General features: G+C 54.0%; 1 long non-coding RNA gene and 1 pseudogene across 3 annotated transcripts; both read left to right on the top strand.

Moving 5' to 3' along the window:
• Positions 1-10,739: 10,739 nt before the first annotated feature.
• Positions 10,740-13,616, top strand: LOC123579202. 3 transcript variants are annotated; one of them, XR_006702678.1, is made up of 4 exons: positions 10,740-10,834; positions 11,330-11,482; positions 12,120-12,215; positions 13,209-13,616. It is a non-coding gene; the product is annotated as an uncharacterized LOC123579202 (long non-coding RNA). The 3 variants fall into 3 exon arrangements; XR_006702680.1 differs by lacking the exon at positions 10,740-10,834 and adding an exon at positions 10,878-10,953; XR_006702679.1 differs by lacking the exon at positions 10,740-10,834 and adding an exon at positions 10,995-11,094.
• Positions 13,617-40,131: 26,515 nt separating this feature from the next.
• On the top strand, positions 40,132-128,350 carry LOC123583846 (annotated as a pseudogene).
• The last annotated feature ends 14,152 nt before the right edge of the window (positions 128,351-142,502 follow it).

Here is a 142,502-nt window from a genome sequence, read left to right as displayed (position 1 = left end):
GGATGAGGGACAAAGGTGGGACACTGAACCCCCAAACCAAGTGCCCCCTGCTCGTGGTTCTAAAGCACAGACCACCAGCCTCGAATTTCAGTTAGAAAATCGGAAGTTGCTCATCCTGGTCACCGTCACCTCCTCTGATCACCTGGGACACAGCCAGCCTTCTTGCCTGCGCTCCCAGGGGGGTCGGGCGCCCGGAACCCACATATTCTCTCCCTGCCTCGTGTCTCCTCTGCGGTGTGCCTTTCGTGCTGTGGCATCCAGTTTCTGGTCTGGAGTTTCCCGTCTCCTCCGCGGAGGAGGGACTAGGGCACACAGAGTGGGAGGGGCTGAGCTGTCCTTGAGCGACAGTGGCTGCGGTCCTCAGCCAAAAGTGCCTTCCAGGGCCGCGTACCAGGGACTTGGTTTCGTCGGGGGAATGGACGCAGTCACGCTGTGGCCCCGGTCTCTGCGGCACTCGGCACCAGCCACCTCCTCACGAACGCATCCCCCACCCAGAATCAAGCAGGTGGCCTGGAAGGCAGGCAGGAGGGGGCTTCTCATCTGTGCAGACCAGCCTGGTGGCCCCTGTCCGGGCGAGGCTTTCCCCGCACGGCCACACTGTGTGTCACCAGCTGCACATCCACCCTGGGTCCTCCAAATGGGTCCTTGCGGATTCGCTGGTAGTGTGTGCACAGCAACCACAGACGGGGGCTTCGAGAACAGAGGTGTGTGTGTTTTCTCGCCGTCCGAGACCCAGGCGGAGAAGACATGTCTGAGACCCAGGCATCCGAGACCCAGGCCTCTCCCCAGGCCCGTCTCCTCCCCGTGCTCACATGGCTGTCCCTCTGTGTCTACCTATGTCCCGACATCTTCCTCTAGGGACGCCGGCCATGTGCAGCCCCATTCTGAGTTCCGGGGTGCTGGGACTCCAACATCCTGATTTTGAACAGGCACGGTTCAGCCTGTTACCCCAGGGACACCCCCTTCTCACAGAGAACGTTCAGCCGCACAAACCAGGCCTGGGCCCGTACCTCCCGGACCCGGCACGACGGCTGTCCCTCCCAGGCCCCCTTGGCCCCCCAGGCAATCTGAAGCTGCCTCCTCTTTCGGACAGATCACACACAGTCAAAGAAAAAATAGTCCATTTACATGTATTTTAATGTGAGGTTAAAAGTGGGAGGGCAGGGGGCAGGGGCTGGGAGGGAGTAGCTCAGAAAAGCCCCTAGAGGTCAACACCGGTCCAGGGTCCACACCGTGACCCCGTCTCCTCCTGTTTCCATCACTTACAGACAGGAGAGCTGAACTGTGAGTGAGGACAGGAGACTCAAAGGCCCGGAGCCCCGCCGGGCTCATCTCTAGAAGAAGGGCGTCCGCCCAGCCCCGGGGTCAGCGGTGGTGGACCGGCTTGGCCGGGAGCCCGAGTGTGGCGTTTACACGGCGGGGGTACGACCATGGAGTGTCGACTCCTCTAAGAAGGTGGCTGGTTTCTACAGTTTACCTTTGCCCACAAACTACCGGACATGGGCTTGGCTTTGGGCGCTGTGGTCACTGATTTTTGTGGCTTCATCATGGCCCTGTCATCCTTCCTCTGATGCTTCAAGAGTTAGTTATGTGCAGAGTCCGTGGTCCTGCCAGGCTGACTCCATGGGTTTTAAAACATGCCTCGGGTGGCTGGGTGGCTCTGTCGGTGGAGCATCCGCCTCTTGGTTTCGGCTCAGGTCGTGATCTCACAGTCTGTGAGTTCGAGCCCCGCATCGGGCTCTGTGCTGACAGTGGGGAGCCTGCTTGGGATTCTCTCCTTCTCTCTCTGCCTCTCCTCACTCATGCTCTCTCACGGTCTCAAAATAAATAAATAAGCTTAAAAAAATTAAAATTAAATAAATCATGCCTCCAGACTGGTCAGGGTTCTGAGTGTGGGTGGGATGTCCACGGAGACGAGGCCAGGACTCGCTCGGCAAGGCAGCTGCCCAGAGTCTCGACTCCCCTGGGAGCACAGACCAACTGGCCATGACCCTCGAAGGCCGCCTTGCTAGAAGGGATGGTGCGTCATGAGAGCCCCAAGGGCACGACCCACGTTTCCCACAATTCAGCCGCTGCCCGTATAATGTGTGATATGGCGTCTAATCTCGAAACAGAATTGTGAGTTGGACCCAGAACGGAATTAAATCTTCTGTAGGCAAACCTGCTGTGTGCCAGGGTTCCCGAAGAACAGAAGCACAGTGACGGACGTGCTGCCTCTGTGCTCAGACCGGCCGGGCCCGAGGGCGTGCCGAGCTTCCAGGTGTTGGCAGGCTTGGTGACGGCCACCTCCACACCCGGCGACCTCCACACCCAGCGACCTCCACACCCAGCGAACTCACTCGCCTCTGGCCTCCCTGCGTGTCCAGACACCGGCACCGAGAGCCGGGCAGGCTGCAACGTCTGTCCACGGTCACCGCCTGGCCGCTGGCTGGCCATTTCGGTGCCTGTGGGTGGGTGGTGCAGAGTGGCAGGGCCACCGCCAGCCCCACGCTGCTCTTTGGCGGGGCTGGGCCGTGCAGAGGCTCCACCAGGGGCGCCCCAGGCTCGGTGGCGGAGCGGGGGGGCGGGTTGTCCGGCTGCCGCGGATGGGCCGGGGCCCGGCAGGAAGCTCCAGGGTTAACTCTCAGCCTCTCAGCGGTCCCTGGAAGAAAGCAGACAATCCAATCAGGATGCTGGTTTGTAAAATGAACTTTCAATGTGTAGCCCACAGACGGTCATTGACTGTGGTCGATAAATAACACCAGTCTTGACGTTTATTGTTGTAGGGAGTGATTACGATCCGCGAGGCTGGACTCTGGGCTGTGGGATGCCTCGTTCGCGGCGTGCATGGGCAGACCCATGAACTTGTGCCTGCTCCTTTCAGGGGACCACTATTACTCACGGAAGACTGATCAATATTTCGTCTGTTGGGCGTCTTGACAGAGGATGTGTGGGTCCATTGTGGGGCTGCTGATAATGACTCCTTTATTCAAGCTGGCTTGTAGGAGCAAGAGGAAAAAGAAAGGAAGAGAATTATAGCACATGCTCATGAAAGTTGAAAGTACGGTAAAGGTTACACGCAGAAAACGACAGAAAAGCTACAAAATGGGGGAAACTGTAGGAAAAGGTGCAGAGGTTTCTTTTTTTTTTTTTTTTTTTTTTAATTTTTTTTTTCAACGTTTATTTATTTTGGGGACAGAGAGAGACAGAGCATGAACGGGGGAGGGGCAGAGAGAGAGGGAGACACAGAATCGGAAACAGGCTCCAGGCTCTGAGCCATCAGCCCAGAGCCCGACGCGGGGCTCGAACTCACGGACCGCGAGATCGTGACCTGGCTGAAGTCGGACACTTAACCGACTGCGCCACCCAGGCGCCCCAGAGGTTTCTAAAGCCATCAGGAAAAGGCGTGTTTTCATGGATTTTCCTTAACATGCTAGAAATCCCAGCAAGCTTTAATAAATCTTTGGAAAGTCATTCTCTTGCAAAAGATTGATTTTACGAACCTTTGAGGTCTCACAGACAACTATTTTTCTTACACTCTGAATAAATCATGTTCTGCCTATAAATAAGAAATCGTCCCTCTTCTTCCCCAAACGCACCCCCATTTATTTTCTGTTAGAAAGAGTCAGGGGCCTGGGATGGTGGCTGCTCTGATCCCCTGTGCACGTGTTCTCTCCAGGGATGTCCACTGGTCTCTGTGAGGGTCCCCGTCGGCCGTGGGCGTGGGACTTCGATTCTGATCGTCAGATCCAGGAATCCAGGGTCCCGTAAAACCAGCCGTGGTGGTTCTTTGGGCATGTGATCGTGTTACAGGGCCGGGTGGTCCCTGCCCCCTCGGTGAGCACTGCCTGAGTGGCCAGGTTCCTGGGGCGGGGGATGGGGGCGCTTCCTCGGAGCCCAGGCCTCTCCTCCGGGAGCTGCCCCCTCGCTGAACCTGGAGACCCCACCCCACCCGCAGCAGTTCCCGCGGAACTGGGTTAGCGCGCTGGCAGTGCTGGCGTCCAACGCCTACATCCCGAGGGCGCGGAGGCCACCCCTCAAGGGTCTGTGTTTCTACGGAGCGCCTGGTGGGCGGGGCTTGCTCGTTTCTGCCTTTCTGGCGTCCTGGCGCCCGGCGGATGGCACGTGCGGAAAACCGCCAAGAAGATGCTGGGGACCCTTGTGCCCCCACGCGCCTGATTCCGGGCCTCAGTCCACACACATCCCAGAGCGACGCATCTAACAGACGCCCCGTGGCTTCCTCGTGGGAGGCTCGGGACGTTGCTTCGAGTCCTCGTCTGCCCTTGGGCTTGTGAAACGGGGGTCGACGGCGGAAGGTGCCCGCAGAGCTGCAGGGACGGCGCAGCCGTGTGCGCAGCGGGGTCTCAGACACGGTGGCTTTGCGGGCCGTGTTCCCCGCCACTGGCCGCCGGCTCCGGGGTCTCGGGGGGTGGGTGGGGGGGAGCAGCTGCGGCCGCGGTGAACAGGGGTGGGGCCGTGGACACTGAACTTTGGATTCCAGGTAACTTCCGCATGTCCTGAAATATTCTGATTTTAACTTTTTTTTCCCCAGCCGTTTGAAAACACGGAAGAGGTTCTTAGCTTGGAGGCCGTACAGAAGCCAGCACAGGGCACGCTGGGCCCGGCACGGTGGTCGGTGGACCCTGACTTGGGCGACAGCCCAGATTTTATACTCGTGGCTAAAACTATAGGACATACACTCTGGTGCCTTCTAATCTCTGTTGATTTTTATTTTCTTCCACTTTCTTTACACTTCCGCCTTTCTAAATTAAATACATCACAAGCAATCATTTTGTAATTTAAAACGGTAAAGTTTAAAAGTCGTGTTAGCCAAGATTACCAAAGTCCCTGGAGGCAGAGCAGGAGCGAACACCCGATTTCCACGAGGCCCGCTTGGCTTCGGTGTCTGTGAGACGGACTGAGTCCTTCCGCGTGTGGGGAACAGCTCAGGACTGAACAAATAGCTCAGGAGAGGCGGCAAGAAGCCGCGTTTCCTTCAGGGGCCGAGGGGAAATGTTTGTTCTGCCACTGGGCCTTGTCATGGGTGCAGGCGGGGCCGGGGGCCCGGAGCCACCTCTGTGATCCCAGCCAAGTGCAAAAGTACTCTTGTGGGAAGACGCGTTGGTGTAGAAACAAGACGCAGCCTTGAGGCGGGACCTCTTTTCTCTTTGCTTGTTTCTGACTTAAAGGCTGAGTTTCCTGTCGGGAGGTTTCCCCTGAGCCGGGCTCACGAGGGCCAGGATCTTCTCTTGAGGCGAATGGCCGCCGTCAGGGCCAGAATGGGGGAGCCGGGGCCCTCCTGTCCCGACACAGCACCTCGGACGCACTTTTGTAAGAGTAGCTGGAAAGTTAAACTCTCTCCTTCTTTTCAATCCACTACAAGGAAAGGGGGAGACAGTCCTGGGAAGATGGCAGCTGGGGTCACGAGTAGTTTTTGAATCTCTCGGTCTACACATCGAAACAGGCAACCAGACAGCAAAAGAAAAGCTAATGGGCAGCGTTGCACCAAAATGAGGGGACAAAGCCCCCGTGAGCCCACAGTGCACACGGATGAGCACGCGGCGACAGCCAGGACCGAGGGGCGAGAGTCTCCGTGTGGAGGAAACACGGGACCCACAGTTGTTCCCGGGAAGCCACGGAGGCCACTCTGAGCGGGGTGGAGACACAGCGAGGTCTGTGCCCTTGCAGCGGGGAGGCCCGGGCTCGCAGGACACAGGGTCGAGTGCGGCCCCTCGGGGGCTCCTTCCCGGACAGGGCTCCTTCGGAGGAGAAGCCGCTCCCCTCGGACCCGACGCCTAGCAGACAGAGCAGGAGGGGGAGGGAGGCCCCGAGGGAGCGGGTGGCCAGGGGCTCAGGGGCAAAGCCAGGCCTGTGCACCCAAGAAAAAACACAGCAGCAGGAGCCCAGAAAAGTTGGCGAAACACACTGCCTGCAGCTCAGAAAACTGAGTTCACATAAAAAGGAGCAGTCAACTGATATCGAGGCCAAGTCCCAAACACGCTCTTGAAGAAGAGAGGGAGGAGGACCCATCAACAGGCCCGTAGCCACAGAAGGAAAGGCGGGAGGTCCAGCTCTCCCGCACGAGGGGAAAGACATTCAGAAAAGACACCGGGAAGGCCCAAACCAACAGAAATCAGAATGAGAGCCGCAGGACGAGGGGGAGACCCCAGGAAAGGGTCAGCAGAAGCGGGGAGTCAGGCGTGACCCGGGCCGACGGCCGCGTGAAGGCGGACCAAGCAAAGAGCTCGCAGACGCGAAAAAGTCTTACAAAGAATCAAAAACCTAAGAGATGAAGAAGAATTTGACAGTGGCGATGCTGAAGTCAGGCACGGAAAATCGGCAGGTGATCGTTCTTCCTGGAAAGAAACACCAAAGTGGGAAGAAGTGGCTGGAGTGTTAACCGGTGCAGTTCAAGGACGTGGTCCCGAAATGGACGGAAGGCAGCCTGAGGCCCCTTGGTGACCACAGGCGCGACCGGCTTGGGCTCAAGCGAGCGACATCAGGACAGTGTCAGCGGATCGCTTGACCAGCAAAAGCAAGGAAACTCCTTTTGGGGTCCAGGCGAACAGAGCACTGACAAGGGAGAGAACCTTGCATTAGGTCACGTTCCCAGCAGCACCTCGTGGCATAAGTGAACCGAGTGACCCAGGTGACACACGGAGGGAAGACAGTGCAGCGGAGTTTGCAGACGGGGACACGACCTGTTTGCCACGTGTCGTTTCTGCCAACTCTCGAGGATCTCAAGGAACGGCGTCCCGAGAGCTGCTCTGAGAACCAGGGACAGACGAGTCTGGCTGACTCTCCCAAGCTTCTCTCCAGACCCGACTGCGTGCTCCGGGCCGGACCCCCTCCTTCCGCAGGTGCCTGAGGCCCACCGTCCCCCAACACGCACGCCTCCGGGCACCCCCGTGCTGCCCGTGGTTGGTGTGCATTTCTGTCTAGTTTTATGCTTCCCGCTGGTGAAGCTGAAGCGGTCAGAACTTAGCCACGTTCCTACCAGAGCTCACCCCAGCATAGGCCGTCTTTTCTCATCATTTAGTGCAAAATAGTTTTCCAATTTTATTGTAATTCTGTTTTCAGCATTGGCTACTTAAAAGTACATTTTTTTTTCCAATTAAAAAACATGGGAAGGTAATAGGGCAATTATCTATTGGTCGTTAACATCTGGCTGGGTTTCACCGTGGTTACATGCCACACCCCACGTGGTTTCAGTCCTTTGGGATGTGCCGAGACTTGTTTATGCCTCAGCATTTTGTCAGGTTTTGAAATCTATGCTTGGAAAGGCCCCGCTTGGGTCATACGGGAGCCCGTGGCTGGACGGACCGTCAGGCGCTCCCTCCGTACTCGGGGTCAACGGGCCCAAGCGAACTCACACCATCTTGATTCTGGTGTTAAAAGCAGAAACACGGGAAACGTCTTCCTGATGGATTTTCAGACTGGATTCTGCCAAGGAACGCACACAAGAATACTGGAGAGGGCACGCAGATGATTTCATATTCCAGTAAATACAGGAACAGAGGCTGTGCTCCTGGTGACAAAGAGCCTCGTGATCAGGGAAAAGTCGGGCCCTTAGTGGGGCAGCGGCATTTCCCCAGGAGCCCGGATGGAGCCACTGGGGGGAATGGGGACACTCTCTGAGGCCACGGTCTTACAGGAAAGTCTCTGAAGCTCCTCTGTATATAAAACTAGATTCAAAGTCAGAGTGGACAGAAGAATGCTTGTTTCACATGCAAAAACAAGGTGTTTTCAGAAGAAAATTCAAATCCCTTACAGAAAAACATGTTTGTTATCAGGTAATTCTGGAGGAACTCCTTGAGAGAGAATTCGGAGAACAGAGGAAAATGGAAAACAGTAACTCAGAACGTCGCCACGAGGCTCTTTCGGGTTTCCTACGGAACTGTGCGCTGTTCCCTCGTGCCCGCATCAAACCGCTGTGCGAACGCCTTCTCGCGGGCTCTGAGTCAGAAGATGGCGGGATGCGGTCAGCGGCATTTCTGACGGATAAACATCTCGGCAGGCTGCATGCAGGTGGTGTGAATCTCAGACGAGCATCGAGTGCCCATTGATTTTTCCAGTTGAACCAAAATAAATAAATCGGGGGTCTTTCCCGTAGATGTGCTTTGCCACGTCGAGGGTCTCCCGCGTTAACAGCAACGGAGACGTGAACGGAACACACAGCAAAACTGGGGCGGCCGGTCCCCATGTGGTTTTAGATGTCTGTATGGTACAGTCACGGGGCCACGTGGGTGATGGTGGGTGATGTGGGCAGGGCTTGGAGGCCACAAGAGGTCACGTCTCCGTCTAAGGCTGTGTCCAGAATAGTCCGGGTGCGGAGCCCATCAGCACACCCAGTTTCCTCGCCCTGAAGCTCCATGGACGGAGCCTTCATGCCACGCCGGGGGCCGGCTGACCACCACAGGCTCACCTGGAATCTTCTTCATGTTTTAAACATGAACATGAGGGGCTCGTGTGTCCTTATCACCCCTCTTCCAGAAACCCTGGGAAGTTAGAGATGTGATTACAGACTATCATGAGGTTTTCTCTCTGTTAGTTGGTGATTTAAAATACACCCAGTTAATACCAGCATTTATAAAATGTACAAGGGCTCCCAGAAGTCAAGTACAGATTAAAAGCAAGCCAACAACATGGCCTCGTAAACAATTCAAGGCGCAGTTAGCTGACGTGTTGTTTTTTTCTCTTTTCTCGCTTAGTATTTGCATGTTGCCATTTTCTCAATCATTGATTAGTGGAGCAGAGTGTAATTAGACCTTTAATGGGCACACGCGGAGCGCTCCGCAAACAGCGAGGGGAGCCATATGTGGGAGCACGCAGGGAGGGTGGGGCACGGACATGCGCCAGGGTCCCTGGCGCCCTCGTGGCCCCCGGTGGACGTGTCAGTTTCACCCTTTCCCTCCTCGCTGTGCAGAGAGGGAGTCGGCTCTTGGTTTTGTCTGAAGCATTGGAATTCTTTGAGATTAATAATAATTAAAAATAATCTTTAGCACCTAAACGTCCTTCTTCCACGTGGCCCCAACCCAGGACTCAGAGCCTTCCTCCCAGCGCTGGGCCCCATTCCATCTTCCTCTTTGGCACCTGGTCCCAGCGTGTGGTGCCCCGGCCAGTCTCGGTGGGGAGGCTGCCCCCAGACCCCTCCCGGTGGGCGGGTCAGGTGCCCGGGGCACGACTCCAGCCGGCTGCCCAGAACCTGGTGATTGGCACACCCCACGCAGGCCCTTGCTGGACGATGAGGCCCCATAACCTAGCTCCACAGCTTCCCCAGCCCTTGTCACCCGCACGGTGTGAGCCCAGGCAGGGGTTGAGAGGGCCCTGCCCCAAGGAGCTGGGTCTCTGTCCTCAGCGGCCGTCGCTGCACACACTGCCACGGACAGAACAACTTGAGAGGGAAGAGATCCTGCCGTAGAGCACATTTGCCGTTCAGGCCACCAGATGCCTTCACGCGTGCGTGTGACTCAGGTGGGACCAGAGTGGTTAGAGCCCCAGGATCCTGCTGCCCAAGACTCACCTGCCCCAGACAGTCTGGCCGAACACCTGTCTGCTGCCCACACCTGGCTCCTGTCAGGCGGGTGAGGGCTCCCCACTCCTGCCCTCAGTCTCTCGGGAAGGTGATCCTACCTGAGCAGCCATAAAGCCCACTGATGCCTCATTAATTCCCTTAACGGCCAAAAGATTCCGACTTCCGGCACGCGACACTCGTGCAAGCCCTCACTGGGGTCCTCGTGGCAAGAGAAGGGCCGGACACACTGAAAACCGGCAAATCCTAGATCCGCCAGAGAGGAGAGGTCCCGGGGCGAACCGCTGCCCTGAGACGGAGAGCTAGGCCGGCAGGCGCAGACTCTCATGGCTAGAGCAGAACCTGCCAGCGGGAACCTCCCCGTGGCTGGTGCAGGTGGACGAACGGGGGCTCCTCCCGGCCGGCCTGGGGCTAGAGCTGGGGCACCCACACCGGTGTGCGTCCTCCCTGAAGGGGCCCCGGCGGGTCTTCACGGCGATGCTCAGAGAGGCGGGCCTCGGGCTCCGGGGGCAGGACGGGAAAGGAGCCCTTCGGAAATCTGCAGGGGCTCTGTGTCCTTCACGAGGTCTGTCCCCAGGAAAGGGGACCGAACCGGGGTCTGACTGACCCGCGGGAAGGGAAACACCCAGTCCCCGGGCATCCTGTCCCGCTCAGGGGACCGCGCGTGGTGAAGGCTGCAGCGGGGCCTCAGGCTCCTGGGAACCGGGGCATCACACCCACCTGCCCCGCCTGCCGCCCCCCGTGAGTCTCCTGGCACAGCCGGACCTCACTCAGGGGGGTGAGCATCCTCACCCCTTGCTGGTGTGGTGACGTTCCAAATATCCGACCTCGGGCTTTGCTTGTGAATTCGTTTCTCGCAAATAGTAGTATTTGGTAATTTAATCAGACGACTGTCAGAAGTGTTAACGTGTTTCGCACCTTACACGCCTTTCCCGCATTGAGCCCTGGATTAGACAGAGTACAGGTTACTTCCGTTTCTGTAGGGACCGTCAGGAGCCGCTGCTGTAAAACCCGTTTGTACTTTACCCTCATCCTAGGAAACGCGCTGCCCATTTCCCATAAATGGCTAAAATAGGTAAGACTGTGTACCTGCCTGCCGGAAGGAACACACGATAACTACTGGGTCGTTGACAAGTCGCTTTAGCATCCCTTACGTCGTCGCTACGCGCGCACCACGTGATTTAACGGAGCTTAGGTATGTGAGCGCCACGTGTTCACGGAGCGTAGGTACACGAGCACCACGTGACTCAACGGAGTTTAGGTGTGTGAGCGCCACGTGTTAAAGGCTCGTGGGTACGTGCGCGCCACGTGCCTTAAAGGCGGGTAAGTACACGTGCACCACGTGTGCACCACGTGTTCACCGAAGCCGCCCCCGCCCTGCCTGGGCTCCCCGGGGGCCCTGCCAACGGTGCTGCCCTCACGCGGGGCTTCGGCTTTGCTTGGTGAGAGGCGCGTCTGGCCGGAAGTGGCAGGGGGAGGGTGACCGGGTGCGTCCCCAGCCCGGAATCCGCCGTAGGAGGGCTTAGGGTGACGCGAGTTGACGGACACTTGATCCGGGCCCACGAGTTACTCTACTTACTGATGTAAAGCAACAGACGGACCGGGGGCAGTGCGGGCTGGGGGCCGGACCTCTGGCGGTGGGCCTGGCGCCGGCCGAGCTCTGGCGAGTCTGGGGGCCGGGCTCTGTCGGCTGACGGAGGACCCAGCTCCCAAATGGGGCCCGGGGCTTCCCCTCTCCGGGCGCCTGCGGTCTCCCCGGCCGGCGCTTCCTGTTCCCGCGCCCGGACTTCCCCTCGGGGTTCTTATTGTCTTAAGCAGATTTGGGGCTCCAGATGGGCCACGTTTCCCAGGATGACGGCCAAGTACATTCAGTGACTCGTGTGGTCACTACAGTTTGAGGACAACATGTGCGAGAAGACCTTCCCTGGCCCCTGCCCAGGACTTCTTAATTCGGGCCTGCCCAGCTGCCAGGTGCGGCCACCCCCAGGCACCTTCCCCGTGACCCGCGTCGGCCTCTGTCCCTGGCCCTGAACAAGGGTGAGATTTCTTGAATCCCCTGCACGTGAAATCTCAAGTAGCCCCTTCTCACTTTTCTGCTTCCTGGATCTATTATTGATGCGGGTGGTTGGTGTCTACACCTGAAATCCCAGACCGGTCTGCTGCTCCTCCTTCTGTCCCTCCCTCCATCCCATCCTTGGTCAAGGTGCCAACATCAGCTGATCGGACACCGTCCACCATGTTTGTGGCTGTTTTGTATTCGTTGCCAGAGGCTCCTGGTTCTGCCTTCTCTGGTTTTACTTGAGGATTTTATTCGATTCTGTCTTCCCCCTTGGTGTATTGATTAAACTCCCAACATGTAGAGGTTTCCCTAAAGTTGACAGTCGACGTCCAAGCCCACCTGCCATTACCATTGCCCCGTGGGTGGCAGAGCAGGGACCTGCCTGGGGTGGAGAACACCAGCTCTTTCTGCCTCCCTGCGACACTGCTGTCCCTCACGTCCCCTCTCCCTCTGTTGGAATCACCCAGCACACGTACGTCCCCTTATTCCTGCTTGGACTCTGAACCCTTGTGCAGACTCTGACCTCTATCATTCCTTCTCCCTGAACAGCTTGTTTTGTTTCTTGAATTTCCTGGGAGCATCTTTCACAAATTCTCTCGTTGTTTGTTTGCCCGGGAAGGTCTTTCTTTTCTCTCACTTTTGAAAGTGAGTATCACTGGTTACAGAAATCTGTGTTGGCGGGATTTTTTTTTTTCTTCTAACAGGTTAAAAATGTCATCCACTTAACATCTCTCTTCTGCTGCAGCGACTCCGGGTGAGACGTCTCTGTGACCCTCGTTCTTCTCTGGCTGTTTTCTTGTCCCCGTAAAGGCTCGTTTCAAGGTTTCCTCTGTGATTTTGTTTTTCTGCAGTTGGTGGGTGCTGTGCTCAGTGCGTCGTGGGCACTGAGCTTCTTGGATCTGGCTGTCATTACTCCATTACTCCAGATACTCACTGTGATCACCCCCCCCCCCCCATCTTCTCTCTCTAGCAACTGCAGTTATAGATGTTACGCCTTTTGAGAATTTCCCTCCCTTCCGCTCCTGGATATGGTGCTTCTTCCCCCATTCTTCTGTCGCTTTGCATTCACCTTGGAACTTGCTGTTGCCCTGTCTTCAAGCTCACTGTGTTTTCAGACTATGTTTTCTCCGGCCCTCTGGCATGCTTTGTCATCTTTTGCTTAAAGCCAGACCTGTCGTCTCTAGTCGGAGGGAAATAGGCCTTTGCCAGCGTGGCTGGGGGCTGGTCTCTGCCTAAGGTTCTCTAGCCTTGTCCCTCCTGACGTGGCTTGGCTGAGGGCTCCTCCCAAAGAGAGCGTCTGGGTCTGCAGCATGTTCGGCTGTGAGCCACGCTTGTGGTCCTCCTGGAGCCGCGTTGGCTTGGGCTGAGGCGTGGGGGTGGGGCACATCCTTCAGTGGTCGGGGCGTCTGGGATGTCACCTTCACAGAGGTTTTCTCTCCTACAGCTTCTTCTCCACTGGTTGAGACCAGAAGACTCGAGGGGGCCAGAGTCCAGGAGCACCCTCCCCCGGGATCTGGGCCTCTGCTCTTGGGAAAGGTGGATACGTGTCACGTTTCCCAAATGTGACAGATGTCTTCCCTTTGTCACAGAGCACTTTCTGGACATATTTCACAGCCCAGTTCTTCTCTCCCACTGCAGAACCACAAGGGCATCTTCCTCAGACCTTTGTGAGGAGATCTCAGGGCTCCTGGAAATAAAGTCCCCCCTCCCCCAGCTCCCAGAAGCCCAGCGAGGCACCGCCCACCGGTTCCTGCCAGTTTATGGCTCCAGCAGCTTCTCTAGGCAGACCCACCCTGCCCACCCTGGCCTCCCAGACTTGCTGTCCCTCAAGATTTCAGGGTGCTGGCTCGCCCTGCACGCTGGGCTCTCGGGTGAGTCTGAGAAAAGCAGTTGTTTTCAAGTTGTCCCATTTTTTCTTGTTGTAAGGGCAGGAATGGAGTCTGCCACACTCTTTAAGTGTCAGCGCTAAGTCTGGAGTCCCCGCCACCGGGGGAGGGGCCGTGCCCTGCCATCCCAGATACGCTACTAAATATTCGTTTAGAACTAATAAATATTAATGCCAGGACGTAGAATAATGCTTTCTTTCACCAGGAAAGAAAGAGATCCCACGTGTTGTGACTCATCACTCTTAAAAGTATCTCTGGTTAGTGTTTGATTCTGAGACCCATCTGGGAGGTGAGGCCAGCCTCCTTCGATGCCTCCCACCTCAGCCCGTGGGACGGATTGGCCACAGGCCCCCCGAGGGGCGGTCCTTGCAGCCGATCGCTGGCTGTAGATCCAGCCTCCAGCCGGTGGGGCTCATTCCTGGCCCCAGAGCAGGCGCCGGCTTCCTGCGTCCTGAGGGAGGTGACCCCGTGGGCCAAGTGCTGCCCAGCCAGCAGCTGGGCCAAGGGCACCCTCAACAGTTGCTGGAAAACGGCTCTGGTTTCCGAACGCCACCGGTGTCCAGATGGGCAGCAGCCAGGGGTGCCCACTGTGGCCTTGACTCCCCGGGTCTCCGTGGGGCGTTCAGAGCGGCCAGCCTGGGCAGGACTCCCCCACCCCCGCCCCAGACACGCCTGTGAACAACAGTTTCTGGAAAATTCTGGCTGCATTCAGACCCTGACTACCTGAGGGGGTCACCCCCACATCAGTCCTGGGGGTGTCTTTCTTGTTGAAATGAGATCGCTTCACACACAGAGAGACTCGCGTTTTCAGGGAATGCCTGACCCCGGCCCGCGTGACCTCAGCCAAGGCTTCCAGGCAGGAGGTCGAGCAAACAAAGTTTAGATGCCACTGAAAATGTCCCCACGCTCTGTTTTCTAGAAACATGGCTCCAAGACAGCCACGGGCCATCCATGTATGCGTGTGAACTTACAGAAAAATGGTTGATTTCCCCTTAAATTCTTAACAAACGCGTCTGACATAGGTGGAAGTAACTGAGTGGTCTCAAGGGTGCAACCAAGTTTCTAAGATGTTCTATTATCTAAGTTAATATTCTGAAAATCAAGTCTCTTGTTTTGGAAAAATGGAAGTAAATAGTCAACAAAAGCAAAACATGTCCCTAACGGGGGCGGCTGACAGTGTGTGAAACTCGTGCTCAGGAAGATCTCGTTTGCCCAGTGCTTCGCCCACGGCAGCTGAGCCTTGAGCAGGGAGAACCCCCTGCGTGGGGGGTTGTGGAGTCCGTCAGCGTGGGGAATAAACCGGGCTGGGAGCAGCCCAGGAACTCAGCGTGGGGCCCGTCCCCTCGGGAGCCGGAAGCCGGGTCAGTGTCCCCTCTGGGCTTTGTCCTGCGTCTTCTCTCCCGACCCCGCACCTGCTCTCGCCACCACCCTGATGTCTGCCAAGCCCGGACTGGCATCTGCCTCTCTCCAAGGATGCCGTTCCGTGAATTGAGTTTCTGGGGCCACCGGTGCAGGCAGAGTCCCAGTAAGCGATGATGGCTCAGCCCTGGGTGTCGGGACGGGGGGCGTGAGGGGCCCGGGGCTGACAAAATCCCGCGTGCCCTCCTCTGGTTGTGGGAAACAAACTCTCGATGTCTGTGCCTTGCTTTCTTCTAAACTTAGAATTACTGTTGATGAACTCACTGTAAATAAACCTTGGCAATGTGTGCAATAATTAGTGAAAAATAAATGTGTACTTGAGTATTAATGAAATAAATATTTAGCAGGTTATTTGGGATCTGTGCTGTATCCTCAAACGTTTAATAAATAATGAGAGGTTTATTAAAACTTGCAACTATGACTCAGTGGAAGGATTTTCACGACGCAACTTGCTTCCTAAAATCAGAGAAGAAAGGATTTGTTTTCTGTCAAGGGGTGGGCCAAACAGTGGAACGGAAGCTGGGGACAGACGTCCTTGACACAGTCTGGGGCAGAATGACAAAGCCGCTAAGACCTCACTTCCAGGCCAGTCTCGCTGCCTGCTATCCGAAGGCTTCCTAGCTATTACTAGCTGAGGATTCAGAACAGGGAACTCTGGCCCCGTAAGATCACTGGGTCAGATACGAGGACCTGACTGCAAGCTCAGCTTTCGAGAAGAATCTGCTCCCAGAACAACAACCCCCTCCCCCCACCCCACCCCCAGCCCAGGGAGCCGATGTTGCTGCAGAACAGCTGGGATCCAGGAGACCCGCGAGAAACCCCACAGAGGGGCCCTGGGATGCCATCTCTCTGCCTGCACGTGGAAAATAGAAAATCAGTGTGATCGCGGCTCCCCGTGCCCGCAGCCACAGGGCCTCACCCCTCCCAGCCTCACCCCCTCCATGTCCGAGTCAGCCCTGGCCCCGGCCCTGTGTGGACGCAGCCTGTCGCAGTCTGGGACAGGTCATTGTAGGGATCCGGACTCTACAGTTTGGGGAGTGTGCCCAAGGTGAATGCTAGAACCCCCGGTCAGATGAGCCTCTGAGCATCGCCACTAACAGTTTAGGCCGTTTCCCAGCTTGTGGTCCTTCTGGAAGTCACGGTCTTTACGGGACGGACCTGCCAGCCCCACCACCAAGCCCCGCCTTAGCCCGAGCCCCTGCACCTGCCTGTGGCTCTCCATCTGTACAGTGAGCCAGGGTGACCCCTTCTTTCCTTCTGGGACAGTGGAAACAAGTAGGTGCTGGAAAGGGAGTCCCTCAATCTCTGAGAGGCTAAAGGAGCCATGGCCACGCTCTTCTGCCCAGAAAGAGGTGTCCGTGCGAGCGCTGCCCCCTCCTCTGCCCCTTGGCAAACCCCAGACGCCAGGCACACGGGACACACGGGACATACGCCTATTTTAAAAAAAAAATTTTTAATGTTTATTTTTGAGAGAGACGTAGACAGAACGCAAGTAAGTTGGGGCAGAGAGAGAGGGAGGCACAGAATCCGAAGCAAGCTCCAGGCTCCGAGCTGTCAGCACAGAGCCCGACGCGGGGCTCGAACTCACGAGCTGTGAGATCATGACCTGAGCCGAAGTCGGACGCTCAACCGACTGAGCCACCAGGCCCCCCAGGACACATGCCTATTTGAACACTGTGTAAGTCCTAGCAATCAACCCCCAGATGCCACCATACTGGACAACAGCATGCACCCCCACACACGCGTCCCTCCCGGACACGCGTGCACACGTCCCTGCTAGAGTTCACTTATACGAGAGCAAATTCTGTTCTGTTGATGTTTCTGCATCTGCAGTCTTTTTGCCATGAAAGGTTCCCATCGATTTAAAACCCGATGAAGTGGGAGGAAAAAAGTCAGAAAGGGCACATTGGGGCTCACTGAGTGCAGTAGTTGTATTTGAGGAAAGCCTTCTGTGGCGTAGCCTCAAGTGTCCTTAATCTCAAAACGTGGGTTCCACGGGCATATACAATTGTTATTTTTTATTTGGGGGGAATCTTCGAGGCTACACGTGTTAGCGGCACCGGTGTGAAAACCTTCAGACCGGACGTTGGCTAAGGAGACCCCTGCTTTCTTCTTTTTCTGTCTAAGCACAATAAGAAAGAAGACCGAGAGGGCATGAGGAGTGGCCTCCGCGGCCGTCACCTTCAGCGCCCCGCTCACCTGGAGAGCGCCTCTACCCATAATGCACTAAGTGGATGATTAAACAGGAATGGGGGCTTAACGGAGGGTAAGCGTGGGGTCCCCCGAGCCTGGCGGAGCACTGAACCGTGCGTCTACAGCTGTCTCCACACAAGCCCGACATTCTTTATTTATTTGTTATGAAATATTTATGGGTGTTATGAAAGGTTTAAAATAATGCGTCTGTCCCTCTCTCCCCCTCTGTCTCTGCCTTTTGCTCAGCACACTGTTCTCCAATGCATAAATAATTCCGGGCTCCGGACAGTGGGCGGCACATTTTTGCGTTCTATCTGCTGTATCACATTTTTTCTGCCTGAGAGAAAATATCATTCCTAGTAATTTTCTACACTTATACAATCGGCGTTGACAGTAAATAATTGATGTATGAATTTAGGACTAAACTCCAACACAATATGACTTTATGTCAAGGGTTACTCCCAGCAGATTTTGAGCTAAATCATCTTGCAAAATGGGTTCTTTCAGTGGGAGAAAAAAAGCTTTTTGAAATTATTTTAATGGAAAACTGGGACCTTGGCACGGCTCTCCTTTTGATGAGGTCTTGCTTTGCATGGTTGGTAATAAAACCAAGCAATCTACCCATTATGAGATTGGAAATGTTTCATCTGTGATCACAAATGGATTTTTTTTAAGACTGACACAAGCTGTTTTTATTCGGTTCGTCCTTTTTTCTCTTTTTTTCTTCGTGTGTGTGTGTGTGTGTGTGTGTGTGTGTGTGTGTGTCTGCGTGTGATTGCATTTGCGTGTGGTAGGCTGCCCTCTGCTTTTCATCCCAGAATCTTCCATAGAAAGTACAATTACGATTTAAATTACAAGCTGGATATATTTGCAACTTAAAGATATATTACTAGCAGAAAGGCCTCAGATAAAGCGCTACACATTCCCTCCCATCACTGCAATTAAAGTCCTTTTCATCATGAAAAGAAAATGGTTACCCCAGACCAGGAGGGGGGAGAGCAGACACAGGAGAGAGAAACCTTTCATGAGATGGTCTGCGGAGAAACACGTTATATCTTTACAGCTTCGGTTGAAGGCCAGGAAGAAAGAAGATCAAAGAAGACAAAGAAGGTGAAAGACCCAGAGTGAAATTCGCTATTTGTTTCATTGTACTCGGGGGGGGGGGGGGCGATCTGCAACTATCAAACATCTGTACGTAATTTCGTTTTTGCGGAGGCAAAGATACAGACACTGGAGTTTAAAGCAAGGCCCTCTCGGCTTTTGAGTAGCTCTGACCTTTGTAATTATTTTCTCTCGTATTTGCAATCGTGGAAGATTTCGTTTATTTACTTTTGGATCCATTGTTCCTTTTCAGAAGTTCAGATCTTTCATATGGTAAATTTCACTGAGTTTATAATATAAACTAAGAAATATGATAAAATCCAAAACTTCCTGGAAAAGAAATCCTATGTCACAGCAAGAGCGGCCTGAAACGCGAAAAGTTGAAACGCCCGCTTCGGTCCAGGCCACCCTTCTGTCCGCATCCACATTTCCCCCCGCGATCCTCACGTCAGGGAAATCTACGGCTGTCGCTTCATTCCATAGGTGGCACTCACGTCTCTATGCACGAAGTAATGAAGAAATTCCAGGCCAAAACTTGGTTTGTGAAAGTCCTTGCTCTCACAGAAGGGTATTTATTTCAGAAGAACGTAACAGATTTCTTTAAAAATAAATTTTAGATAGATTTCTGAACTAGGCTTATTCGATGTCTACCCTTATTTGTATGTGGTGATGAGGAATTTCAGGAACACTAAGAAACAGGCTTTATGAACAGATGCTCTAGCCAAACTGTCAGGTGTACGTGTGCATGCACATGAGTGTGCCTGCTGGGTGTGTGGGTGCGTGAGTGTATGTGTGTGCAGGTGTACATGTGCCTCTGTGCATGTGTGTTTGCACGTGTATGTGTGTGCACACAGGTCTGCGTATATGTGTGTATTGCATGTCCTGCTGTGTGTGTTTGTACATGTATGGGTATATACACACATGCATGTGTGCCTGTGTGCATGCATGTGTATGTGTGCATGTGTGTTTGCACGCGTGTACCTCTGTGCATGCATGTTTGCACGTGTGTGTGCATGTGCACATGTGCCTCTGTGTCATGTGTTTGCACATGCATGCATGTGTGTGCACCAGGTGTGCATGTTTGCACACGCATGTGTATATGTGCACACATATGCATGTGTTCCCATGTGCATGCATGCATGTTTGTGAGCGTGTGTGCACATGTGTGCCTCTGTATGTTTGCACGCGTATGCGCGCGTGCGTGTGCACACGTGTGTCGGTAAGGAATATTATTAGGGTTGTGAGCGCTGGAGTCCCTGGTTGTAAAGATGCTGGGGGTCGCGATTCCTGTAACGGTTTCCTTGTCAGGCTAGAAAACGGGATCTGGATCTTGGAACTCAGTAGCCCTTAGAGACGATCTCGTCCAAAGGCTTCCCTTCATACCTGGAGAAACCCATGGAGTTCAAGTCGCGGGCCCTCGATCACTGGCTGTGACACAGCAGGACACAGGTGACATCTGCGGTGTCGGAGTCCAGGTTGTGGCGTGAAGCCATCAGGGGTTCTTCCCAAAGAGTCCGGCTCAGGGATTTGTCCCAGGAAAGCCAGGGGTCAGGCGGAATAGTGGGCTCCAGCATTGGCCCACCTTGCTCCCGGGGCCCGAGCCGGGGCCGGAGCACTGACCCCCCTCCCCGCCAGAGGTCCGACTGTCCTTCCGAGGCCCCTCGGAGCAGGAGGGGGTCTCTGCAGACCTGGGGCCACAGCACCACACTGCTCACGTCAAAGCAACGGCAGAGGCACTGAGGGGCATTTTGCTTGACCCTGTGGGGGAGCCAGGGTGCCAGGCAGAAGGTGCCAGAGGCCACGCGTCTGTCCCTGCCGCTGAGGTGAGCGTGTCCCTGGGGAAAAGACTGTTTCCCGAGGCTTGGCCCCTGGTGCCACCAGTGAGGAGCTTCCGTTCCAGGGCTAAAGGCCCCAGCCCCCCCACCCCCCATACTCTCCAGAGCTGGCAGACACCCTGTGACCCCAGCACGCCCTGACAAGTGACACCTAAACACTCGGGAGTCACGGTGTTTGGAGGGGTGACGCTCGTGAGCTCGACAGAACAACACGGCAAGGGTCTCCCCAGAGAGTGGCAGGCGTGATGAGACCCACGGCCGTCCAGGCCCTGAGCCCGTGTCCCCACCCCCCGCTACGGGCTGGAGCCCGTGTCCCCACCCCCCGCCACGGGCTGGAGTCCGTGTCCCCACCCCCTGCTACGGGCTGGCTTGGCCTGAGTTGGAGGGTGGCACCTTCCTGGGCCCTGTTTCTGGGCTAAAAGTGATGGCTTCACTTTAGCAGGACAAACTCACACCCTCCTCTAGACGGCTCTGCTCCGAGCACAGAAGATATCAGCAGCCTGGACGTGTCACCTGGACCTGCTGAACCCTCGAGGGCTCACTCCCAGCATCCTTTGCTCCAGTGCTCCTGGACGCCCCGGTGCCTTCCAGAAGCACGGCCTCAGTGAAACGGAGAGAGCCAGGGGGTGGCTTTCCAGCCCGCTGGGTGCAGGGCAGGTACCAGGTGAGCCGACCTGCGCACCCTTTACCCCGGGCCCCGGCTGACCGCGGCCTCCTGGGAACCCTGGTCGCCCCTCCTCGAGCGGCAGCCTGGGGCTGGGTCCGGGGCCCGAGTGCATTTCCTTCCCGTTTACCTGGGATGCACACAGGGGACGCTGGTTTACAAAGTGCTGGTGCTGCTAGTGTGGGTGGGTGTGTCTGTGAGTGTATGTGTGTGCGCGCGTGCACACAGGTGTGTACGTGTGCGTCTGTGAGTGTACAGCTGTAGGTGTGGGTGTGCACGTGTGTGTATACACGTGGGAGTGTGATGAGTAAGCGTGTGTGTGTGTATGTGTATACGTGATTGTGTATGTTTTGTGTGTGTGAGTACACGTGTGCAGGCCGCGTGTGACTGTGCGTGTGCGTCTGTGTGCACGTGTGTGTATACACGTGGGAGTGTGCATGAGTAAGCGTGTGGACGTGTGTGCACGGCTGCAGACGTGGGCCAGGGGGCTGTAGGGCTCGGGACACCTCTCCTTCTCCCAAGTCCTCAGAGCGCCCGGTCCCCGGATGGACCCCTGCGGGGCGGAGGGCGTGGCCGGCCCCATGCGTGAGGTGCTTGGGGCTCCCGTCACCCTGATGAAGGCCGGAGAGAGCCGTTTGCTGAGGCCGCAGTCCCACAGGTATCTGTGTTTTGGTTTTCTCCACGGTCCCCAGCAGAAAAGCCGTGTAGGGGGCACCCAGGCGCTGTCCCATCTGGGGGTCGGTTCCACTTTCGGGACACACTGGGCCGGAGCCAGGCAGGCTGGCGGCCGAGGCCCACGGGTGGCCCACCGCCCAGTACTCTCAGCAAGGCAGCCCCCGCAGCCTGCCTGAACCCGCACGCAAGGCCCGGTCTACACCTGCTTTTATCGTGTGCACCTGCTCGGGCCTCCACAGGGACCCCTCACCCTCTCTGCCTCTGGGCCCCGTCCCTCTCCACCCCCTCATTTCCCCGATAGAGCTGGTGGCTATCTAATGGAGTATGCGTTGGCTAGTCTAACCTCTCCTTGCCGCCCACCAGCCCCGGAGAGCTGCAGCCCCCCGAGGCTTCCTGTGCTCTCGGCCCCATGTGCACAGGGTCAGCCTGTGTCTGACCCCACGGGGGGCCCGGCTGAACGCCCAGTTGAAGGAAGTGGCTCCTGGGCACCGGCCCACGGGGCACGGGGTATCGCCCGGTCGCCACCTGCCTCCCGCGCCCAGCTCCCAGAAGGACAACGGAGGCAGGAACGCCTGTGGGGCTGCACACCGGGGCTCAGGGGACCACCAGTGACATCGGGGCGGCACCCGGAGAACCCAGAGGTGGCCCCGAAGCTGGGAGAGTCTCTTGGTCCTCAGGGCCGGACTGTTTCCCCTGCCCAGGCGTGCCCCCGGTGGACTCATACCCCAGGACCTCTCCACACCTGAGACTCCGCACTGACCCCATGCTCGGTCCTCAGGCAGAGAGGGAGGATGAACAGGGTCTGGTTCTGGGATCCCAGGCTCCCAAGTGGCTTTGCAGAAAGACCTCCGTCAAGGTCACCGTGGGGAAGTTTGGGCGAACGCTCATTTCTCAGGCAGCCTCAGCCTGGCATGGGACTCTGTGTGCTCTCGCTCTCTGAGGCTCAGGAGACACGGCGCTCCATGGAAGTCTAGTCTTTGGAACGTTCCTGGAGGCGACCCGGTGCTCGCTCACCGTTGCCAATGTCACGCCTCTGTTTCCGCTCAGATGCACGTGGAGATGAGCTTGACAGGAGGCCTGAAGCCGAGCCGGGCCACTCCTCCCCTTCAGCGGGGAGCGGGCTTTCCGAGGGAAGCGCGGAGCCTGCTTGGGTACCCAGGCAAGCCGGGAGCCCGGGTGTGAATGTCCGCGACAGGGGCAGGTGGCCCAGTGGCCAGGTCGTGGCTGCGCGCCGGCCCCCGGAAGCCTCGACGGAGGAACTACGCGGACCAGCCAGAGCCTCAGAGGTCACCGAATGACTCTCAACCAGTCTCCTTAGGAGTTGATTTTGCTGCCGTGCAGACGGAAGGCTACGGAGCTGGGCACGGAGGGATTCCCTCCGAGGGAAAAGGAACCAGCAAGCAGCACGGCCCCCGAGGGTTCAAGCGACAAATCTCCCCTCCTGCTCCCGCAGGCTAATGCGCTGGTGACGGGAGCCGGGAGCCGGCCTCAGAGTGACCCCGACCTGCCGGGGGCTGGGCGGTCTCGCGGCCGACCCCGGGCGCCACACGCAGCCTCACGAGCGGATCCAACACCCGCACACGCACCAGACCGCCGGGCGTGGCCACCGGGGAGCACCGCCGAGCGGTACCAAAGCGAGGCCGCTGCTTTGAATTCTTCGGAGAACCAAGTCAAACAGAAAATGCAATTGAAACTTTGTAAATAGAGCAGCGGAGGCGCTCCCTCTGGCGCCTGTGCGCGTATCCTTGATATTTGCTTAACAAATTAGCCAGCAGCCACTGCACAGGTGAGATGTCCTGCACGTTCGCGCCTCTGCAGCGAGAGACTGTCAGCCGTCCCCTCCCTGAGCCGGACCTCTGCTCGGGCCGTACTCTCCGTCGTTCAGAGTGAGCCGGGGTCCCCAGGGGACACCCTTGCCCGAGGGCCCTGCGGTCGTGGCCACGGGGCCCGGCTCTCCCGCAAGTGCCTTCCCTTCTCGGGCTGGTTTCCGGGGAGCAGCCGGGCCCACGCGGGCTGCCGGGCGCTGAGCTTGCAGAGGTCACCGCTGATGGAAGAGATAAAGTCGATCGGGGTCCTGGCGCTCAGGGGCGGAGAGGACACCCGGGCCACTTGGCGGCCGGAGCCCCGGGGACCGTCGGGGGTGTTGGCCTCTGGCCGGCAGCCGAGAGCGGGGCCCGGAGCCGCCGCCGGCCGTGTGGGCTCGTCCTCCCGCAGAGAGACTGCCGCCACTCGCGGGCCACGCACGCTGCTGCTCGTGCACACAGAGCAGGAAAGGCGTGAGGGCGTGTGCACGGGAGTGTAGACGTGTGAGCGTGCGGCCCTGTCCGCCAGCGGTGGGTTGCTGACAGAGGTTCAGTCTCAGTCCTGGCGGCTTTTCCGGAGCCTCAGGGACCCTTAAGACGGGCACTGAGAAGAGCAGAAAGGAAGCCACTTCCCCGCTCACCCACACCCCTGCCAGGGTGCGCGTGGCCGGGAAGCTCCCCCGTCCCTGCTCAAACCGTGGGCTTTCCTGACGAAGACCGGCTGAGGCCAGCTTGCACTTGAGAGCAGACAGCTGAGCTGCGCAGGCGATCGTAGGGTCGGCTGCGAGTGTGAAGCGGGAACGACAGTTGAAAAAAGCAGAAAAAGAAAATCCAAATATCTTCTTGGGCTCTGCCAGGCAGAGAGTAGGTGCTCAGCAAAACTTTGCTCCCTCCCTCCCTCCAGGACCGGTTCTTTCCCCTTGTTTCCCTGCCATGCCCGGAGCAACGACTCCGAGGCCAGTAGGGAAGCCTCAGGTACCCGCGAACCGGGGAAAGTTCCCGCAAAGGTGATGGGAGAAGGGCGTGTCCTGGCTGGTCGCCTGTCTGAGTGAGGCTTCCTGTAGGGCCTTCCCCTGGCCCAAGTCAGAGGACACGCAAGAAGGCGGCGAGGGTCCGGCAAGAGCTCCGGGGGCCCCACGGCGGCGGCGGGCAGCGGGTCAGGAGACGGCGTTTCCCGGCCCCCTTCTGGAACACGTTTCCAGCACCCCTTTGACAACGCTGCTTTAAAGAGGGGTGCGCACAGATAAAATTGAAAAACCTTTAGAATATTCTCGGTTGGATTTTCTCTTCTAACGCTTATTTCTAAATGAACACAATCTACTCCAGAACTCTTTAATGTAATAAAAATATAGCTCAGGGTCAGGTATGAAATTAATGACACAAATTCAAAGTATTAATGCTCAGTGGGATGAATCGACTTCAATGAAGAAATAATCAGACTCTGTAACCAGAGCCAAATGGAAAAAGATGGAACAATTCTGACAGCAACCTGTTACGAAAGAAATTATGAAAACACGTATAAAATATTTATTTTTAATAAGAGGAATGTCCTATTTCTTAAAACTGAAATAAGATTAGACTCTTAACTTATCATCAAAGCATAGCAACGATTGTGAATGCCACGTCGTCGTGTGGACGGAAATGCTAATTTTATTATCTTAATTTGTACAGCTAGGCTTCTTGTCTATTTTATTCTTTTTAAAGTTAAATGAGCAGCAGTGAGAAAGCTTTGGGGTTTCATTTGTAAGAGGTGAAATGGTACCGAATATCTGACTGGGGCATGTGACGGGTCCAGTAATGATGGGGCCAGAGCAATTTCCATCATCACAAGACCTTTGCAAGGACAGACCAGTGGAGGTACGGAAGGAAGACGTGACAGGGACAGCTGTCACAATGTGAGATGCGCTCTATGGACATCCTAGTCCATATGCCACTTGGCAGGTGACAGCCTCCAGGCAGACGAGACTGGCCACTGCACCACCCCGGAGGTGGTTCGTTTGGAGAGGGATAGAAGCCGGCATCGTTATTTGTGAAGTCCTATCCTCAGGCAGGACGTTGGGCACACAGTGGGCACAGACAGGGCAGCTACAGAGGCCGTTCGCACATCGCTGTCGTGCACGACGAGGTGGGAGCTTAGCGACTCGGCCCCCTGGCCCCGGTAATGCAGCCGGGCCGTTGGGGCCACCGCGGAAGCACAGGGCCAGTGGTCGGAGACGTGCCAAGGGGACCATGTTCAGAGTCATTTACTGCAGAAGAGTCTGTCCGCCACAGGATCTCCAATGGAACCTGAATAGAAGTGATTAGAAGTGAGGAGGGGTCATCAAAATATGCTCGTTAGGTAAATGGAATAAGGAATATTTTTTTTAAAGTGTATTTATTTATTTGAGAGACAGAGAGCACAAGCGAGCAGGGGAGGGGCAGAAAGAGAGGGAGAGAGAATCCCAAGCAGGCTCCGTGCTGTCAGCGTAGATCCTGACACAGGGCAAGAACCCACAAACCGTGAGGTCATGACCCGAGCCGAAATCAAGAGTCGGATGCTCAACAGACTGGGCCCCCCCCCGGCACCCTTAAGGCCTCATTTTGAGGATTTTCAAAGGAATTGCAAAAGGGAGAATTATACACTGCTGAGTAAAAAAAGGCAAAATGAAAACCATATGTCCAGTATATCTGTATATACTATAGACGCTTTTCTGTGTGGACACAATGCACACGAATACACAAGCACACGTATTTTATGTGAGCATAAGTGTGAACACACACACCTCATGCCCTCAAATGGCTCGTAGGAAGAGTAAATAGGAACAGTTCACCTGCGATTGATTTATGTTTCTCCTTCTGCCTTTCCCGAGTGAAAATTTCTACGACGAATTTAGGTTCATTCCGTAATTTGAAAAATGGTTGATCTTCGTGCACGTTAAGAAATGTCACAGGATCGCAGAGTGAAGGGGCCACCTCAGCACCTCTGGGCTCTGCCAGGATTTTCATTTTTGAAAAGTTCGCAAGTTTAATAGATAAAAATGGTATTTCCCGACTGCTTATTTTTCATTGACTTGATTCCTTATGAAGCTGAGATATCTCTGATCTCCTGACCGGCTCTCTCTGTGCCGTCTGCACACGACTTGACCCTCTCTTCTGCGGACGTCTAGTGTTTTGTCTTACTAATTTGTAAGAGATTTTTTATCGTATCTGTTTCAATATTTTCTCAGTGTGTCTGCCTCCGGGTATTATGTTTTAAGTGTGCAGACGGGTTAGCTGTTTATATGGTCAAATGTATGAGTAAGTATTTGCGTATTTCCTAAAAATCTTATATATTTGGAACGTCTTTCTGCATCGAGAGATCGGTGACCCCATTTCTTTCTGGTACTGATTGTGCTTGTCTTTTGTTAGGGTGAGCTTAAACCATCTTGCTACTACAATTACTAATGCCCCACTTATTTGTAAGGTCTAATCATCATGTGTTAAATTCACGTCCTGGTAGGTGTATCTGTTTTCTTCATTTGTGTATTTTGGCATCAAGGCCAACTTTAATAATAGCTATAATGTTAAAGCATGTTTTACAATCTTCTAGACTGAAAAACTTTCTTTACTAAAATAAAATAAAATAAAATAAAATAAAATAAAATAAAATAAGAGAGAGAGAGAGAGAGAGAGAGAGAAGGGGGGAGGGAGAGGAGAAGGAGAAGGAGAACCAGAGAGGGAAAGCTATTTGCAGTTACTTTGTTATTTCACATGCATTTTTTGGAAATTTTGTCACATTTATTTCCAACATGGTTCCCATGTCAATTTGTTAAGTTAATGCGACATATTTTCAGTTTTTTCTTTGACCCCATTTCTTCTATATCCCTCCATTTATAAAGTACTTTTCTTCACATGGCTCCTACTAACTTCTTGATATATACATAGCTTTTGATGAATTGGATTATCGTCTCCCCATCACATATTCTAAATGATCGCTTCCATTTGACATGAGAGCCGTTGTTCGGGTCCCATTGTATACACACCTCCACCAGTGCCGTGCTGGCCCACAACTCTATTACTTTCGGCTGACTCTTCCGCAGGGGTCACACGGACAGAGTCACGATGTCAGCCAATGAATGTCATTTGACTCTCTGCCTTTTGGTCTATTTGCCTGTCATTTCTGATTCGTAGTCATTATCATTCTTAGTCATAATGTGTTTATTTATATGCAAGGGAGGCATCTGCCCTTTCTTGGATTTTAGTGGAGATTCTCGGAGTTTTGGGGTTAAAAATGTTGATTCTTGGGTTGAGCCAAACAGTCCTCATTGGAATAAATACACACTCTTTAATAGAGTTTTTAAATTAAGGACACAAACTAATTGAATATTGTTAATTAGTATGAACATATTACTATATATAATAATAATAGTGCCTATTATTATTATAGATACTATATGAAGATGTTAATGAGTTTGATGGTAATGAATTTAAACATCAGTTTACGAAACTCTATGGCTTTCTAATACTTAACTTATGAATGTGATTTCATATATTAAGAGGTTTATTGCTATTTAAGTCTTCTTATTTTTTTGATGTCACTTTTGATTTGGTAGGTTTGTAGAATTTGATTTATTAGCGTTTTATGCAGTGGTGTGTTGGTAAAATATGAAGCTCCGAAGAATTGTATGCCTAGATATACACACGTAAGGTTTTAAATACATTTTAGTGATATAAAGGATGTGCAGGACATAATCAACAAATAATAATGAAGTGTGCGATTCTCTCTACTGTAAATGCCATCAGCTGATTCTTGGAAGGTTCTTCTGGATTTGCCAAACTCTCGACTGTAGCCCACGTACGGCCGCCCCTCACCCTGGGTCTCAGCATGAACGGGATGGGTGTGGGCTGCCGTTCTGTAGGGACCTCACAGTTTTGCCCGTGATGCGGGCAACTTTTTCGCGGAATCAGGTAATAGTTTTCGCGGACAGGAACACTGGAAGAATCTTTCCACCGTGCTGTGGTAGTTACAATAAAAACGCCGAGGAGTGGTACGTGCTCGAGTTTAATACACGTTGTTAACTTCTGTGAGTCCAGAGGCCAAAGCCTCACGCGTAGCGGGCACACTCATGCAGGGTGAATATTCCCACGGTGGCGGCCATCGTGACCTCACGGAGTGTGACCTGGGACGAGACACGGACACCCTCCAGCAGCGCCTCGCCCAGGCAGGCGCGAGAGGCTTAGCGCTGACATGGTGCAAAATGGTTTTAGTATTCCCTTTTAAACATAATTTAAGCGCACGCAAGTTAATTTTTAATAATGGCCATTTTTTAACAAATCCCCCTGCACAACCCCTGACCATCCAGCAGTTAGCGCTCCCGGCTGGCGCCTAAGTCACCGGGATCCTGTGCTGTGCATCCTTTTCTCGTTGTCGGCTTTTCGTACCCAGATTTTTGTTATTTTTATGAATTGGACTGAGGAGATTTTCTGTGTTTTCTGTCGACTTTCTTGCTATTTATATGATATTGGAATAAAGTGCTTCTTGAAATTTTGATAGGATTAGTTAATAAATCTACGTTGTTGGAGAAACTGTTACAGAAAAGCTGATTTTTATCCCCTCAAAGTTCCTTCATCCTGAACTACGTTCGGGCATTTTTATTTGCTAGAGGATCAGGAGCGGCAGTGATGTTTTCGGGGTGCTCTGCCCCTACAGCGGCTGCTCCTTCCCAACCCACCTGGTCTCTCAGCTGCCCCCCGTCCGCCCTACCTGACTCAGGCTGTGCACCTGCCCTGCTGAGGTGGGGTGGGTTTTGTTTCGGGCTCCTAAGGATACAGGTTCTTCAGAAAAGCCTGGAGCTCTTGGACTCCATCCGGTTAGCTGCTCAGGTTTCCTAAGGAAAGAGAAACATGGGGTAACTTGCTCAGTTCCTGGAACCCACGTCTGGTTGGCCTTCAGACTGCATTCATTGATTCCACACGTTTACTGACCTGCCGCTCTGGGCTGGACTCACGTGGCAAGGCCTCCCAGCAAGGAAACGTCCCCACCTGAGAGAGGCCTGCAGGTGAGGGCCGCGCTTGGGGACAGGGGGGTGGGGTGAGCAGGTGAGGGGCCTCGCGGAAGGCTCGCCTCAACAGGTGGGGACCAGGAAAAGGGCTGAAGCAGGACCGCTGTAAGGAAGAGACACAGGACCCCCCCACCCCCCGCCCAGGAGGAGAGCGGCAGGTGCACAGCCCCTTAGCGGAAGTGGGGGAGGCCTTTGGGGCCAGACCCCCTCCCTGGTGGGGGCAGGGAAGCGGAGGAAGCCCCTCCCTTCTCAGATGCCGGACCTGGCCTGGCTCCGTGGTCGCTCATTCGATTTTAGGAATTTCGGTGTCTTGGGCGGTGTGTTCGGAACCTGAATCTACACAGGACATTTGTGCGTTTCATTTAATTCTTTCGTAGATTTGCATCTGGTCACAGAGGGTCACTACTGGCCGCTCCAGAGCAGTCAAACGGGCTCCTCCCTGGAACACCTCACGGCGGGAAGGGGCTGTGTGTAAGGGACGCTGATGGCCCCATTTCACGGACAGCCCCCTCCAGTCCACCCTTGTTTAACGAACCCCATCTCTCCCGGCCCCTCTGCCCTGCAGGTGCGGTGTTCTGTCCTCCCCCAGGGGCTCACCTGCCCGCTCCCCTGCCTCGCCAGCTCCGGGGGCGCCCGGGACGCGTCTCCGTGGGGGGCTCCGCACACCGTCCTGTTCGGGAGGGCCGTGCCCCAGGGGACCACGCAGACCCCGTCTCGTCAATCAAGCTGAAGGGAAAATGAGATGATTTACAGGCGTTTGCAGACTTGTTGGGCCGTGCAGGAGAAAGTACTCACGCTCTTGCCCCGTCCCTGGCCCCCTGGGGGTGCCGTGTCCTGAGAAGCACTGTCAACGTGCCCTTACATTCCTTGTCACTTTCCCATCAGCTTGTTGCTGAGAGCGGCGGGTGACGTCGTCCTTAAATCAAGTACGGATGGGGGGCAGCACCGAAAAAGTCGCACCGAACTGTCAGGGCCTCGGCTTTCCACCTCTGAAACAGAAGATTTTGTTCCATGTGGGTGAAGCCAAAGGTCGCTGAAGAAATAGGCAGAAAACCCAGAGACAGAGCCGCGAGCCCGGTCAGGGGCAGGCTGGCCGCCGTCCCCGTGCCGATGGCGGGACTCTCACAGGGAGCCTTCTCCGAAAACCCAGCCTGCGTGAGCCACCGGCCCGGGTCGGGGGCCCAGAGCCGGCCCTCTGAGGGCAAGGCGGGGACGTGGGTCTGGTGTGGGGACGGGCCGCCGCCGTCTCACTGGCCCGCATGACAGACCAGGGTCCACAGGAGAGTGTCCGGTGTCCTGAACTTGGAGAAGCTGGTCGGATCCGCACTCTCGGGGCAAACGGAAGAAGGATCTGAAATAATTATTTGAGTAATTCACGATTACCGGGTTTTGCATGACCAACTCACATGATTGCTTTCAAGGAGCGTTTGCAGGAACTTATTTCATAAATATATTTATATGTGTCGATGACACCCGACAGTGCTTTTACTTAGAAAGTAGAGACATCGCATCACAGTGTGGCAGCTCCACCCTCCCTCACCGGGAGGGGCCCTCAGGCATCACAGCATCCCGGGCAGCAGTAAGGGAGGGAGGAGAAGGGAGGAGAGGGGAGGAGAAGGGAGGAGAGGGGAGGAGAGGGGAGGAGAGGGGAGGAGAGGGGAGGAGAGGGGAGGAGAGGGGAGGAGAAGGGAGGAGAGGGGAGGAGAGGGGAGGAGGGGGGAGGAGAGGGGAGGAGAAGGGAGGAGAGGGGAGGAGAGGGGAGGAGGAGGGAGGAGAGGGGAGGAGAGGGGAGGAGAGGGGAGGAGAGGGGAGGAGAGGGGAGGAGTCTCCCTCCCTCACCCAACAGATGTGTCATTTAACTCGACCAAGAGAGGCTTCCTCGTCTCTAGGCTAATAGTTGCCTTTCGGTCAGGATGGGCCATCCTGAAGTAGACCGAGGGGTGGAGAGACTCACCCCAGCCCCCCACCGGGCTGCGAGCCTCTTGGCCAGGGGATGGGGAGGGGCCGCTAGAGACAAAGCCCGAGACACCCGCGTTTACCGGGACCGACATCTCCAGGGCGGGGGGAGACTCTGAGAGCGTGTGCAGGGCTCCAGCTGGGGATGCTCCACCCAGAGTCCCCAAACACTTCTCTGCCCTGCAAAGGCTCTGAGCAGTCCTGCAGAACGGCAACCCATTTACACTGATTCACTCAGCGTCCAAATCGATTGAACAAATTGACGTCTTTCTTCCTTAAAACACCCGTGAAAAACCATGCGGTTCAAACATTAATGCTCTTCTTTGCATAACGTGCATAAAAACAAATCCTTTCCCTGTCTCCACAGACTGACCCTGTAGGTCAAAGTCACGTGGAAATAGTTGAACGTTTGGTTTGGCTTGATCAGCCGTCTCTTGTTCTTACGAAATAAGATTGTTCCAACAGAATTAGAGTCACCACCAGATCGTATGCTGTGAAGTCTGAAAATTTCTCCCCCAGCCTCCTGCTCCGATTAGGGTCGTCAGTTTGATGTACTCAGCCCCTCAAGACTCTAAGCTTCTGACACCGGCCGATTGGTGACCCCGGCTTGTAGACATGTAGCAGCCACACAGGCGGGACAGGCTGTCCCGGGGTGGGCTGGAGACGGGGGGTGGTCCTCGAAGGCCTTCCGACCGGGGAAGCGAGTGTCGCTTTTCATACCGGCGTGCTGGAGCACAGGGGCGGGCGGTCCCGGGCCCAGCCCGGGGTCCCCAGGGGCCTGCGCCCGCCCTCCGCCTGCCCCGTGCCCCGCTTCAATGGCATCCTCCTCTTGTGCTGTCTTCCTCCTCTGTCGCTTTCTGGTCTTTTAAAAAACAATGTTTGCACAGCTTTCTACTTGACTAAGGAAGCGCGAGGCCAGTGGCTTCCCTCCGACCCCTGGTGTGGTGCTTCTGTGGAAGGCCTCCCGCGCAGAGAGGGGCCAGACACCCTCGCCGGCCGGGCCCGGCTGCCAATCTATAATGTTCCTGGCCATGATTAATCTGATAAATAATAAATATATCAATCTAGTCTTTTAGACAAGGACAAATTCTTACCAGCAGGGAGGCACGAGGCCTCTTTTACGGCTGCCTGTAGTGCTGGGATTAATTATTTAATGCTTAATTCTTCGGGAAATGAGAAAGTTTTGATTAATGCTGTCCGGCGTCGTTCCTTGCTTGTTTGATATGTGTCAGATAATCTGTCCTTGGCAGTCACTCTGAAGAAGCCAGAGGCTGCTGTCACGGGGATCAGACACCGAATTCTAGAGATTAATTGAAGAGAAGGTATAGACAAAAGCACCATAAGTGCCTGCCTGAGATCACCTTTCGGGGGCCGCGTTCGGCTGCGTCTGGGGGTGACGGACGCCCTGGTCCTTCCGTCACGCCGTCTCCAATGCCACGAGTACCACATTTGCTTCCCAGTTGATTTCTTTTTCCGGCTCCCTCTTGAGTTTATCTAAACACGTGGTCGTGGGTGTTCGACGGGCCTCGCTGCCCCCGGTGAACAGGAAGGGGCGGGGGGACAGCCACGGTCTGTGTTTGTTTGTGATTCTGAGGCCGGCGCTTTCAGGGGTGGGGCTCAAGACGCCTGACGCAGTGTTTGCACCCAGGTCCAAAGCATGCTCTCCCCGGTCCCGGTTTACTGTCGCAAACAGCTTTCTCATCTTTTGTCATCCTGTCTACAAATTCTCATTTCCCAGAGCTCAGAATCAAAGACAAGACGGTACAATTAACCTCATTGCTGATACCTGATCGACCTCGGTTCTGAACACTCACCCCTGCACCTGCAGTCACTGCCCTGCCTGCTTCCGTCTGAGTTCAGCACCTGCAGAACATGCCTGTCCACACGGCAGGGAGGAGCCCGTTGAGCACCAAGACGGGCGTCCAGGATTCTCGGTGCGGACCGGGCCCCCTCATGCCCCGTGGCTGCACCCCCCACCGGTCAGCTCACCAAGGCAGGTTTTCCTCGTTCTGTTTTGTTTACGGAACTGCCAGCGACACACTGTGTGATGAGTTTCAGGTGGGCGTCTTAGAGGTTGGGGTCTCCACCCCCTGCACACAGGTGCCTGTGGTACGTCTGGTCACCACCCACCACAGAGCTGGTAGACTCTGGCCACGGTCCTCACGCTGTATTTTCATCCCTGTGACTTACTTATTTCTTTAATTAAAAAAAAAATTATTGTGTCTTTATTTTTGAGAGAAAGAGAGAGTCAGAGCATGAGCGGGGGAGGGGAAGAGAGAGAGGGAGACACAGAATCCGAAGCAGGCTCCAGGCTCTGAGCTGTCAGCACAGAGCCCCACGCGGGGTTCGAACCCACAAACTGTGAGATCATGACCTGAGCTGAAGTGGGTCCCTTAACTGACTGAGCCCCCCAGACGTCCCTCCCCGTGACTTATTTATTTTGTAACTGGAAGTGTGTGCCTCTTAACCCCCCTCCCCTAGACCACCCTTCCCCCACCTCCCTCCTGTTGGGGGCCCACTAGTTTATTCTACATTTATGGGTCTGTTTCGGTTTTGTTTTATTTGTTCATCTGCTTTGTTTTTTTAGATTTCACGTATACGTGAAATACGGGGTATTTGTCTTTCCCTGACTTATTTCATTTGGCACAACACCCTCTGGGTCCATCTGTGTTGTTGGGAATGGTGAGATCCCTTCCTTCTCTTGAAGGAGCAGCCCCAGCCCCTGACGGGGGTCCAAGGTGGCTCTATCTCTAAGCCCTTCATCAAGGACCGCCCCCCCCCCCCCACAGTCACCTCCCTCGATAGCCCTCTGCCTCGTCCTGGGCCTGCGGCCCCGACCTCCCAGGCACCTGTGGCCTAGAGCGGGCAGGCAGCGAGCCTGGGCCCCTCGGCGCCCGGCAGACCAGGTGCAGGGACGATACAGAACAGGGAGCCCGGCCCTCGAAGGCCCACCTGGGCTGGGACCCCCACGCTGTGCTCCCTGAAAAGTGGGCAGCTGGCCCTGGCTGGTGAGGGCAAACTGGACTTGGGATCCCGACAAACTCACGGATCGCTTAGCCGGCCCCCGAGCACTTTCACGAGGATAGTCTGTGCCCTGTAATCCGCCGGTGTCCAACCCAGGTTTGCAGCGAGAGTCACGCCTGGGAAATCTGGCACCGGGAGAAGGGATGGGCGGAAGGTGGCCCGACAAGGCTCATCGGAATCCTCGTGCTGACAGGAAACTTCACACCCCGAGGAGCTTAGGGAGAGTCGCACGGGAAGTAGGGGAAAACCACAGAAAGAGGACATTTCGTGTGTTTTGCACGGTGGTTCACGCCTAACACGAGGAAGGGCGGCTCTGTTGAGCCACTGCCAGCCCACGTGTGCCCCACATGAGCGTGTGATACTGGGGACACGAGGGGGGGGGGGCTGAGCCGGGAGTCCCGCCCCCCCCCCACCGAGACCCCCGCCTAGCACACCCCCAGTTCAGAGCGCCCCTTGCACGGTCTTCTCTCCCCTGGGCACCGGGGACAACTTGCCACGTCACCGATGAAGAGCTTTGGCTCGGGGAAGGTCTGGGGATTTCCCGAGCTCCAGGAGGGGCGGGCGAGCTGGCACCCACGGCGGCTGTGACTTGAACACTCGGCCCCAGGCTGCTCTTTGAACTGCGCCTGCGACCGGGATGGACGGGCGGCCCTCCTCCCCAGGGGCGTGCACACCAGCCTGTTGGGAGGGGGGTCCTGAGGGCGGTGCGTGCTGTGGGGGCGGTGGGGAGTCCTGAAGGCAGTGCATTGGGTGGGGTGGGGGTCCTGAGGGCGGTGCACCAGCGGGGGGGGGGGACGGGTGGGTCCTGAGGGTGCGTGTGGTGAGGGGGGGTCTTGAGGCCAGTGCGTGGGGGCAGGGCATGCGGACCGGGGTCGACACCCACCCCTCCCCCCGGTCCCAATGGTGAAGAGTGGGAGCTTCAGGGGACTTGGGGTCACCCAGCCCCCGATCCTGGCGGGCCCCTGGGCTGAGCTTGCGGCCCTGCCCCTTGGGTGTGGAGAGCGAGGCCAGTCTCGCCTATAAGGACAGACGGATGGTTTCAGAGCTGAGGAAGGGGCCTCCCGTCTCCCCATGAGACCCCGAGCGTCCAGGGGTTCATCCAGGTGGCTCCTCCCGCCCTCCTCTGTGCGTGAGTGTGCAGGTGAGTGTGCAAGAGATCACGCAGAGGTGGTTGGGGCACTGCCCGCCCAGTATCTCCGTGTTTCAGAACATGGTCATCGCCATTGTGTTCGCCTGGTCTCTACCGTGGGGGCCCCTGCCCTCGGGCGTCAGAACACTCCCTTGGGTGTGAGCACGTGCGGGGGACACGACCCCGCAGCGGCGGGACAGAGCCCGGGCCCGGGGGACCCCTGCCCAGCCCCGAGGCCCCTTCAAAGGGGAATTTGTTTAGGGAGTTTGTATTTTCTGCAGCTTTCTTCTTGAACCTATTTGCATTTTAAATAATTAAAACATTAAAACTGAAAAATTTATAAATGAGAGCTGCTAAGAGGAATCCCGCCTGGCAGACAACAGAGAAGAAATTATTGCCCCGCGAGGTCTGCCTTAATGCTCTGTCTGTCACTCTCCCCGAGGCGCCTCCCTGCGCGCCCGGGACCCGAGCGGCCCTCGGTGCATCCGCAGGCACGCGCGGTCACACACGCACACGCACGGCACAGACGCACGTGTCTCGGCAGCAAACCCACACAGGCGGAGCCCGGGCTCCCGCCCGCCTGGTTCCCTCCCGCACACGCACGTCTGCCGTGGCCTCTCCACACTCTGCCACTTAAGGACACTGTTTGGCAGGACTTTGACCTCATTATGGAACTAACCCGAACGGAAGGTCATCAGGCCTCAGTAACGTGGGCCCCCCGCCCCCGTGTACTTCTCCGCTGAAAGTTCACTCGGACGAAGGGGAGGGTGGCCGGGCGGTGCAGTCGCCGGAGTGACAGGTGCTTGGTCCAGCGCGGCTTGGCCTGGTTGTAACAAGCGTCGGGACATCAAGAGCCACAGAAGCCGGGTTGGCCGCGTCATCAATCACTGTGCTGACAGCCGCCTTCAGTTTGTTTGTTCCTCTCTGCATAATAAGTGATTGGATCAGGTTTAATTAGATATTGGGTAATCAATCATTGCCAACAAGGCAACTCAGCTTGGGATCGAGATGCTGCAAGGGGAAAGGAAAAACACAAAACCCAGCAAATCTCATCTTGCGTGCATAAACACACCCGCACGAGAGCACTCGCCGTGGCGTGTGACCGAGGAGAGGTGCGCAGAGGATGATTCACATCTGGGCTGCCGTTCCCAGACAGCGCCTGGGTGACATTTTTACTTTTGCTGCATAATTACTTTTCAATATAATATAATATGCAGACCTGAGGGAGGAAGGAAAAGCAATTAAATTATGCACCGGCCCTTCCTCCTGCCACCGTCCCCAGAAGTGACCAGATGCTGTGTTCAGTGCAGAACCACTTAGGGCCGGGGTCTGACACCAGGTAGGGGACGGTGCCTGCTCGGGGCTCAGTGTGGGAGCCTCCGAAGTCCCCAGCCTGGCGTCTGTCATCGACTCCAAGGCTCTCAGGTGATTGCTTCCCGCTCTGATGTCAGTAACTGGGGGTCCCCCCCAGCTCAATAGGTCCATGGAGATCACTGACCTGGACTGCGGGTGACTTATTTATTTACTTTGAGGACTACATTGAACCTCATGGGTAGAAATAACAGGGAACATCATTGCATTCAGTATTTGAATGTCAAAGGTTATGTCAATTCTCAGATGAATCTAATTAGACACAAAGCCACTGGGTCCATTATGAAAATGGGGACTCCGAGTGTTCATTGAGGGTCAGCAGGCAGACCCCTGTGGTCCTGGCGGAGCACATTGCCAATTTCACCTCCAGTAACTTCTTTGTGTTGCACAATGGAAACAACCCACCCTGATTCTGATTCTGGTTCCTTCCACACAAGAGGAATGGATGTCTCGAGCTCGTGGAAGAGCAGACCCCTGGCGTCCTTTGAGGGAAGGGGCGGGGAAACAGTTCCCTCTTCCTTCCTGTTCTCTCCACACTGCTAGCAGCATTCTCCGCTCACTACAAGGCACCCATCCGGTCACCTGGACAAAGGAGCAGGGTGGGAATGTCATAGGTAAACCAGCAATTCTGTTTTTTGGCGGAAGTTTCTAAGTGGGTGAGTAGATGGACAGATGGTGGGTGGGTAGGTGTATGTATGGATGAATGAATGGTGTGTGGATGGATGGGTGGGTGGGTGGATGGATGGGTGGGTGGGTGGATTTATAGATGGGTACCTGGGTGTGTGAGTAGGTGGGTGCATGGATGGTGTATGGATGGTGGGTCGATGACTGGATGGATGAATGGGTAGACTGGTAGATGGTGGATGAGTGCGTGCATGGAAGGATGGGCTAGTGAGTAGAGGAATACATAGATGGTTGAATGGCTAGTTGGGTGGGACAGTGAATGAGTGGTGGATGCGTGGGTACATGGAAGGACAGGTGGGTTGATAAATGGATGAATGGACGGGCAGATGGGTGGTGGATGGGTAGGTGGGTGGTGGTTAGGTGAGTGGATGGGTGGGTGGATGGATGGGTGGATGGATGGACGGGCAGATGGGTAGGTGAGTAGGTGGATGGGTGGATGGGTGGATGGGTAGGTGGGTAGTTAGGTGAGTGGGTAGGTGGGTGGATGGGTAGGTGGGTAGATGGTTAGGTGAGTGGAAGGGTCGGTGGATGGATGGATGGATGGATGGATGGATGGGCGGATGGGTAGGTGAGTGGGTAGGTGGGTGGGTGGGTCCTGCTCATCTGGTGGCACTCACTTCCATGTCCTTGCATAAGACATCGTTAGCCCTGGACGGATGCTTCAGCTATGAAGGAGCCAAGACCAATGGGGATGTCAGGGAGGGTGAGGGGCATTGCCCACCCATGCCGATGAGTTTTTTCCTCACTTAGAGAAAAGGGAGAAACAGACCCCCTCAGATTAAGTAAGTTATTAAAATATAATTTTAGAATAATATCTGGGTTAGATTCAGATTCTGTTGTATGGAGAAAAGAAGACTGACATGTTTTATGAGACAATTGATAAAGTAAACAGCAGTAAATGACACCTGCTGTATACACTACAGAGTCTAAAACCATGGGAGCCAAGAGCTCTCCAAGGGCGGGTGGGCCTGCTCACTTGTATTGGAGTTCATGGTGTGTGCCCTCTCCCGTGACACCTCTCCCCGCCTCCTGCTCCCTGGCAGTGACCATGGTGCCTCTGTTTGCCTCTCCTCCAGGGCCAGGGAAAGACCCCAGGCCCCTGCAACATATTCATAAGGTGCCCTGGGCTCTTGTCTCTGAGCAGACACGTTCTTCCCTGGTGGAAAAGAGGCGACCTGAAAAGTCAACATTTTTGGGGAGACATGTGTTGGGTATCGTGGTGAGGGTAGACCCCTCCTGTGTGCAGAGCAGGGGTGCATGAGGAATGTGGGAGGGTGTGGGGGTGTGTATGGGGGCCTGTGCAGTGTGGGTGGGGTATGGGGCATGTGGGTACACGTGGGTTGGGCGTGGGGGCGGGTGTGACGGGCGTGGGGTGCCCAGGGCACACGTGGCCTGGCTGTGCTCCCGAGGGGTGCTGGGTTGTGTGGGGTCGTGGCCAGCAGGGCCTGGTGGGACTCATCTCCTAAACTGGGGATGGGGCCCAGGGCTGGCTGGGGTGAAGAGCAGAGCTGGCAAGGACAGAGTGGCTGTCTGCTCCTCCCCGGTGCATAGGGAGCAGGCGGGCCTGCTGGACGGAGCTGGTGGCCATGCGGTGGGTGGAAAGTGTGCTCTGTGCAAACCCCTGTCCGTGGCCTGGCGTGCTCCCTCCCTGGGCCGGTCTCTTCTGGACGCCCCTGAGCATTGGAAGGACGGAAACAGCCCTGAGGACGGTGTCTGCCCACTTGCTCCCGGCCCTCGAGTTATTTGTCTTTTGTGTCCTTCTGAGCGATGTGGGTGAAGGACCTTCCCGCATCATCAAAGCTCATTTCCCCAAATCCTGGGGTAGCCGCCTGCCCCTCTGTGGTTCCAAGGGCTCACAGGCCCTTTTCCCCCTGCAGTGGCCACAAAGGAGGGCAGGGCTGGGGACACCCCACCGTTCCACAGCGGATGACGCGATCCCAGCGTGTGTGCCCAGCTTCCATGATCCCTGACACGCTCAGCGTTTTCCTTCTTTTGCTTTTGTATTTAACTGGAAGAGACAGTGGAAACAAAGTGTGTGGGCAGGGAGGAAGGGTGGGCTTCCCATCCCATCTTGACTTTGGGGAGGCAGGCACGAGTCCAAGGTCCCCCAAAGCCACCCATCCTCTGCAGTCACCTTGCTTATGCCAGGACAGGGCCCTGCACGATGAGAAAATGTCCCACGTGTTAAGGGAAGGCACCCTGAACCAGGGTCGGTGCTCAGACTGGAGGCAGGTTAAGAAGGTGTGCAGTTGAGGACAAAGGGCCAGGATGGAGTGGAGCTGCCCTCAGACCTGCCTGGCCTGCGCCTCGAGGGCTCAGGGTCCCCGGCACCCACGCCCGAGTCTCCTCCGTGTAAGCCCGGGACGGTTAGGAGACCACTGCTCAGTGACCTGCACTTCGGGAGGGCTGGGGACGGCCCAGGGTCCCCCTTGGCGGGAGACGGTGGCCGGAGGGCCTGCCTGGCAGGAGGCTTCTGTCCAAGGCAGACTCTGAAGAGCTGGGGGGACCCTGGGTGAGGACAGCGGGGTTGGGGTGCAGCCTACGTGTCGGCCATCAGGAAGCCCACGCAGTCCCCCCGAGACCAGGCTGGAGCTCAGCACGTCCGTGCAGGCAGGGGCAGCAGGGGCAGAAGCAGGAGCCCTGGGCTCCGGACGCAGGCAGGTGGTCACAGAGCCAGAGCGGGGACCCGTCTGGGGCTCCAAGAACCAGCGGGGCCCAGGCAGCCCGAGAGCACGTGTGAGGCTCAGCCGACAGGTACCGGTGCTCCGTGAGCCCACCCCGTAGGGCCCGGCCCAGCGAGGGATGGAATCGTCCGCCACCCCACAGCCCGAAAGGCACAGTGCGAAGCTCCCGGCCCTCGCCACCCCGTCAGATGTCCGCAAAGAGGGCACCCCTTCCCGCTTGGGCCTGGCCCGCCATGGGCCCCACTCCCCTGGGGAGGCAGGTCCGTGGCACCTGGAGGACGGGTGAGGGCCTCGTGGCCGGAGACAGAGCCCCACGGGGCTGGGGCTTTCCGGCCGAAGGGGGACATCCGCAGATAGGAGAGGGGTGCAAACGCCGGGTTACCTTCAGAGCGGCTTCGACCAAGAGACAGGGATGGCGGGTGCCCCCGGCGGCTGCTGGGGGAGCCCCTCTGCGCCCCCACCTGTCTGCACTTTTCACTCCCCGTTGATTTTCGAGGTCGAGGGTGGAAAAGAAAACACTTTCCTGTTTCAGACTCGGGGACCCCTGTGCCTGCGTGGCCCCTCCTCTCCTCTCTGTCCACACCTCCGCTCCGGAGTCTCCCACGCGGTGTCTGCGCGTGCACCCGGGCTGAGGGAGGGCTCGCGGCCGGCGGGGAGGGGGCCCCGAGGCCCCGCGATGTTTATTCACGTCAGGCCGGGTGCGCGGCCCTGGGCCTCAGAGAGCTGTGCACCCGCGTGGCCCCAGCTCCGGAGTTTCCGATCAGGGTTTTAAAAGCCTAACCTGAACACTCTAAGACGTCTCTCCTGGCCTCTTTGTGGGTTGGGGGCAGGTGCCCGCGTGTCTGGGGCGGCTGTGGGTCAGCGCCATGGAGGAAGGGTGACTTCGATGCCCTCGGACCCACACACCTGGGTCAGAATCTGAGGCGTGTACAAATGGGTCTGCAACCGGCCTGGAACACGAGTCCACCAACTGGGAATGCCCCCTCCTTGCCAGTGACAAGTGGAGAGGAGGGGACCTTTCGGCCGGCTGGCTGTCCTCCGCAGAGGCGGGGGCTGGGGAGGGCGGGGAGCAGGCCCCTTCTCTGCCCCAGACCCTCAGCCGGTGTCCAGAGGGGGGGCCCGCAAGTCCGGAATAGATGCCAGCCTGTGTTTGATCAGGGGTAAAATCCGCAGAGGCGACAACATCTTGCTCTGCCTGCCGTCCAGGGACAGTCATTAAAAATGAAGCAGGGCTCAGAGAGGCCCAGAAGGCCCCGTGTCCTCTCCAGATACAAGAGGGACACACGTTCCAGACATGTCACGAGCAATATCCATTGTGTTTACTCCTCAGACCCGCCGAGGGGCCTCCTGCCACAGCTGAGGACCCCGGGCCAGGCCACCCCGGGGCCTTGTATCCGTGGGGCCGGGGGACTTGGGGCGAGGGTTCAGGAAGGACTTCTCTCTCTGCTCGTGGAGGGGAAGGGTCCACACTCCGGGAGCCGTGCTGGGAGCCACCCCCCCCCCCCCCCCCGACAGAAATCCTAGACTCGTACGTACAGTGTGGCTGGGAGTTCAGCATCATGGGTTTCTCCTTTAACAACAGATCGAGGCGAGCAGCTTGGGCCCGCCAGACAAAGCCTCTCTGCACACGGCGTCGACCGTCAGAACGAGGGGCGTCCGGCCGGCAAAGCGCACTCAGGGAGCACCCTTCCAAGGAGCCGCCCCTGCCCGGCCCCCACCTGCAGCCTCGAACCTTCGGTGCGGCTCAGCTCGCAGGAACAGCAGCTCCGAGGGGCCACTGAGCCCTGGCGACTTCGGCTGTGGGTCCCTGAGCCTCCGACCCGCCCTCTCTGCTGGCCTTCGCTGCGCTTGTCCCGGAGAGGAGGCCCCATGTGTTTTACGGACTCCTCGAGCCCCTTTTCCCAAATAGGGAGACTGTCTCCAGACCATCCAAGCGCTGCGGGGGAGAACTCCTCCCCCTCCTCCCGGTCTCCCCCTCCTTCCTCCTCTCGCCCTCGTCCTGTCCTCCTCCTCCCCCTCCTCCCCCTCCCTCCTCTTCCTGGTCCTCTCTCACTCCTCCCCCTCCTCCTGGTCTCCCCCTCCTTCCTCCTCTCCCCTCCCTCCTGTCCTCCCCCTCCCCCTCCTCCCCCTCCCCCCTCCCCCTCCCCCCTCTTCCTGGTCCTCTCCCTCTCCTCCCCCTCCTCCTGGTCTCCCCCTCCTTCCTCCTCTAGCCCTCCTCCTCCCCCTCCCCCTCCTCCTCCCCCTCCCCCCTCCTCCTGGTCTCCCCCTCCTTCCTCCTCTCCCCTTCCTCCTGTCCTCCTCCTCCCCCTCATCCCCCTCCCTCCTCTTCCTGGTCCTCTCTCACTCCTCCCCCTCCTCCTGGTCTCCCCCTCCTTCCTCCTCTCCCCTCCCTCCTGTCCTCCCCCTCCCCCCTCCCCCTCCCCCCTCTTCCTGGTCCTCTCCCTCTCCTCCCCCTCCTCCTGGTCTCCCCCTCCTTCCTCCTCTCCCCTCCCTCCTGTCCTCCCCCTCCCCCTCCTCCCACTCCCCCCTCCCCCTCCCCCCTCTTCCTGGTCCTCTCCCTCTCCTCCCCCTCCTCCTGGTCTCCCCCTCCTTCCTCCTCTCTCCTCCCTCCTGTCCTCCCCCTCCCCCTCCTCCCCCTCCCCCCTCCCCCTCCCCCCTCTTCCTGGTCCTCTCCCTCTCCTCCCCCTCCTCCTGGTCTCCCCCTCCTTCCTCCTCTCACCCTCGTCCTGTCCTCCTCCTCCCCCTCCTCCCCCTCCCTCCTCTTCCTGGTCCTCTCTCACTCTTCCCCCTCCTCCTGGTCTCCCCCTCCTTCCTCCTCTCCCCTCCCTCCTGTCCTCCCCCTCCCCCTCCCCCCTCTTCCTGGTCCTCTCCCTCTCCTCCCCCTCCTCCTTGTCTCCCCCTCCTTCCTCCTCTAGCCTTCCTCCTCCCCCTCCCCCTCCTCCCCCTCCCCCCTCCCCTTCCCCCCTCTTCCTGGTCCTCTCTCTCTCCTCCCCCTCCTCCTGGTCTCCCCCTCCTTCCTCCTCTCCCCTCCCTCCTGTCCTCCCCCTCCCCCTCCTCCCCCTCCCCCCTCCCCCTCCCCCCTCTTCCTGGTCCTCTCCCTCTCCTCCCCCTCCTCCTGGTCTCCCCCTCCTTCCTCCTCTAGCCCTCCTCCTCCCCCTCCCCCTCCTCCCCCTCCCCCCTCCCCTTCCCCCCTCTTCCTGGTCCTCTCTCTCTCCTTCCCCTCCTCCTGGTCTCCCCCTCCTTCCTCCTCTAGCCCTCCTCCTCCTCCTCCCTTTCCCCCCTCCTTCTGGTCTCCCCCTCCTTCCTCCTCTCCCCTTCCTCCTGTCCTCCTCCTCCCCCTCCTCCCCCTCCCCCTCCTCCTCCCACTCCCCCCTCTTCCTGGTCCTCTCCCTCTCCTTCCCCTCCTGCCTCTCCCCCCCTTTTCCTCCCTCCCTCCTTCCTCCCCAGCCCTTCCTCCCCTCCTCCCACTTCCTTCCCTTCCCTCCAACTCCCCCCCCTACCCTTGAGTGTGCAAGAGGAAGAAACGCGGGAGGAAGAGTGCTCACCGAAGCTTCTGACTGTGCACGCGCACACCGCCCTTCCCAGAGAGCTCTTCCGGGAGAGCTGGACCCCACATTGGACGCCCCTCCCCCCAAGGCTTGCTGCCTGAGGAGCAAGGGGACAACAGGTGCCTGAGACTCGCGCCCGGGGCCTCTCCCCAAAAGGCTGGCCGAGCTCACACCTGCGCCCAGCCCCTTCCTCTCTCTGTGTGTGCTCCCGCCCCGACTGAAAACACAAGCATATTCTCTGCTCACCCTTGAGTTCGCTGTGGAGCCGTGATTTTCTTCCAGATGGGGGCTCCCGGCAGGCTGGAGCTGGGCCGCTGGGGTGCTGGGCGGGAGGAGGGGCAGAGCCCTGTTGTTGCCCTGTCCCTCCTCCTCCGTCCTGGAGGGCAGCCCGCGGGGGCGGTACTTGGTTGGCCTGGACGCCCAGTCACGTCCCCTGACATTTCCCGAGAGCTAGTGGAGCCCTGGGCCACCGAGAAGCGTGCCTGCGGGGTCTCGGCGTGTCTCTGGGGTGTGAGCTCCCCACTGTAACCCTGGGGGTCTCGCCCTGGGTGTGGGCAGGGGCTTCGAGCCTGTGGCCTTACGTTCCGCATCCCCTTTCTGGCCACACGCACCCCGACTCGTTTCGAGCTCAGGGGCTGTGGCTCCCACACCAGGGTCACCAGCCCTGGGCAAGATGCCCTCCCGGAGTCAGGCCTGCCTGGGTCAGAAGCCCCCCTGTCCCTGGTGAGGCTAGCAGCCCGGCTGCTGGCGGGAGCCCGCTGGCCGTGCGCAGGGGGCCTCCCACACGGAGCTCCAGGGGCCGAGGCAGGTGCGCCTGTCTGTGAGGTTTGCTAGGGAAAGCGGGTATTTGTGAATGAACGAACAGGGAGGGCCTCCCCTCTGCGGGATGGCTTCCCTCGCTGACCTGGCCGGTAAAGTCACGGGGCTAGGTTTTCCTTGCAGAGAAGGGAGCCCTAAGCACCTAGCATGGCCGTTTTGAATCGCTCGCTTACGTCTGTTTTAAACAAAACCTTCCGGGAGTTGGTGCAGAGAAGGGGCAAGGGGGGAAAGGGGGAAGGTTAGGGCACCTTCCAGAAAGTGGGAGGGGGGGGGCTCCAGGGGGTGGGGGTGGGGGCTTCAATTCCTCTGGGGCCGAGGTGCCCAGTGACCGGTCCAGTGAGTCTGCAAGCCTGTCCTTGACGGATCTTTATCTGTACGAGTTTTAAGTATTGATTTGTAACTTAATGACACCTCTGCTGAAAAGACTTGTCAGTGAGGAAACATTTCCGTTGATTCCGGTCCATCCTCTGCTCCGGGTTTTAGTTTTTTATTTCCTGAGGCCGCAGGCAAATAAAGGGCCTGGGGACAGCGGGGGATGGGGAGGATAATGGGGGACAGCAGAGGACAGCGGGGGACATCAGGAGGCATCAGGGGTCAGGGGACAGCGGGGGACACCGGAGAACAGTGAGGGAGAGTGGGAGACAGCAAAGAGGGATAGTGGGGGGTCAGCAGACAGTGGAGGACAGTGGGGGAGAGCGGGGGACAGCAGAGGAACAGCAGGGACAGGGACATTGGGGATGGTGGGGGACAACGGAGGACAGTGGGGGGATAGCAAGGGACGGGGCGCAGGGACAGAGGGGGACAGTGGGGGACACTGGGGGGACAGCAGGGGTCAGCAGTCTACCATGTCCTGCCAGCCTCTCCTTCACCGTTAAATACATGCAGACAGGCTTCTGCCAAGGCATCAGTGAGGACATGAGCAGGAACACTCATGAAGAGCTTACGGGGGGGGGGGGGTGGCAGGGGTCACTGTTCATGGTTTCCCTAGGGAGTCACCACACCACCTTGCTGCCTGCAGGTAGTTGCTAACTATTCATTCATTCATTCATTCATTCACTTATTATGTTTATTTTATTTTTGAGAGACAGGGAGACTGAGCATGAGCAGGGGAGGGACACAGAGAGGGAGACACAGACTCAGAAGTAGGTTCCAGGCTCTGAGCTATCAGCGCAGAGCCTGACGCGGGGCTCGAACTCATGAACCGCGAGCTCAAGACCTGGCCGAAGTCGGACGCTTAACCGTCTGAACCAGCCAGGCGCCCCCGTAGCTGTTCTTCAAACGGCGGCAAATATTCCCGTGGTCCTCAGGATGTCTCTACGTGAAAATGCCACAGGGTGGGTTTTACCTTCAGGGTGGGAAGCCCCCAGCGCTGCCTGCGTGAACACACTGCGTGTGGAGATTACCGCGTAACTTCCGGAATAACGTCCTTAGAATATCCAGCCAAAGAGTTAGCGAGTGAAAGAACTTACAAACCGTTCTTTGGGGAGAAAGGCCCTCAAAACATTTTACCAACCAGAAGCAGCTGCGTTTCTGCGGTAACGTTCACTGCTCGCCTCTCGTGCACGACCTTCTCCGGGGTCACGCCAGTGGGACCTGTCTGCAGTCACGGCTTTCTCCGCCCGGTGCTCCCGGGGCCACCCCGCCAGCTGACCTAGAATACTACTGTGCCAGCCACGGCGTGCACTCCGCAAAGTGATAGGCACACTTTAGGCAAATGTGAGACCGGAGACTTGCCTTGAACTTCTCAAACCTACAGGGATGGCCGGACAAAACGGAGTCAAGTAACCCCCGAGAAAGGAGGAGGCGGGACCAGCAAAGTCTCCCACCGCACGTGCAAGGGGTGCAGGTCAGCACAGCCTCTGACTGGCATGCTAGAGGCGCAAGCCGGTCCTGCCCGCGGCCAGAGCCAGGGACGGCCACCTCTGGATGCTCAAGCCCTCCTCCTGCCGCCCTGACTTGTCTGGGGCATGTGGGGCAGGCAGCTGTGGGGTGCTCCCCGACCAGGGTCCCCTCCTTTCCCTTCCCTAGCCCTTCCCTGCTCTCCTGTATTCCCCCTTTCTTCTCCTCCCCTCCCCTCCCCTCCCTTCCCCTCCCCTCCCCTCCTCTCCCCTCCTCTCCCCTCTTCTCCTCTATCTTTCTTCCCTTCCCTTCCCCTCTCCTCTCCTGCCCTCCTCTACTTTCCCTTCCCCCTCCCCTCCCCTCCCCTTCCTCCTCCCCACCCCTCCACTTCCCTCCCTTTCCCTACCCTTCCCTGTCTTACCCTCTCCTCCCCAGACCTTCTCTACTCTTTTCTCCCCCGTCCACCTTCACCCCCCACCCCAGGCTTTCCTGTGTGCTCTCCTTACTCTTTGCCACAATGGCAGAGCCCGAGGATCTGATTCTGGAACTTTCCCTGCTCCCTCCAGGTGCACCTCCCTCCCTTTCACCCCACCCTCTGCCCCTGTCTGGCTGTGCCCCTCCTCTTTCCCTTAACTCCTCATCAAACGGGGTCAAAGAGTCCGCTATTAGACAAGTCCACGGCAGCCCATCTTCCCAAAGCGGGTGATAGTTCTCATTTCTTATTGACAAACAGAAACAGGTAGACCAATAGGTCAAGATTTTAGCCAAGTTGTTTCTGTGCAGGGGCTTTGCTGTCCTCATGTGTGAGTGGTCTGCATTAGAGTGTGCCTCCCCAGATACCTCTGGCAGAGGCCCCTGTGCCCCGGACGGGGCACACCGGGACCCAGGGGGGCACCTTGCTTCTCCGTTTCACCGCGAAGCCCTCCCTCACCAAGGCAAGGAAAGTCTCACACGTGGGCGTGTTTGTCTCCCATTGGGTGCCTTTGACTCCTTCATTTCGGGGAGCTCCAAAGCAGGCTGATGTCACAACACAGTAGATAGAAGCTGGAACCAGCAGCCCATCCTCCCCCCGAGTCCGGACGTGCCCGCCACAGCCCCTGGAGTCCTGTCCCCCACGTGCCGGAGAAGCAGCCAAAAGCTTTGCTGAAGCCCCTTGGGTTGGCCAACAAGGGGCCGGCGGTCCCTGTGATGCTCATTTTAATTTGAGAAGTGTAGGTGAGCCCTTCTCTACCTTCAAACTCCCTTCGAAGAACGGACCACCGTGATTATACGTTAAATATGGTTCAAACCTGCAGGGAACCGTGACTCAATAAGCGTGAAAAAATTAATGAAAAGCTTAATTATTATAATAATACCATTAAAATCTAATAAAGAAAGGAAAAAAGTTGATTTCATTTTATTTTAGCTCGGGCATCTAATATCTTTTTCTCCCCCTTTAGCAGAAACATAATTAATTCAGACGTGGATTTTTCCGAAAAGCTGAATTACAGGCTTTAGCACTTCAAAATATCCAAAGAGGAACAGAAGCATGAAATACAAAATACAGCACACAGAGCGACAGAGGAGGAGTGCAGGGCCGGCCTAGAGACTTCGTCCGGGAGGCTGCCATTTTCAGGAGGCCCAGTCTTTCTGCTGCTTTCAATTACTTACGGATCTCCCGGCTGTTCTGACTCCTGCGTTGGCCTCCAGAGCCACAAAGCGTGTGGGTGTTTTAAGGCTCAGGGTATTAATTCAATCAACAGTAACGCAGAAGCCCTTGGAAGCTCCGTGGGGTGCAATCCTCTGCCTGCTGCCTGCTCGTGGCCGCATACCCAAACGTGCAAGAAAGCTCGTCACCCAAGGCTCCAAGGCCAACATTCCCGACTTCGTTTTCCAATATATTTCTATGTTCATAAATGTTTCCGGTGGACACGGGAGTGACTTCACTGGAAACCGGTTTCTTTTCGTAATAATTCTCTTCTGCCACTAATTCCTTTTGAAGACCGTGTCTGCCCACTCTGTGCCCACTTTTCCTGCATGAGTGTTTATTCAACAAACGTTTATTGAACACATACTATAAGCCAGACCCCATATTAGACACTGAGAAGTCAAATTTAAATGAGGGTCAGATTGGTTAAAAGCTAATCAATTCAGCTAAATTGCCGTCATGTGAATGACAGCGACCAAAAGATGCTTGTCGATCCTCTGACTCATGGTCAGGGTCCACTAGGGTTTATTTATTCTGGTTTGAGCAGAGCAATAACCAACCACTAAATGCTGTCAGTTCTAGGCTTAATTGTTGGTGAATGTTTCTCCATGGCCCATTGTAGGTTCCATGGCCACATCCCCTGCTGGGTCAGGCTGCAGGGGGCGTCCCATCCTGTGCCACCCCACTGCCACCAAATGCCAGAACTCGGCGCGAAGGCCTGAGGCGGGGACCCACCAGCCTGGCCGAGTCCCGCTGACCCCAGGGAACCTGGTGTGCCTGGGTCTGGGTGGGTTTTAGAGCGGAAAGCCAGGCCCCCAGGACGGCTGACCGGCCTCCCAGAGGAGGCGCTGTTGGTCCAGGGATGCAGTCACCACCGGGCTCCCTGGAGGGGGACGCTGTGTGTGCCTTGCGCCGTGGCAGGAGGCAAGGCCTGGACCCCTCTGGTCAAGAAAGGCACGTGCAAAGTGAAACCTACACACGTTTTTCATAGATCCGGAGGCAAGAGTAATGGTTGTCAGGCCCACAGCCACAGGAGCAGCCCCGACCCCGTCCTGGTCCTGCCCCCGGGCACCCCCTCCGGAGGAACATCCCTGAGCCTGCAGAAGAAATCCCCACAGGTTTCCCTGCGCTCTTTTCCTCATGTCCCGGCTTCCCCAATTCCTGCGCTTTTAGCCCAAAGAAAGAAGAGGCTGGCCGCTGGGCTGCCAGCTTCGCCCTGGACTTCTTTTTGAACGAAGCCCTTAATGCTACAAAATAACCTTCCTGTGACCCAAGGCAAACAGGACCACTGCGTCCTGTGTTCGTGATAACTTCCCAACCAGTTCTCACGCCTGGCTGCTCGTGAACATAAGAATCCGGAATAATCCGGAGAGCGCGTTGTAAGGACCATGCTGGCAAAGCCCCAGGTCCTGGCCGGGACGGCTGCCTGAGGCTAGCTGGGGTTTGCTACAAGGACTCCGGCAGCCAGGGTTGAGAACCGCATCCTAACAAAAGTCGCCACGTCTCTAAATGGCTTCTATCAAAAGAGAGAGAGAGAGAGAAGAGGAAAGACGTGTTTTGGCATGTTTATGTTCTGCATCCCTTGGTTCTGGCGACGCTGTGCTTTGTGAAGCTTCTCTGTACTCCTCGGATCCCAGCCTTTAAACCAACGCGGCTGTAAAAAACGCCCATGTGTCGAAACTGATGAGTATGTGTGCTCGCCTCTGTCTACCGTGGGTTCGTAAGGACCGGCTGTAACACACCGGGGCGATGACTTGGGGAAAAAGTGGTGGGAAAACCAAGGCATGTCTAGATTTTGGCAAATGAGTCGGACATTCGGGTCTGGACGAGGGCTCCGGGGCACTTTGCCAAGCCCCTTCCCCCCACGTTTCTGAAGCTATGTGCATCTGAAGGGAAACGTGGGCCATACGTCTGGGACTCATCCACACAGAAGTCATCGGCACATTTTGTAAGAAGTGTCTGGTGCTCAGAAAGCCTTCTCAACTAGTTTCCACGTCTTTAGCTTTTGCAAAAGGAGCTTGTAGGTGAAAAGACAGCGATACAGAATCGTCAGAAGTGTGCATGGTTTGTGCAATGACAGAGGCACCCAGTTCCTGAAGGAGCCGGACAAAGCAAGGGGGATTCACCACCAAAGAGAGAAATTCCAGACACAGACCCTCACCTTATTTTACCCCCACAATGTGCTGGGAGATGACTTTGTTAGACACCTTTAGGAGAAAGATTCATTCGTGCTACGGAGAGAGAGAAGACAGCCTTGTACTTTCTGCTTCTTTTGAAACAGGTTGTCTTATATAAGATCAAAATTAGAGTGTGGTGAACCTTCCGTCCAGCGTCCACACTGAGATCCCAGGACGAGGAACACCACAAAGCAAGGACCAGCTTTTGCTGCAGCTTCAGTGGGGCATCTGCTCACCTGGGGCTTGGCCAAGGTCAGGTCCCAGCCTGGGATTTGCATTTGTCCTTTTCACGGGGACACAGCCCTCTTTTTTTCCCATGAATCTTGCACCCGTTGGCTTCTGCCGGTCATTCCAAAGGCTCAAAGTCAGCCGGCCTTCCGGTGTGTGAACCCCAAGTAACCGCGGGTCCACACTGCAGGCCCGGTGCAGAGATGCACGGACACACTCCGGATGCAGACTCTCGGACTCCTGAGTCTTGGGGGTGCGGGCCCTGTTCTGCAGGTGTCGCTGCTCCTGGTCCAGAATGCGGACCCCAGGCTGCGGGGTCCGTGCTCACAGGAGGCTGGTGCAAGGGGCCGGGGCCTGGTCTCTAGGTCATGGAGGTAGCTCAGCCGGGGGAGAGCTGACCAGGGGCGTGAGCAAACGCCCGTCTTGAGTGTTATTTTTCTGGGACCTGCTGCTGCCTTGGAAGCCGGGGAAGAATGGTGTGTGCGTGTTTCTCTCCTGTGTTCGATGTTCACTAACACGAACTTAGTGAGTTCTGACAAAGAATCCAGGTAAATGAAGGGGGTGGTGATGGTCATGTTGTCCTCGTGACAGAAAAGGACGACAGAAGCTCATCTCAGGGCTGAAGAAACAGCTTCACCCCAGCGCTCCAGGAAGTATCCGAAACCAGCCTCGCTCCACTCGGGTCACCGTCAGGGACCTGCTCCAGGCAGCTACAGCTGGGAGGTGAGCGAGGGGATTGAGTAAAACCACCCGGGGTTGCAGACAGAGCCCTGACACCAGGTAAACCAGAAGGAGCAAACAGCGGGCCATCTGGCAAAGGCTCTTGGAGAACCAGTTTCTAAGTCCGCTGGCCAGGAGGCCACCACTTGCTTGGGGAGAAGCAAATTTGGGGACAACCTGCCTACTTAGCCCCAGTGAGCCGCCTTGACTCCATGGGGCTGGCAGCCGTCGTCGGTGACCCCAGTTCTCGACCCCCTGAGCGGGGCCGGTTATAACAGGGGCAGAGGAGCGTGTGGGACTCCTTTTCCAGCCATGTAGCGCAGCCCTGCCAAGCCCACCCAGAGCCCTCTCTTCCCCCTGCACCCCCGGGGGGGGGACCCCAGAGCCCGGGACCGCGCCAAGGTCTCCACACCTGCAGGCCAGCGCTCTGCGTCTTTACACGGCAGAGGCAGGAGGCCACCGCCCGCCCGCCTCAGTGGCCGCATGATCCCCATCGACGCCACAGACACCCCTCAATTCTCAGAGCAAACTGCGTTTGGTCGGGAGCCCGTGAAGTTTCAAAGCTCCGTGTGTGGTTTTCACAGCTGCCTGGGCTCTGCCTGGTTCCCGAAGTCAAAAAAGCAGATGTACCAGTTTAACAAGGACCAGGGCCAAGCATTTTGGGGGAAAACTAGAAATGCCACGTTAGCCGAACATCACAGGAAGACACAAAGTGGCGGAACATTGGTGTCCCGATGAGCTGAGGTCCCGGCGAGAGGCGCTGGCCCCGGCCGGCGACAAAGTGTCATTCCAGCCCTCGCGTGCACCGCCCCGCAAGCATCAGTGGGGGAAGGGGTGATGAGCCACTTTTACACTAGTGAGCCAGGCCTGAAAGACGGGCCAACTGAACACGGCTTCGGGTCTCCAGGGATGCTGCCCACTGCCAGGGAGAAAAGCTGACGCTTCTAGAAGGTCTCCCGTCCCCAGCGGGACAGCCTCTGGGAGTCCTGCTGTCAGTTCAGCCACCAGCATCAAAACCCTGGGGACCGTTTTGAAATGCAGGGTCCTGGCCCCTCCCAGGACTCCTAAACTATAATTTTGGGGGGGGGGTTGGTAAGTTCAGGGCAATTATTTTCAAGGATCCAAATTTTGAGAATTCCTAATGCACATGGGAAGGGACAAGCTGAAGCCTTTCCACCTCACTGGAACGTGCAAAAATATATTTCGTTCGCGAGTAAGACACCCAACTGAATCTCCAGCCCACGCCTGTGGTTTGGTGTTTTTCCGCAGAGAACCTTTCGAATTAGGGGGCCTGGGTCCGTTCATGGCCGTCTCTGTAATGGCCGTAATTACCGCGAGATGTTGAAATCACTGCAGAACAGCACCCCAGCTTGCTCAGCAACCCTTCCCTTCTGAGGTCTGTGCCAACTGGACCCGAGGTGGCACTTAGCGTTGCTGTGATGCTGGTCATCGTTGGCTGAGGATTAAAACGGGTGCCGAGTGTTGAGCTGGTTACGGTGAGAGGTTAGATTTAGCTCGATTTCGCAGAGGGCGGCCGCATCTGGGTGGAAGGCGCATGCGAGAATATTGAAGCGAACGGGGACAGGGTCCCCCCGGAGCCACGGAGCCGCAGGGTGCAAACTCCGGGCACTCCGTTCTCTCCAAGGGCTCATCTCCCCACTCGGAGTGGCCAGCCCGCCAACACCTGGCTGTGCTCACGGGGGTCTCGTGAGACACGTGGAGAAGGCTACGTGCGTGTGTCCACAGATGTGCCTGGTGCAGCCAACCCAACAGCCGGCCGTGCAGGTCCTCGCGGGCTCCTAACACACCCCCCGCACCTGCCAGTTCACCGTACCCTAGAACCAACCCAGAGGTGCTGCCGGGACTCTGGGGATGACGCGGGGCTCACCTCCAGCCCCGTGTGCGTGCGTGCGTGTGTCCTCAGTGCCATCGCACACAGCTCGACTAGTCACTGCACACACGTGGGTGCAGCTGCTAAGTTCCCACCCCCGTGCTGGCGGCTGAAGAGATCGATGCGACCTCAAACAAGTGAACCGATAAGCAGTGTGACCCTGATGCTCAAGCACCCCAGTCGAGACGGGGCACAGGGAGGCAGGGCGACTCAAAGTGCTCGGGGGAACCAGGCACGGGCAGGTCCCTGAGAGCAGACCTGTGCCCCACCCCCCAGTCACTTTTCAGCGCGAGAAAAGAGGCAATGTGCCCGCAGCCTGGAGCACCTAGGATGTGTTTCCGGATATGACCAAACGCAAGCAAGCAAAACTTTTCCTCTCCATTTGTAGGGATATGTCCCGGCGAGACCGCCCCACCGTGTACAGGGTGTCGGGGCCCCGACACTGGGTGAGGACTTGGCTTGCGGGAGCCAGAGCTGTGGTCCCGGGAGAGCCTGGCGCCGCTCGGAGGACAGAATGCAGGGCGGCCCCTGCACGGCTTCTTCCAGCACCCTAACGTGAGAGCAGTGCTCCTGGGCAGGGAGCACAACCCGTCCATGAAGCAACCGATGTCCCCAGTACCCGCTGGAGCCGGTGAAAACCACACGGGAACTGGGTCCTTCCTTCCCTCCCTCCACACTGTCTGTCCCCTCGGGCACTGCCCCTTCCGGCCGCCTCCCTCCTCCTGCTCCTTCCTGCCCTCTCCCTTTTCATGCTCCTTCCTGCCCCCTCCCTTTTCACGCTCCTTCCTCCCTCCTTCCTCCGCATGCTCCTTCCAGCCAGCCTCCTCCCTCCTTGTGCTCCTTCCTGCCTCTTCCTTCCTCGCACCCCAAACATGAACAAAGAAGGAGCAGGTCTCCTGCCTCACCCCTATGGCCACCGGTCTCAAGTTCTCCCACCATTGGGAGCTCCTGACAGCGGTGTGGCCAGTCTTCCAGACCCAGTCTTGGATGTCCTTATCTGCTCAGCATCCTTCCAGGTGAACGGGACATTTTTTGAAGACAACATCAATACAAAAAGTAACTGAGTCAAGAATGGGGACTAACTGTATGGTGCTCACAGCACTTTTGACTTAAGAAGCTTGTATTTATTTCATATTCCGATTAAAATAAACACAAAATACTGTCCATATGCCTTGTTGCACGCATCTCTTGGATGTATATGGATATAAATTTATGGACCCACGTATACGGACACATACTCTCTATGCACATAGGTATTTATATACCTGTAAATGTTTCTATAAATACATACATAGATTTATATACTATACATATGAAACAAAAGTGTGAGTACTTACTGAATTCTACATTCTTTCAAAGTCAGGAAACCGGTCAAACTTTAATGTGGTTCTTTTTAAATTACTTTTGATAATTTGGAGATAAAGATTCACAAGCGGTAAGAAAGTGAAGAGCGATGTCACCTACTCCGGTTTCCCCCACAGTGATATCTGGCGAGACTGTAGTTCCAATGTCACGGTGAGGAGCCCGAGGCGGACAGTCGAGAGCCAGAGCAACTCCGGCAGCCAGAGGGCCCGCGTCGTTTCCCTCCCCCGCCGCTCCCCCCACCTCAGTCCCTGGCAACCACTAACCCATTCTCCCTTTTTGCATCACTGAACGTTTCAAGAATGCTTCATACCTGGAGCCATGCAGTACGTAATCCTGAGAATTATATTTTTTGCTAGGGGAACCCTCTGAAGACTCACCCAGATTGCTGTGTGTTATCAGGACCACATGCCTTTCCACTGCTGAGTCGTATCCCACAGTGTGGAGTTGCCAGTTTGTTCAACCATTTACTCGCTGAAGGACATCAACCTTTCTCTAGTTCCGGGCATTATGCTAAAAGTTCCCAGGAATGTAAGTTTTTCTTTCTCTGAGATAATTATCCAGTAGTACAAGTGCTCCGTCAAATGGTATTTGCGTGCTTTGTCCTTTAAGAAACAACAAAACCTGGGCCCCTGGGTGGCTCAGTTGGTTAAGCATTCGACTTTGGCTCAGGTCATGATCTCACGGTTCATGGATTCGACTCTGCATCGGGCTCTGTGCTGACAGCTCTGCCCCTCCCTGGCTCATGCTCTCTCTCTCTCTCTCTCTCTCTCTCTCAAATAAACTTAAAAACAAAGTCAGGGGAGGGGGTGCCCGGGAGGCTTAGTCAGTTAAGCGTCTGACTTCAGCTCAGGTCATGATCTCACTGCTCATGAGTTCGAGTCCTGCATCGGGCTCTGTGCCGACAGCTCGGAGCCTGCAGCCTGCTTCAGATTCTGTGTCTCCCTCTCTTTCTCTGCTCCTTCACCACTTATGCTCTGTCTCTCTCTCAAAAATAAACATTAAAAAAAAGAAAGAAACAACAAAACAGTGTTCAGAATGACTACACCCTTTACATTCTCACCAGCAATATATGAGTGACCTAGCTTTTCTACATCCTTGCCAGCACTTGGTGGTGTCACTATTTTTTTAATTTTAGCATTTCTGATAGATGTGCAATGATGTCTCATTATGATTGCAGTTTGCATCTGCCTAATTGGTAATGATGTTGAATATAATTTTAGGTGCTCATTTTTGATCTGTATACCTTCCTTGGTGAAATGTTGGTTCATGTCTTTTTCCCATTTTCTACTCCATTATTTTTTTTTTTTTTTCAACATTAAGTGGTGAGAGCTCTTTATACAATTCAGATACTTAGTTTTGGCGGCTACCACATTTGCACATAGATTCTCCCAGTCTGTCTTTTCATTCAGTTAAGGGAGTTTTTTCACAGAGTTAAGGTTTTTAATTTTGATAAAGTCTTATTTACCAATTTTACCTTTTATGAATCATGTTTTAGGATGTATTTGCTTAGCCATAGATTCTAAAGATTTTCTGCTGTTTTTTTCCCTAAAGTTGTAAAATTTAACATTTTGTATTCAAGTCTGATGTATTTTGATTTAATTTTTATATCAAGTTTGAGGTTTAGGTCAGGGTTCGTCTTTCTGCATGCAGACGTCCGGTTGTACCTAGCATCATTTGTCGAAAGACTTGCCTTTGTACATTGGATTACTTTTGCGCTCTTATCAAAAATAAGTTTTGCATATCAGTGTGGGTCAGTTTCTAGGTTTTCTATTTTGTTCCATTAATCTATGGGACTGTCCATCCACCAATATACCCAGTCTGGGTTAATGGAGCTCTAAGAAGTCTGGAAATCAGTTGGACTGGTTCCTCCAAATTTATCCTTTTTCATTAAAAAAGAAAAAAAAAACCTCTTCTTGTTCCTTTTTTTTCCATATAATTTTTGAACACTATTCTCTACATCTACAAACACCTTGCTAGGTCTCCAATAGATATTGCATTAAACCATCCTTTCACTTGCAAGCTGCCTCCTTTGTTGTGTCTGAACTGAGTTTCTTGTACTCAGCATAGACTTGACTCAGTTTTCTTTTTTCTAAATCCACTCTGCCAATCTCTGCCTTTTAACTGATATATTTAGATCATCTACATTTAATGTGTTTGTTATTGTGTTAGGGATTCATGCTGCCATTTTATTCTCTATGTTTTTCACTTTTCTCTTTCTTTTTTCTGCTTTCCTATGGATTACTTAAACATTATTTTAGGGGCACCTGGGTGGCTCGGTCAGTTAAGTGTCTTACTTCAGCTCAGGTCATGATCTCCAGGTTCGTGGGTTTGAGCCCCACATTGGGCTCTTGGCTGATAGTTCGGAGCCTGAAGCCTGCTTCTGATTCTGTGTCTCCCTCTCTCTCTGCCCCTTCTCTGCTCACACCCTGTCTGTCTCTCTCTCTCTCACAAAAATAAACATCAAAAATTTTTTTAGAATTCAGTTTTGCTATATATACAGTGTTTTTAGTGAATCTCTTTGTTTAGCCTTTATTGTTGGTGTTTTAGGTGTTACATCACACATACATAATTTATCAGCATCTATTTTGTTTAGAAATTTTTTTTAACATTTGTTTATTTTTGGGAGAGAGAGCACGAGCGGGGAAAGGACAGAGAGGGAGGTACAGAATCTGAAGCAGACTCCAGCCTCTGAGCTGTCAGCACAGAACCCAGCATTGGGCTTGAACTCACGAACTGCTAGATCATGACCTGAGCTGAAGTTAGACGCTTAACCAACTGAGCCACCCAGGTGCCCCAGATTGCAATCTATTTGTGACATTCCATCAATTCAAATGAAGCGTGGGAACTTACCTCTTTCTATGCCACTTTACCCTCCTTGTCTGTAATATAATTGTTTTAAGTATCCTCTCTACGTGTATCTAGAATAAAATCAGGCAGCATTAAAAGTTTTGTTTAATCCTCAAAAATAATTGGGAAAACTCAAGAGGAGAAGAAAAATGTATTTGTCCATACTTTTACTCTTTCTGATCTTTCTTTGTTTCTGACATTCTAAGAGTCTTTCTTTTGTCATTTTCTTTCTGTTTAAAATGATATCTTTAGCCATTCTTCCAGAGCACATCAGCTGGCAGAACTTTTTTTTCTAAATTTTTCTTTCATCTGAGAGGATCTTGATACACCTTTCATTCCTCAAGGACTTACTCAAGTGGTTGGGATTCTGGAGCTATAGCTGCTTCCTTACAGTGACCAGAGGAGGTCATAGCACCCGTGCCAGCCTCCACACTTCCCGCCCAGAAGTCTGCTATCATCCAGATCATTCTTTTCCTGTAGGTTTCCACCTCTTCTCTTTCAGAGCTTTCCACCGCCTTACTTTCCAGAAGGTTGACAATGATGTGTTTTGGATAAATTGGGAGGATTTTACCCTGCTGGCCGTTTTATTCTGAGGAAGTGTTGCTCAGCTTCTTGCAAATTTAGGGTTATGCTTTTGCCGTGTTTGGGAAACATCCGGCCATTATCTCCGAGCGTGCTTTCTGGTTGCCTGTGTGACTGCAGTGGCGTGGTGTATTCCGCCGTGTCCCTCAGGCCCCGACAGTCTGGTGATGATTCCATTTTCTCTCCATGGTTCAAATTGAGTCATTCCCAGCATTCCATCTTCAAGCTGGCTAACTCTGTTCCCTCCATGTTGGTTTCAAGTACAGACATTGATTTTTTTTTTTTTTTTTTCATTAAAGTCGTTTTACGTTTAGTTCTAAGATTTCCATCTGGTCTTTCTTATATTTTCTCTTTTTATTTTTCTGAGAATTTCCATTTTCTTCTTCTTTTTTTAATTTTTAGTTTTGAGAGAGAGAGAGAGAGAGAGCACCTTCAGGGGAGGGGCAGAGAGAGAGGGAGACAGAATCCGAAGCAGGCTCCAGGCTCTGAGCTGTCAGCACACAGCCCGACGTGGGGCTCAAACCCACAAACTGCGAGATCATGACCTGAGTCTAAGTCGGATGCTTAACCAACTGAGCCACCCAGGCACCCCCCCCCAATTTTATTTTTATTTCAATAGTGTTCATATTATTCATGGAAGCACTTTGATCATGGCTGTTTTGAAATCTTATCAAGTGACGCTATTTCTTCCTCACCTCAGCACTGGCATCTACTAATCACTCCTTTCCCATTCAGTTTAAGATCTTCCTGGTGTGTGGTGTGATGAGTCACTTAAAAAAAATTATTTATTTACCTATAGAGAGAGACAGAGAGAGTGAGAGCAGAGGAAGGGCAGAGAGAGGGAAAGAGAGAGAATCCCAAGCAGGCTCCACTCTCAATGCAGAGCCTGACATGGGGCTCGATCCCATGAACAGTGAGATCACGACCTAAGCCAAAACCAAGGGTCGTATGCTCAAGCCGAAATTAAGAGCTACCCAGGTGCCCCAGATGAGTGATTTTTAACTAAAACCTCTACATTTTCATACCATGTTAGGAGACTGCGGACCTTATGCACACCGCTGACTTAGCTTTCTCTGGCACCAGTGCAGCAGGGGACGGTGAGGAGAGAGCCCAGTGTCCTCACTGATGTTTAAAGGGGGTCCTCAGTACCGCCAGGTGGGATGGGCATTCTGGCTCCCATGTGGCTTCCAGTGCCATCATGGTGGGGTGGCCTGCCGGGCAGGGACAAAACTCCCGAACCTCCACTAGGCATCCCCTGACACCACCCCAGTAGAAAGGGGAGGCACGCACCCTGATTACCACCGACAGCCATGGGAATCTCTCTGTCCCCCTGCTCGGCTTTCTCTGCTGACGCCTGGCAGGGGTATTGGGGGTCTCATCACAGCCTCATAGGGTGGAAGTGCAGACTCCCCACTTGGCCCTGGCTGGTGTGCATCCAGTAGGGCTGGTATGTGTCCAGTAGGGCTGGCATGCATCCAGTAAGGCTGGTGTGCGTCCAGTGGGACCACAGTCTTACGTGGTACTGGGCTGGGGTAGAGAGGCTACTGTGTAAAGTGGACTGTCCTGCCGGGCTGCTCTTTTCCTCGTCACTTGACCAGAGGGAGAAGACTTTTGTTGGACTTTTTTTGCCCCTCTGGGTATTCCTGTGCTGCTGGCTCCTTCAGCTCTGAGCCTGGGGTATATGAGGCAGAATGAAATCCAGAGAACTCCCCACCATGGCATTGCACCTCAGGCCTCTCTCCTCTCTCCGCCTTTCGGAGTCTTTGTGTATTTGTTTCATATATAAAGCCCAGAGATTTCAGTGACAAGAAGAGGGAAAATTACGTGCCTTCCCAGAAGAAGATCTGAAATCATTCATTTTTCTCCAAAAGAATTTCTTTTATGATTCTTGGGGGTATCAACATCTTAAAAACTGGTTTGTACTTCCTATTTAAAAGGATATTGATTGACTATGCCACTTTTGTGACATGATGGCCCAGTCCAGAATAAAAATGTTCCTTATTTTTAACATCCCAAATCTCTTAAAGCCACATAGTGTTAGATGGTGATTTTTCATCATTTGTCAAAAATTTCTATAGTACCCAAAATATCATTTAACATCAAATGCATACTACTCTTCTTTCTTTTGTATTTTAAATTCTTCTCTTCCTCCTCCCAACACTTCTTGTCCTCCTCCTTCTCCTTCTTTTATATCCCACCCAAACTAGTGGGCCCTAACTGATGCTATGTAGCTGGGAGCTGGACAGCCGTCCAGGAATCAGGTGCCAGAATCTGGCACAAGGCTGGTCCTTCCTCACTGAGGCTGCGTTGTGAGCCCAAAAGGTGAAAAGTGACTCTCTCAAAAATAAATAAACATTAAAAAATTTAAAAATGGGGCGCCTGGACAGCTCAGTCTGTTAAACATCTGACTTTGGCTCAGGTCATGATCTTGTGGTCCTTGGGTTTGAGCCCCACGTCGGGCTCTGTGCTGATAGCTTGGAGCCTGGAGCTCCTTCGGATTCTGTGTCTCCTTCTCTTTCTCTGCCCTCTTCCACTCATGCTCTGTCTCTCTTTCAAAAACAAACAAACATTTACAAAAATGAAAAAACCAGAAGGTGACAGACGAGGGCATTTTCGTGCCTGCTGTGTGTCACCTGCAGAACATTGTACATAACTAAGCCAGTGGCCCTGAGGAAGGTCTAGAAGATGACCACCCCAAACATTCCGCAGACTCCAGGGGCCAGGGTGGATAATCAGTGGGCCTCGAACACCTGAAGTTACGACCATTATGAAATGACAAATCCATATGTGCAAAGTTGTGAAGATACCCCCAAATACCTTAATCGGGACCCAAAATTATACTTTGTGTCTCTGTTCACTACCTGTCTCCATCCGTGGATGTTCTATGGAAACCGGACCTCCTTTGTCACACTCGTGGCTTTGTCCACAGCACCTGGAACCAGGGAAGTGCTCCATTCATTGGGAAAAATGAATTCTTTACCTTCAAGATCAAGGCATTCTGCATCAATGTGTTTTCCTTTAGGAAAACGTTCGTGAATCTGAACAGCACTCATAGACCTGACAGTGCCTACCTTCCTGCAAACACCTTCTCTCAGCGACACTTCCAATCACTTGTGACCCCACAGCAGGACCTAACAAGCTTTCACAAACAGATCTGAGATGTACGTGAAGATATGGGCCACCAAAGGCCCAAGTTCAAAAGTTTTCCAGAGGCGAATTCCAATTACACCCAGAAATGTACTCTAAAAGGAGATAACAATCCATATATGAAAATTGGAAATTTATTTCCATAGCTGAGACCCATATGTTTCTTAGAATTGTTTCCACGCCCACCATGTTGGAGATGTGGGTACGGGTTGAGGTCCTTCCTGTGCATTGGTCTGAAGCAAGACCAAGCAGCTCAGGAATGCGATACTGGCCCCAAGCAAGTTGAAATGCTGGAGTCAGTGTGTAGGTGACCCCGACTTGAACATCTTAGGGACAGAATAGGTCCAGGTATTTACTAAATAACTAAGTATAAAAGGCAATTTCCCATGCCAAGAGTTAGTTAATGTTGGACAAAGGATATCAACATAGAATGTGAAATTTCTGAAATTTCAAAATTAAACAAAGAGATGGCCCCAATTCCAAGAATTATTTAGGGCTGGGTGATCAGCTGGATATGGTTTTTTACAGAGTTCTGTGTTCGCAGATCGTATGGGAACCCATGACTCCTGCCGACGTGGTGGGTGGGGCGATTGTAGGAACCAGAGAGCTTGTTGGCCATTCTCCCTTCCTCTCCTCCTTGGCCAGAGTGAATGTTTGGTAATTTGCAAAATAAATAGCACAACATTTCTGAGTACTCAATTCTGTGCTGACAGATATACAAATGTGGAGAGCATTAGGGAGGCATCCAGCATTTTCAATAATGCATGCTATCCATCACTTAATTATTTTGAGAACATCTGTTGAAGAAAAAGATGCTCCAGAGGGGAATTAAAAAGTCAAATGCATCAGTCGCTGTGTTAGCCTCCTTTCAGTCTCTGAAGAGGACCTGGAGACCAAAGGGGCGCTGAGTAGGACCGAGAAGAAGCCAGCCCTGGCATTGCCCATGATGTACCAGATCCATGAGCCCTGTTGGAGACCACACACGGGATGTGTTGAAAGAGGTCAGCACTATGGCCAACGTGTGTGCCCACAGCTGGCTTTAACCACAGCGGCATCGTTCCCGGAGGCTCCAGGGCCGTCCAGCGATACACACGGACTTGTGCAGTGTAGGGGCACAGGAGTGCACCATCGGTGCAAAATAGGCACAGTAGGCGACTCATCCGAGTAGCTCGGAGGAAGAGGGAGGTGACTTAGTAATAAGTGTTATGCCCTCCTGCAGCTGTGTAGAGCTGGTGCTATGGGGTTTTCCGCGGTGAGGGCCGCCCAAATGTTCCGTGGCAGTAGCTAAGCATCAGGGAAACGGGAAAGTGGGGCTAACCACCTCATTTGAAAACCGAGACCATTGTAAACTATGCCAAAGGATGCCCGTGCCAGCGTGTGTGTGCTGGTGAGTCAGGCTCCCGTGCCAGTGTCTTCAGAAGCCTCCACAAAGGGAGACGGTCGTCCAGATACGAATGCGTGCTGTTCTCCCTCTGGGTCCGTTGATTGATCATCCAGAAATCTTCCTAACTTACCCTCACGTTCAGCGCTTGAATTCATCCTGCGTGGAACATACAAACAAAAGGCTCAGGTCACTCCTATCCAAGCCCCGGCTGCAGGTCAGAATGTGCTCGCGGTCCAGGCACACGGACCCCTTGTGTGAGACGGAGGACAAGGATGGGCCCCGCCTCCAGGTCTCCTGGGTCCTGCTCCCAGGTGGGCTGGGCCTGCTGCCCGTCTAACCCTCTTCTGCTTGCCGTCCAGCCGAAAAGTTTCTTCTCAGATTCGTTTCAACGCCGCCTTTCCAGGGTGACAGATAAAGAAATAAGCAAGCAAGATGGGGAGACAGACGGCGCACAGGGAGAGAATGAACGAGGCCGGTGCCGAGCTGCGCAGACAGCACCGTGAGGGCACTGGCCGTGTCCTTGTGACAGCCGGGGACTTGAGCACAGTGCTTGGTCTCAGCGTTTTCCCTGACCGCAGACACACCCCCTCACCAGCGGGCCTGCCTGCGCCCCCACCACACCTTCCCCCCGTGGATCATACCTACACCCAGCGAGCGGAACCGGTGTCATTGGGTTTTTTCCTTAGTGCCTCAGAAAGTTCAGCCCCCCCTTTGGTAACTTACTCAAATATCAAACATCCACTAACGCGGGCCCCTCCCTTTGTTTTGTATTTAGTTGAAATGTCTTATGCTTTGGTTTGCTTTTATTTTATTAGGATTCAAGGAAAGAAATGTAGGTTTTAAAGTTATTTGGAGGCAATGAAGCTTATTTTTTAAAAAGCTCATGCTTCTATTTCATCGTTTCCTATCTTAAAAACTAGTATTTAGTGTGGATCGTCCGAGGATCTGCCACAATAACAAATTTATCCATGTTAGAAAATAGGTACCCCAGAAAATAGTCGTTGCTCACTTACAGACCTCATTCACACCAACGGTCGCTTAAACCTTGAGGCAATAAACAGACTGTGAGTAAATAAATACTATAACATTGAAATTGGTTAAAACGTGGTTTTAGGAAGAATATGGTTTTCTATTTTCTGTGTCTTTGAAGTTCTAGTCTGGGGAACGAAAAGCTGATGGGTGGGCCCTGCTGGGTTTGGGCACCTTCCCCGCACCAAACCTAAACCACACGCTGGGGCAGAAGGCCCAGTGGCTGTGGGGAAACACCACGTTCCCTGCTCCTCGGGGCTCCCATAGGGGAATGATCATCCAGATGGACACGGTCCGTTCGTCTTCTCTAAGGATGTCTTAAATGGATAGATTATTTGCGGTTGGGGTGGGGGCAGAGAAGACGTCAGTTAGAGCAATTAGAAATTAATTGGAAATTTGAAAACTCAAGGTTACAACACTCTCGGACATCTGGGCTGATTTCTTCATATTCTAATGTAAAGGGGAAAATGTGTGTGCATGGTTGTGTGTGTAATATATTTACATACAAACAAAAGAGAATTCAGGACTTACAAGGTGCGTTGGGAGACCACAGGGTGCCACGTATCACTGGCGAATTAATATTTAACGTGATGAGCTTATTTGATACACGTGTAAAAACATTCACTAAACATCCATATAAAGATTGGGGTCGTTTTCATGTGTTTGGAAATTAACTTGTTATTTTAATAATCAAGTCCATGAAAAGTAATTCTAATTCTTCATACTGTCAAAGGAAGGGCACGTACTTCGCTTTAGAGTCTGCGTGTGAAGTGTCAGAGGTGGCGTCAGTCATGTGAAGCGTGTGACGAGGGCCCGTGTGTCGGGCGTGACAGGGAGCAGACCTCGTCCGGGTGCCCGTTAGGGGACGGTGGCCAAGCCGTCGCCGTCGCTGCGCACGGAGCAGAGCCTGTCTACGGGGGGAGCCAGAGACTACAGAAGGATGATGCGGACCTCGGCGGCCACGCTGTCCCCACTCCCGGCCGGCAGAGCAGGGCCCCCTGAGGCCAGCAGCATGCATCCAGGTGACCCTGACGTGGACACCCCCGCAGACCTGGGGGCCGCACACTGAGAAAAGGAGAGTGCAAGGGACAAATCCCAGAGAAAACTCAGGGAGAGACAGTGAGGAGTTTCCGACAGGAAATTAAGACACACAGACCTCCTCTGAAGGGACCTAAAGACAGACGAGCGTGCCTAGTGTGAGAAGGAGGTTGGATGCTCTCTCGGCCTCAGTCCCTGGACACATCACAGGACAAGTGCTGGCTTTCAGGGGTCCCCTTGGAGATGTGTGTGCACGGGTGTGTGTGCACCTGTGCGTGTGCCCTGTGTGCTCGACTATGCACACATGTATGCACTATGCATGTGCACATATGTTTGTGCATGTGTGTGCATCTCTGCGCACGTGTGTGTGTGTGTGTGTGTGTGTGTGTGTGTGGTTGCTGGGCAGCCTCATCTGAATCAGGGAGGGAGAACCAGTGTGGAAATCAGAAGTGAAACAGGAGAGTCGATGTCCACAGCGGACCAAGACTGTCCATGTCTGTCTGGAGCCTCCGTGCATAGACAGTTTATTTGGTCAGGACACAATGGAAAAGTGACACAATGAATTTGAGCACACGTGCCTTTTGTTTTCCGGCACGAACCAGCGTTTTCAGCCCACCAGGTTTCTTCGCCCAGATTCACTTACGTCTGCTCTTTCTCGGAGCTCTCAAAAAATTGAGGACAAACTCAGCATGAACTTATGAGGGTGACCAAGAGGGGAAGGTGGGAAGTGGGGCCGACCTGGCTGGCTGGAGGGCGTGAGAGCAGAGCCGGGGAAGGGAGGCTGGCTGGCCCTACCAACGGCAGAAGGACCAGGGCCACCAGGAAGATGCGATCTCAGGCTGAGGTGCAGAGAGCATGGTAGGAGTCTTTGAACCTCACAAAGAGAAGAGGCACAGATGCACAGAAGTGCCTGCCCTGTCCCCGAACACACACGCTGGCAGAAAACAGGAGGCCACACGCTGGAGGGGTCACCTGGAAGGGCTGTGGTCCCTGTCCCTGGGACACTTGCAGCACTGAGGATGCGGTCAGGGGTCTCTCAGAGAACAAGAGGCATCCCAGGCCCTTCTCCAGGCTCCAAGCTGGCCGAGTTTGGGGCACTCTTCTCTGGGAAACTGATCAACCCGGCCGGGGAACCCTGAGTTCTTCGTGGTTCTCAAACGGACTTTCTTGCAGTTGGAACAGCAACTTAGAGACACCCGTGAACGCAGTTATGTCAAAGTATCCCCATGTTTCAAATGTGAAAGCAGACTTCAAAACTGTTTTCAAGTATTCGGTCTTAGTAAAGGATCCCTTGTTCGCTCTTTCCTCCTGAAGCTGCTGGCCTTGTGTTTCCGACAGGAGGCTGCAATGGGGATCCAGAGCACGGCGTGTGACCGGGAGAGAGTAGGGGACGTCCCCGGTGTGGTGGGCGATAAGGAGAACTCCCCAGGGAGATACCTGGCCTTGGGGCATGACCCCTCCAGTGTGGGGCGGTGGGACAGAGATGGCTCCTTCTTAAACAGGACTGTCCATAGCCTGATGTGTCCCTGCACCGAGAAGATCTTGAGAGCTCCAAATGAAGTCTGGGCGCCAATGAGGCACAGGTAGAAGAAAAATATGAAAACCAAAATCTGTACAAAGAAAGAAAGCCACAGACTACTTTGCGTCGTTGTGAACGTGCGTTCACGTGCTGGGTTGGGGGACAGGACCACCAAGTCCTTATCTTCCACAGTAGAAAATCAACAGTTTCTAATAATAAAGAATCAGAAAGCAGTGATATAAATGCATTATTTAACAATATAAAGTTAGGGTCCACTGGGGGGGGGGGGCTCAGTCGGTTAAGGGCCCAACTCTTGATTTTGGCTCAGGTCATGATCTCACGATTTGTGAAATCAAGCCCCAAGCCGGGCTCTATGCTGACAGCTCTCTGTCTCTGTCTCTAAACAAACAAACAAACAAACAAACATTAAAATGTCTATGTAAAGTTACATGCTAGGGGAAATACCTGAAAGAATCAAGAGCTGATTCTCTTACCCAATGGAGCAGGAGTTGGAGGTCGAGGTAGAGGAGGATGTTTGCAAAGTTCACCTTGCAGTGCGATCTGACATCTGAGACCATGCGTGCATTAATCTGATTTTGAGTCAGCAGCAGATGGGCCCTGGTGGGGTGGCGAGTGGCTGGGTGCTGGTCCCCCATTCCGTCTCCACACCCATATACAGAAGCATGGTCATCCTCATGGCAGGTAGCCCTGGTATCTGCTTTCTAATTGTGGTGCCCTAGCTGCTACCACGATGAACTAATGACTGACGTCTTCTAACTGCCTAGACTCCTGGGTGGATGGAAAACATTGTCCATCATTCATCCAATGATCCCCCTGGTGCTTTGTCAGAAAGATACACCAGAGGAGTGAATTAAATGTGTTGCTCAAGAGAAGGGAAGGAGCTCTACGGACGGAGTCAGTGGTTTTCAGTTTTCGGGGTTCGTATGAGTGTAAAAGCTCATGGACAGCAAAGAAACCGCAGAGCTGCTGTCTCAGTTACCTTCATGTGCCCAGCTTGCAAAGATGCCCGGAGACACCGGCTTTCTATGTACGATGAACAGCTGGGACCATGGGCGCTCTGTGCCTTCCAGCCAGCTGTGTGCAGGGTTTCCTAGAGCCGTTTGTGATATCCGAGTGTGCCATCATAGTAAGCAAGCTTCCCAGGCACTATTCAAAAGATAAAGAATGAATCTGACTCAGAAGTGAGTTGTTGTTTCTCTGAAGCCAAAGTTCAATGCTATCAGGGAAGGTGAATAGATTTCACACGTTCTTCATCCTCATTGAAGAAAGTGAAACGAGAGACGGTCCAGGAACTTTGGGTTTGGTGTGCCGGAAAGATACGACGAAGGGTGAGCGGTCACCACTGAGGGGAGCCCCCAGGCCAGTTGCTCAACATTGTCCAGATAACTCAGGTTGAAGCGTGACAGGTGAATCAGGGCAAATGCATAATACGGATGCAAAGACTCTAAAGGCGTTCTCTGTTTATCTTGAGGGAGAAGCTGTTGAGTCAGCTGGCCCTTGTTATCTTTGTCCCTTGATGAAACACTTATTTTTGCAAAAACTCTTACTGAAAGGAAATTAGATGTTTTGTTGTGGTGAAAAAAAAAATGGAAGTGTTCCTAAGCTGAAATGCCTTCTCCTCAGAGGGCTGCACATATTTAATAACGGAGGACAACCAAGAACACCTCGTCTACCCCAGAGACGTTCTTTACTTACCTGACTTCTAAAGAGGGTTTTCCTAAGTTATTTGTTGGAATATGAGAGCAGGAAAATAAAGAAACAAAAAAGAGTGCACAGTTAGAGGCGTCAAATCAAACTGTGATGGGATGTATGTAACAGTGATTGACTCCGTATTGGAAAGTTTATTTGAATCGATTGACATGAATGTTGATATATGAATTTTAATCAGATTAAAACAGATCTATAAGGAGTAAACTGAGGGGACTATTCCAAAGATGGTCCTTTGCAAAATATTTTTATCTGGACTATAATTCTGTGTCATTGCATATGTACTGTAAACATTGATATTTTTAATGGCTTGTTTTAATATATGCCAAGCCATTCTCTTAATGCTTTATATCCATTTTACTGAATCCTTGCAACAACCCCATAAGGAAGAATCCCAATTTTACAGATGAGAATCTGGGAGTGCCTAAGTAACATGACCAGATGATAAACTTTGTAAGCTGTAGGGTTAGGATTCAAATATGAGAACTATTCTTTTAAACCTCCCAGTCTGACTTCAAGATGTGAGATAAGTTCCAAATGCCTAGTTAAGATCCCTTCTAAAGAATCCTTTAAAAACAGCTATACATATGAAGTATACGATGCTTTCCTGAAACTATTCTTGTGTGGTCTCCCTCCTTCTCCCTAAAGACGTCTCCCATAAGCTGGGGAGGTGTATATGATCTGTATGTAGGGGAAACAGAGAAATACATTTTTGAAGTATATTAATTTATTTCCTATCTATCTATCTAGCTAGCTAGCTAGCTATCATCATCATCATCTGTGTATTATCAATATATCATCATCTATTTCTATTTGGGTTGGACTTGGTGTTGGAGATAGAGTGACGGACAAAAGAAACATGTCTTTTCTCTCATGGGGCTTAAATTCTAATAAAAAATGTTAAACACAATTATGAGAATAAAAGGTTGTGTGTGGTTACAGATTATGGTAACATCCATGAGGAAAGTTTGCAGGCTCCTAGAAGAGTGTGCAGCAAGTAGCTGCATTATTGTCTGGGAAAGAGGTTTCAGAAAAAGGTTTCTCTGTTCTGCGTTTATTATGGCTTAGTAGTTATCTTAGCCCATCTGTCCTTCTGCAAATAACTGAAAAAGCTGTATAAAAGTACAAATGACAACAATAACTTCAAAAACAGGGATGGTTAAAGGTTTCGGAAGCTACTAAGACAGCTAGGTTTAGAGGGGCAGAGCCCCTTGAAAAAGGGAGCACAGCATGAAGTGAGACTGGTATTGAGCATGACTTTTCTGTCAAGACATTTGCAGATTCCAGCATGACTTGGGGCTCAGAATCAGAAAAGACTGGTAGATCTCCCCACAATCTCCACAGGCAAAGTAGGGGATCGGTTTTTGCCTTATATATTGCCCCACATGCCTGTTGTTAGTTGCATATATATTTAGAATTGTTAAATTCTCCTGGGATATTGGCCCTTTTATATTGAGAAAAGGAGCCCCTTCGTCTCTAGTGATGCTCTTAGACAGAGTCCCTTTTGTCTGATATTAGCAGAGTCAGCATGGCTTTCTTGTGCTTAAAGGTAACGTGTCTTTTTCTTTTCCTAATTTTTTGCTTTAGTCTGTTTATGTCATAGTATTTAAAGCATATCTCTGATAGAGCATATTTGACTTTGCTTTATTATTCAGTCTGACAATCTTTGCCTTTATTGAAGTGTTTAGTTCATTTACATTTAATGTAATTATTGATATGGCCACATATAGGACTGCCATTTTGTAATTTGTTTTTTATTTGTCTCATCTGTCTTTGTCCCTCTGTCCCTTTTTTCCAACCTTCTTTAGTGTTAAGCAGATATTTTTTAGTCTCAGTGGTGGCCGTGAAAAGATAGCCCTCAGGTCTCTAAGTGCAGAGAGTTAGACTGCCCGCTCCAGCTGCTGAACATGAGTCCATCACTCTTCTTGCGCCTGGGGCACACTTCTGAAAGCCAGTTCCCAATTGGTGAGTGTAGCCAGCCTACTCGTGCCAGACAAGGGACGTCTCTATTCTGTGACTTCTGTTTGAGGACTCCCAATTGTTCTTGTCACAATTTTATTAGGCTTGCATTTACAGAATAAGATTTCTACTCATCCTTTCTTCCTTCCCCTTCTCTTCTGCATCATGGTTTGGCAACTCTCCCAGCCCCATATTCCCTTCCAGGCATTTTATTCCAAAAATCTTTGCAATGTCTAATCGTATCTTGGTGTGTGTTTCTTGGAGGAATCAAACTAATATAATATTATATTTCAATTCCTTTATTGGCTTCCTGGCTGTATCTCTTTGCATTCATTTTTAGTCATTGCTTTAGAGATTACAATGTGCATCTTAAGCTTAATACCATCTTAGAGTTAATATTCAGTTACTTTAGGCAAAATGAGGAAGTGACACATAGGGTGATACATGGACAAAGCTGCAGTTTAGCCATAGAAAAGAGGGAGAAGAAGAACATTCCATGGAAATATTATAACATACACAAATGCCAAATATAGAAAAAAACTTGGAGCAGAATGGACTAGGAGAAGAGGATAAGAGACAAAGCAAAATACTGAAACTAGCATGTTGGGAGTACTTAAACCGTGCCCCGAGCCATGCGCTGCTCTGTTTCATCTCCATGGGAACTATAAGAGGAAAGGGCATCTGGTATTTCCGTCTTGCAGGTAAAGTCACACAGTGAGGGTGAGAGCCAGGGTTGAAGACCTGGTCCATCGTAGTTACAAGGGGCTGTCGACCATGGTTTGGGCCTCTGGGGAGCAGGAACCAGATCAGGAACAGTGAGGTAGGGCCTCTTGTTGAGGGCAGCACTACTCTTTGGTTCCTTTGTGACAAGGACCCCAAGTCCATTGGCTGTCCCATCGGCTCTCATCAAGACCTGAAGGCTGAGGCTGGGCAGTGGCTGGACCCCTTCTAGGCTGAGCTTTAGGATAGGGGGTTCTAGGGCTCCTACAAGGCCTATATAGCTCACCACAGCCGTTCAGGTTCCACAGAAGCATCCAGAGTCGAAGGCTGATGGTGTAAGGAACGTATGTGTGCTGGCACCCCCTTTGCAGCTCTGGTTGCCCTCTGGACCAGCAGAGGTAAGTTCAGCTACCAATTCAGAGACCAGTAGGGGGGCTCAGGTGACATCCCTCAGTTCACCATGAATCTCAGCACTAACTAGTCGACCCACCAATGGGCCTGATTTGTGTGTTTAAAAATAAATAAACTTGGCCTTCAAACAGACAGCAGACCCCGAAGAGACGAGGACGAGTTGTTCCCTAAAGTTGCTGTGGCATCTATCTTTAACTTGGGAATGTGGGTAAGGGGTGCCTGTGAAGCCCTGGCTCACCAGATACAGGGACCTGTGCAGCATCACCCGACGCGTGCCTTGGTGCAGAACACCATCCGCTGCGGCTTGGCAGAGGGACGGCCACAGGCAAAACGCCCAACAGGCTTAGAAAACTACATCAGCAACTCAAAAAATGCCACCATTTTTCCTTGAGTTATTTGTTAATATATTCTTACATGTATGTTTTAGTACTACAAGTGAAATCAGAAGTGGTCAGAAGGAAAGGGTATCTGGATATGAAAATGTTGGTTATTTGAGCCGTGAATTTAAAAATCTCATTCCTAGCTCTGCAGCTCAGGGCCATCCCAACTCCTGGGCCCTAGCTAGGGGATATTTGGCCATTTAAAATAACACAGTTTCACCAAAAAGAAAAGAAAATGACAACCGTTGTGAATCATTGCTGTTCACCATTTTTCTGTGTGTGTTACTACGAGGACTCCCTGAATAATGATGAGGACGAGGGGGACGTCCTGCAGACTGGATCGCTGCCCCCCACCGGCCCCAGCACACTCCCCGCCCCTTCTCTTAGGGGTCGAGCTGTTCGTGTGTCTGTCTCCTGGCAGAAATGACCCCCTTCTTCTGTCTCTCTTGATCAGGGTCCAGCCCAGGCTCTGGCATGTGGTGGATGTTGAACACTCGTTGAGTGAGCGGGTGAGTCAATGAATGAATGAATGAGTGACTCCTCCTGCTAGGGAATTTGGAGATGAGTGGGGGCGGGAGACGTCTACTCACGTCAGGGCTATGCAGACAGAAGGTGCTGAGGGCTCAGGAGCTGAGGAGCTGCTTGGAAGTTGTGTGCTTGGCAGAGAGGACCGTGGGGGGCGCTCTGCAGAGGGGGCCACGCAGGTGGCCGGGGAAGAGTGGGTGGTGCGGAGAGCGGGAATGGTCTTCTGCCGCTCGGCAAGCGCCAACACAGCCAACCAGAGCCCTCAGCAAGTCCTGGGCAAAGAGAGTTCAAGTGTGTGTGTGCCTGTGTGGGTGTGTGCATGTGTATGCACATCGTGGTGTGCACACATGGGGAGTATATGCACAGTTGTTTGTGTGCATGTGCACATTGCACATGTGTTCGTGTGTGTGGTGCACGTGCGTGTGTGTGCACACATGTGGATGTTGGTGGTGGTGCAGGGAGGGAGACAGCGTGACAGGCACGGGGGGAAGGGAGGAGCTCGTCTCACTGACAAGACCTGACCGTGGCCCTCACTCATCTAGTCATTTTCTCAAGAGACTGGAGAAGCGACACATCCCGGAAGTAAAATCTGGAACCCTGCCTTTGCCCCCTTCCCCTTTCACGAACTCTCCAAAGATCCCAACCAAATGCACCGTGTCCGGCAAGAGCCTGAGAGGCGAGGACACACAAGCAGAGGGGACGGGACGAACGCGGCCGGGGAGGAGGAAGTGACGTGGCCCCCTCGGGAGGGGCCGCCTCCCAACACGCCTGCTTCACTCGGGACGTGGGGTCCGGCCCATCCACAGCAGCAGCCCGTCCTGCGTCTAGTGGCCGTGGTCACCACCGTGGCAGCTGAGGACACCACCTTCCCTTCATTAGAAAAATAATCACACACGTCTTGGCTAAAACCCAAGCGAGCTGCCCAGAGACAGCTCTTTAATTAGAGCAGGAGCCCTGATTCCAGCAGAGGAGGAGCTACGGATATATTCTTGAGACGCGGCCACCTGCAATCATTAAGGAACGTAGAAGATGTCTTGTTGCAAAATTCAGAAAGACCGTCATTGGAACGTTCTGCAGAAATAAAAGCGTGTCTTCAGTTACTGATGAGTTTAATCAAGACGTGACTTTGGGCTTTATTTATTTATTTATTTTTAAGTGTTTATTTTTGAGAGAGCGAGAGCGAGAGGGAGAGAGAGAGAGAGTGCAAGTAGGGGAGGGCAGAGAGACAGAAGGACAGAGAATCCCAGCCCGACGCGGGGCTTGAACTCATGAACCCCTGAGATCGTGACCTGAGCCAAAGTCAGAGGCTTAACCGACTGAGTTCCCAGGCGCCCCGTGACTTTGCGCTTCAAAGAAATGAATGGTTTGGGCGCTGTATTCGGGTCCTGAAGTCACGGGTCTACTTAATGCCCCCTCGTTCCCACCTCGCCTTAGGAGTCAGGAGTCTCACCTCACGCCTATCTCAGGCACGGGCACACCCACGTGCGCATGCCTATTTTCTAGGTGCGCTTTCAAGCTCCGTCCACGCTCAGCTCTGTGGTGACCCTGCGGTCCACACACATGTTCCCGTGTCGTCCCTTCCCTGCCGAGCTCTGCCCCCTCTGCCCTGTGTCACCAGGGCCGAAAAGTGTCGACTCATCCCCGGGGGCCGCTCAGAAGGTTGCGGAAGGCACGGGGCTCCGACCGACCCCGGTAGACGGCGTTCTCGGACCTGACGGAAGGTGTGAAGGCCCCCAGCTCTCCCCCAGCCGGACAGCACCCCTGTGCCGAGGGCGCTCGACAGGACTGCCAGGAAGCCAGCCAGTGGCTCCTGCCCCGTGTCATACGGGAGGGCCGGGACACTGCGATTTCTGAGCTCCCCGGGGGTCTAGGAGGGCGGCCGGAGCGCCTCTGTCCTCCGTCTGTTAATGTTCTACTTTCCACCCCCCTGAGAAAACAGCGAATGCAAACACTGCCTTCGGCAAAGCAGCGTCACTTTTGCAAAAGCCGCCCCACCCCCGCCCGCGCGCCCTCCCGCCCGCCTGCCTGATTTCTGGAAGCCGGGATGTTCAATAATTCAGGAGGAGCAAGAATCAGCATATCTTACAGCATATTTGATGTGCCAACAAACAGGCCGCAGACTGTTTCATTTCAATTAGCCCCTTTGTTGCCGACAAAAGCCGGACGGACACCCCGAGAGCAGGCCGGGCCCACGGCGCTCCCACCAGCCCGTGACGGGGCCGCCGCCTTCCCTCCCCGCTTTCTGCACCATTGTCCTCGCCGTCTCATCTTACCTGGGACCCAGTGACTCTCCCCAGCCCGGGACCGAGGGCTCAGCTCCCTTTCCAGGCCTCTTCTGATCTCCCCGGCTAATTGGCTCAGGTGTAAACCGAGCCAGCGGGGCCGTGGCTTTGAAGTGGCAGCCGTGTGCGGCGCGCCAGCCACCTCCCCGTCTGTGTGTCAAACACCAGCCGGCTGGGCCCGCAGCTCGGGCCGCGAACAGCACGCGAGTGTTCCCGGTGCGTGCCACAAGGCCCGGGCCCGCCCCCGAACCTTACGGCAAGCCCGTGATTAACCCTGCAGGCCGGGCCCCCGAGTGCAGCATGACCCGGTCCTGAGAAGGGGGTGTCCCTGCCAGGGGGGAAGCCAGCTCTTCCCTTTACACACAGAGCCATCCCACGCTTTGATCAATAATGCTGTTTCGCTTGAAAGGGGGCTCATTTTGTAAAGTGCAGGCGAGGCCCCCCCGCGCCTGCTTGCCCAGCGCACACAGTCACGGAAAGGTCAGCCCGCAGCTCGGGGACACGCTGCTGTGTCGGACGCCACCACGTCTTGCCCTCTGAAAGGGCGCACCCGCCCCAGGCCCGCGCCTCGGTCAGCGTTCGGTCATCATTGGCCGCGCCGGAAGGGAACCGCTGCCTCTTGGTGCCCACGCTCCCTTCGCTTTTAATATCCGAACCTATTGTGTGAGAACAACGCACGCAACGGCGTCCTTTCCGGAGGCGCCCGGCCGCCAGAAGACTCCGCAGAAGCTGCTCCCCCTCAGCCTCCCGTCTGGGGGCGCAGGACGCACGAAGTTAGGTAAGCGGGCACGGGCCCCCGGGGCTCCGCGCCAGAACCCGCCAGCATCCGGGGCCTGGAAGGGACGTGCGGTCGGGACATCCGATGGGCCTGCCAACCTGCTCGGGCGGCCCTGACGAGGCACCAGGGGCGGGCGGCTTGGCCGGGTTTTATCCCCTCAAGGATCTGGAGGCCAGACGTCCGAGCCGGAGGTGTCTTCGCGGCGGCTTCTCCCACGGCTCCTCTCCTGGGCCGGGCCCTCACGTGGCCAGCCCTGGACGCATCTGTGTCCTGCTCGCCTCTCTGTGTAAGGACGCCAGGCCTATTGCATTAGGACTGCCCCTCACAGCCTCGTTTGACCTCAATCGCCTCTTTAAAGACCCTCTCTTCAAACACAGTCACATTCTGAGGTCGTGGGGGTTCAGGACTTCAGAACGTGCCTTTCGGGGGACACGGTTCAGCTGCTGACAGCGGGCAAGTGTGAGAAGCAATGAGCTGGACGTACAGCTCGAAGCTGCGATGTGGCGGTTGGTGCCGTGTGTGAACAGGGGCAGGACCGGCGCAGAGAGAGGACCAGAGGCCTGGGTCCGTGACCTGCCCAAGGGGGAGGGGACCGGCGTGCCCCCCGAGCCCCTGAGACGCTGGTGTTTCAGAGAAAGAGGCGGTTCTCAGTCACAGGGGTCTCTCTCCTCCGACCTGCCCCCCCCCGGGCCCCTCCCGATGTCCCCAGTGTAATTTTAATTACACTTTTACAAGTAAGTGACACCTTTCCCTGCAGTCTTCAGTGCTGCGGAAGGTCAAGCTTTCAACTGCTCTGACGTCGGCGGGTTCTCCGGCAGCTGGGGTGTTGGTCTGTGCTGTTACCGCGTCCCCATGCTCCTTAAAGTTGCACCGTCAACAAAACAACAGGATAGCCTGATGCGCAGCACTCGCCAGTTTGGGAGGTGCGAATACTCCCGCACAGCGAATTTCTCACTCTCTCGGGACGTCTTCGAGCATCCGCACACAAAAGACACCAGTAGCCTAAAGGCCTGGGTGGTGGGAAAATGTAATCAAGTAGTTAGGAGATGGTGGGTTTTGAAAGTTTACTCTCGATATTTGGAATATCATCCCCTTAGCTATACACTGGTATCATTTAATCTTTTTTACTTATTTATTTTTTAATGTTTATTTATGTTTTGAGAGAGAGATTGAGAATGAGCATGAGCAGGGGAGGGGCAGAGAGAGAGGGAGACACAGAATCCAAAGCAGGCTCTGGGCTCCCAGCTGTCGGCACAGAGCCAGACGTGGGGCTCGAACTCACGAACCCGAGCCGAAATAGGATGCTTAACTGCCCCGGGTGCCCTGATATCATTTAACCTTTAAGAATGGCTGTTTTAACAACCAGTTCACCAAATGTCTGGAAGTCGGACCTTGGGCTGTGTGAGGCTCATGCTTCAGTTGACAGGTGCTGCCCCACATCTGCCCCGCTCCCTCCCATCCCCCACACTGCACCTGCTGTGCCCTTCCTTGCGCTCAGTCCCCTGCGTTTCATAAATGTTGTGGTCTGTGAGGCAGGACAGGGTCTTCAGCCTCTAGCCCCAAGGGCCCGGCACATAGGTCTGCAAAGCACCGCCGTTCAGGTGACAATGCTTCTCACAATCCGGGGACAGGCACCGGTCAGTTTGCAGGCAGAAAAGTCCCTGGAGAAGGATGACTGGGTCAGCCCACAGTCTGAGAGAAGGGGCCAGTGTTCTCAGAGGCAGAGGCCCTGGGCAGGCCCTGGGGAGGCTCCCAGGCCACACTGCCTTGGGGCCCTGGCTGGAAGCTACTGTCCATTATTGAAGACCTGTTTCCAGGAGACAAGCATTTCCTGGAATATCGTAGGAACTGAAGAAATTACTGTATCTCCAAACATAAACTATGTGAGAGTTCCAAGAATCAGGGTCTATACGATAAAAGTCACTATAAAATAACACTAAAAATAAAAATAAAATAAAATGATAATATAAACATAACTACACTATAAACAATAGTAATAATAATAATAATAATAATCATGTAAAAAGCCGGCTGGGTCTGAAGGTGAATGAAGGACCAAATGGGGGTCCCTGTGTTCTTTGTCTTCCTCACAGGGGATCCATTCGTTTATGTCTCCAAAATGACGGATTCTCAATTCTGCGAGGGGGCAGTAAGTGACCCGATTATGTGATGGAAAACTCTAGAAAAAAGGTATTCCGGCAAATTGTCTCACCAGGTGTGCGATCAGAGGACAAGATCGTGCGTTCAGGATCTGCTGACGAGCGCACATCAGGCCCTCGTTAGTCGCGAGACCAGCAATCAGCAGTGGCTCGGGTCCTAGCCCACAGGTCCTCTCCTGCTGCATCGGACGCCCTCCGGGTGTGGGCAACACAACGTGCCGGGCACCGGCCTGTCTTCTGGGCTGGAACCCGCAGGTGGGGCCGAAGATTTGCACAAGCCTCAAGTTGCAGGTGGGGCTGCTTCGGCGGGTGCGGGACCCGTCAGGACAGGGCCGCTGGGGCCCGTGCTGCCCGAGTCAGGGCCACACTTTATACGCGTCACCCCAGTCCATTTGTTGATTTCCACGTATAAAGTCAAGATATTCGCCGGTAAACTCTGTGTGTGATATTACATACGCTTCATACTTAAACCCAAATAGTCGAGGTTTAGAAGTTTCTAGACACCTAGGATCGGTGTGGATTCCCCTAACTCCGCGCAAGATACAATTCATTCTGCAGAAAGCACGCTTCCTGCTTAACTATTTCTGAGAGCGAAATGTTACACTTGTGCTGGGAAAGTATTTTTAGAATTCTCTTTAGTAACATGAAACTGTTGAAGAAGGAGGCGTCCATCCAGCTTAATTTTTATAATTGTCCTCTGTAGCTCTTATTAAAAATTATGTAACTCTGATACAAATAAAACAAATAATGACTCACTTGGATATGAAGAAAAAAAATTGTGTCCCTCCTCGAGGGATGCGTTTTAAGTGTAGTTCAAGTTCCTCTGGTGGCTGCCACCCATGCATTCTCCCTCTGCTCCCATAAAGCCCTCTTGCTTGGTCATTTGAATACAGAACTCATTTAAATTCTTGAAGCCACATCCTGAGCCTGCAAACTTTCCAGGGATGCTTTGAAGAATCACACCTTACGCACTCTTGACATTTCCAGGGAAACTGTGGACCCTGGTCTCTGCAAAATGGTATAACTATCTGGCCCTTGGTTTTTAATTATTACTGAGGGAGGAAGCGTGGGGAGGGAGGCACGCCCGTGACGGCCCAGCCTCACCCGGAGCCCAGCTAATTAGCGATCCTCAGCTAAGGGAGCGCTCGGACACGGCGGGGACAGTTTGGGAGAATGCGCGCAGACGAAAACCTTGGGGGACGGGAAGCAGAGGCAGCTCAAATCCCTTCCCATCCAGCCCGGATCTTCGGGTGGTGCAGGAATTAAACAAAGACGTGAGTGCACACGAGTTCATTGAAATTAAAATGAATCTCACGTTGAAAATTGCACGTAAAAGGTTTGAGGTTTTTCCAGGTAACTGTTAAAATCTGGCGATGGGGTGCCACGCTGGGCTTTCTGCGTCTTCCAGCCCGTCACGTCCTCAGCCCCAAGCAGCATCTCGGGGGCGCCGGGAATCAGCAGCAGAGTCCCAGGCGCGTGGGGACGGCCTTGTCGTGCCCTGCACGTGAGCTCCACAAGTCCGTCCGAACGGCCGCGAGCTTGGGGAGCTTTGACAGAGAGATGCTGAGAGTGTCACAGAATGGCAGGGCGCCCCAGTGTCGCGCTGGGTCAAGGTCGGTCTCACCCGAACAGCTAGCCCCCGTCGCTCGGGCCCCCACCTGCTGCCTCAGAAACCAAAGAGAAGCTGAAATCCAGGAGGAGTAATCACGTGGCCCCAGACACGGAACAGGGCACTTGCCAGAGTGCCAAATCACCACAGCGGTCTGCCCACCCTACAGACAGGGAAACTGAGGCAGAAGAGTCAAGGTGCACTTAAACAGTCAGGTAGTTGAATCAGTTAGAAAACCTGCCAGTTGCCTTCCTGCCTCAAAATGGAAACCATCTGAGAACTTGGCCCCGGAGACACACGCTCCTGGGCGCGTGGGGACGGTGCCTCCTGTTTCCCTGGGGCTCATAAGCACAGCCGTGGGGACATCGCATGTACTCCCAGGTCCCTGCCTCTCCAAGATCTGTGGCGCCCTTTGGAGTACCCCCCGCCCCCGCCCCCGACACACACAGACACAGTGGAAATCATAGTGCTTACAGGAGTCGGTTTGGGTCACTGGCTCATCTGTTTGTGTTTAGATATGAGCGTTACCATGAGACGCTGTCAGTGACCTGAAGACCCGGGCTTCTCCTTTCATACCCTGGCACAAAGAAGGAGTTCACCAAGAGTTTGTTAAACACACAAGGGGAGATTTAGAGGTACCTGTACACAAAGCCCACGGCACAGGTGCCAGGCGGGTCGGCGAGCCCCTCTCAGTCGGGGGGCCAGGTGACCTTCCTGGCTTCTGTGCAACAGAACGGCTGTTTGAACGGCGTCCACAGGGGTCTGTTTCTCTGCATACTACCAGGACATCATTATAACGCCACATACGACTCACCTGGCCCGGCTACTACTCCTGAGGACACCGTTATAATGAGTCTCCCTGTGTGATTTTGCAAGGATTATTTTTTAAGAAGCTTAGAGTTCATTACAGACATTACCCTGCAAATTCTCCAAGCACCCAGGGAAGTATTTTAATGTATTTATTCCTCTTTTCCAAGTCCCAGCCACAGAGGGGAGCTTTGCCTGAGAGGAGAGGTCACCCTTTGCAGACTGGCACACAATTATATTCCCAGTTAATTTAATCCAACGACGATCGGGTGACCCAGGCCGGAAACATGACTTTCCTGGGTATCCCCTTTTTGGTTGGAGTTTCCAAGAATTGCTCACACTTCCCATTTTTATCGCCTTTTCTGTAGGCAGCACATTAGTAATGCTGGATGCGATGCTCAGCTGCTTGTAAGCAGCCTAAATACCAGTTGTCTCTACGTCGCGTCAATACGGTAACGTCTGGCTGAACACGTGCTTCCTGGCTGTCTTTTCTCCATCTCTCTGCCTGGCTTCTCCTCTTCCGGTCTCTTCATGCCATCTCCCCTGGGGTTCCTCTGTCACCACCCTCATCCCCCTGCTTCAGGCTGGTCTACTGGGCCTCAGGCTCACCGCACTCTGAATCGGTCTCCAAGAGTAAGGACCCGCTCAGGAGGAAGCGGCATCCATAGGCCAGACTGAGGTTGAGACTCCAGTCCCATCTGCACACCCTGTGTGAGCCCACGGCCCCCGCTAGCACACGGATCCTCAGGCAGACCGTGGGGACCATGGCGTTCTGTTCTCTACACGGACCAACACAGTGAACCCTCACCTGCCAGTGACGCAGGTACAGAGAGACTAACTCCTCTGCGGAGAATGTTCCAAAGCCGAAGACCGGGAGTTAAAACCGAAGTGAGTCCAGGCTGACCTAAGGGTCTTTGCTGACTCCAGGAATCAGAAGACATGCACTGTTTTTTGTCCCCAGTTTTCCCAAATGGCCAAGGTCTGGTCTGAGCAGTGGAGTGGAGTAGACCAAGGCTCCGCCTCCAACTGAGCCATCAGTGGAAGGCTGCAGACCTCGGAGGTTCTTAGAGGAACCACGCCATGGAGGCTTAAATGACTAACGATAAGTCTAGAGGTCATCAGTCCAGGGCCACTAGGGTGTCTAGATGATTCCATGGAAGACTTGGACATCACTTCAGTCTACTTGTGCACACAAGATAAATCTGTCTCTCTCGGTCAAGGGAATGACAACTTCCCAGGAGTTTCCATCAGGTAAAATCCTACATGTGTGTCCTCGGCCAGAAGTCTGTTGCATCAACCAATCCTATTTGCAGTGGAGCCTGAACATGCCATTTTCTAGTTATTTGTAAGTATACACCCAGGATCAAATTCTTTAAGTAGGGAAGAAGAGAAAATAAACATGGGATAGGCAACTATTAGTATCTGCCACAGGGACATGAGAATAAAGTCCTAAGTTTTCAACGGAGTCATAAGTCTAAGAGAGAAAATAATGTATTAAAAACATGTGCCCATATTGTACCTTCTGATAGAATGGCATTTCACATTTTAACTACCTGTAGAGTATAAGAAATCCAGATCAATAAATTGAATTAAGGAGATACTAGGTTGATATGCATCCTAAGCAAATGATAGAAGCAAAGGAAAATCTCTCTAGAAGAAAATACTTGCAACCCAAGCACTTCAGAATTCTCCATATGAAGATAAATCAATGCAAGTTTACAATTTAAACATACATAAAACACACACACGCACAAACTCAACCTGAACACAAGTCAGCAAGAAAAAGTAGTAAAGGACTTCCGATGTTTTAATGTTCACATACATAATATAAAATTGTTAACAATCTTTAGAGAAATGATCATTTTTTAAAAAGAAGAAAAACAAGAACCTATAAAACTGTCTTATTTGGGAAAGTACCAAGAGCTATTAGAGCTAAAAATAATAATACTATCACTAAAGTGAAAAAATAATAAATTCAGTGAATGCACACAAAATTAGACACAGCTGAAGGAGAGATGGGTAATTGGAAGGCAGTTCTGGAGAAATTACCCAGAATGCAGCACGAGAGAAAGTGATAGAAAATGTACAGAAGACAGGAAAGTTAATTGAGTGGGTCTAACATATCTGATTAGACTTCTAGGAGGTGAAAAAATACGACAGAACGATATTTAAAAAATGACAAAAAATTTGCAGAGCTGATAAAATATTTACTCTCAGATTCAGATTTACAACAATATCCAGACAGGATAAATGAAACAGAATTATAACCCCAGAGATGTGCCAGTAAAACTGTAGAATCTTGAAGACAAAACAGGATTTAAACAAAAAAAAATTCAAAGGCAAAAGAAAACAAAGAATCCAAAGTCAGCTCTTCTAACAGATCAACTAGGTTGATAAAAGCTTAGCTAAACTAAGCAAGAAAAAAAAAAAAGAGAGAGAAGACACATTACCAAAATCAAGAATAAAATAAGAGACAGTACTACTGACCTTTTAGAGTTTAAAAGTATATAGGAGAATATTCTGAACATTTTATGCCAACATTTCAGCCACTTAGATGAAGTGGGAAAACTCCTAGAATGACACACATTACTAACATTGACTAAAAAATAGACAATTTGAACAGATCTGCAGCAACCAAAGAGATTACATTAACCATTAAAATATAATACCTTGATTTAAAAAATACAAGCCCAGGTGACTTTACTCATCCATGTATTAAATACTGAAAGAATAAATAAAGTAAATTTTGCTGAAATGCTTTGAAAGAAAGGACAGAACACGTCCCAGCTCACCCTCTTGAGTCAGTATTTAGCATACACTATAGCCATAAGAACACAAGACAGGAAAAAAAACAAAACAAAACTGCAGACCAATATCCCAAATGCATACAGATTCAAAAACTCTTGACGTAGTATTTCTAGAAGAAAATACTTGAAACCCAAGCACTTCAGAATTCTCCATATGAAGATGAAACAATGCAAGTTTACAATTTAAACATATAAAAAACACACACACACACATGCACGTAGTATTATCAAGTTAAATCCAACAACATAGAAAATAGACTATGCACCCAGGTCAAAGTGGGAACACACTTTTGGTTTAAGTCCAAACATCACCTTCAGTGTTCTCGGTGCTCACAGAAAGGTACTTATATGAGGTGAGTGATATATTAATGAACTTGGTTGTGTTACTTATTACACAAGATATATTAAAACACCACATTATACACTTTAAAATCTATACAATTTTGGGGCTCCTGGGTGGCTCAGTCGATTAAGCATCCAACTTCAGCTCAGGTCATGATCTCACGGTCCGTGAGTTTGAACTCCGCATCGGGCTCTGTGCTGACAGCTTGGAGCCCGGAGCCTGCCTCGGATTCTGTGTCTCCCTCTCTCTCTGCCCCTCCCCCGTTCATGCTCTGTCTCTCTCTGTCTCAAAAATAAATGAACGTTAAAATTTTTTTTTAAAAAATCTATACAATTTTATTTTGTTAATAATACCAACAAGAGAGCTGATCTTTCAAATAAAAAATCAAATCACGTAACGTATATTAGTAGAGTAAGGGATAAAAATGACCTGATATCTAATAGATCCAGAAAAAGTATTTCACGGAATCCAACACCACTCACTGTAGAAGCTGTCAGCAGACTCAGAGTAGAGGGGACAAACCTGATGAGAGGCAGCCATGAAGATTCTACAGCTGACGTCATTCCTAGTTGTGAGCCCAAGCCTTTCCCACCACGATCAGAAAAAAGCAAAGATGACTATTTCCCCCACCTTTGTGTCAGTAATCCCACTTACTGTAATAAGGCAATCAAAACAAATTAGACGCATACAATTGGAAAGGATGAAATTTGTGTGCTGGGACATTGGTCTCTTCCTCCTCCCCCCCCCCACCCAACTGTCATATAGCTGGGACACTGGTCTTCTCCTCCTCCCCCCACCCCCCACCCCCCGACTGTCACACAGCTGGGACACTGGTCTCCTCCTCTTCCCTCTTCAACTGTCACACAGCTGGGACACTGGTCTTCTCCTCCTCCCCCCACCCCCCACCCCCCGACCGTCACACAGCTGGGACACTGGTCTCCTCCTCTCCCCCCTCCCCTGACTGTCACACAGCTGGGACACTGGTCTCCTCCTCTCCCCCCTCCCCTGACTGTCACACAGCTGGGACACTGGTCTCCTCCTCTCCCCCCTCCCCTGACTGTCACACAGCTGGGACACTGGTCTCCTCCTCTTCCCTCTTCAACTGTCACACAGCTGGGACACTGGTCTTCTCCTCCCCCCACCCCCCACCCCCCGACTGTCACACAGCTGGGACACTGGTCTCCTCCTCTTCCCTCTTCAACTGTCACACAGCTGGGACACTGGTCTTCTCCTCCTCCCCCCCTCCCCTGACTGTCACACAGCTGGGACACTGGTCTCCTCCTCTTCCCTCTTCAACTGTCAAACAGCTGGGACACTGGTCTTCTCCTCCTCCCCACCCCCCGACTGTCACACAGCTGGGACACTGGTCTCCTCCTCTTCCCTCTTCAACTGTCACACAGCTGGGACACTGGTCTTCTCCTCCTCCCCCGCACCCCCCGACTGTCACATAGCTGGGACACTGGTCTCCTCCTCTCCCCCCTCCCCTGACTGTCACACAGCTGGGACACTGGTCTCCTCCTCTTCCCTCTTCAACTGTCACACAGCTGGGACACTGGTCTTCTCCTCCTCCCCCCCTCCCCTGACTGTCACACAGCTGGGACACTGGTCCATCATGGCCTCTGGACATGGACTCAGATTGGAACTTTCACCACTGGCCCTCCTGGCTCCCAGGCTTTCAGACTCAGACAAAGGCCACAGCAAGGCTCTCCTGGGTGTCCAGCTCAATCCCTAGTGTGGACTGAGAGACAAGTCCCTGCTGTAAATCTGTCTCCTTATCTCACCTGTTCTCCGGAGCTCTCTGTCTGATACTCTCTGAAATGCCATCAACACCTTGAGAGAACATTGAGGCAGAGAGGGACACACGGTCCTTGAATGTAGGTGTGGCCACCATCACGGGGCTGGAAACCCTGAGCCAGTGGTTCATTCTTCGGGAGTCCATAGCAAGAAAACACACACACACACGGACACACACCTCTGTCCGTCTACACCCTGTGTCCCTGGACGTCTAGTCCCTGGCACGTATCTCACAGTGCATTTGTAGATTTCCCATCACCTTTCCGGCTGTGTGATTCAGTATAAACAGGAGGCAAAGGTGACAAGTTCCCATTGGCAGCGCCGGTGTGAGCGGGTCTCCCCGTGTCACCCACCCCCACAAGGACAAACAAGGAACGTTTGAACGAATTCTGCGAAGTTCAGAGGGGTCATTTCTGCACAGGAGACTCAGTGCTGGGCAAGGGTGGCGATGCTGTCCCTAAAGCAAGACTGTGGCAGCAACTTTTGAGGAGCTGAAAATATTTATTTAAATGTTCAAGTTTACTTTGGAGTTAATATCGCTTTTATGACCACCAACCAGAAATCGACACCAGAGACAGTACTGGGTATTTGCCCCACTCTGCGCTGACAGCTGTTAATTATTTTCTTTTCCATTATTTTCAGAAGCCAACTGGGCCGTTTGGGGATTAAAATCAGCACAGGCTCTTGAAGCAAAGCAGAGACAGAGGGAAGCAGACCTCCCATCTGTGTGTCGGGGACACAGCAACTTGGTTCCGTCTTGATCGTTGAGCTACGTGGTCCTTGGGACCCTGGACAGGTGGCCTCCCTCCCCAGCCAGCACTTTGCTTCTTAAAAACAAAAAACAAAAAACAAAAAACAACCCTCTATTATCAGCTGGTGGAGAGGCGAGGGCCTTCCCACCCTGGCAGGTCTGTGCGCTGTTCGAGGGACCCTGCATGGCGGGCAAGACTGAAGCAGGGACTTCCCAGCTGGGTCCCTTCGTAGACTCCGGTGACGTCGGTCACCAGCACCTGCCCTGGGCTGTGAAGTTGATCTGACAGCCGATCCACTAGGGTTAAAAGGGTGGTGTGACCCGGGACGTCCCCGTTTCTGGGCAGCTGAGGGGTCCTTGGATTATCCATCTGCCCTGGTGGCAACGGGCTTGTTGCCCGCTCCAATCCACTGGACGCCATGACCCTGTCTCCAGGCCCTTCACCACTGGGAATCTCTGTGGAAGCCCCAGAAAAGCAGGGCTGTGTTTTCCTCACCTCTGTGTCACCGTGCAAAGGGACAGACCAGCCTGGTCAGGATGGACTTCCTGGAAGGCTTGGCTGAGCCGAACTGAACCCCCTGCACCGTGAGCCTCTCAGCCCATTCATCCTTCCCCACTCGGTCTGGCCAGGCCCTGGTGGGGGTGACGGGGAGCCGGGGACCACAGGGGCTCTCAGCCTCTGCCTCCAGCCCTTAGACCGTGGTGTCACTCCGGCCATGGGCTCTGCTGACGTCTCCTCATGTGGCCCTTCATTAGGACATGCTGCCTTATACTTGTGTCGTCTCCACCGATGGCATTTTACCCATCTGAACTCAGTTTTCTTTTTTTGTTTTTTAATGTTTATTTATTTTTGAGAGAGAGAGAGGGAGACAGAGGGTGAGTGGGGGAGGGACAGAGAGAGAGGGAGACACGGAATCTGAAGCGGGCTCCAGGCTCCGAGCCGTCAGCACAGAGCCCGACGCGGGGCTCCAACTCACAGATCGCAAGATCATGACCTGAGCTGAAGTTGGATGCTCAACCCACTGAGCAACCGAGGCACCGCTGAGCTCGGTTTTCTTATCGGCAGGAGAGGAGATGATAATTTCAAACGCAATTTATAAGAATGAGACATCGTTCCCATCTGGTCTCTGTCGTAGCGTCTGATTGAATCTGGCTTCTTCCAACCTCACCACCTCCAGTGTGACCCTGAGGATAGAGCTGCTGCCCAGGAGCACCTCGCCGGTCCCCCGTTCCCTGCCAGCCGGCGAGAGCAGACTCCCACCCGCCCGCCGAGCACCTCCGTGGTGGAGCTGCCAGATTCTTCTCTCTGCTCCGGCCGCCGGTGGCCCTGAGCTCCCAGGAGCTGTCAGGGCACTGGCCGGCCTGTCTCCTGGGCCCTGATTGGCCGGCACGCTGCCCATCCCTCAAGGTTGAGCTGGGCGGTCGGTGCATGGAGGTGGGCTCCTCACCGTATACTCAGCCGAACACGGGTCTCGGACTATGTGTGATGCTGTCCTGGGGCCTGTCTTATCTCTCCCCCTGACTAGATTATAAATACTCAAGGCTAAAGCCTCCAGCCCATTCATCGTTGTAACCCCACAGTGTCTAGCCCATCACGGGCTCTCAGTAAATATCTGCTAAATGCGATTGAAACCCGTCTGCTCAACAAAGGCAAACATCTTTCTTCCGGGGCGATGCTTCCGCGCAGACTTTTACCCCCGTGTATTAGGCACTGATAGAGGTCACTGGTTAATCAATGAGTAAGAGGCTTCTGTGGGACATTGGGACAAGCGAAACGACGCAAGTTCATGAATCCCTGGCCCCGCTCACGTTCAGACAGAAGCTTATTCACGATGGGGCTAAGGAAGCGGACGGATTATTTTCAGAGCCCTCTGGAAGGAGAACGTTGAAGATACTCACCTGCTGAGGGTCCGTGCTGAATGATATTCCTCTCCTGGCTCTCCATCCACGCTCCACAATTGTATATTCAAGGCGAATGCATTATTTAAACAATAATATACTCTCTATTAGTTCCTTGCTTTGGGTTAATGGTTGGCTAAAGCAATTATAGGGCCCCAGGGAGGGACTTACAGAAGAGGAAGCAAGATGTGCTGCCGATAATATGCGCCCCCTTCTTTATTGCAGTAATTAAAGATTTTTATATGGGTGAACTAAGGGATTGTAAGAATGTTAAGGATCCTGTAACGACCCACAAATTTCTCCTGTGCTCGTGTAGGACAGAGAGCAAGACAGACGAGGCTGGCCGCACGGGACACCCAAGACAGCTTGTGTTTTTCTTTAGTATTCCGTAAAGGGAAGTGCACTCAGTGTTGTGATCATTCGAACGCCGTGACAATACAAGCAGATAGGAGCCAGCTTCCAGGTAGGGGGCAAAAATAAGAGCTGTTGGAGAGCAGACGACCCACTCGCGTGGAAGTGCGGCCAGCGGGGACGGGGGACCTACCCGAGATGCCAGCCCACACGCACAGTCAAAGCAGGATGTAGTGACAGCGATCTTGGCTGATTTTTAATAAGAAGCTTAAATCACTAAGGTTGAAAATGCGTGATAGAGACCTTGTTTCTAGTGACTCTCGTGCAAAGCGACCACCCCAGTCTTTGGGCACAGATGTCTCTTTTCCGTCCTCAACCGCCAGACTCTGAGTCCTTCTCTCTCTCCGCAGACCACTTTCCTCCTTCCTGAGCCCACCTGCACCTTCCTCCCGCCCGCCTCCATCCTCCCAGGGCTCCCCGTGTGAACACCCCTGCTAGTCTCCCCTCACTCCTCTTTGGTACACGTCGATGCCTTTTATCACCTGCCCAGACCATCCCATGTCCTGGAACTTCCTCCAAGCTCTCCAGCCTACCCCCAACTCACTGAACCAATGGTGTTTTGGTTTTCCTATCTGGTGTCGGTCGCTGTGCTCACCGGGTGTGTGTCAGTGACAGAGTCCACGAGAGAGCCCAGCTCTCCTAGCATCCAACGATCTGTCCAGGAGTGCATTCCTTGAATCTCAAAGAGAGAAGTTGCTATTTAATGGAGCTTAAAACTGTCCCAGTGCCCCAAGTCTGTGAGGTTCTGGCATTGACATCGTTCCCTTAATAATAATAATATGGAAGAAACACTTTGGGGAGGTCCCCGAAGAGTAACGCCTTTGTACAATCTCCTCCCTTGAGTGTGGGTGAAATCTTCAACTTGCTTTTAACCGGTTGGATATAACAGAAATGGCGGATGTTGCTCCCATGATTAGGTTACGTTACATAAGACTCCCCTTAGCCAACCGGCAGGAGAGAGACTCCCGTGGCTTCAAAGACTTAAGCTGCCACACGGTGAGACACGTCTGGGTGGCTCTTGGGTGTTGGTTTGAGCCAGCTGAGAAAACGAATATGGATGCCATATGGATGCTGGAGAATGTAAGTGAGGTAGTTAGGGAGCAAGTTCCAGAACCCAGGTCCTAGGTTCAAATCTTGCCCCACCATGTGCTAGCTGCATAAACCTGGACAAATTAGTGCCATGCCTCAAGGACCTCCCTTGTCTGTCGGACAGGTAATAACAGTACCCGCCTTGATTACACTGTAAGGAACAAATGCATTTTTAAAAGACACACACGTAGCCAACACTGAAGAGACGTCAGCTGCTGATACCTGCATGGACAAGAGATACGTTATAATAACCATTTTGAATGTTGATTTGGAAAAATGCGCATGCTTCCACTGTCATAGATGATTTGATCTGACCTTGTTCATCTCATTGAGATTTAGGCTAAGTATTGTGCAAACATTATTTAAAAATGCGTCCCTGCCTCCTAGTTTATAATTTAAAAGAGATAACACTGAAGCAAATACACAGATGAAAACATAAAACAAATGTGTAAACTTTGTGCAAACATAAAACATAATTAAAGATAACATTTTTAGCGTGTGTGTTGGGTAGTATTTCTTTAACACAGAAGATGCAGAGTAGGTGTTAGTATTCGTTCGGGAATGACTTAGTGGTTCTGGCTGCAGAAGGCTCGTGGGGGAAGGTCCTAGCGGGAGGAGTCCCATCCCATGAGATCTTGGGAGGCAGCGGCCTTGATCAGTACAGCACGCAGGTCCGAGGACAGGCTGTCCCCAGGGGATGGCGGTGACAGGTGTCCACAGCGTGTCACCGAAGCTGGAAGCGAAGCGTTTGGAGTGGCGCTGTTGACCAAAGTGAAGAAAACAGAGACCGATGTCAAGTCTTGAACAAGAGTTCAGGGGCTTACTTTCTACCAGTAGAACCGGAAGCAGCAGAGTGGCCCTTGCACGTGTGGACGTCGTTCTGCGATGTCTCGTTCCGAGAAGCTGGCTCACTGTTCCCTGGGTAAAGTGGAGTGTCACATCGGGTGGGAAGAGCCGTGGTTTCCTTTATTCTTTTCGGTACATTTTTTGGGTTGTTTTGCTGTTGCAATTAGATACGTCCTTAATCTATTGGTCTGGGGTGGAACTCATTATTACTGCTAAGGTACGACACTTCCTTCCTCACCCGCGGTCCTCCCGTTTGGCTCGTGTTCTGGGAGTGAGCTGCCCGGGCTGGGTTTGCTGTATAGACTTCCTCTTTAACCAAACGCTCGCTCCAGATCTCCTGAGCCCTGTAAAGTTCCCAAAGCGTGTAGATGTTTGTTTACAATAGACCAAAGCCCTGAGGTGGAAGAATCTTTAGTGTTTATGGAACTTTTTCTCCCTACTCCCTAAGTCCTTCAAAGACAGCAGAAAAATATTCTGGCACTTTTTTTTATTAAAACAAATGCACATGGAGAGTGGACAGCTTTTATGCACACTGTGCATCTCTGGAATCGGAAAATGGAATGGGGCTAAAGATTTGCTTGCCCCAGTGCACCTGACCGTAACAGCTGTCCCAGGAAGAGGCCACTCACTGGTACTTCCCGGACATATGTGATATGGGGAAAAACATTAAAGCACAGCAGAGGATTCTCCCGCAGCCGTGGTTCTAAACTCCGCATCCTATTAAGAATTGCAAAGGATCTCCAAGTGGGGCCTCACCCCTCAGGTCAGGGTCTTTGGGTGGGGACCAGGAAGTGGCATTTTTAGGAATTCCCCAAGGATTCTACCATGCAGTAAGGGCTAAGAGCCGGTGTTGAATACTCGTATCAAAAGGACGCCCTCCAACTCCGTACAGTTCCAGTTGTACGACGCTACACCCCAAATTCCAGCTTTTATCCCTAAGGGACGCAGGACTGTGAAGTACATAGAGAGGACAGCTTTAGAGGAAAGGACTTCAAGTCAGAAGTGTATTCGTTTTATCAAGGAAGAGCGCCCACCTGTAGGGATAACTCTTACACCTGATGCAGTGATATTTGACAGTCCGCGATACATTTGTGAACGGAGAAATCAAATAACACGGCGATGGCTTTATTCTGTAATTAAGTGATATTGTTTTAATAGATAAGGATATTGGAAAAACAGCTTCTGGGGAAATTAATCTAATTAGGCACACAGAATGCTTCAAATCCATAGAAATAAAATATCATAACTTATTTCTTTAATGTTTTACTATCAAATAATATGTTTCAGGTCATTGAAAATTAAGTTGTAATTTACATATACTTTTGAAAATAAAATAGCAATTTAGGTTTATGAAATAAGTAATATTTTCACCAAGATCAAGATGTTAGTATATATCTAGCACCACCCAATGACTGAGTGGAAAAACCCAACAGTGTTCGTGATAGCTGGTATTTGCCACCAGCTTTTTGCGTGTTGGGCATGGAGCCAGGTGCGATATACGCTTCGGCCGTGTGACGTGGTCCCGGCCGGACAAGGCGGGAAGAGCCCCGTGGGCCGTGGCTGGCTCTCTGACCTCTGCGAGCCCCGTTCTGGTCCAAGCCCAGCAGCACGAGCGTCGCCAGAGGGCTGGCTAGAAGTTCACCCACTGAACCAGAATCCCCGTCTCAACACGCCTCCCGTGACCTGTCTGCACACCGTGGGTTTCCGTGGACGTGTGGGCTCTAAACCTCTTCAGGGCTTCTTTGCTGTGTTATAATAAAAATATGCGGAAACACACCAAGTGCTTTTCTGCTTAGTACTTTGGAGTTTAAGCGATGCGGACTTCATCATCATATATTTCAGGGACATTTGAGGAAACTGAGGCTGATTCTTGTGCCAGGATACACGGCACGTTTAAAGTTCCAGCAAGGATCTCTGACCCTGTGCCGGGCTCACTCACTCCGGCAGACCCTTGGTGAAAGGTGTTTGTTCCCAATACGTGTACCAACAGAAGCGACCGGGTCAAGCCCAAGTCAGGGCCGGTGGATTAGAAGTCTTATCAGACAGTCAGGGTGGGTGGTCACCCCACTGGCTGTCATCGTGAAATGCTTGGGACTGCCCGCCAGTCACACACGTCGTCAATGCAGCCACTGGGTACGACAGGATTGCAAGAGAACTGTTTCTTTTCCAATGGCTACTTGCCAGGAATGTTCCATAATTTAGCATTTATTACCTCCTGAAACCCTTAACCTTTGCAGTTCTTCCTCCTGAACTTTTTTTTCTTAATTTTTAATGTTTATTTATTTTTGGCAGAGAGAGAGAGAGAGAGAGAGAGAGAGAGCATGAGCAGGGCAGGGGCAGAGAGAGAGGGAGACACAGAATCCCAAGAGGCTCCAGGCTCCGAGCTGTCAGCACAGAGCCCGACGCGGGGCTTGAACTCACGGGCCGTGAGATCACGACCTGGGCCGAAGTCGGACGCTCAACCGACTGAGCCACCCAGGCGCCCCATTCCTCATGAACTTCCATTCTTAAACCAGGCACTTCTAGGTAAACTCTGCTTCTGACTGTCTTCCCGCGAATCCAGCCACCCACAACGCAGTCACGCCGGGCCGTGATGACTTCCTCCGGTAAGTGTTGGGGGTCGTAGACTTTAACCTCCTGGGCAATTTGCTGACCACCGCAGGGTAATCGTGGTTCTCAATTACTTCTGCTGCCTACACAAGATCACTTGGCATTTAGAGGATATTTTGTTTCCCCCTTTCTGTTTCCCTCCATCCAGGCCTCGGGTTATTCTTAACTGTGTCTTCCGGTGTCCCAGGGCCTGTTAGGCAGCTCGACGGCTCTGAGATGTGCTTTCGATTGCCCGCCGAATCCCCCCAGTCTGCCAGCAGGGGCATAACTCCACCCCTGAAAGAGCGAAGCAGAAGAGAGTCTCCGTGGAGAAGCAGCTGTGTACACAAGGGGGAGGGGCAGAGACCAGGGCTGACGGGTGTCGGGGGGTGGGGGGGGGTGGAGGCAAGGTTCCTGGTGTCCCGCTCTGAGCCCTCGTCCTGAGAGAGAAACAGAAACCGGGTGATAGCAGTGTGAGTCCGTCCCGTGGCAACGGCCACTCTTGTCTCTCGACTGGCCTGAGGGAACGGGATCGCGGCCGCCCTGTCCCTGGAGCGATAGTGGCAGTGGCCCGTCCAATGAGCGTGGTCATGGGGGTGTGGGGGAGGGATCAGCAGAAGGGCATGCCGCCGGTGACGAGTGCAGGTGCACATGTACACAAGTGCTTGTGAACACGTGTGCACACGCACACACACACACATGCATGCAGCACACACCTGCACATGCACACACATGTGTACGCACACACAAACGTGCACATGCACACACCCATGCACACATGGACATGCACACACAGGCGAGCATGCATGCACATACACGAACACACGTGTGCTCACGAACACAGTACACAAACACTCACATGTATACATGTGCGCACACATGCACACATGCACGCACATGCATGCACACACACATGAATTCACATGCGCACGTGTGCACACACGTGCCCACAGTATGCACACGTGCACGCACACATGCACGCAGCACAAACCTGCACATGCACACACATGTGTACACACACAAGAATGTGCACACGCACACATGTGCACACCCACGCACACATGGACATGCACACACAGGTGAGCATGCATGCACACACATGAACACACATGTGCTCATGAACACTCAATGTATACATGTGCACACATGTACTCGTGCACGTACATACGTGCACATGCACACACATGAATTCACATGCACACGTGTACACTCACGTGCGCACAGTATGCACACATGCACGCGCAGTGCGCGGAGACCGTGCACGCCCTGGCTCCCCGGCCGAGCGCGGCAGCGGCAGTAGCCGTCCACGTACGTGACCCGTGAGGCTGCACGTTCTCGCAGGCTTCAAGCCCGACTGCCAGCGTCCTCCCCGCCAAGCGGAGCTGCCAGACGCGGGGTTGTTAATGAGCTGGCAGCTCAGAACGTCATTAGGGGGCCCGGCGGACGGTGGCATGGGACGGCTCAGGTGCTCAGAACAGATCGCCGCTCCCCTGCGCCGTGCGGGGGCTGGACCGCGCAGCGTCGCCTTCCCGGATTTCCCCCCAAAGTCGTATGAAAAGTGGGAGCTTAATGATAATGAATTGAATTGTTCCCATCGAAAGTGGCCTGACTGGCAGAATTCTGGAAACGGAGAGATCCCTGATGCTGGCTGAAAACACAAAAGTAATTGGATTACACAAAGAAAATAAGATAAACATTCATTAAAATTACAGTAACAGGCTGTGATTAACGAGCCAGCAGAGGAGCCTGCTGGGGCGAGAGCACTGTTTGCTCATCTGTCCTGGGGGGTTTCGGGGGAGACGCATCCCGGTTTCCTAAAGGCTCTGTTTCCTGCCTTTCCTTTTTATTATCAGGTTTCAGAAGTGGTTTGACGGAGTGAACACCTTCCAGACAGAACACATCCTTTTTTGTTTTATCATTATTGTTGAGAACCTGCGTTTCTGGACGCGTGGAGGGGTCGCTGACAGTGTCTCTGGGCAGAGACAGACCCAGCGGCACGTGCTCTCCTGGCTCGGGTGTCCTGGGTGCTCTGGGAGGGACTCAGCTTTTATCACAACTTCCACAAACCCAGGGCTCACTTAAGGGGACTCGTCAGAAGGTCCCTGAGTGACGGGAGGGCCCGGTGGGTCCTGCGTGTCCCCCGCTCTCTGAAGACCCCAGTGGGTGCCTGCCTGTCCCTCTCGGGCTTTCCCCGGAACCGGCACACGGGGAGGCATCCGGGGAGACCGTGCCTCGGCGGGCCGGCAAGAGGCACCGCGAGACGAAACTGCAGGCCTGTGCCTTTGCTTTTGCTCAGCCCCGGACGGAGGCTGTGACCCAAGAGCTGGCCGTCCTGGGGCACAGCAGCTGGCTGCTCTCAGAAGGGCAGGGATGATGGGTGCAGCTCCAGACACCGTCCCTCCCGCCCTGCCCCGCCGGGGCCGGGCCTCGCAGGGACGGCGGCCGCCGTCCTGGTGGAGCCATGCAGGTCCCCGTGGGGCTTGGCCCGCCTGAGACCTGGGCTCCCAAGACACGGTGCACCCAGAACGGGCAGAGCAGCGGGCTCTGCAGAGTAAGAACCCGGGCCGGGCCGGCCGACCCCTCCCCATCCCTTGGCCTTGAGCACGGCGGCAGCTCCGATTCAGAGCCTCAGTGTGTGGATCTGCGCAATGGTCCTGGCAGCACGGCCCCCCCGGGGGCCTTAGTGGCACAAGTGGCACACGTGGGGTGTCGGGACACGGCAGAGCCCCCGTGACGGGGTCAGTGTCCCCGTGGGATGTGCGACATCCATGGTGCGGGTGACAGCACGAGCCCCGGTGGCCACAAGACACGCCTTTCCACCGGGGCCCATGGAGCCGAGTGCGAGCCGTGTGGCTGCCTGGGGACCGAGGCTGTGCGCAGGAATGCCCCAGGCTGTCTGTCTGGTGGCCACTCCCTCCCCGTTGGTTTCCTGGTTCTGGGCAGCGTCGCCCGGCCTCTTGGCCTCTCCCGGGACGTCGTGGGGTCAGAGGCCCTGACCCAGCCTGGGGCGGTGTGCCTGCCCTCAGGCCTCACTCGCACTCTGAGCCCCGCTAGCCTGCCACGCTGGACCCACCTCTGCCCCCAGAGTGGGCGCTGGGACCGAGGGCCTCACCTGGGGACCGCCTGCCCGCACCACCTTCCCGCTGGCCCACCGCCCAGCGTGGCTGGCAGATCTCCTCCCGGCCCTGTCCGTCCTTCCCACTGGACACGTCCTGCGGCTGGCCCTCTGGGAGGCAGGAGTGGGTGGCCTGCTGTCCGTGGTGGGACTGGGATGGGGACCGGACAGCGGGTAAGAGCCGGGACTGTCCAGCTCAGGCCCCGTCAGCCACTGGCGTCTTTCCCGGCCCTCACAGACTCTCCCAGGCGGCCCTGCTCTCCCTGCAGATACAGGTTCCGAGCCCACGACCTTCAGGTGTCCTCCTGTCGCCTGGGGCCCACGTTCCTGTCTCCCCTCCTCCCTGCACCCCATCCAATCCAAACCAGGTCCCGAGGTGACACCTGCCCCACCCTCCCGCTCCGGGCTGTGGCAGCAGCTTCCTCACAGGCCCCTCCTCCAGGCTGCCCTCCTGGACTGACTCCAGATGCCACAGGTGACACTGTCCCACACCCTGCGCTCTGTGTCCCGAGGACTATGGTCTCATTAGCCTCTGCTGTCTGGGTGAAGCTCCAACCTTCATGTCCCTGCAAAATCCCCAATCTGTCCCTGAGATTCTTTTGAGGTTCACTGTGAGCCCCTTTCCGCTTCACGCCTCGGGCATCGGCCCCTGAGCGTTCATGTTTTCCACGCACCCCCCTGGTCCCGCCTGTGGGGGCTACGTCCTCTGTCATGACCTTATCACATCTCGCCACGATCGTCTGTGTACGTACGTCCTGCAGACTGGGCCCTTGAAAGAGTTGCCTTCTCGCGGCCCGTGGGTCACGAGTGGCGAGCGAGCACCAGCACGGACGACGTGCGTCCAAAAGTGGAGGAAGGAACCGTGGCGAGCTCGACCTACGTACGTCAGGTGGGCTCAGTCTCTGACCGCTCTGCCTTCCAAGATCTGGCCTAGGTTTCAAACAACTTAGCTGGGCGAGCGCCAGCGGACGTGGATGGAGTAGGGACAGGTGTAGCCGGGAGGGGGAGCAGGGTGACAGCTGGCAGAGCTCCCGGGTGCTGACCACTGGCGGGTGCTGGACATTGTCCAGTGACCCTGGGGAGAAGGGCCCCGTGTCACACTGCCCACTGCTCATCGGAGGTGTGCAAATGGCTCCTTCTAGCAAGAACAAGTTCAACCCGTGCCCCCCTGGCTCACACCCCAAAGCAAAGAGGAGACCCCTCGGGATACAGGTCCCTGCTGCCCCGTCTGGAGGCTCCCTTCCCCAGCCTCCTGCCTCAGGGGCTCATGCAGTCCGCCTGTGGGCTTGGTCTCCCTACCAGGACCCTCACCCACTGCTTCCCTCTCACTGTTGGGGGACACAGACCCCACTTGGTGTCACCCCGGTCCTCAATCCAGCCCCCAACAGGCCACGCCTGGTGCCACAGGGACGTGTCCCCACACTGAGCTCGTGATGGGAGCACAATGGGGGCCCAGAGCCCTGTGGGGACAAGCTGAGTGCCTGGAACTGCGGGGCCCAGACCCTGCACACAGGGCTCCCTGCTACCTCACTTCAGTAGCAATTGTTCTGTCCCAAGGGCCTGTGTGTCCACCGCGTGTCCCCCAATGCAGGGATTGGAGAAGGGCCGGGACCAGCCAGTGCAAAGTCCCGCACTTGACTGTGTATTTTCTTTCAAGCTGCAGGCAGAACAGAACTTCCTGTTTCTGGGCACACAGATGACACGCTGTCTGGATCCTGGCTTCACCACTGCCAGCGTCTTGTAGGTGTCTCCCCATCTCTCCCCCACGCTGCACCCGAGAAAGCAGGGATGGTCTGTAGGACTTCAGGTAGGGCAAGCACTGGAACGTGTTTCTCAAACAAAACCCTCCGCTAATCTGTTGAGCGGCCCAAGGGCTCAACCAGACAAGCTCCCTCTGGTGGGTTTGTTCATGTCCATGAACCGAGTCATCTGTTGGTGTCCATGAACCAAGTCGTCCGCTGGTGTACATGAACCGAGTCATCCGTCGGTGTCCATGAACCGAGTCATCCGTCGGTGTCCATGAACCAAGTCATCCGTTATTGTCCATGAACTAGTCATCCATCGGTGTCCACGAACCCAGTCATCCGTTGGTGTCCACGAACCGAGTCATCCATCGGTGTCCATGAACGTACTCATCCCTCGGTGTCCGTGAACCGAGTCATCCTTTGGTGTCCATGAACCGAGTCATCTGTCGGTGTCCATGAACCGAGTCATCCGTCGGTGTCCATGAACCGAGTCATCCGTTGTTGTCCATGAACCAGTCATCCATCGGTGTCCACGAACCGAGTCATCCGTCAGTGTCCACGAACCGAGTCATCCGTCGGTGTCCATGAACCGAGTCATCCGTTGGTGTCCACGAACCGAGTCATCCATCGGTGTCCATGAACGTACTCATCCCTTGGTGTCCGTGAACTGAGTCATCCTTTGGTGTCCATGAACTGAGTCATCCTTTGGTGTCCACGAACCGAGTCATCCGTCAGTGTCCACGAACCGAGTCATCCATCGGTGTCCATGAACGTACTCATCCCTCAGTGTCCGTGAACTGAGTCATCCTTCGGTGTCCACGAACCGAGTCACCCATCGGTGTCCATGAACGTACTCATCCCTCAGTGTCCGTGAACTGAGTCATCCTTCGGTGTCCACGAACCGAGTCACCCATCGGTGTCCATGAACGTACTCATCCCTCAGTGTCCGTGAACTGAGTCATCCTTCGGTGTCCACAGTGAGCAAGGCAGAGGCAGCACACACCGGGGAAGCTGCAGGACCCAGTGCTGTGCGTGGCAAATGTCACTCTGAGCATTGCTTGCCCACGTCACCAAAACAAACATCTCACGTTCACCACCCCCCATTTGTAATGCATATGGGGTGCCTGGCAGTCGTGTAAGAATGCGGGAGGCTACGTGACCAGCAGGGAGACCAGGCCGGGGAACCTCAGAGGGGTCCTGCCGCTCCAGGAGCATGGAGTGCACCCGCCGTCCAAGGCGGTGACAGGCAATGTCTCCTCCTGACAGCAACAGCCTGCTAACCAACTGCACACGGTGTCTCCTTTGTGTGTGTGGTTCTCCCACCAAGGGCTGTGTCCACGTTTTCACTTTTGTTTGTGGTTGTTGTGTGCGGTCCCAGCTGCCACTGACGTGAAGCTGGGCTGCACTGCTGTCCCCACGGTGGCGTGCCTAGTGACCCCTCCGCGGTACGCCAACAACAGGAGAGGATATCCCAAGATGCACGGGAAAATACAGACAGCAGACAATTTGAGCGGTTTCACGGAATTCTAAAGGAGACTGTGCCGCCTGGCCCGCCTGAGTTATTTCTGCAGCCAGTCACATGGGACCCTGGGCTCCAAACTCACTGATCGTAGATCTGAACCGTGCCTTGTCTATGCATACTTTGCTTCCATTATACTCAGTCTCAGCCCGCGATTCACGCATCAACCGCCAAGACTCATGTCTCACCGCCTGCCCACCCTTCCAAAGTCGGACCGTGCCGAGCGCTCCTTCCAGGCTCGAGGGGCAGGTTCCCTGCACCACCGTCAGCTCCCGGCCTCCCCTCTCCGTGACCGTGGGGCCGCGCTGACGGTCAGCAGGCAGACGCCCTCCGCCCCTGAGACGGACCATGACAGGACTCCGGGGGGACCACCGTGGGATGTTCAACTATTTTCCTGCACGAACAGGTCCCTGGAAGGACAGCAGACAGAGGCCACTAGGCTAGAGACGGCACAGGACTCAGGACCCCAGTCACGTCCTGACGGGGCCGGGGGTGGTGCCCCAACACAGTCTTTGATCTTCGGGGACTCACCTGTCACTTGCCGTGTGCGGGCTCTGTGCTGGCTTCGCCACCTGCTTGGGGCTGTGAGGTCCCCAGAGGGCTCTTCAAAGCGGACACTTAGCTTGGCTGTTGCACCCGTGGGCACAGCGTGCTTAATGCCATTCAATGCCACCATTGTCTGTCAGGACAGGGTGAAGCAGCACCTCGCTCAGAACGGATCTCTTAAAAGGAAACAAAGGTAGGCTGTAACTCCCAGAATAAATGGTGTGTGCCAGGGTGGACCCACCAGCGATAGCCACGTGGACGCCCAGGCGCCTGGCCGGGAGCTCCTGCTCGCTTGGCTCCGAACCCCAGGCTTGCAGTGAAGGGGGCTTTTGCTGGCCCCCCCCCAGAGACGTGCACCTGTCGTCACCCGGTCCAAGAGTGGACCCCGGCACGGCGGTTCGGTGCTTGTTTTCACTCAGCAGGACAGCACCAGCACCTGTGGGTCTGGGGTTGGGGGGCCCCGACTGCGGCCCCAGCCTGGGCGCAGGGAGAGCCACGCGGGGTAGCCTTCACGGAGAGAAGGACACGTGACTTCAGATGCGTGTTCTTGGCCTTTCCCCGAATATGGTGGTCAAGTGTCTGTGGGGTTTGAGGCTGGAGAACATGGGCCGAGGCCCCCTCCTCTGTTGCTTCTCCTGCTCTCACCTTGGCTCAGGTGCTGCCCTGGCTGCGAGGGGAGGGGCCCCGGGCACCCCCGTCTCTGTTTGTCTCAGCGCAGGGGTGCAGATGGGCCGGAAGCCCTCATGCACGCCTGCAGGGCTGGATTCCCAGGATGGAGGGCGGGCGCCTCGATTAGCTCTAACGCCCTGGCTGAAGGGGCTGCGAGCTAAAATCAGCCGGCCACCCGTTCACCCCAAAACGAAGAACCAGGATTCCAGGAACTAACAGCTCCTCCCTCGGCCCCCAGGGGCACCTTCCTGTCCAGATGAGGCCACTGGGGAAGCCCCACATGCCACATGGCACCAAAACCAGGGCCGTGCCCACCGGCCCAGCCAGCAGCCAGAGCTGGTGGGCCAGGCCTGACGCGAGCAAATGGGGCTCTTGCCTGGCCTTGGTTCTCAGGAGCCCTGGGGGGAGGGGCCTGGAAATACCTGCAGAGACTGGGGCCTGGTGCGCTGGAGAGCAGACGAGCTTGGGCCCCCCAGGGGTGACAACGTGGGGCCGGGGGGAGAGAGGCTGGTAACCACTGAGGAGCTAGACGCTGGTTTCTGTCCCTTTGGGGCACACAGGGTGACGGGCGGATCCGAGCGATGGGGGCTCATCGCTCCCCAGGTGTTGTTGGGGCAGTTGCAAGACTCTGGAGCGGAAGGAGCTGAATGGGCAGGACAGTGTTGGCCCATGAGGTCCTGGAAGGGCCTGGAACCTCAGCAGACCCTCACGTGGCCTGGAGGCGGAGACGCATCTACCTGGGTTTCTGCATCGCGGGCTGGGCCGCTGGGCCAGGTCCTCGGGCCCTCGTGATTCTAGCACAACCGTGGGCCCCGTGTCATTGTCGTGCCCTCACGGGGGCCGCAGCACACACGCCCGCCCCACCCTGGCCGCACAGGCAGACTCACCCTGAAGCTGATGGGGTGTGGGTGCTTCCCTTGCAATGACTCCTTCACGAGGGACTGATTTAGTCTGGCGGCTGTGATTCTGTTTTCTTCGTAGCGGGGTCTCCCGAGTTGTGTGAGTTTAGAGCTTGAAAACCTGGGTCTCATGAACTCAAACCAGATCATACACTGAAATAGAAATAATCGTAAATACTCGTAGACTTAGCTCTGAGGAGAAAATCTGGGCGGCCTTGGATGTGATGTGACCTTTAGGCGTTAACACCAAAGGCGCTATCCACGAAGGAGGCAATTGCTCAGCTAAAGTTCTGTAAAGTGAAAAACTTCTGTGTAAGACACTGTTCGGACACGAAATGATTTGCAAAACATACTAGTATCCGAAGCATCCAAAGAACACTGAAAGCTCAGTAATATGAAATTATTGCAAACTGGGAAACTGGCGGAACGTCGAGCACGACGCCAGAGAAGACCGGGGGTGGAGAATCAGCACGTGACAGGTGCTCCCCGTTGTGCGTCGGGAGGGGCTCGCCAGCCAGAGCAGCTGCGAGACACCAGCACGCACGTCTCCCAGAACGCGCGCCCCGGCGCGGCTGGCGAGGACGGGGCGCAGCGGGAGCCCTCGGGCATCGCGACATGGCGGGGATGCGATGTGGCGGCAGCTGGCTTCCTTCACAACTGAGCTCGCTCTCACCACCGAGCCCGCAGGTAACTCTGGGGATTTACCCACGTGAGCTGAAAATTCTCATCCACACAAAAACCTTTATTCACAGCCAACACCACCTGGGAGCGGCCAAGGTGCCCTTCGGTAGGAGAATGGACACAGAAGGTGCGGAACACCCAGACAATGGAATAGTATTCTGCACTAAAAAAAAAAAAAAAAACCCAGCTGTCAACCCCTGAAAAGACAGAGAGAACTCTTCACTGCGTATTACTCCGGGAGAAGCCAGTCTGAAAAGGCCACACACGGTGTGGTTCCAACACTATGACATTCTGGAAATGGCAAAACCATGGAGACCGTGAAAAGGTCAGCGGTTGCCAGGGGCTGGGGGTGGCAGGTGACCAGGTGACCCACGGGGGGTGTTTAGTGCAGTGACACTGTCCTGTAAGCCACGACAATGGTGGACACGTGTCATTATGCACTTGTCCAAGCCCAGAGAGTGTCCCACACCCAGAGGGACCCTAGGAGGACCGTGCATCTCAGCTAATAAGCAGTGACCATCAGCATGGGCCCACCCGTCACAACAAATGTATCGCACCAACGCGAGACGTTCGTGATACAGGGGTCTGGCCATTTTCCATTCTTCCCACGCGATTTTCCATACACTTAAAAGTAATGATGAAAGTAACATCTCACGCACACAGCAGTCGGGTCCACCTCTGTCCGGGAGGGAGGGCAGGGTGCAAACGTCCACGTGCGCCTCACGGGCCCTCGGTGGAGAGGTGGGGCTGTGTGTCCTCACGGTCCTGCCCGGGGCCGCTGTCCTAGAGGCAGAGAGGAGCTGTGTGGTCCCAAGCTAGGTCTCCCGAGGCCTGGTGGCTTCCCCGTCCCCTTCGTGTCCCCTGAGATCGCTTCGTGAGGAGCCCAGCCTGGCCCGGTGGACGGGGGGCTCGGACAGCAGACTGATGTTCTCTCAGCTCTGAAGGCTGGAGGCCTGAGATGCAGGGCCGGCAGGATGGTTTCCGGTGAGGCTTCTCCTCCTGGCTCGTAGACAGCCACCTTCTCCCCGGGTCCTTGCATGGCCCCTTCCCCGTACACGCAGTGAAAGAGAGCTTTGCTGCTTCTCCTCTGCTTGTAAGGACACCGGTCCGATAGGATCAGGGCTCCCTTTTTATGAACTCACTTGACATCGTTACCTCCTTTATAGCTGCCTCTCCAAACACCATCACATTGGGGGTTAGACTTGGGCGGGGGGTGGGGGACACAGTTCAGTCCACAGCAGCCCCCTAGAGTGCCCCCCCCCAGCCTCCCAGCCTTCCCAGTGGAGGTCACATGAGGTCTCGGCGAGACATTGGAGACAGAAGGACTGACAATCACCCCCCGTGACCCACAGACTCGGGAGCAGTAGTGAAACATTCGCTGCGTCTAGCCTCTGGTTCGAGACAACCTGTTGTGTGGCCAGTGGCTAAGGGACGCAGATTTCTATAGGTGATACTTTTCAGGAGCAGAGCTTCCGACGGCCCGTCTCTGCCCGGGGGACAGGTGCACAGAAGCACTGCTTTCTTTGGCCCCGATTCCAACTCATCTCGGCTCGGCCCGCCCAGCGACCGTGTCGATGGGGGCCGGGACCCGGGCCCGACAAGACGCACCAGGGCAGTGCGCCTGCCGCTAGCACGGGGTGAGCTTCTCCAGCGCCCTGGAGTCAGACCGTACCTCGTCTTAAAATGGGCACCGTGGGTATACGGCCAATAGTCCGCGACAAGCTTCATCCCCGAACCCGTCCAGTCTGCTTACCAGACGTCATGGAGTCAGTGAGGTCACCCCAGCACGGGAACCCTCCTGCCTCTTCAAGCCTTCTCAGACCTCAGGTGTCTCCTGAAGGTCCGGGCACCCACGTCTAGGATGTGCAGGGACTCGCTGACCACATGACGTATCTTCTCCCTGCCCTCTTGGCCCATGTGGGTGTGAGCGACCAGGTGCGTGGTGGCCTCCCCCCCCCCCCCCCGAGTCGCCGGGCCTGAGCCTCCCATGGCAAATGGGGTGGGGTGTGCGGTATCCCCTCATCCCCCCACCTACAGACTCAGGGAAGCAGAGGATGGGCTTGGGGTCCACATCGGACTCCCTCCCCAGCCCGGGATCTCTCCCGCGATGCTGTGTTAGCCCATGAAAACAGCTGGCATGTTCCCGCAGGAAAAATAAAACTCCTTTCTTTACAGACAAGACTTCAGGGTCTGTTACGAGCCCACAGGGGTCACCCTGTGGGATGAGCTGCCCCTGAAAGCATCGGATGACACCCAAGCAGCCTCCGTACCGGAACCCAAGCTTTGGGCACGTCTCCCGAGAGGTTCGTCAGGCGATAAATTACCCCTGGAAGGGTGACACATGACTTCCAACGATAAAGGGGGGCCGACCTTGGCTTCAACGCTACATTAACATTGCCATGTGACCTTCCTGACCTGAGGTCAAAATCGGATGTCGCTCTGAGGTCAGGACCCGTGATCACGGACCCCGGGCAGCATCCCGTGCTCTCGGTGACACGGGGTAGGAAGCCGGCGTCCGATGGGCCCAGGCTGAGGGGTGGCCTGTGTGCTGCGTGCCGTCGGCCGGGCGGGCTGCCTCCTCTTGGCCTTAAACGGGGGAGGGGGGACCCACCTCCCAGGTTTCCACGAAGACTGTCACAGCCACTGCTCTTTTCAGCACGTCGTTGCTGCCCGGTGAATACAAGCTGGTAGTCGCGGGCCCCGGGGTGAGGGGCTGCGGAGGGTCCAGGGTTGAGCCCGATGTCCCGCACACGGCGGGAGCCGCCTTCGCTGCCAGCCGGGCGCTCGGCGTCTCCTCCAAGAGCAGGTGTCGCGGTCCGAGCGGCTCCACGGACGCCGCGGTGGATGGACGCCTGCGGCTCCGTGGCCAGGTGTCTGAGCCCCGTCTGAAGGTCACCTGCTCTCCGCCCTGCCGCTCTCCCAGGTGTTGCTGGGGCTGTAACATCTGGCCGCAAGGTGCGCGTGGCACCCGGTCATCCATCGTGCTGCCGGCTGCCGGAGGGGCCGTCACGAGAGGACATTTGCTGGACGGGGTGGGGCACGAGGGGAGCAGTGCTGAGCAATCACCAGTGGCCCCTGAGCTGACAGACGGCTCACGCGGCGAGGCGAGGCGGTCGCGGTGCCGTGCGGCACGTGCCAAGGACGTGGCCCTGCCCTCCTTTGTGCTCCTTTTCCTCTCCGAAGCCTCGTCCCCGGAGCACCGCGCCGTTCCCGGCCCTCGCACGCCCGGCCCCTGTGGCAGGTGCCCAGAGCGCACGGCCAGGCGGATGGACCGAGGCCAGCAGCATCTGCCGCTCACAGTGGGTCGCGTGCTCGCCCCCATTACTCTCCCCTCCCTGCCTGCTCACCGCAGCGCCCCCGTCACGTGTGTGCCAGGCCCAGCAGCGGCGACACAGCGTGGGGCCGCGGCTGCTCCGCTCACAAACAGAGGGCGGTGCACACAGCCCGCGGGTCCACCGGGCCCGCCACCGGCCTCCGTCCGTCTGTCTGTCGCTTCCCGCCGCCGACCTCGTCACGTGCCACGGTGCCCCGTGTCCCCTGTAACATCTGCTTTGTCTGCACATCCATCACCGAATCCGTTTGGCCGATAAAGTCACCGTCCCCATCAGTCTACAGCCGTCCCGACGCCTACAATTAAAAACCTTCCCTTCTGTGTGGGCGTTTTCTTTGGGGAGATTTTTTGAGAACTGGATGCTTAGTCTGCTCTGTTGGACACGATACTCCATCAACCCTTAATTGCTTATCATGTCCTCGGCTCCCACACCTTGTATTTTCTGGGTCTCTCCGCTCCTCAGTCTGAGGGTCAATCTGATTTTAATTAGCGCGGCCTCAGCCGGCACCCCGCGCCTTCCTCTCGGCTTGGAGAGCAGGGGGACCCCGTGCTTGTCGTCTTGGTGTGAATGACCTTATACCTGGAGACCCCGAGTGGAGGACCGAGGGCCTCTGGGGCGGGTGTCCCGGCAGCTCCTCGTCGGAGCTCAGACTTGCAGACCGAGTGCTTTTCTGGACAAGAACGGCCTAATGACCATTATCCAAACATTTCCCTCCCAACTTCTCAGAGTGAAGTAACTTCGGAGACACTCCCCTTTTGGGAAGGGAAATCTTCCGAAACGTAAATTACACCTGCCCGGGGTCCACGTCTTGCCCTGCCCAGAAGCCGCGGCCCCTCCGGCATCTCGTGCAGACTTGGGAGGCGGGAAGGGGAGCCCGCGGGGGAGGCCACAACCGCTGCCAGTGCCCGCCAGCTCCCGGCACAGGCCGGCGGCGGCCTCACGGCTCCCTCCGCACCCTCCAGAGGGGCTAGGACACCCCGCTCGTGCGGCGAACAGTATCTATCATCCTCTGCATCCCCGGGTGCCACCAGGACCGCAGGGACACTTCTTTCGGGGACACTGCTCGGAACGTGGCCCCTAGGGGGATGGCCAGGTGGTTTCTGAGCACCCGTGCTCCTGTCTGGTGGACAAGGGCTCGAGGCCCTGCAGCCGCGGGGTGCTGAGACGGGAGAAGGCAGAGGCCCGTCCTGCACGCTCGGTGGCTGCAGCAAAATGTGTCCGGTCCAGCATCTTCCTTGGGGCCCGTGTGATGCGTGGGAGCTTTCCAGATCTGTGCTTCCTTGTTTTACCCCCCAGGAAACCTGAGGTTCCTGGATCAAAAGAAGACTGCATATTTACTCACAAGAAACCTGTGGGGCCGAGTTCCTCTGCCCCAGCCCCTGGAGACACAGTGAAGGCGGGCGTCACCTGCAGAAGAACCCTTGGTGACGGTGCTCGGAGCTTCTGTGGGAGCTGTCGCACAGCGCCTGTCTGCGGACGGGGCGGGACCCGCTGCTGTCCTGGGCAGACGAGTCCTCTCCGGACGTCCGGGCTCCTGATGCCCAGGGTGCACGAGAGCGCGCAGGGAGCGGTGAGCCCCCCAGCGCCGGGTGTCTCGCCGTCTGACGTCCCAAGGGTGCCCGCCACCCGCCATCTTGTAACCCAGCCCGCCAGGAATCTATCCCGGAACTCCGGCCGTCGCACACATGACAATGTATCTTTTCCCGACAACGTGTCCGTGTTGCAAAGAGCCCACCTTTACCTGGCGAAGGGGAGGCACGCAGATCTTTCCCTGCTCATTCCCAGAACAAGGTAGTGCCCGGCCACGGCCACGTCCACGGAGCTGGCCCTCCTGGTGCACACCTCGGGCTTCCGTACTAATTGCCCAAAGACCCGCCAGAGACCAGGCCGTCGTCAGGAGTCACCGTTACCGTCCTGTTGTCATGTCTTCTGGACTGTGGCTTCCACACAAAGACACGCTCACCCGTGACTGGCACGCCTCGGCCTGGCCGCTGCAGTCACAGCAGACACAGACCCGACCCACGTGAACTTGGCCAGCAGGCAGCCCGATCGGCCCTGAAGAGTGAGTCGCCCTGTGCCGCGCTCCAGGGCTGTGCCACCTTGGACGGGCCACTGTCCTCTCCTGGCCTCCACCTGCTTCTACCTACAGGACGAGGAGGAAGGTCCCGAAGACGTAACCCTGCCGGTGGCTTTGCAAAGAGAGGGTTTAAGTGGCCACTAGCACGAATCATACTCCTGAAACCAATACGACACTGTATGCTAACTAAGGTTAAATAAAAAGAAAAAATGGCCACTGGTGATAGATTCGTGAGAGTCAGATGGTGACCAGTGTCTATGGAGCCACAGCTAGTATCTTAGTGGAGGGAAATGTGAACGCAGAGTAAACATTCACATGGCAGAGGCAGGAACTGGGCTCTCGGAGTCTGTCCTCCGTGCTTTTCATCCCGTCCTAAGAAGCCCTGCAGAACTCCAAGGCCGGGCTCCCAGAAGTCTCTCTCCTCCGACGAGACCTAAGTGAGGAATCCCGAGATGTCCCCTTCTCCCTCTGGCCATGTCCCGCCCTGTGTGGCTTTGCTTCTCCAGGAGGCAGTTGCCCTGGCTGAATTTGATGCCAAACTCTGCACGTGCAGCCCCAGCCTATCTCTCGTCGGTTCAGTCCGCCTCGTGGGGTATCTGCCCCCTGCCAGGTGCCTGTGCCAGGAGAACCGCCCAGAAGCCACCCTGCAAGGAGGCCTCCTGCAGGGGCCTGTCGGGAAATAAGCCCGGGTCTTCTCTCACAGAGGTCCACTATGACCCTCAGCGTCCGGGACCCAAATACGCCCTCATGCTTAGTCACTGTCCACATCCACGTCCTCACGGGCCCCTGCAGCTGGCCCCACGAGCCACACACCCGTGCTCCGAAAGCGCAAAGGCTCATTTAACTCGTTCTCGGTGACTTCCCAACCTCCTGCCGAGATGCCCTGCAGCATCTGGGCCAACGGCAGGCGTCCCGGCTGGGTTCACACTCTGCCGGCACCGCTCCACGTCCCCTCTGTGGTGTCCCGACCCGTGGTCTAGCACCTGCTGTCCCTCGCGGGCCTCCTCACCCGCAAGCGTGGGGCTCCTGCTCCTCCGGGCACCCGCCAGCTGCCAAGTGAGTCCCGACATGCTTGCCCGGGGCAAACGCACGCGGGGTCTGCCGCTCCCGCGCTCTGCACCCCGCGGACGCCTCGGCCACGTTTGCTGCCCTCGCCGCCGACCTCTCCTGTTTCTCTTTTACACCATTGACCTAGATCGGGGGCTCCCACCTGTGCTCCTGTGACCCCTTGACTTCCATACACTTTCTGAAACTCGGTATTTTCCCTGGCGGGCTGGATGGAATCACAGGCGGAGCCTTGGTCGCGTGCGGGGCGTGGACGTCTTCAGGCACCCGTTCCACATTGTGGCTGTGACGTTACAGGCGGTCGGGGGCTCATAGTCTCTCAGCTGGCTGCAGCTAAGCCATCCTCGATGGAGGGCACCAACACACTGCTAGGAAGATAAGGAATTCCAACTCAATGCTTTGAGACCATAAGTACAGCTACCTTCCAGAAGAGCCATGACCTCGTTCCCAGGACCCCTTTGCCAACGCTCCCCCCAGCTCGGGGCCCTCAGGCGTTCCCTTCTCTGGTCCTCGCCTGCAACGAGGTGGGGATGGGGGGTCAGCAAGCCTTCCAGAATCTCTCAAACACCCACCAGATACAGCACGGATGGACGTACAGGGCACGTTCGCAGCGAAGCAAGTCAGGTAGAGAAAAGCCGATACGTGTGATCTCACTCCTGTGTGGACTGTGGTTGCCAGAAGGGGGAGGGGTCGGGGGATGAGTGAACGTGGTCAAGGGCGTTCAGAGCCACAAACTCTGTGGCTACAAAACAACCAGGTCACGAGGACGAAAAGCGCAGCATAAGGGGCATAGTCAGTGACACTGCAGTGACTCTGTGTGGTGCTGGATGGGACTAGACTCCCCGTGGTGATCACGTCCCAAAGGCTCTAAACGTGGAATCGCGATGCTGTGCACCCGGAACTAATCTAATATTGCGGTGAACTAGACATCAGTTACAACGAATTCACCAAACGCGCATGGCGAAGGTCCCGCGAGCCGGGTCTGTGCCTGGCTCTCAGGGACGCCCTCAGGTGCTCCTGCCCTGACGGTGTGGGCCGGTGTTGGCCAAGTTAGGAGACCAAGAGGAACGCACACAGATTCGCCTAATGGCTTCAACTCGCTACCTTCAACTCGGAGATACAGGCGCTTTGAGACTAAAACCCCCTGAGTTTGAGCCTTGGTTTCCCAGCGCTTGTGATTGGCTTTTCCCATGAGCTTTGGGTCATAAATGCACATTTACCAAGAAATTTTTTTTTCACACTGATCTCAGCTCAGCGTCGGGGGATATGTGGACACTCAGAAATGTGCGTTCAGAATTTGCCCAAGATACGAGTGTGCTGTTCTGACCCAGCCCCTTTTACTGGGAGAAACGTCTGTGCCCACAGGCACCGACTCTTGAAGAAGCTGGGAGAACCCTGTCATCACTGTGTCCTGTGTATTTTAGGACGTGAGTTTACATTTGAGAAATGGCTCAATTATACCATCTGCCAGACTCATCGGTTCAAACGGTGCCTGGATTTTGGCTCATGGCATGTGAACATTTTGGCTGGGCTGGGTTACATCCGGGCTTTCTTTGCCATCAGGCAGCCGCTCGTCCATCTTACACGGAAGCGAGACTCTGACGGCCCCAAGCGCCCCGACGTTCCCAGAGGTTCTGCTCTCCGACGCGTTGTATTAATGCACATTCTACTTTACTGAGTTCCTTCAGACCAGGGATGGCGTCTTGCTTTCTGGTGCAGCCACAGAAGTACCAAGCACGGTTCCTGGCCTGCAGGTGAGGAAATAAAGGTATCAGGTGAGGTGCAAAACAGGTGTATATCAACACGTCATAGAAGTGGTTGAATTACTGACTTTTAAAATGAATACTCTATGGGGGCGCCCGGGGTGGCTCAGTCGGTTAAGCGTCCGACTTCGGCTCAGGTCATGTTCGCGCAGCTCATGAGTTCCAGCCCCACGTCGGGCTCCGTGCTGACAGCTCGGAGCCTGGAGCCTGCTTCGGATTCTGTGTCGTCCTCTCTCTCTGCCCCTCCCCTGCTCGTGCTTTGTCTCTCTTTCAAAATAAATAAACATTGGGGCGCCTGGGTGGCTCAGTCGGTTGAGCGTCCGACTTCAGCTCAGGTCATGATCTCACAGTCTGTGAGTTTGAGCCCCGCGTCGGGCTCTGTGCGACAGCTCGGAGCCCGGAGCCTGCTTCGGATTCTGTGTCTCCCTCTCTCTCTGCCCCTCCCCTGCTCGTGCTTTGTCTCTCTTTCTCAAAACTAAATAAACATTAAAAAAAATTAAAAATAAAACAAAACAAAACAAAATGAATAGTCTGAATACAGCAGAGCGGCAATACTCAGTCTAATGAAGTGTTAGGCCTCATAAGGAATTAGATACTTAGGAATGGTCTGAACATATGTGAATGTCAACTGTGCATTTTAACACGTGTACACAGACATACGTACATGAATATACAGGCTCTGATGTTAATGGGAGCTAATCTAGAATACTGGCTCACATTCGACCCGCAAAAGACTGATTTCTAGGCTGTTTTGAGATTTTCTGCCCCTTGTCTCTGAACATAGCTGGAACGTGAGGGCAGATTTGGCGATGGTGACGATGGTGAGGGACTGCGGCCTCCCTCGTGTCCACACAACACGCCTACCGCATGGGTATCAGCTGCACGGTGGATGGTTTAGACGGGGTCTGACCCAGGTAGGAAGGTGAACTGCATGGCCTGGTTTGGGCTGTTTTGTTTGCTTTACAGGCTGCTGTATCACAGGACACAAACGGCCCCGAGAACCCCGAGAGGCGACGGGAGGTTTTGCCTGGAACTGTCCTGGGCTGAATCCCGCGCTAACAGTTCGTGGTGGGTCACCGTGTCCTCTGCGGCCTGCTCTGGGGGCCTGCTCGCGTGTTCTGGCTGTGTCCCCGGCTGCGTCCAGCCCCACAGGCGGGGTGGGGTGTCTGCCCACAGAAGTTGGAGACCCCGTGAGGCTGTCGGTCGCCGGTCACCGCCCGGCGGGGCTCAGTCTTCCGCCTCAGAAGCGAGGGCCAGCACCAGGGCCCCACCTGGATGGAGCCCTGTCCTTCCGGACTCTCGGGTGACAGCAAGACGCGGCTTGCTCTGGACCGCGTGCTTTCCGGTTTACCTCCTGCTGTTGCAAATGTTTGCAGATTAGTGGCACGAGCCTGGTGGTGAAGGAGAAAATGTGAGCACCTTGACTCCCGGATGTGATGGAACATTTCTGTTGCCGGGCACAGGGTGGTCTCCCCACACAGCCGATCTGGGGGGAAGCACCCGTCCTCCAAGCCCGGGCCGTTTTCCGCGGCAGCTTGTAGGGTACGAAGCCCACCAGGGCATCCCGGGTAGGGGCACGCGGCTTCCCAGGCCACAGCGGAGAACGTCATCACTGGGACGACGTGTCACGGTCAGTCACTTAAGAATGTAAACAGCCCCAGAAACAGAACTGAGCAGGCGTCCGGCCATCTGTTCCGAGCGCTGGTCTGTGTTGTCACCGGGGGCGCTGATTTCGGCTCCCCTCGCCAGATGAGAACCAGAGCCGCCCCCGCATCCGCTGACTGTCCCCCAGCGGCACAGATCGTGATGTCAACAGCTTACTCTGCCTGCCACGGGGCCCTGGGTTCCCTCTCCTTCTGCTGCAGATGTGAGGGCCAGGCTGGCTCGGCGTCCCTGCAGAGGCACCTGCTGTGTGGCCGTGTGCCTGTGTCTGTGCCCTGCTCCTGCACCCACGCATTCCCACACAGAGCCCCACACCTGCCCCTGCGGTCCCCAGGCCTGAACCAGGAATGGACGTTCTTTTGAGAACAGTGCCACAGCCCTGACTCCATTTAACCTCCACTACTGCCAAAGAAAATGTTCCTTTCCATTTTTCCCACCCAGGAGCTCATTCTGAACTCCTCATTTCACGTTCCTATGCTGGAATTACCACCAAAATCTGGAAAGAGAGACCTGAATCCCTGCCACCCACAGCCGCCGATGGAATCAGGAAAAAAATCTCCAAAGAATCAAACCAATCTCAGAGACTAGTTAATGTGACTGCGTCAGTAAATTAAGAAACTGGGCCACCGAGTCCACGGAGAGTATGCCTCTGTGTGCAATAATTTGTATTCAGCTTCTAGCAAATTTCATCAACTGACTTTGATTCCAGAGTTCAACACCCGGTGGGTTATAACAGTGGGGGGATTACTCACCCAGAAATGACATGAGGCCCAGCGGTTTCTCCGGAGGTAAACCCTTAGCATTCCAGTGATCTCAAGGATAAAGTTATCACGAGTGTGAACATCCTTTCTGGATACAGGATCAAAAACCCTACACATCGAGTTCAGTTCCCGGTGGACCCCCCAGCCCGCCCCTCCCGTCCCACCCCACCACCTGCGCGGCAGCCTCCTGGATGGCCCGCGCGCCTCCCCTCTGCCGCCGTTCAACCTGGAAGGCAGACCCTGGCTCTTGAAGAGTGAGGCAAGCAAATAAAGACAACCTCAGCTGCTCCAAGCTCCTTCTGCCGGAGCCCCCACCCCCCCACCCCAACCCAGGAATGGAAGCCTGGGTCCTCAGTCACCTTCCAGCCCTGCTTGAGCCACCTGTCACCTCCCAGATCCACCCCCCTGCAGCTCACCCTTGCTCTCCCTGCTGAGCCCCACAGCCTCTCCCCTGCCCCTGCAGCACATCGGGCGCACTCCTACCTCGGGGCCTTTGCACTTGCTGTGACCTCCACCAGGAAGCTCTGTCTCAGGTTATCTTCTGGTCTGCCTCTTCACTTCCTGCACAGCTGTCCTCAAGTGTCACCTTGCCTTGTGCTTCCCTTGACCTCTGTCTCTGTCCCCACCCACCGGTCTGATCTGCCTGCTCTGTCTTCTCTGGTCCTCAGCTGCCCCTCTGCCTGGCGCTCCCACTGCTATGTGAGTTATATAAGGACGGGGCTCTTTCTGTGTAGACCGAGGGCCTGGGTGGGCTAGAAGACACCCCCACCCAAAGTCTGGAGCTGACACCAGGCCGATGTCAGCCCTTCTTCATTGAAAAGAAGCGCCCTCCAACGTCAGGCCAGCGTGTGACCGGGTGGGGGGGGGGCGCTTCCTCGTGAGGGCGGGCCAGCGCCGGGTTCTTACCTCTCCGGTCCTGGCGGCCGAGTGATCGGGTGGAAAGTTCAACTGCCAGCCGAGAAGAAGCCGCCGGCGAATGGTGCGCCCTTCCTTCAGTGTGCGTCTCCTGGAGGCGTCCGTGTAAGGATGCTCTGTGAGGCGATGCTGTGGTAGGTGGGAGTTTAATCGCGGTTTGCGGGATTTCGTTGCATTTTGCAGAATGTGCTGTTGGGACGCTCACGAGACTTTCCACTTGTGGATGTTCTCTACTTATTGATTGTGTATGAATAATTATCCTGCATTGTGCATTGTATCTTTTACTGCTATTTTAGGTTTTACAAAGACTATCGTGTTTCCTCTTCCCGAGCCCCTCGCTGAGCGTCAGAACAGACCTGAGGGCCCGGGGTGCAGGGAAGCTGAGACAGGCTCACGGAGGGCACAGGTGTGTGCACTCGGGGGCAGTCAGAGCAGTGCAGTCCTGGGCACGCGTGCGGCCCGCCTGGTGGGGACGTTACATCAGGGCTGGGGGCCTTGGGACACGCTGCCCCAGGGCCCCGGGTGAGGGGTGGCTCTGGGCTCAGACGGAGATGGTCAGGTCCAGGCTGTCAGACGGCAGGCACTTCCCAGGTCATCAACCTGCAGTGTCGCCCGTGATGAAAGTACCATCAGACACACTCAGCCTCTCTTGTCCAGTGGGCACCATTCAAGAGCGAGAGAGGCACAGACACCCAGGGCCCACCGAGGGGCGAGGTGGGTGCTGGCCCCAGTGGGCAAGGTGTGTTTCCTCCAGCCGTGGGCTGCAGAGCCTCTGTAGGACGGTGCCTGGCCAGGGAGACACTGACAGCATCGGGTCACTGACGTGGGAGGGAGGGTGACCGTGGCGGAAGGAAGTGGGCGGAGCGGAGGACCTGGGGCCGGGGAGACCCCTGTGGGGCTGGCACCCCTGCGGGGTGGGGGGATCCCGCCTGGCAGGGAGGGGGCCGGGAAGAGAGGGAGCCCTCACTGTAAAAATGCCGCAGGAAGCCATGTGGGCGGCAGGGAGGGTGGCTGTGCTCCTGATTCCCAATCCGGGGTGGGGGGGGGGGCAGGACGCACTGCGTGTCAGACACAGGGGTGCGGGGGCAGCGTTTCAGGGCTTGCGTTTGCCAAAAATCATTCTTGAAAAACCTCGGGTTTGTTTCTCAAAACAATACATGTTTAAAGATGAAGCTCAACTGAAGACCAAGCCAAAGGTGAGGAGAGACACCCGACCCGTCCCCTGTCTGTCCCCCGGCGGGGCCTCACCCCCACTGCCCCTAGATGCCACGCGGGGAGTGGAGGGACATCGGGCTGGAGGGACAGGCGGGACCCCGGAGAGGGGGTCACGCACAGGATTCACTGGGCAGTGATTCAGAGCGTCTGGATGGCCCTCGTCTCCGGTGACTCCCAGGCTGGTCCTGGGGCCTCGCGGTGACAAGCTGTGCTCCGGGACGGCGCCCTCCCCTCCACAATGAACGTTTCTTGTTTCCGTCTTATATTGTGTTGACTTTAGACGTGTTCTATTAAGCCCCTTCCCCTTCTACGCTTTCTGACGCCAGACTCCCACACTTACCTTCCCTTGTCTGCAATGCGGCCACGGCCCAGTGTGGAAAATCAGCGTCAGCACCGACTGATCAAGGCCCCCTGTCTCCTGCGTGCACACACACACACACACACACACACGTGCATGAGTACACGTGTGCACACACACACCACAGGCACATGCAACTTTTGGACAAGGGCTGGTAACTGGCTCTCACTTGCTAAGCCTTCGGAACATTTCGCCATTTCAGCGCTAACTGCAAAATTCGCAATGGGGCCAACACATCTCGTAAACTGTGGGTTTCTTTCCTCGTCTCGCCGCCCTTCTTGCATCGTGTGGGGCGCACTGGAACGTTCCCCACGCCTGCTCCAGTGCGGACAGCTGGCTTCTGCTGCGGACCTTCCCTGCTCTCCTCTGAGGCCTCTCTGGGCCCCTGTCCTGACTCCTGACACACAAACCGACCCCTTACTTTCCCTGAGTTTATTCTCACATTCAGTGGGGTATGTCTGCAGCACCTCCCTGGAAAGGAGCTCAATGCCCGGAGCTGTCTTTGCCCTCCCACGTGGCTGGGGGTCTGGGGGCAGGAAGGGGTCTCAGCCGAGAATAAGGACGGCAGCCGTTTCTGTGTCGTCCCCCCCCCCCCGCCCATTTCCAGTGTTGCCTGACTTTTGCCGCAAGTCTTCTCTCTCTCTCTCTCTCTCTCTCTCTGGAAGTCGTGAGATCTTTTCTATGCCAGATGACCTGAACTCTCAGGATGATGTCATACGTGTAGATGCACTCTCTCACACCAGCATCTCCCGACCCATCGGTCCGTCTGTCACCCTGTCAACATCCGCTTGTTGGACACTCACGAGGCCCTTTCCACGCGGAAACGCGTCTGTGATGGCCGCACACTGCTTTCGGTTCCTCCTGTTCTGTGTCTATCTCCCGTCCCTTCGGCCTTCACGGACTTCCCTTCTGTAAGAAGACAGACCCCACACGCCCCTCCTCTTTCTTGTTCCTTCTCCAACTTTCTGCCTCTTGTTTTCCCCTATCAACTCTATCTACCCTCCAAAGCTCCTGAAACCATTTAGGTTTACACTTTCGACATCTAAGCATTCTTCTCTGCCCCTAGCTGCGTTATAGCACTTTGTTCCTGATCCAGTGACGGAAAACCCCATGTATACGGCTAAGAAATTCATGTGAGACGTGATCGCGTTCCTTTTGCCACTGTGGGGTTTGGATCCTGTCTTTCTGACTAAAAGCTGGCTAACTTGGTAGCCACTAAACACAGGAGACTATTTGAATTTAAATTAATTAAAATCAAATAAATTTAGAGTCATTGCCTGAGCCACACTAGTGGTAACTCAAGCGCTCAATAGCCAGGCATGGCCAGTGCCTCCCAGATGAGTGAGCCCAGTGCCTCCCAGACTAGTGGCCCAGAACATTGCCAACCTGGCAGAAAGTCCTGGGGCAGCTCTCCTCGCCCGCTGACAGGCCCACGGCTGCCCCCCACGTTTCGGGTGGGGACACGGGCTCTGACAGCCCTCGTACCTGGGTGGAGCTCAGTGGCAGTGAGTATAGGGGCCGGGGCATAAGTGCTCATCTGCAGGGCCTCCCCTCTCCCCGAGGGGGAACTGTCTTAGCTCAAGCTGCTACAGCAAACACCACTGACCAGGCTGAGTGGCTTATCAACAGCCGAGATGTATTTCTGCTGGTTCTGGTGCCGGAGGTCCCTGCTCAGATGCCAGCGGGGGCAGGTTCTGGGAGGGTGACTTCTTCCCGTGTCCTCACCTGGCAGAGGGCTGACAGGGTCCCCGGGGCCTCTTGTATCAGGGCGCTAACCGTCTGACCGTGGGGGCTCCACGCTCATGACCCAATTCCCTCCCCAGGGCTCCACCCGCCTAACGCTGTCACCCTGGGCACACAATTCCAGCATTAAGAACACTCTGACCACAGCGTGACCCCTCAGTCCAGCCAGGGAGGCATAGGGAACGTCCTTCTGATGGTGTTGGGGACCTGTAGAAACCAGTGGCTGCCCGACATGGGACAGGAGACCCAAGCTTTGATGTGAAGCTGGATGGGGCATTTAGGGCTCCCTCGGAGGGAATCTCAGGAATTAGGAATCAACCCAGGTGGTGACCTCGGAGGGAGGAAGCAGAAGTCCTGAGTAGAGTGGGGCTGGGAAACAATAAAGCTGTTTCCTGCTGCACCCGGGCCGGCTTGTTCAATAACTCCACTACCTTCTAGCGAGTTCCCCATCACCCCGTTGGCTGCACCCGCTGACCCCAGAACCAGAGCCCCGAGCACAGTCTTTCCTGGGGTCCCCGTGTGCCTGGGAAGGGGTCTCGCATGGACGTGGCCCCACCTGGCGCTCGGCCAATCGTGCCGACCGTCAATGCCAGTCTAGCCTGGGCCCTGTGGTGTAGACAGGTCCACTGCTTACACCACTGCCTGGAAGCATTCCCCTGCCCCGAAATGTGGTTGGCAGCTTTCATTTGCCATGACCCACTCCCTGATAACGCCACCTCGGTCTTTCACTGCCATCGTGGATCTCAGGATTTAGTTGAGATGGACACATGCGTTCATCCCACTCCGGCCATCCAAGTCCCCTGGTACTTTCTCAATTCAAAAAAAAAAAAAAAAAAGGATTGGAAAGACGAGAGAAAACCTGTGCCCCTCTGCATTGTCTTGAGAGTTATCCGTAAGACTGTGCTAAATAAAGCAGCTCAGAGTTCACACATTAGAGACGCCGCGTGGTCTCAGCGAAGGTCTCTCGGCAAGAGGCGGGAAGCGTTAACCACTTGCGATTTGGCAGACAAACTCAGGGCAGCATCCGGGGCAGACCGGAGAAGGGTGGGGAGCCCGGTGCCGGCGGTCCAGGGGAGACGACGGCACCCCAGCGCGCGGCTCCGTTGTGAGAGGACAAACACCCGTGGGAGGCAGACGCCGCATTGTAGACTGAATGGGTCCTACACGCGGTGTGTGGAGAGCGACCCTGTAAAGACGCATGACCGTCCGCCCGAAGGAGGCTGTGCTCCCGTGGGCTGCGGAGCCTCCTAGAGCCTGCGGCACCCGAATGAGCCAGTCACGTCGTGTTCTCTGCTGGGCGGCTTCTGCGTCCTCTGGAGCTGCTGCTTCCGTGAGTATTTGTGCAGGTCCTAGACCCACATTCAGCACCATGAGGACCAGCTTCCTCCTGCCCAGGGTTCCACAGCCCAGCAGACCGGTATCCATTCCAACCACATGGCTCGAGGGAACGAGGAGGACAAGTGCAGTCTTCTAGAACGTCCGGGCGCCTCCAAGTTGAGCGCACGCACGGACCGTGAGATCTTGTTCCACACTTGGATCCCGATCCTGTGTGTTGAGGGCGGAGGGTCTGGGACCGGCTCCCGGGTGACGCTGACGCTCTATCCACAGACCACACTCTCAGCAGCCCAAGTCTGGATGACAACAGAGGTCCCGGACCCCCAGCCGCTACATTCCCAGTGTTTAGTTTAGCACCTTCACCCAGCAGGGCCACAAAACTCAGGATCCAAGTTCAAGGTCAGGTGCCAAGCAAGGACACGAGCTTACTTGGATGTAGCTCATCTCCATTCTTTCCCGGCCCCTCATCACCCCAGAGGGTGGAAACCAGGTCTCAGAGGTCCTACCGCTTCCCCTCCCCTGGGCTCTGTCTGGATTACGAGGGCAGTTCTAGAACGGAGGGCAGCACCACCGGATGCTGTGTAGTCCGTGCCGGAAGCTGGGATGGGCAAGCACGGCCTGAATCCCCGAGTCAATCGCTATCTTGAGAACGTGGAGATCCTGTCCTCACTCTCCATTCCCACCAAGCAGAATGCACACGAGATGTGTAGATTCCAGCGTCCAAGTTCAGGGGCTCTGGGGTGGCCAACTTGGAGCGTCTCCTTTGCAGCAAAGAATGTCAGACAGTAAGCAGCCCTTGACCTGGGAACGCTGGCTGCGCAAGGAGGGGACGGGCCGGTAGCCTCCAGGCCGAGCTGCCGTGCTGCACGATCTCGCTCACTGCACGTAGATCCCAGCAGCGGAGGCTCTGTCCGGTCAGGGAGCTCCTGGCTCCCCGCACGGCGGTTCCCCCATAAACGCGGGTCTCCTGTCTCCATCGGCGTCTCCAGGATTTTTCTTCTGCCTCGTCGGACCGTCACCCACCCTTGGCTTAGAGTCTGCTGGAGGACGGCTGCACAACCACACGGGAGTCTGCCAGGGGCCCTCCAGTCTCTCCCCTCTGGCCACGCTCATTCAGACGCTGCCAAAGACTGTTAGGATACGGGTTCTCACGACCCAGCCCGGGTCCCACGTGACTGGCCCCTGCAACAGTGAACAGACAGTGGAGCGAGCCTGTTTTACTTTGTCCTCGCCAACATCCCGCACACGGTGGGGAGGGACAGGTGTCCCCTGCTCCCGCTTTACGGACGGGAAGCACCTTATCCCCAAGCAAAGCATCTGAAATGTGCGTCAGAGGTTGAGAAGCTCAGGCGCCCCTCCACGAGGCCAAAGCTCAGGTGTTTGGGCTCAAAGGCGTAGCTGATGCCTCTGACACATCACGCGTGCGGCACCACCAGGGAAATGTGGCTTTTGCCGAAGGACTCACAGGTTTGCCCTACGTCAGCGCTCGCACCGCGGGGACGTGCCTAACTTGGAGAAACGCGTGGGGCCGGGGCTCCCGGGTCCTGACATTCCTGGTGTGGCTTTGCCGGGGTGTCAGGAGGAGGAGCAGAGGGAGTGAGTTTCCACCTGGGCTCCTGGAGGGAGCGCGAGCCTGAATGCCAGGCAGCCTCCTGGGCCTCGGCGCCGGGCGGCTGGTCGCGGGGCCTGCTGGCCTTCCCCGGGCCACTTCAGTGCTGCGGAGCCCTGATCCCGATCGCCTAAATGCCGTTGTGTCCCCCGTCCGTACAATAGCATCGTTCCCGTTTGCAAGCCTCGCTCGCGGCTGGGGCGAGGACGGCCACAACATACAAGCACCTTAAAAAGGAGACGGGCAGGGCAAGCAGATGGTTGGGGCCCGCTCCCTCGCGCTCCCACAGCTCCGCGGGGCGACGACCTAATCCGCCAGCCCGGGGAACGGCTCGGGTAACAAGACACCAACGTGCGCGCAGCCCAGAAAACGTCTCGCGTGTGTCTGATTTCCTGTTTCTGTGGAAGCAAAAAGGACAGATGTGGTGGCAGAATATCAGCGGCTAGAATAATTATGTTAAATACGGCACAAGTGAGCTTGGGCTCCAGCTCGTTTCGGATCCTCACGTGAATTCTCAGAGGGGGTCCTGCTTACACATAATTGTGCCTTAGAGCGACACACGGGAAGGCTCTGTGTGATCAATTGGCCCGAGGATTTGAAAGGTAACCCCTTCTCTCTCCAACTGCTTTTCTAAATATAACATCCTCAGAGGCAACCATCCGTCCAGAGGCAAGATATTCAAGGAAAAGAAGAAATAGCCAGAAAGTAAACAAACCTTCTCCCCACTCGGCATGGTCCTTTGACTTCTTCGCAGTGTTCTTGGAAACTCTGTCCCTCGCCCCCAAACTCACACGCATCTCTGTCACTCGCTGTTTATGCGTCCACCGTAGCTATAAACCAGAATTGTGGGTTCCAGGATCTACACCCAAAAGATGCTCTCTGGGGCAAGCCGGCATTTCTGTGGGGGGCGTGCCTTGCTCAAAGACACATGGGGGCCAGGCACCCTCCCCTGTGTGGGGACACGGCCTTCTGGGGTCAGAGAATCTCAAACAACTGTGAAAAAAAGTCCTGGCAACAACAAGCAAACACAGCAAGGTCACAGGACAGAAATAAATTCAATACACAAAAAGTCCATTGATTTCCCATATATCGGCAGTGAACAATTAAAATGTCAGACACGTGCACAACCTATGTATCCATATCTTTACTTATCTATTATCTACCATCTATCTATCTATCATCTATCTATCATCTATCTTTATTTCTATTATCTATCAATCTATCATCTATCTATCTATTATCTATCATCTATCATCTATCTATCTATCTATCTATCTTTATTTCTATTATCTATCAATCTATCTATTGTCTATCATCTATATATCTATCTTTATTTCTATTATCTATCAATCTATCATCTATCTATCTATCTATCTATCTATTGTCTATCATCTATATATCTGTATTTCTATTATCTATCTATCTATCATCTATCTATCTATCTGTCAATCATCTATCTCTACAGTATGTATGTATGTATCTGATAGACACATACATACCTACAGACATACCACTTACAACTCACCTATAAAACTAAAATACCTAGGTGTAAATGTAACAGGTGCTGACAGCTCAGAGCCTGGAGCCTGCGTCAGATCCTCTGTCTCCCCCTCTCTGCTCCTCCCCTGCTTGCGCTCTCCCCAAAAATAAATAAATATTAAAAAAAAAAATCCAAGAATTCTAAGTAAATGGAGATAGAGTCCAGGATCCTGGATTGGGAGAGTCGATAACATTAACGGGTTGATTCTTTCCTACTTGATGCACGGATACAACACATCGGCCCAAATGCCGGAAACCCATTTTGTAGATATGGACAAACTTATTCACAATGTATATAGAAAAGGAACAGACTTGGAATGGCCAACACAATACCGAGGAGGAGCAGGACATTTGGAGGACCCACTGGCCGTCTCAAGGCCTGCTATAAAGCCATGGTCGCCAGTCCTCATGGTATTAGTGAGAGAAGGGGCACCAGAAGGACGGGGCCGGGGAGAGGACACACGGGCGGGGCCTCACAAACGCAGTCAACTGGTCTTGGAGGTGAAGTGAAGACAAGTCACAGGAGAATGACGTCTTCCCAGCAGATCCTGGAACTGGTCCTACATGCGGGCAGGCAGGCAGGCGGTCAGTAAATAATCGAGCACACACCTCACTCCTTCCACAAAAATTAATCAATAGGGACCATGCACCTAAATGTCAAGTGCAAAACTGTAAAATTTCTAGGAGAAAATACAGACGCTGTGGGGTTCGGCAACCACTAATATAAGGTGGTGTCTTCTACGGGATCCTGGAAAAATGGGTAAAAACTAAGGAAATCCGAATAAAGTGTGGGGGGTGGTTAAGAATACTGGGCTGACACTGGTTCATTAACAGTGACGGACCGTACTGAACTAAGATTGGGGAACAAGCGGCCCTATGGATGGGGTTCAGGGAAACTCTGCCCTCTCTTACAAGTCTCTGTAATCCTAAGACTGTTCTAAAAAACAAAGTCTTTTCAAAAATAAGACAAATACTAATCTGAACATTTTACGTAATATACACATTTCTGTTATGCATGAGGAAAAAATGTTGACAGTGTGGTGCCCACATACTAACATGGACAAGGGCCAGGTGGCAGCTGAGACCTAGTGGCCCCTAGCCCGCCTCTCTCCCCCCCCTCGCCGTCCCCCCTCCCCCCACCCCTCCCCCGCCCCAAGGCCCTGTCCCTCACCCTGCCCTTAGTCCTGCCCCTAGCCCCGCCCCTCTCCCCTTTCCCCACCCCAGGGCCCTGCCCTTCTCCCCCCACTTCACCCGCCCCCTCGCCCCTCCACTACCCCCCCACCCCGCCCCCACCCCAGGGCCCTGCCCCTCTTCCCGCCCCTCTCCCCGCCCTTCGCCCTCCCCTACGCGCTCCCCCCACCCAGGGCCCTGCAGTGCCCTCTGTCCCACTGACCCCACCCCTCATTCAGGCCACCCACCTGCTGCGCACATCCTTGGCCCCAACCAGAAGGGGCCGCTGCACCTGTGATCCCACCTGGGAACGCTTCTGTCTCACGAGGGTCGGGCCAGCTGGGGCAGCAGAGGGTCCAGGACTGTCCGGTGTCTGTGTGTCCTTTCTCCGCTCTGAGCCAGCGGCTCGTCCTGACCGGAAGACAGCGAAGCCAGGCTGGGATCCCATCTGCCTCCCAACGGCAGCAAAGCCTCGGTTCTACCCCCACCCGTGCACAGGGGACACCAAAGGGGCCCTCAGGCCAGAGCCACCCTTGTCCTCTGTATGTGACAAGGGTGAACGCTCCCTTGCGGACAGACGGCACTCTGGACCCTCAGGGCCCACCCAGTGAGGAGCACCTGCGGTGACGGGACCCTGCCCGGTCCTCCCCTTCTCAGCCTGCCCAGCATCCCGGAACCAAGTGTGCCTGCGATGATTTTGGAAAACCGTGGCTTGCGGGCTTGTTCTCCTATGATGATCAGGCTTCCCCTTCCATGTGGTGGGCTGGTCGATGCCCCCAACGACGTCCACGTGCTAATTAGTCCCAGAACCAGAGACTACGTCACCCTATGTGGCAAAAGGAACATTTACGTTAAGTGTCTTTGGACGAGAAGACTGTCCTGAATTTTGTGGGTGTGCCCAGCACAGTCGCAAGGGCCCTTAGGAGGGGGCAGCAGGGTCAGGTAGGCCAGTGGACACGGGAGGGGGAAGCGGAGCCTGAGACACGAGAGGCCGAGTCATTGGCGGTGAGGACGGGGACGAGGCCACCCGCCAACAAGTGCAGACGGCTCCCAACAGCCCCAGAAGGGAGGACACGGGTTCCCACAACACCCTCATTTTACACTTTGGACCCCAAAACTGTACAGAATGAATTTGTATTATAGCTGTGAAACTTGTTAATTTGCTGTTTTTTTTTTTTACTATAATTTATTGTCAAATTGGCTTCCATACAACTCCCAGTGCTCAACCCGACAAGTGCCCTCCTCAGTGCCCATCCCCCACGAAACTTGGGAATTTGTGGCCGCACACCTGGGAACCAGGGCATCAGTACGACAGCCTGTCCCGGCTCAACGTGCCTGGAAGAGGCACTCTCCGGTCTTCTCCCGGCCACCCATCAGGCCACCCCAACACTGTCTCTATCCTCGTCGTGTGGGCTTGAGGGGAGGCCTCTGCTGCATTTAGAGAGGGCACCCCCCAATTATTTGAGTTCAGGAAGAGAAAGAGGTCTGCTGTCATTCTGCACAGTAGTTACCGTCGGTATAGCCTTGGCTCTGCGGGAGCCCCACGGCGCGGCACCCCACGGGCCGGGTGTGCGGGTTGCGATGGCGCGGCTGAGGGTCTAACGCATGACCCGTCTGTGCCCTTGGCCAAGGAGCCTCGGTAAAACCGGGAAAGCCACGCGGGGTGTGGGGGCTTCTCAAGAGCCTCTCCGTGGGCTGATAAAAAGATCTGGGCCCCACGCCACCTCTCTCTAGAAGACTGGACTAGGCTGTGGGCTGGGTGGGCCTGTGGTTCATCAGACAGTGAACCCAAGATCTACTTTAGGTGGAATGGCCATGGGGCGCCTGGGTGGCGCAGTCGGTTAAGCGTCCGACTTCAGGCAGGTCACGATCTCGCGGTCCGTGAGTTCGAGCCCCGCGTCAGGCTCTGGGCTGATGGCTCAGAGCCTGGAGACTGTTTCTGGTTCTGTGTCTCCCTCTCTCTCTGCCCCTCCCCCGGTCATGCTCTGTCTCTCTCTGTCCCAAAAATAAATAAACGTTGAAAAAAAAAAATTTAGGTGGAATGGCCAGAGATTTGGGGTGGCTTCACAGGAATCGGATCTCTGGGTCTAACCACCTGGTCAGTGACCACACTGTCGTATAATATATGGTATATGACATATACCATATGCAGCGTAATGTAATTGCGTACCATATAATATCCATATTATGTAACGCATATTATGTAGTATAAGATGTATAGCCATACGATATATACAATATATGCTATGCAATATGTGGCATAGATTATTACTTTAAAGGCAATCCCATGTATTTGTAGACAATTTCAGAAGTTTTTCAGGAATTATTTTCAGTAATCTCACGAATAACGACTGGTTATGGCTCTGTGTGTTTGGTTTTTTCTCAAAAAGCGGTTATATGAAACACGACAGAATGTTACGTTAACATAACGTGTGTGCAAATTTTATAGGCTGCATATACCGTTGTGGGAGAAAACGCTGCTTTCGGCCAATGTCTCTGGGTCCGCGCACACTTCCTGCTGAAACGGAGGCTGTGCGCTGACACCACGCACTCCTGCAATTTCATCCTCGCGCTCTCCGATCAGATACGTGGAGCATTGACAGCAAATTTGAACACATGTTTCTCCTGTAGATTTTGACAGAGTGCTGTTATTTCCTGTATAGGAACAGTCCAATTTCCTGCTCACCATGTCGGTTCCTCCTGCCCGGGCAGCGGGATAAAATCTCCCGGCCACCCTGAGTGTGGTTTGAACCCTGGAGATGTCTGATGAAGGATGTGATTGAATCCATTCTTTCCACCCCAGACTTAATGTCGAAATGATTCCTCATCTCTGTTCATAAAGCTGATATTGCCTGCTGAGGTTCGAAGTACAGAAATCTAATTAAAACCTCCGCGGCCAAGCAGGGCTGGGCTCACAAGGCACCCGTGCTCCAAGCCTCTTTGTCCACTGACTGAGGTGCAGTGTTGGGTGGTGCTTGGTATTGTGGAAGGACCCTAGGAGCTCGAGCCTCACCTCACAGCCGAGGAGGACAAGGCTTCTGGGGTCTGGTTCCCTTTCCCAGCGGCCCCCGTCCTCCAGCCCTGCAGCCTCGCCTGCCTCCCTGAGCCCCTGACGATGGGGACCAGCGGTGGGTGTCTGTGCCATGGCCCGTCACCGTCTTCCGAAGATGCTGTGGCATGTCAGGCGAGGCCCTCACAGGTTCCTCGAACCTCACTCGAAATGCCCTTTCGATGACTTAAGGCAAAGTCTGCCCCGTCCGGCCACTGACTGCGGGTTGATTGCACCTGCAGGCACGACCTCAAGTCCTCGGAAGACAGACATACCGATCCCGGGGTGTCTCTGGCAGGAAGGAATGAGGACCATAGGTTTTCCTTGGTTAATGCGGATTTCTGCTTGTATTCCTGCTAGGGAAGCTCTTTTCTTGTGGCTTATGTTCCTCGGAAGAACCATTTACGGAAAACCATTTACCTTTGGCATCTGAGAGTTCACAACCAGCTCTTAATCATCTGGTATTTTTGGTGGTTAAATTAATCTCATCCTCATTACAACCCAGAAACCCAACAGAAACCCGTCCAGCTTTCCAGGAAGGGAACCCACAAGCTAAAACAGGCATCCACAGCGGAGGTGCTGACACCGGGGCCGAGGGGGTCAGTGGTTAGTATCAGGCTGGGAAGCATCACTCTAGACACACCCTGTGGCACCTGAGCCCCCAGGATCGCCTCCCATCGCCAGAGTCACCTAATACACTACCAGGGACTGAGCCTCGCGGACCGGAGTTCCTGTGACCCGGCTCTGGGCTTGGCCAGTGGCGCTGGCTGCCGGGGACAGAGGGCGCGCCCACAAACGCGGCAGCGCGGGGACACCAGGGCCAGACCTTGAAGGGACACAGCTTGGGGGAGATTGTTTTCAGGGCCCAGAGTTTCCACTCAGTCATAGACTAGTGACCTTTTTTTTTTTTTCTTCCCAATTAATGGCTCATATATTTTGAGATTTCCTGGACACAAAAATTCAAAACCTTTTGAAGTCCAAAGTACTTCCGTTCAAAATTATTTTCTTGCTCTGTGATGACAGTAAGTGCGTATAAACCAATGGGTACTCTACAAGTAGAAACGTAGGAACGAGCGTCACCTAGGTCTGGAGGTCAGTCACGGGCAGTAAGCGCATCTTCCTTCACGGGAAGTGGCTCCCTCGCCGTTCACACCCCGTGTAGCGAGGCCTGGCGGGCGCGGAGCCGGCTCACGGGAGCATCCGAGGGCGTCCAGGCAGGAAACCGGAGGAGAAAGCAGGGCGTCCTGGCTCACCCCGACGGGCTCCTTCTCAAAGCCTGTCTGGCGGCACTGGGAGCAGGTGCGGCCCAGTGAGGAGGGTGATGTCGGTCCCGGAGGCCCCGGAGCCAGCGCCCCTCCAGCGGGCTCAGGGGGCCCGATCTCAGTGTGATCTTCCGTTCCAGGCGTTCCAGGCGAGGGCTGCCAGCCGGGCCTCCCCCAAGCCACGCCCACCCGCCCCTCCTCCCGGGGCGGAGAGAATGCCTCTGTCCCCAGAGTCCCGGTGTGCTGCCCGGAGCTGGGTGGGGGCTCGTGCCGGACAGCGTCTACACCGTGCCCTCGCGAGGCAGAGACACGGGCCTTTGTCCGGCCGGTCACATGACGCTTCCCTTTCAGTTCTTGCTCTCTGTCTCCTCCAGTTCCCTCTATCTCCCCCTCCCCCTCCTCCCCCTCTGCCTCCCTTCCCCCTTCCATTCCCTCCCCCTCCTCCCCCTTCTTCCCCTCCTCCCCCTCCTCCTCCCTTCCCCCTTCCATTCATTCCCCCCTCCTCCTCCCTTCCCCCTTCCATTCCCTCCCTCTTCCTCCCCCTTCTTGCCCTCCCCCTCCTCCCCCTTCTCCTCCCATTCTCCCCCTCCGCCTCCTCCCCCTCCTCCTCCCTTCCCCCTTCCATTCCCTCCCTCCTCCTCTCCCTTCTTCTCCTCCCCCTCCCATTCCCTCCCCCTCCTCCCCTCCTCCTCCCATTCTCTCCCCTCCCCCTCTTCCCCCTCCCCCTCCCATTCCCTCCCCCTCCTCCCCCTCCTGCTCCCCCTGTCCTCCCTTCCTTGTCCCATTCTCTCTCCTCCCCCTCCTCCTCCCTTCCCCCTTCCATTCATTCCCCCCTCCTCCTCCCTTCCCCCTTCCATTCCCTCCCCCTCCTCCCCCTTCTTCCCCTCCCCCGTCTCCTCCCATTCTCTCCCCTTCTGCTCCTCCGCCTCCTCCTCCCATTCTCTCCCCTTCTGCTCCTCCCCCTCCTCCTCCCTTCCCCCTTCCACTCCTCCCCCTCCTCCTCCCTTCCCCCTTCCACTCCTCCCCCTCCTCCTCCCTTCCCCCTTCCATTCGCTCCCCCTCCTACCCCTTCTTCCCCTCCCCCTCCTCCCCCATTCTCTCCCCTCCCCCTCCTCCCCCTCCTCCTCCCTTCCCCCTTCCATTCATTCCCCCCTCCTCCTCCCTTCCCCCTTCCATTCCCTCCCTCTTCTTCCCCCTTCTTCCCCTCTCCCTCCTCCCCCTCCTCCTTCCATTCCCTCCCTCCTCCTCTCCCTTCTTCCCCTCCCCCCTCCCATTCCCTCTCCCTCCTCCCCCTCCTCCTCTGCCTCCTCCCCCTCCTCCTCCCCCTTCCCTCCCTTCCTCCTCCCATTCTCTCTCCTCCCCCTCCTCCCCCTCCTCCCTTCCCCCTTCCATTCCCTCCTCCTCTGCCCCCTTCTTCCCCTCCCCCTCCCCCTCCCCCTCCTCCTCCCGTTCTCTCCCGTCCCCTTCCTCCCCCTCTGCCTCCTCCTCCTCCTTCTTTTTGGAGGCGTCAATACATTACAAAGCATGTTAAACATGTGGTAACGACATCTGCCATTAATTTCTAGGTTCTCTTTCTAGGTCCTCCCTCTTGTGTTAATGGGGAAATACTTGCATCTTCTCTAGGACTCGATATTTAAAGGAATCCCGTTCAGACAGAGACTGGCACAGGCACCCCGCATCCTGCTTGCCGTTTGATACAGAAACAAACAACTCTGACACCTTGTACGGGGGTTGCTGGGGCTTAGCTCGTGATCGGAGATGGGAGCTTTGAACCCGCGCCTCGTGAAGCAGTGGCCCTGCGCACGGCTCAGAGCGGCCGCCGCCCCGGCCCCGGTGGCTCCGTGGCGTTTACGGCTCTGATGACACGACAGCGTGTTTCCAGGGGATTTACGGGGGTGAAAACCAGAAACCAAGTCACGAAATCAGGAAAGCTGTCGGTTTGTATCTGACTCTCTTTCTCCTTCGCTCATTTTGTGACGTTGTCCAGAAGCAATTTTGAGACACGGGCACGTCCATTCGCGGGGCCCCGGGTCCTGCGTAAGAGCTTTGACTTCTGAGGGCTACACGGGGCTGTCACTTTGTCCCCAGGTCCCGGCCTCACAGCACACACCAGGCTGCAACCGAAGCCGGTGCGGGGAGCCCCAGAGCCTCCCCGCCCACCCGCGGGCGTCAGCCACCAAATTCCACGTGCGGGCCACCAACAGCGTCACAACCACCCGTGTCCTGTCTCGGTGCAGCTACGTTTGCGTTTTTCTTCACACGGTGTTGTTCTGTCACATCCCTTGTGGTTTTCTGCAAACTGATTCTTCGCAGAACCCTGCCTCGAGCTCTTGCAGGGTTTCGCCGGGCAGTGGCCAACCGCTCCTCCCCAGGGCCTGTCATGGGACCGACCCACCTGTTCACCAACCCTGGGGCCTCAGGGCCCACAGACAGAGAGAGGCCTGGGGACACAGCGTGTGGCTGTGAGTCGCCTCTGGAGGGTTCCGGTAGAGGCAGTCCCCGAACCGGGCGCCCTGCCCTCAGCCAGACACCAACGGGACTGCCTTCTCCTCCTCAGGTGTCCCGAACCCCCAGCTGTGGACGCGGCCCCGAGTGATCTGAGAAGCTGTGTGCACCTGAGGGGAAGGTCACGGCAGGAGGCGAGGAGGCCAGGCTGGCACGTGACCGCATCCTTGGCCCTACCGATGTCCTCAGGGTTCTGGGAGGAGACGACCTTCCAGAGGCAGGGAGCTCCGCTGCTCGGCCCAAGGCTGCCGTGTGAACCACACGGGTCATCGTCCTCACCTTCCCGTGCCTCCGTTCCCTCCGCTTTCAGGATAGTGATGCAAGTCGGCAGAGAACGAGGAGAGTCGAGCCCCTTGTGTGTGAGGCGCCCCCAGACGTGTGACGTGTGCAGCAGGCGGGGGACGGCCCTCCTGGCTGGCCGCCCGTGAGTCCATAGCGTTCTTGCTAAGTGTGGAGGATTTGGGGGCCAACAGGGGTCAGCAGGGGTCAGCAGGGAGACGGAAGGCAGCTTCTTGGTCCTGTCTGTGCAGGGGTGGGCTTGGGCGGGCTGGTCTGGGTGAGCGCGGCCTGCTTCCCACCCCTGAGCTCCTTGGGCCCCGGTTACTGAATCCGCCCTGCGGAAGTCTGGGGGAAAGTCACCCCACATCTCCCTGCCTCCCTGCACCGAGCCACAGACACTGGCACAGCCCCCGTGCCTGGTCCCTGGGCGGCTGGAGGAGCGCAGTGGGCGGGGCTCGGGCCACGTGAACCGTCCTTGACCTTGGTGCAGGACTTTTGGCGTCCACTGGGAAGTAGGCAAAATGAAATGAAACAAAACCTGCAACTCAGTTATTGGGAAAGCACTTGAGAAGTCTGGAAACCTAAGACTCTTCCGAGTTCTGTGTCCGGTGTGCCGTCCAGAACCCCTTTCCGGGACGTTCCAAGTCTGTCTCCTGTGCGAGGACCACAGAGCCATCTCCAACACATGCACCCCGGGGTGAGAGGTCACCAGGGCGCAGTCCAGCCTCAGGAGGGGGTGAAAGACGCACAGGCATCGCGAAGGAAGCTTTGCAGCATGACCTAGCACCGACCCGACGGAGAAAATAGCTCTCCGCCCCCACGGCGCATCCAGTGAGCATGGCTGTGCCCCATGGTTGCCCGTCTCCTTGTCCCCGAGGAGAGCTGGGCCACGTATAGTTTCGAAGCCGAGTCTCAGGGAGATGCGGTGTTTTGTGAGCGGAAGCACGCCCCTAAAGACACGGTTAGGTCTATGGTCCTGCAGGAGGAGAGGGTTGGTTCCCTCCCGAGGCAGAGACCCGCCCCTGCGGCCCCCAGTGCCCCTGTGGAACCAGGGCTCTGAAAGAGCAGTGCCCCAGCTTTGAAACGCCAGCGACCGTCCTGGTGGCCTGGCCACACACGGGGGAGAGTGAACGGTGAGCCGCGGAGGCTCGGTTAGGGACGGGGTGTCAGGTCTGACATGGGCAGCTAAAAACGAGATGCAATCAATCCCCCAGATCATTTCTGAGCCACGAAGACCCATCTCCGCCACAGGCTCATGTGTAACACGAAGGAGAGAAGCTTCAGCACGTGGCTGGCGTTGGTTTTCCCACCGAGGGTTGGGTTCATTTGGGATAATAAAGCGAAGTAGGGCTCCTTGCACTTGAGTCGTGGGACAGACGGGAGGCAGAGGAGAAAGCCCCTACCGAGACGGCTTCAGGGCTCCTGGGGCAGCGAGCAGGAGCGTGAGACCCGCCTGTTTGCTTGGGGCTGGGCTGGGAGCCTTCTGGGCGCTTCCTGCCATGATGTTTTCCACACATGCTACCTACGTCCACGGTCTCTGTCCTTGCAACTGAGAAAAAGTTCTACTGAGGTGTAACCACAAACTTGAAACACGCTGAAAAATCTGTCCTCAGTGTCTTGACGCAATTGTTTCCTTTTCTGTAAAGGTCAGTAATTCAAAGCATGTTTTCAAAAGCTCCTTATATGCAGGAGAAGCTATTCAATATTTGTAAACATTATCATTTACAAGGGACAATATATGAATCAAGAACTTGACCCAGGACAACTTCTTTTGACCTAGAACCACTTCATTGTCAATGATCTCTAAGAAATATGTAAAACATAAAAAATAAATAACTTGCAACCCAAATATATCTTGTATTTGATTTTGAATGAACCAAATATATGTAAAAGGGAGAGAAGCGGGAAGGTGTGTGAGTGGGCACAGCAATGTGCACACACACCCATACTCATACGTGTTCACGCTCACACACAGGCCCATACCCATGCATACATACATTCATACAAATGCACACACGTGCACGAACATACACACTCATGCACACCTGTGCACACACGTGTACATATGCTCTCATGCTTGCACACAAACACATGCACGCATGTGCGTGCACACTCATACACATACCCATGTGTGCACACATGTGTGTGCACAGACACACACACACACACACACACAGCCCGTGCTGGATCCTGTAGGTGCTTAGGGTGGTGAGCAATTCCAGGTGCAGGAGGGGAAGTGAGAGCAGTTTCTGGAGAGAAAGAGGGGATTTTCCCAGGACATCGTGGTGTGTGTTTGTCTATGGTGTGTTGGCTGGTTGGCTGGTTTCTAGTGTTTCCCATGCCAGGCTTTCTCCCAAACCTTGTAAGTGATTGGTATAAGACTTTTAATTTCGCAACTTGTACTTTGAAACTCAACTAGACTAAACTCTTCTCATTATTAGACCGGAGAGGCATCTTACAAAAGAAACTAACATATCTAATAAATAAGAATGGCATATAAAAAGATTTAGAACCAGGGGTGCCTGGGTGGCTCAGTTGGTTAAGCATCCAACTTCAGCTTAGGTCATGATCTCACCATCTGTGAGTTTGAGCCTCTGTGCTGGCAGCTCAGAGCCTGGAGCGTGCTTCGGATTTTGTGTCTCCCTCTCTCTCTACTCCTCCCCTGCTCACGCTTTGTCTCTGTCTCTCAAAAATCAATACACGTTAAAAAATTTTTAAAAAAGATTTAGAACTAAAACATAACTCAATGATTTGGCAATCTTTTTTTGGACTTTTTAATTTTTTATTGTTGTGGGCATTCCCATAGGCCTCCTGCCCCACAGCCTTCCTTGCCATGAACACCCCCACCAGAATGGTGCCTTTGTTGCAATCGATGGACCTACATGGATGCATCAGCGTCACCAAGACTCCATAGTTCACATTAGGGTAATTCTTGGACTGGCACCTTCTAGGTTTTTAGGAAGGTGATGTCATGAAGAGTAGATTCACTGCCCTAGAAATCCTCTGTGCTCCACTCCCTGGCCCCTGGCAACCACCGATCTTCCTAATGTCTCCAGAGCTATGCCTTTTCCAATATGGTATAGCTATGCCTATTCCAGCTAGCTCTATGGAGCTAGAATCATACAGAAGATGGCCTTTTCAGACTGAATTTAAGGTGGTTCTGCATCTTTTCATGCCTCAATAGCTCATTTTTTGCATCCTATTGTCGGATGTACTGTAGTTTACTTATCCATCATCTACGGGAGGACATCTTGGTTACTTCCAAGCTTTGACAGTTAATGGATAAAGCTGCTATGGACGTCCACGCACAGGATTTGGTGTGGACACATGCGTCCAGCTCCTGTGGGTAAATACCAAGGGGTATGCTTGCTGGATCTTAGAGCAAGAGTCTATCTTTGTAAGAAAGTATCAAACTCTCTCTCAAAGTGGCTTCGCCATTTTGGAAGAAGGACTGAGACCTTCCATAGTTCCATATCCTCACCAGCATTTGATGTCAGTTTCAGAGAGTTTGGCCATCAGGTAGCTTTGTAGTGGCATCGTAATGTTCCAGTTCCCGATTCCCTGATGGCACACGATGTGGAGTGTCTTTTCGTGTGTTTGGCGGCCATCTGTGTATCTTCTCTGGTGAGGTGTCTGTTAGGGTCTTTGGCCCATGTTTTAATCGAGTTGTTTGTTTTCCTACCATTGAGTTTTAAGAGTTCTTTGTCAAATGTGTTTTCTGCACATATTTTCTCCTCGTCCATGATCATCTTCTCACCGTGTTGGCACGGTCTTTCTCAGAGCAGAAATTCCCGATTGTAATGAAGTCCAGCTTATCCATGACTTCTTTCGTGGACCATGACCTTGATGCTGTCTCTAGGAAGCCATCACCATGCCTGTGTGACAGCCCCCACCCGTCTCCATGGTCACCTGCTTCAAGTTGACCCTCCTTGCTTGCTGATCCAAGGCCCTTGAACTGTTACACAACTAATTTACTTTCTTTGAGATTTGCAGACCACTGGCCTTGGGGAGTGAAGGACCAGAACTTCTGGTCCAGGTCCAGAGGCCTGCGAGTCCATTTGAAGCTGTCTCAGCTTTCTGATTAACCTCGCTGTTTTTTTTTTTATTTTTTTTTATTTTTTTTAATTAAAAAAAATTTTTTTTTAACGTTTATTTATTTTTGAGACAGAGAGAGACAGAGCATGAATGGGGAGGGTCAGAGAGAGGGAGACACAGAATCTGAAACAGGCTCCAGGCTCTGAGCTGTCAGCACAGAGCCCGACGCAGGGCTCGAACTCACGGACCGCGAGATCGTGACCTGAGCCGAAGTCGGCCGCCCAACCGACTGAGCCACCCAGGCGCCCCGACCTCGCTGTTTTTAAAAAATGTTTTTCTTTTTTTAGGTCACACAAATGATTTTATTAACCTCCCTTTGTGTATCTGTCGACGTTGTCCCCGTTTGCAGAAAGAACAGAGAACTCCTGCACATCACGAAACAGAAACCGGCCCCTCCCTACACCTGGAGCACTGAGCTAGCCGTAGCTGGCATCAGCCAGTTGGCACGTGATCAGAGTTGCTGCAGTCCCCTGCTGTCCCTTTGCTGACGAGCCACCCTCCACCCCTTTGAGGACCCAGGGGCTGGGCAGAAACCATGGAGTTCGCTTTTGGACAGGAGTCTGCCTTCTCCCCGGTGGTGGCCTCCTGAATGAGAGCCCTTCCCAATTTAAAGACGTCTCTTGAGGGGCGCCTGGGTGGCGCAGTCGGTTAGGCGTCCGACTTCAGCCAGGTCACGATCTCGCGGTCCGTGGGTTCGAGCCCCGCGTCGGGCTCTGGGCTGATGGCTCAGAGCCTGGAGCCTGTTTCCGATTCTGTGTCTCCCTCTCTCTCTGCCCCTCCCCCGTTCATGCTCTGTCTCTCTCTGTCCCAAAAATAAATAAACGCTGAAAAAAAAAAAAAATTTAAAGACGTCTCTTGAGTGATGGCTTTTCAAGCCCAGGGGCAAACCTGGTTCGGTCACACAAGCTCATCCAGGTCTCCTGCTCGGTAGGCTACCTTCGGGGAGTTTCACAGGTTTGCATTTCATTTTGTGGTCTGTTTTGCTTTAATTCTTTTTTTTTTTTAATATATGAAATTTATTGTCAAATTGGTTTCCATACAACACCCAGTGCTCATCCCAAAATGTGCCCTCCTCAATACCCATTGTTTTGCTTTAATTCTTATGGAAGCTGTCTGGCCGGGTCTAGACTCACTTTCCTACTGGTGGAGGTCCAACGCCATTTGTTGGAACTTGTGCATGAACCGTGTCCATGAACCTTGGGCATGAATCTTGTGCACGAACCTTGCATAGGCAGGGCATTCTGACCCTTCATCTTAAACCTCTTTAAAGAAATTCTGGTTTGCGAGACGCATTGCTCCCAATTTGATTAAGCAAGGAATCAGGCAAATCTTATTACACATTCAAGATATGAATGACCAATAAAAATAGATCTAACAATGACCAAGAAAATTCATCACTGGCCAAATAAGCAAATCTTTGTGATGAGATTTAAAACAACAAACCTGACTCCAGGGAAAGTCGAACTTGTTAAACACTAATGGCCACAGAAGAAAACTGAAGCAAATCTTTATTCTTTAATTTTTTATTTTTATGTGGAAAATAATTGACCCTCCCGAAAATAATTTCAAGAAAATAAAATGTTTAAGTTGTGTTTAACGACACGTGGATCAAGAAGTCGCTCGGTTTGCTGTAAAGTACACTCTCCCAGAATATTGCGTCCCAACAGTCTGCGCGTGCAGGTCAGGAGGCCGGGCTCGGGATGGAGACCCTGCACTTCCGCCCGGCTCTGCTGGGAGCTTCCTCGGTCTCCCGGAAGTTACTTGAACTTTCCGCACCTCATGCCTTCATCCATCAGGAAAATGGGAACAATGGCACAGAACATATGGAAAATGGCAAGAGTTAAAATACATGATGCGCCAAGAAAATTGCCCGGCCCAGAGGGAGCCACCCCTCGGTTCTTATTTCAAAGAGGGAGAAAAAAGTTTCTGTGTTCCAAAGCAGGATAGAAAGGCCAGATACCCATTTAGGGCGACGTGTACCATCTCTCCGTCTCCAGCCACTTCTTGGCCGTCAAATGGGATAATGGCCTTCGCGGAATTATCCAATAAGCCTGTGTCTACCCACCACATATAGCCAGCCTCCACTCTGACAGCTTCACTGCACCTGGAAGTCCATGGCAAGGTCACTGATTTTAACCAGGAATGTGTCTGTGAAAACACTGGCGGGTTAGAAGTTAGGAGGGTAGTTGCGACGGAGAGAGCAAAGTCTCAATTGTCGGTGCGGCCCACAGACGGCATCTCTCTCCCTCCAGTCTGCACCAGGGAGGGAAACCCACACCCCGTGTCCATCCGGCCCTCTTCCTCCTGTCCTCTCCCCCAGCCCCAGGCTCGCCCCTGGTCCCAGGTCCTCCCTGGCTGCCGATCGCGGCGATCAGTCACCCCCGCCCACCCACACCTCACACACAGGGCAAACTTGCACAAGGAAGGGTGGTGGGTGTCACCCCTGGAGGAAAGACAACTGGTCCCCAAATGGATTGCTGCCACACAAAGATGCAAATTCAAGACTCCATGTCTGCTAGGTCATGGGAGTGATGTTGGGGAGAAAGGCTGGCTTCTGAAAAATTAGAAACAAATTCAAATTAAAAAAAAAATACAATGAGGGATATATTATGAAGGGCAAGGAAATCCAGACCCTTAGCCCCCCATCTCCTGCCCTCCTCTTTCACCTTCTTCCAGCTGCTCCCTCCTCCAGCCCATCCACTCCATCCATGGAATAGGGTTCAAAGCCTGGCAGTGTCCATGTAGGCAAGGCCTTGCCAAAAATGTCATCTGTTACCCTTACTCCCTCATATGCAGGGAAGAGACTCAACTCTCAGTGACCTTTTGTGATCCAAGGACAGGCCAGTAGGTCTCTCCACTCTCCAGCACCCCTGGTTGCTGACAAACCCCACCCCACTCTTCAAACTTGATCTCAGCTGCCCCCTCCTCTCCAGAGCCTTAGCCTGTCTCTATGGCCCACAGAATCTTTGCTTTCTTTTGGTCTGGGAAGAGAGTGAAGCTATTTCTTCATTTAAAAGCTATAAGCCTTTGGTTCCCTTTGGCGCTTTGAACTTTCTAGGCTCTCCAGTACAATGTTGAATACAAGGCACAGTTTGCAGACGTCCTTGCCTTGTTCCCGACTTGGGAAGAAAGCTTTTGGTTTTTCACTTAAGTTTGATATTAGCTGTAGGCTTTTTTTTTTTAGATGCTGTTAATAAGGTATCTTATAGGTTAAGAACTTTATAAGGTCAAGAAATTGGCTGTTGAGTTTTTAATAAGAACAGATAGTGAGTTTTGTCAAATGATTTCTCTGCATTAATTAATTTTTTTTATGTTTTTTTATTTTATTTTGAAAGAGAGACAGAGTGTGAGCAGGGGAGGGGCAGAGAGAGAGGAAGACACAGAATCGGAAGCAGGTTCCAGGCTCAGCTGTCGGCACAGAGCCTGACGCGGGGCTCGAAGTCACGGACTGTGAGATCATGACCTGAGCTGAAGCCAGATGCCCAACCGACTGAGCCACCCAGGTGCCCCTCTCTGCATACATTCAAATGATCACTTTTCCCTTCTTAAAATTTAATATGGTGAATTACAAGAATTGCATTTTGAATATTGAAACAGCTTTGTATTTCTGAGATACATAGCACTGGTCATGTTTTATTATTCTCTTTATGTATCGCTGGATGAGACTTGCCGAAACTTGGTTGAGGAGTTTTGCATCTGTGTTCATGAGTAATGTTGGCCTACAGTTTTCCTGTAATGCATTTCTTGGATTTTGGTATCAGGATAACCCTAGTCACAAAAAATGAAGTGGGGGGCGCCTGGGTGGCTCAGTCGGTTAGACGTCCGACTTCAGCTCAGGTCATGATCTCGCTGTTAGTGAGTTCGAGCCCCGCGTCACGCTCTGTGCTGACATCTCAGAGCCTGGAGCCTGCTTTGGATTCTGTGTCTCCCTCTCTCTCTGCCCCTCCCCTACTTTCAGTCTGTTTCTCACTCTCTCTCAAAAATAAATAAACATTTAAAAAAACATTAAAAAAAATGAAGTGGAAAGTGATCTATCTTGTCAGTTTTCTAGAAGAGCTGGTGTACTGTGAGTAATTTTCCCTTCCCCAAATATTGGTTTAATATGGGCCTGGTGTTTCCTTGGTGGGAAGGCTTTTAAGTAGAAGATCAATTTCTTTAGCAGAATATGATTATTCAAATTATCTCTTTCTTCTTGAGTGAGCATTTGTAGTATGTGTCTTTCTAGGAATCTATCTCTTTAATTTATCTGAATTGTCAAAATTTATGGGCACGTTTTTGTCGCACTTCCTTTTTATACTTGAATTTGGGTAGGATCTGAACTAATTTCGCCCTTTCATTTTTATGCCGGTGACTTGTGTTTCCTCTTTTTCTCTGGACCAGTCTGGCCAGAGGATTATCAATTTCACTGACCTTTTGTAGAAACATTTCATTTCTATTATGTTTTGTTTTCAATTCCATCAATATCTGGTCTTCCTGCTATTTTCTTCTGTTTGCTTTGGTTTTAATTTACTCTCTTCTTTCTAGTTCTTATGAAAGTAGCTTAGGTCACAGACTTGAAATCATTATTCTTTTTGGATATAAGTGTTTCAGTGCTTTATACTTCCTTTTAAGTAGGTGGTTAGCTGTATCACATGTGGGTTTTTTTTTTCATTTCATTGAATTAAAAATATTTTTCCAATATCTCTTATGACTTTCTTTGACCCATGAGTTATTTAAAAGTCTTTCCTTTATCTAATACTTAGAACATTTTCCTAATAACTTTGTTATTTATTTCTAACTTAATTCCTTTATGATCTAAGACATGTTTATATAATTTAGGCTGTCTTATATCTGTTAAAATCTGTTGCGTGACCCAGAACATGGTCTATGTTGGTGACTGTTGCATGTATGCTTGACAAGAATATGTATCCAGTTGTTTTGGGGTGAAGGCTTCTACACACTTCACTTAGGTCAAGTTGTTGGTAATGTCAACCAGCTCATCTGTATCTTTCCTGATTTACGTCTCCATTTTAGGTACGACTTCTGTCGATTTGCTGAGAGAGGAGTGTTGAAGTCTCCAACGATAATTGTGTGTTTGTCCCTTGGTTTTTGCAATTCTATTAATTTTTACTTTATGAATTTTAGAACACGTTGTCAGGTGCAAATGCATTTAGAATTGTCAGGTCTTCTCAGTGAATTGGCCTTTGAGTCATTACTTAGAGTCTCTTTTTATCCTTGGGAATATTTCTTGTTCTAATTCTACATTGCCCGATATTGATGTAGCTGTTTGCTGCTTAAATAGATTTTTTTAATCTATTTTACTTTAAACCTATATGTGTTTTTATGACTAGAACAGGTTTCTTGAAGTAGCATACAGTCGAGGCTTTTAAAATTAAATACAATTTAATAATTTCTGTCTTTTAGACCACTTATATTAATGTAAATATCAAAATAGTTGCATCATATCTACCATTCTATCATTTCTATTTGTTTTGTCTGTTTTTCATTGTTTCTGTTTCCCCTTTCTTACTTTCTTCTGGACTATTTGAACATAAATAAATAGAGGGGTAGATATTTTAGTAGATATAAATGTGTTTATGTGTATATATATCTGAATATATATATTAATATTCTATCTGAATGTACTGGATTTTTTTTGCCATATTTTATATCACTTTTTCAACGGTCGAATTTTGTTAAGTGCTACTTTATTTATTTACTTATTTGTTTATTTTCCAAGTGTTACTTTTATAGAATTTATCACACCATACTATTTACTCTGCCCACTAGACAAATTAGAAAGTAATATTTTTACTTTGCTTTATTTTTATCACTTAGCACATGAAAGGCTTTTTAACAGTGGTCCTTGAATAAATGAATAAACGTAAGGCATTCAATAAAACACATATTATATCACGGCACCTGGGTGGCTCAGTTGGTTAAGCGTCCACTTCAGCTCAGGTCATGATCTTACGGTTCATAAGTTCGAGCCCTGTGTCAGGCTCTGTGCTGACAACTTGGAGCCTGGAACCTGCTTCAGATTCTGTGTCTCCCTCTCCCTCTGCCCCTCCCCTGCTCATGCTCTATCTCTCTCTCAAAAATAAATAAAAATATTAAAAAAAAAACACATATCAACCATCTTTTTTTCAATTTCCTAAACGAATAGACTTCAGGTCAACCCTTTTTCTTTCCTTCACAGAAACGCTCTGCCTCCTCTTTCTAAAACTGACCATTGAGTTTTGATTCCTCCTTTGGCGTGGCTCTGACCCAGTGAGTGAATGTTTGAGCACCGCGCTCTGAGGAGCCCCCCCAGCCTCGCCATCCCCCAGCTGCCCCTCCCAGACTCCGTGCCCTCCAGCAAGGCTCAGAACTTCCAGGCACAGAGTAGGCCCGCAGGAAATACTTGGTGAATGAATGAAGCTGGAGTTCATTTGCTCCCGTTAGACCGGACTCATGCTTTGTTTACTTCATTTCTCTTCTTGAGTCCATGGAAGCTAAGAAGAAAAGGCAGTGAGCACGTCCGGGGCAATGGAATATTTTATCAGGTGGCACAGAAATACAGAAATAATGCTGCACCTAATAACAGAACGTATATGGCGATGGCAGAAGGCATCCAAAGGGACCTGGGATCTTTCTTTTGTTCTTTAAAAATTGTTAGCTGTTATGTTTCCAAGTGCTATTCAGGTTTGATGCTGTAGAAGGAAAGACTTCTTCCCCAACGATACGCTTCAGGAAGTCACTTTGTGCCGGATCCAGACCCGACGTAGAATGACGGTGTTTCCCCATGGGATCGTCTTTGTGCAGATAATTTGTCGGGCCCGTTGAGTAACGCGGGTGCTCACGTTCTTCGCGCTCTTTGCCAGCACCTGTTTGGCGGCAGCTGTATATTCCCCGGCTCCTGGTTCACAGGGGGTGAAATGGGGAAGGTGTTGGTCGTTTATGTTTACTGCCTAAGATCACGAAGCCCACGTCAGCCAGTAAGCTTGTCGTCCAATGGTGTGAGGAGGGCCAAGGGGAGAACCCCAGCACACGAGTCTCCCAGTGTCACCAGGACACCGGCGTTTCCAGATACACAGAGACACTTCACTGGTCCTTTCTGTCATTCTCACCACCATTACATGAGCTCTTTTGTCCTGAACGCAATGTCTGATTGTGAGTGGTCCTCAGAGCAGAGGAAGGATGGTGTTTGTCCCAGCACCCAGGGGATGGACAGGGCGCAAGTGGACCCTGAGGCCCGCACTCTTTGGTCTGCCTCTCACACCTGCCACTTACACTTCCCGTGACACGAAGTCCGCTCCACACACGCAGGTGTCTACACGAGTCCCAGAGCCCCAGGGGGACGGCACCTTCCTTTCACCTCCACTTCCCTGACTCCGGTCATGCTGTCATCCTCCAGAACCCGACTCACCAAGCAGCATTCAGCAACCATACAAATAATTTACGATTTGAAATAAAAAACTCACAGAAAGACTAACATTTACATAACAGCTTATAGTTGTCGAAGCACATTGATGCACATTATTTTGTTTCGCCCTCCAAACAGTGCGACACAATTACTATGCTCATTTTTTTTTTTTTAGATCTTATGTCTCCGAGGTATTTATCTATCTATCTATTTATTTATTTATTTATTTATTTAATGTAATTTATTGACAAATTGGCTATGCCCACTTTAAGGTGATTTAGTTGCGAGCAGAGCAGATAAAGCTGAGGGCAGCCTCAGCTACTGTGTCCCTGGTTTCTAACTCCAGGCGCCGCCCGTGCAAGCACACCACACTCCTAAACTGCATTTGCAAGCGTGTTCGCTTACATTTAATGTGATATTTTTTCCTGAACTGGACCAAAGGCACTTTGATAGTAAAGATGACGTCTTCCATTCTTATTTCTTCTTCCCACCATTCTTGGACTTAAGGACATCCGTGGATCTTTTAAGCATTTGGTACACACTCAGGACTGAAACCCAGCAGGTGTCTTTTCCTTTACTCGCAAAGTTCTGGCTTGTGTTTGTGCTGATCACCCAGGAGCCCAGGCACCCCCCTCATCAGAGGGGCCCTGGAGAGGCGGGAAGACGAACACCAGGAGATCTCGCCCTCGCGCCACACTGGTAAAGCCGCCCTGTCGCTTCGGGCTGGGAGTTCGTGCTGGAGACACTCCAGTCCTGCCTGCCTATGCTACAAGGGAGAAGACAGGTCGTGTAGGTGACGTGGTTTTTCAGTTCACGTACCTGGTGAGTCACAGGGCCCACACGGCTCCCCGATGCCAGAGTCACTTTCTCTTTGGTGTCCCTCAACAGACTTGAAAGGCTAAGAAACCAGATCCAGCTGTGAACCTAGGTGCCAAGAACGACGGTAAAGTAGTTTGTGTTCACACAAGGCATCTTACACATCCATAAAGTGGTTTCCATATTAGCTGACTGTTGGCATTGTCAACAGACGGAGAAATCTATTTTCTCAGAACGTTTTATTGCCATTGTAGTAATTCATTTGCCCCTTGAGTTTTAAAACTTGGTGTTTTATCCAAAACTAATATGCTTTTGGGCAGCACACGTACTTGTTAAGGACTCACCTTGGGCCTGATAGTTAACGTTAAATGAGGGCTTCGCCAGAAGAGTGTGTTCACTAGTGAGAGTGGCCCCACGGTGTAGGTATCTTTGCGCCGTTTAAAAGACGAGGCAATGGGGATTCGATAGAACTAACTACCTGCCCAAGGACACGCAGCGTGGACGTGGCCACGTTAGCTACACACACAGACTTTGAGCCTTCAGAACTTCTCCCTGCTTCGCGTGTCTGGGCTTGTGAGGCAGCGGGGGGCCCCCTTCCTGGAGCGGGGGGCCCCTCCTGCCCTTCCGGAGCACTCGCACCTAGTCGCCGGGTCATCCTGCCGATGGAACCCAGGGTTCAATGCCCCCGAAGGCATTTTGTTTCCTTAGCTTTGTTAAATCTTTTAATTAAGGCATGTTAACGAAGCCAAAGCAAAATAAATGACGCTCCTTGCAAGGAAATTAAATCGAGGAACTAAGCCCATTTATAATTATTGTATTTCAATTAGGCTGTAACAGGGCTGGGCGAACAGAAAGATAAAAAGAAGAACACTGATGTGGGACTTTCATAAATATTTGCAAAGTCCTGTTAGAAAGGGAGCAACATAAATAATGCTTTAAAATAGCCCGTGTCCCCGGCAGCGCCCTTTGTGCTAATGACGACGGGAAATAGTTTCGTCTGCAGCGCTCTCACCAAAATTCGTCCCAGGACGCTAAGGAAGGCTTTTCCTCCCTCTTGCTCGAGTACGTGGGGTTCCTTTGGAGAAAGGGGTTATAGCAATATGTGATAGCATTTTAATTTACTATTTTAAAATTAAAATACTATTAAATTTTTGAAAGAGCTAGAATTAAATTCAAATCCTGTCTCCATTTTGGTGCTCAAATGTCTAATTTTCACTGGAACAGGGAAACGTATAAGTCATTCTTTTGCATTTAATCCTTATTCTCCTCCCTGTTTAGAAACACAGTTGAATATACTGTTCTCAAAAATAAAAAAAGAAAGTGTTAAAAGCACTTATGTTTGTTTAAGCCTGGGTAAACCTGTCTGCCTCACTGCAGGGGTAGGAAAGGGACCAAGCGGATTTGTCTCTGGGCCAGTGCCCGTTGGTAGGACCTGGAACCCCAGGATGGGGCCTGCCCAGGGCTCCCGTCCTCACAGTGGGCTGCTAGTGGGGCCTCAGGACTCCTCTGCCCCTCGCCATGGACTCGCCTCAGAGACGCTCTCCTCTGCATCTTCGCTTGGTGTCTGTAATACTGAAATAACTATAAAGCCTCTTAGAGATTCCGGATGAAGCAGGAGGCCACCGCGGGCAGAGCAGAGGCACAGGACAGCCTGGGTGAATTGCAGGCTTTACG

This window comes from Leopardus geoffroyi, chromosome A1 (genome assembly GCF_018350155.1).
Source record: "Leopardus geoffroyi isolate Oge1 chromosome A1, O.geoffroyi_Oge1_pat1.0, whole genome shotgun sequence".
Taxonomy (NCBI): domain Eukaryota; kingdom Metazoa; phylum Chordata; class Mammalia; order Carnivora; family Felidae; genus Leopardus; species Leopardus geoffroyi.
Note: the sequence above shows the minus strand (reverse complement) of the source record. Positions and strands in the feature narration are given on the sequence as shown.